The 129583-nt window shown below is 46.1% G+C and overlaps 1 protein-coding gene across 1 annotated transcript; it reads left to right on the top strand.

Annotated features, from left to right (window-relative positions):
- The first annotated feature begins 60162 nt into the window (after positions 1-60162).
- LOC135825716 (uncharacterized) lies at positions 60163-125793 on the top strand. The gene is made up of 9 exons (XM_065338338.1): positions 60163-60706; positions 62351-62623; positions 65787-66068; positions 75100-75510; positions 84367-84825; positions 121910-122185; positions 122577-122861; positions 123287-123454; positions 124626-125793. Exons 1-9 carry the CDS (start codon positions 60211-60213, stop codon positions 124877-124879), a joined length of 2904 nt encoding a protein of 967 aa, XP_065194410.1. The 5' UTR covers positions 60163-60210; the 3' UTR covers positions 124880-125793.
- The last annotated feature ends 3790 nt before the right edge of the window (positions 125794-129583 follow it).

The raw sequence follows: 129583 nt of genomic DNA, 5'->3' as shown, positions 1-129583 counted from the left end.
GCGAAATGAACAATAATAATTATTATGGAACGGCAATCAGTTCCAAACAAAAGAAAGGCACTGAATTGAGCAATACATGTACATCGATTAGAATGACATAACTCTAGAACAGCCAGCAGTATCATTTGACACCGAGCGTGTTGAACCTTTGGGATTTAATACTGAAATATGATTCATCAGATTCAGCTCAATTCTTTTTTTACTCTGTTGCTCACTCCTGTGTGCAGCCACACCATACATGCTCCCACCCCTAATACACCTCACTTACATGCACACCCACATACACACGCACCCAGCAAAAACAAATAGCCTGTGTGGGGACAGCAACAACAGCAAGAAGAAAAAGAACATCACTGAACGTACATTGGGCGAAATACTCAACGAACATTATAATGGAACGGCATTCGGTTCGAAACAAAAAGAAAAGCGCGGAATTGAGCAATACATCGATGAGAATGACATAACTCTAGAACAGCCAGCAGTGTCATGGATTCAGCTCAAATATCGTGACTATTCCTAATTTTTCTTCCTCTTTCGTCTGCCATATACCTTTGATTTATTATTGATGAGGTACCACAACGGCAAGTATGTATACCTAGAAAGACCAACCAATATTTCAAGTAGATGAAAATGATTTGAAGAGATTTCGAAGGCGTCGGTCATATTGAGTTTTTTTTTTTTGCCGACCAGACAAAGGAAAGTTACATGGGCAGGAAAACTACGGAACACAGGACGGAATATACGATCAACATGCAACCGTCGAGCGAGATAATAATATAAGAATCTTTATTTCAGTATTACCCAAAGGCTAACGCCTATCTGGGGATCTTCTATTAAATTTTGTGTATTTACTAGTAACATAGTTAAGGATGCGAAAATCGCGAATTTGGAACGGGTGAACATTTAATTGTTCACTTTAGGCCTTATTCGCCAACTATGACAGTTTGCTCCAGTTTCGTCATTCGAAACTGGGCAAAATAAAAATCAGACTACAATAACTTATCACTCTCCCCCCCCCCCACCTGCGCAGACCTGAAACGGTGGTGCGCTAATGGGCTGCCTGGGCCCCAGATGCCTCCCTGATGTGCCACGGGGTGCAGTCCATGATCCAAGCACCTGTATCACTTCGTTGATCCAAAAGCGAATGCAGCATTGCCGGTCGCCCGCTGGCCTGCCGCCTACGCGACCAGCCTGAGACTGGCCCTGCCGCATTTGGCGCTTCTGAGCGCTGCGATGCGGAGACAGGTCACTGGGCTGTCAATTACGTGACTGGCTTGAGGACAGTTCCATACTGCACGGCTAGGCGGAAAGCTGAGGTCGCACGCGGCAGCGGCGTAAGCTGGGCGCCGCGAGGGCTGGTGATAACTACAGTTTCCTCCTTCCTCCTCAGGACACTTCCATTTAGTACCTTCCAAGTTAGAGGTATATTGGAGTGCGCATCCAGGATGTGCTAGGGCTGTTAGCCAGTTAGTTGTAGGACGTCAGTACAGTAGGTCAGTGCCGTTCAGTGTTATCGCATGAGCTGATTGTTTAGTAACTGGTGGTGTTAGTGGACATTATAGTGTAAATTGTAGTTCTTTCGTCCTCTTTTCTTTTCTATTAATTAATCACTGTCTCTCTACAGGAGTTCATTCTTGCGCACCTGATGAGCCCTCCTTATCTATACGCCGAAACGATCGTCGTGTGAAACTGCTACTTGTTACCGCTACTTATTGTCCATCTAAATTGTTATAGTCGAAGTACGGTGCAGTTTTACGGAGAGGTTATATTTTGCATGATTCTTGTTCGCATAACTTCCCCTTTTATTGCTCTTCGCGTCTTCTGAGCAACACAAGTGGTGTAGAATGTTGCTTTGCGTCCTTGAATCGTGGTTTGACCATATTGTCGTCATTGACATGCATGTACATTCTTACATTCGTTTTCCCGCTTTCTTATCTCTGATATTACTGACCCACCCAAGTTGGGTGGTGTGTTGCTTTGCTGCTTCGAATTGTAGCTAGACCGCATTGCCATGTTTTCAACTGGTCTGGTCATCGTCCTGTAACAGTCGGCATTCTTTGTTGCCGTGGGACTGAGATTGTGCACATTTAGGATAAGCTCATCTTCCCCCTTGGTCGTACGCAACATTGTACCTTCCAAGTTGGAAGCCTGTTGGAGTGCACACTGAAGATGTGTTAGAGCTAGGGCTTACGTTGTTGAATGTCTCAGTGGATTGTCCGTTTTGTGCCCTGTTATCGAACTTTCTGACCGCTTGTTATCATATTACCGTCGTGGATAATTCTTACAAAGCTCGTTTCAATGTGTTTTCTTCTTCCATTTAATATTTAATACTGGTGAAGCTCGGCTTGACTCGTTTCACCGCAGGCAGCTCCGACAAATCAATCAATAACAGCGCCCTCTACAAGCGGTGCGCAGCGCACCCGATAAGCCGGATCAAAAAGGAGGGTGGAGGCTGTTCGTGCACGTACTACGTCTGCCAGACGGATGTCCACCTGTTATGGAAATGGAGAGTTATTTCCATGTGCAAGCTTCTCTTCGGCGTAGCAGACCACGTACAAACCGCCGGCTGTCCTGTCCCGGGACCTCCGTGGTGCAGGGAGGCAAGGCAACATAGGCCTGTCTGGCCTGCACTCCCTCAGAGACTGGTCGCGAGACCGCGGACAGTGGGCTGCCTTGTGCCGCTCCGTCTGCGGCTAACGTCGGGGATCTCATAGTGCTGGGAACTCTGTCGTTTTCTTCCGGCACAGCGCAACAATCTTTCGTCCTGGCATTTGTTTGTCTGTCTAAAACTGTCGTTTGTAGCAGTACTCTGCCTCTCGTGCCTTGATGCTGTGCCTCGTGCTAGCTATTGGTCTGTTTTTCTTGACTCGTGTCGTGTTGTCTATTGTTGGCTGTCCTCTTCCCGTATCCATTCAGCATATGCGAATCTGTGGGCATCTATCATGTAGAAATTGCTGACATTGACGCGGAAACGCGATTAATAATAATAATAATACAGCTCACAGACACATGTTGAATATTTTGGACCCGCTCTTAGCACTCCTTTCATGTTTCCTATAATATCGATTTCAGAAAACCTCACAGTGGTGCAATGGAACCGCGCGGTGCGAGGCAGAATGAGGGTTAAAACTGTACTAGTACGTCAGTAAGTAAGCGCTCGAAGCGACTGCCCCAGAATCCCCTGACACCATCATCAAAGATGTTGTTTGTGCATTTTCTCGAAATATTTTGCATGTATCCGAGTGAGTGTCTCGCCTCTCAATCAGCAGCCGGGCGATATTAAACCGTCTTGCTAAATCCCAGCTTACGGACTTTGTTCTACAGTTTGCAGCACTTATCGTACAGCCTTCCTCCCGCTGGGCATATTAACAGTAATGCTGAGACATGTTACTGTAGGGTATATGACTGCAATGTACCTGACAGCCGACCACGGTATATTGTTCCATAGTGCTGCTGGGTATTCCAGGACTGCCCAGCCCCACGCTCTCCGTGTGTTGGTATCCGCAATGAGCAACATCAACGTCTCACGGATACTAAGCTAAGTGACTTGCTCGCAACTTGCTAATGCATGTACGCCTCCCCCTTTTTGACACGAGGTCTACAGTTTTTTGGTGTGGAGATCTCACTGCTGGCCTGAGGGCACACTGAGGGGATATGATGTGTCAAACAGTACTGGGCAACTGTTATTGGCTTTCCTCTAGGAGGTCCACACGCTATTGCTTGGAGCGAGCACGGACGCATCTATTAACGTGCAATTGCAAACTACATGACTGTACAGTACCTGGCTTTACGCTCACATGACTACCACCGAGGAACGCAGTGTCATCTTAATTGCGCAACTTGATGCTACTTTCACCGGTAGATGGCGCTGTAACAGTTTTCCCCTGTTCTCTATAACTTTACACTCCCTCGCACCTCATGCGTCTTACGCCTGTCTATTAGCACCTTCATTGGCGCCATTGCCACATGTATACTATCACATTTTGCATATAACTGGTCGAGGCACGCTCAACCAGGCCTCTTACTTTTCAAGTTTGATTAAACCTGTTACACTGGTAGCAGAGGATGGTTACTACTCTGCTTTTGGCAGGTGTTCTGGTCGCTCTGCTTACGCTCCTCGTACTCGTCGTTCGGATGATAAACGATATCAAGACCGCTCAGCGCGTTAGCCAAGGAAACCGAACGATACATCCGAACTCGGAACCGTGGGAGCCAACACCCCGCCTTACGAAAGAGCCGCCTGTGTTTGGAGGAGATTCCGCTACATTCAAAGAATGGACGTTTGCAATGGACATGGCCCTACGGTCGTTGGCACTCCCAAATGCGGCACAGAGGGTCGACTACGCGGCAGGATTTTTGACTGGAAACGCTCGTCTTTGGTTGATAGCGGCATTGGAAGCTAACCAAGTGTTTTCCGACTGGCCTGCTCTGAAAGCGGCACTTGGCGATGTGTACGGACCACGGCACAACGAGGAAACATCGCGTATGGGACTAATTTCCGCAGCGCAGCGCGGGTCGCTGGACGCATACATTGCTGCTTTCACTCGCCTCAGCCTGCAAGTGCCGGAAATCGACCACCACACCAGAGCGCTGCTGTTCGTCAGGGGTCTAGTGCCGCACATCCAGCGACAGGTCATGCGTGAGCATCCACGTACCCTGGAGCAAGCTGTCATGGCAGCAAACACCGTGGAGCAGTCGTCAGGGCCACCGGCGTCGGGGCCACCAGCCAGTAGAGAGTCGCGTTCCGTGCCCAGCTTCCGTGGTCAGGGCCTCCGCAAGCTGACGGACCAAGAGCGTGTCCAACTGCGAGCAATGGGACACTGCTTTGCTTGCAGGAAGCCAGGCCACCTCGCTAAAGACTGTACTGAGGGTGGACAGCGCTACCCAAACGCTGGTCGCCAGTAAGAAAGGGGGTGCGCTTACTGGCGACGACCCAAGCACCCACGCCGGTACCAGTCGCTAACCGGTTTGGAGCTCTGGAGGTTGAAGACGTTGCTCTTCAGGAACCTACGGAGCCGGAGACACCCATAGCTGTAGGAAATTGTCCCGTTGCAGAAAGGTGTCATGTCAGCAACGTCAGCGTCGGCAATGAACCTGAACACGACCTACTGCGCATACAGGGAAAGATCGGCGGTCGCCGTGCAGTGATGCTGATAGATTCCGGTTCGACGCATGACTTCATTGCAGACAGTTTTGTTCGAAAGCATCATCTTGACACGGATGCAAGCTCAGCAGTGCTGAGCGTAACATTGGCGGACGGCTCGACCAGCGAGGTCCCGCAGATTTCCACACGCACGCTAAGGGTGACAGTCGGGGGCTTCAGTGAGGAACAGCACTTTACTGTGCATCCCCTGACTCGCTACGACGCTATTCTTGGCAAGCCGTGGCTTACAAGTAACAACCCCAGCATCAACTTCCGTACGAACGAAGTTCAGTTGGACGGTGAGCCCTTTGTTGCCAAATTGCCTTCAGCTAACCCGCCGACAGCCGACCGGCCATCTGTGGAAAGCATGTTTATCAGTGGCCGACAAGCTCGTCATGCCCTGAGGAGTGGAGCCGAGGGGTTTCTTGCATGGGTCACTGCTGCAAACGAGGAGAATCGTTCCGGGCCACAACTCCAGGAATCAGAGCAACAAGACATCCAGAACCTGCTCAAGAGGTACCAGGATTTATTTCCAGACGAGCTGCCGAATGAGCTTCCACCGAAGAGACCAGTCGACCATGAAATCCAGATAGAAGATGGAGCCAGACCACCGTTTCGACCCGCCTACCGCCTGCCGAAACCAGAGATGGACGAGCTCCAGTCACAGCTGTCAGAATTACTTGAGAAGGGATTCATTGAGCCAAGTAAGTCGCCATACGGTGCACCTGTGTTTTTTGTGAAAAAGTCGGATGGTACTCTAAGAATGGTGTGCGATTAGCGAGAATTGAATAGAATTACGATCAAAAACAAAGCTTGTCTTCCTAATATTGATGACTTATTCGACACGATCCAGGGCAGTGCATATTTCTCCAAGTTGGACTTGCGGTCGGGGTACAATCAAATCAGAATTCAAGACTCGGATGTTTCTAAGACGGCTATTAATACGCCGTTCGGCCACTTCCAATTTAGAGTCATGGGATTCGGGCTGACTAATGCCCCGGCCACCTTTCAGTCACTCATGAACTCTATTCTGCAACCGCATCTCCGAAAATTCGTTGTAGTATTCTTGGATGACATTCTAGTTTTCAGCAAGACCTGGGAAGATCATCAGCATCATCTTCAAACAGTTCTAGAAACACTTAGAAATAGTGAGCTGTATTGTAAACAGTCTAAATGCGAATTCGGCGTGAGAGAAGTTCTCTTCTTGGGGCATAAAATCAACGGCACATCAATTTCCCCTGATCCCAAGAAGATAAGTGCTGTGGAAACATGGCCAACTCCGTCGTCAGTAACTGATGTGAGGAAGTTTCTTGGCTTTGCTAACTATTTCCGAAGGTTCATAGATCGACACTCGACCATCTCTCGTCCATTAGAAGAAATCACCGGAAAAAATTCACGCTTTGAATGGAGCGCTGCTAGACAGAAGGCATTCGAGTCTCTAAAATCAGCATTACTCGAGGCGCCAGTGTTGCAACTGGCCGATGTTGAGAAAAGCTTCACGGTAGAAACTGACGCAAGTGACTTTGCCGTGGCGGGTGTGCTCCTGCAGCAGGGAGAAGATATGGATTTGCATCCCGTAGCCTATTGTAGTCGGAAACTGTCAGCTGCAGAACGCAACTATACTGCGGCCGAGAGGGAAACGTTGGCTGTGGTATTTGCATTAAAGTGCTGGAGAATCTATCTATTCCGCCACTTTGACCTGATGACTGATAATATGGGTGTTGTCTATTTACGAACCAAACCGACTCTCACCAAGCGTGAGGCAAGATGGGTAGAGTTTTTAGCTGACTATGACTTTACGGTCTTTCACAAACCAGGAAAGAAAAACATTGCCGACCCGCTTTCACGCCGTCCAGATCTGTTCAGTGATTCTGAAATAGGCGGGTCATCTTATCCTCCTAACATTCAGTTGAATGCCATAGAGCATACCCTAGAGATTAATCCAGACTTAGCGCAGTTAATTGTCAGCGGTTACAAGTGCGACAAGGATCTTGCTCCCATTATCAGGAGACTGAAAAATTCAAGCTATGACAATCTGCACGACCGTTACCTTCTAAATGAAACACCCGGTTATCTTTATCTCAGATCTTCACCACAGAACAGGTTATGCATTCCAAAGAGTAGCAAACTCCGACTCGCCCTGCTTCAAGAATACCATGACTGTGTGACTGCGGGGCATCCCGGTCGAGATCGCACCTATTTCAGACTCGCTAGATATTTCTATTGGCCCAGAATGGGACTGGATGTAAAGGCGTTTGTCAAGTCATGTGACGTCTGCCAACGAGTTAAAGGCGGCCAGCTAAAAACTGGTCTCTTGCAGAATTTACCAGTGCCCAGTCAGCCGTGGGCGGATATCTCGATGGATTTTATCATGGGTTTGCCTAGGACCGATACAGGTCATGATGCTATATATGTATTTGTAGACCGCTTGACAAAGTGTGTACATTTAGCACCTACTTCCTCTACTATTGACGCTAAAGGAAGTGCTGATCTGTATATTCAACATGTATTTCGACTTCATGGTTTGAGTTCTAGTATTGTATGTGATCGTGATCCAAGATTTACGGCAGCATTTTTTCAGGAATTGTTTGATCGCTTAGGAACGAAACTAGCATTTAGTACTGCCAATCACCCTCAGACAGATGGCCTAACTGAACGAGTAAACAGAATAGTAGAGGATGTGCTGAGGGCTTTTGTAAATCATAAACAAGATAACTGGGATATGCTCCTACCTCTCTGTGAGTTTTCTATCAACAGCGCTACTCAATCATCTACAGGAAACACACCGTTCTTCTTAAATTACGGTCTAAATCCCAGAGCGCCACCCGACTTCCTCAACCCTATTCAGGGAGGCAGAGATTCAGCTGATTGGTTGCAAGCAAGACAAGACGCGGTCAAGATCTCACAAGATGCGCTAGTGGCAGCTCAAGCTCGTCAGGCCTTCTATGCAGATCGGACAAGGGTCGAGGGAAAGCTGAAGGTGGGAGATTTGGTAATGGTCTACCGGGATTTCCTCCTGACTCCTGAAGCTCGGGACCGACCATCCCATAAATTACGCCCCAAGTGGTTTGGCCCCTTTCCTATAACCCATGTGGTCGGCCCGAATGCCTACAAGCTCAAGTTGCCTCATACCAGCCGCTGTCACCCGGTATTTAATGTGTCGGCACTCCGTGCCTACGAGAAGAACGCTATTCCTAATAGGAGACAGCCTACGCCTCCGCCTATCACGGACCTTGATGGTCATGCCCGCTATGTGGTGGAGAACATTGTCAGTCACCGCCGCCGGCAGAATCAGCTTCAGTACCTAGTCAAGTGGCAAGGCTACTCTGATGCCACTTGGGAGCCTGAACATTATTTGTTGGATGAATCTGGTAATGACATTGTTCCACTTCAGAAGTACAAAACCTTGGCTTCTGCCCGCTGAGTTTTGCAGTTGAACTTCTAGTTTCACCTTACACATTTGTTGAGCTTATTACACTTTATTTGCATGGAGTTTCAGTCGTCTTATTGTGTTACTTCAGTGCGAAGCCTTTTTTCGTCTCGCACGTGTTTGCGCTTATTGTACTCTATTCCACTTGAGCATTTGGGTTATAAGCTCCTTCCTCTCCATAGGAGGGGGATGATGTAACAGTTTTCCCCTGTTCTCTATAACTTTACACTCCCTCGCACCTCATGCGTCTTACGCCTGTCTATTAGCACCTTCATTGGCGCCATTGCCACATGTATACTATCACATTTTGCATATAACTGGTCGAGGCACGCTCAACCAGGCCTCTTACTTTTCAAGTTTGATTAAACCTGTTACAGGCGCAGGTACGCAGTCCATTGAAATATCCGTTGTTTGTTAAGCATGATGCTACAATAGTACCTAAAAAGAATTTTTTAAGAGAACACAAACCTACAAACCATGTAAAAGACAATAAGTATTGGATAGGCGCTATCCACAATGCCAGTTAATAGCTGTGGTGATGAAATACATGGACTCTGCCGACCATGGGTCTCGGCGTCACAGTGCCATGTATGCATATATGCATTAGATATTGCTTGAATGTGCCATTACTAGAATGGACATGGGACATTGAGGATGGGCAGCTGCTCCTTCCACACACTACCCGGTCAAGGTTCCTGTTCAGGGCACACTTGCCTTTGACCAGTCTCCCTTTCGTAGTTACGTCACAATAGGTGCGCATAGCAGCCGACCTGTTCCATGGACTTTCCGTGTGCTCCAGTGACAGCCCGGGACATCTGCAGGTTGAGTCGTGCACGCCTGGTCCTCTGCAGATACCAATGTATGCTGAATAAACAACAAGACTTAGGGTAGGTGAGCTAAAAAGAAGAAATAGAGAAAATGTAGAGGTGCAGGGCTAGTACTTTGTACGGAATCAAATCAACACTCGCACCAACTTTCCATGTTTTGTGACAGACGGTGACAGGGACGAATGTAAGCAGACTGATCTTTTCCGTCAATTTCTGATGGTACGAAACCAAGCAGGTGATAATTGGCTATCGAGCAGGAAGCTAATCAGAGATATGCTAAGATGTGTACTGTCTACAATTGTACTGTCAGGTGAAAACCCAGGCTGTCCACGGAGTGCAGATCACACTTTCTAGTATCACGGACATCACGAGAAATCATGCCCACTTGCATGTAGCTTGAATTCTCTTGTTCAACTCAAACCATAATACTTTCAACGTTAGGTGGAGGCTACTTCTCTGAGCATATGAACGAGTGAACAAGTTTGCAAACGTTTCGAACCAAGATACGTATGGCTACATCACAGATACAGCCTTGGCTGTACATCGGGATTTTGATCTATCTCAGTTGTTGGTGTGCGCGAGTGAGCGCCGCGCAACAAGCCGGTAAGACATTTTTCTATTTATATGGTGTTTGCTTCGATGAATTTGTTGGTAACCTCAGCAATCACCACTTTGTTCTATACAAGTGTGACCATCAGGAAAAACCCACATAAAGAGTGATGCTAGTACAAGTAAACAAATGTCTACAGACAGGATCTCTCGAGTGTCGAGGCCCATCAGCCTGTATGTATTTACAGGAAGCGTGAGTGTAGGCGATTGATAAAAAATGTTAAAATAATTATGGTTTCTAGCCATAAATAAATGAGTTTTGTTTTTTATCCATATTAGTGGTAGAGCACATCTGGCCACAAGTCAAGGTCGTCTGTTCGAGACCTGTCGTTACAGTCAAGGATATATTTCAGATGACGACTGCACAAAAGCTAAGTGGTAGAGCATCAGTGGCTATTTTTTCTTCAGACCTTTCCGTTTGCATTTTTCCCTAAAAAACCGGAATGATTTCTTCACCCCTTTCTGTTTATCAACATCCTCGAAGTATAGAACACCTCTTGTCGTGGTTGTAATTGTACCTAAAGGTTTTTTAAAGTCAAAAACTCGGAAAGGGTATATTTGAACAGTGTCTGAATTTAAATGGGGAGGTGGCACGAGCGAGAGTTTTTCTCCCACCCAATTAGCCACCTTATCTCAAGAGAGCAGGTCTAAGAAAACCAGAAAAGCTGGGCTTGGCCTTCTTTCTGATATCACTCAAAGTTTGCTGGTAGGTCTCCTTTGAGGTCTAGAACAACCTTGCAAAACGTTTCTTTGAACAAATTGTATTGACACGGAGGCCTTGGAACTTGAGACCACCTCGGAATGGACCCAAAGTACGATTGAATCTTGGGGTCAAAAGGAAGCGCTGGTGCAGCGTACACAATGGAACAAAGAACAAACAACCACCTAGCCAAACTTACCTTACCTCATTAGTCTTCACATCATAACCACATTGAACCATAGCTATAGGCAATCGCCTTCATCTCCAAATATCACTAATTTGCATCTATAACATGGCCGATTTTCAAGGGCCATAACGTGAAACATTTGCAGCGTCCATTTTTCTGAACCATGTACTGCTAGACAGTGGACTATCTGCACTACAACCCAGAACTTGTCTCGTAAAAAGTGTTTCATGTTTTCTGGAAAACACAGATTTCATTATTTTCACTTCACCACATTGCGACATGGCCAATTTCCTACTTGACGACGCAAAACGCCTCCTCTGGCTCCTCTATTAGGTACCACTCCAGACAACAGTACGCGCACCACTCCTGCGTGGTCACCTCCACTGAGTCTGACAAGAAACTTGCACTGACAACCCTTGTCACTCCAAACAACAAGCATATCCTCCCCTGAGCGACTGGACTTTCACTAGCAGAAAAGCTCTTGAGAAGTGTAAGAAATATGCTTGCGTGATATGCCAGATCGATGGATCCGATCGAGTCGATCAACAATCAAGATCAGAATCAAAATCTGAAAGATGTGGTTGATCAGCAATATGATTTTTACGATGCCAGGATGAATGATGGCATGCTAGTCACCTGTCCTTTGTCGTGAGAGGGCCTCTTGCACGGGCAAAGCGAAATGCAAGCATCACCAAGTGAGATTTTCGGCTAGGTTTTTGCTGATTTTCCAGTTTTAAAAGGTTTTCATTGAATTTAGATTTTGAAGATAAAAGTAAGTTTAAAGTTTTCGCCATGAATCTCATTATGTGCATGGTCCCCAATAGAGTTCGAATCTAGTATGATTAACCTTTATTCTTTTTTTCTTTTTCCATACTGTACAATGCATTGTTCTTTGTGGCAACCCAGTAAGAGTCATGGCTTTTCACGACTTCCTATACCAAACAGTTCTGAAGAAAGAAAGCGGCAGAAGTAGAAAAGCATTTGAAGTATTTGAGACCATTTTGCACGACCATTTATTGCTTCGAACTATAGATTTGAATTTGTACGTCATGTTCTTCGTTTGACATTTAGCTTACTGTTATGTTCTTCTATCCATACTCTGCATTCTCCGCACCTGCTCTGTTCCTTTCTTTTCTTGCTACTTTCATGTTTCCTTTTTAGCTGGCTCACTGACTGTCAATTTGTCTAATTTCAAATTGTTTTATCATCTGCCAGATTGCAGAGATCGTTTCCTGCATCGCAGCTCACTGTTACTTTTCGAACACATTTTTGCGTAGGCATTTTCACGAGTTGTGTTGACGTCACACCCTATCAGCTACGCGTCATTATTGCGAGAATGCGCATTGCTTTTGCCTTCTGCCTTATCTGCATGCTGCACGGGTTATCTTACCCACGCTTGCTGGCCAGAGCCCCACGGACCGCGCCGTGTGCGTACTCGCACACGTCAGCCGGGCTTCTCCACTTCGCCTTGCCCTGCCCCCGCCGGTTCCGTGGAGTTCCGGTTTTATATCTCCTTGTTGATTAGCTCTCCCAAGATTGAGTTGTTGTTTTCTCTATCCTTACGTAAATAATTCATTTCCAAGTATCAGTCCTTTTATTTACACTACTTTCAGAGTTCGGCGTTGTGAGTGCTGTGTGCATGTGCGGAGTAGTAGTGGTGAATAATTGGTGTGCGTGCCTACCACAACAGATTGGTGCCAAAACCCGCCTTGGATTTGAGGATCGTTGGGTCGTTCGTATTGTAGTGTTCACCTGTGTTCGTGCGTTTGTGGCATTGGCCGGTGCCCGTTCTTGTTTTCCGCAAGCGTGTTCAGCTTCCAGAAGCGGATCAACTGCAGCACATGCAGCAAACTGGAGGAGGAGGACTTTGCAATCAAAGCGCTTGCACTCATGGGCCACACGGACGATTGACGTTGAGCGCAGTCTGTCAAGCCAGTCGATGAAATCATCCGCGACTTCCTGCAGAACATCCGCCTTCAATGCTTTGCTTCACTTGAGGAGAGTTCGCTGTCCATCAAAAATAGATACGGACAGACCAGTCTTCTCCAAAGCTGACTTCTGGATGCCACCACAAGGCAACACATACCTGGAACAGGTCTTGCCATGTCCAGATGCAGCAGAACACAATAGATAAATGTATGGCAAAGACAAGGACCAAGGAACTTCAAGTTAAATCATATTGTCCACTAACGCCACCAATTACTCTTATGTAAAACAATCAGCTAATGCGATAACATTGCACGACATTGACCTACCGTAGTGACGTCCTACAACCGACTCGTTATTCGCTCTAGCACGTCTTAGATGTGTCTTGGATGACAAGTAACTGGTGGTGGTAGTGCACATTATAATTGTAAATTTTAGATGAAGATGAATAAAGGATTGGTTGGGAGGTAACTGGACATCTCGCATCATTATTGTCAGCGGACATCTTAATGGGCTTCTAATATAGAAAATCTATTGTCCCGTTTGCTTCATTCCGACAAATCAGTGAATGTCAAATTTGATATTGTATCTATGTCAATAGCATGCTCACAACATATCTTTCTGCCAAAATAGTCTCTAACCGGACAAAGCACTTCAAAGGATCAGTCGGGAAAGTGGACTGCCTGAAAAGAGAAAATAACGGCAGACTCACCAGGACTCGAACTGGAGAGTCCCCTTGCTGGGACCCTGCTTGTCATGAGCAATGCTCTAACCACTGATTAATATTAAATTTTATTCTTATTATGTTGGGATGATGACTACACCAGAGCTCAGTAGTTAGAGCATCGCTGGCTTTAAGTTACAAGCGAGGGTCCCTGGTTCGAGTCCTGGTCGTGACAGTCAATTTTTTGAAACGGCGACGAGGAGACAATAACTTTTTTAATGCGATTAATAGTATAAGTGAAGCGGACATTACAAGATGATGAATGAGAATACATGTATCTAAAATGGTTGTTCCTATTCGATTTTCTTGAGACTATCATCAGGGAAAAATCGTCCCACAATAGAGGCCATACGGAGAAACAAACTACTTATAGGTTATAGGATAGTGGGAGGTATACAAGGTGAGGTGTGAAAAAAAAGAAGTTAGAAAAAGGTTGTGAGAGTGTTCCGACGTTCCTATAACCTATAAGTAGTTTGGTTCACCGTATAGCCTCTATTGTGAGACGATTTTTCCCTGATGACAGTCTCAAGAAAATCAATTAGGAACAACCATTTTAGATACATATATTCTCACTCATCTTTTTGTAATGTCCGCTTCACTTATACTATTAATCGCATTAATAAAGTCAATTTTTTTTCTTCAGACTTTTCCGGTTTGTCTCTTTCCCTCAAACCAGTTAATATTATTCTTTATTCTTTATTCTAGGGAATCCCCAAAAGGCGGCGACGAACTCACAGTTCCTAACCCTTTGTGGGTCTTACTCAATGTATGTGAGGGGTGGTCACGCAAACACGCGTACAAACAACGAGCCATAACTCGAGTTCTGTGAGTTGTAGGTATGGGTAAACTATATATTTTCAAAATCTGTATGCCTGGACGAGTCCAGAAAACACAAATATGACTATGTCCAGGCAAGGGTATGACCCGTGGTAGCCCTTCAAGTTGAGAGAAAATACACTTGCGAACAAAAAAACACAAAAATCACAACACGAAGTGCATACCAAGTTCGTGATGGAGCTGAAGTCCTATGATAAACAATCAGGTAAGCGCTACGTCTTGGTGAAGAATATATGCTCCTAATTCCGTCCTTGAACTCCAAAACCTCGCCATCGGCGATGCACCAGCAGCAACAGTCCCACAATATCACAATTTTGGTTCGTTCACCTCAGCGCCGCTCGCGTCAGATTCACTCTCGCTCAGATGAGTACTCAGGCGCGATGTCACGCGTGCCGTGATTCTCACGGCCAGGCGAATCAGCTGATCGCACCTGACAAGTCCTTGTAAGAGTTGCTGTTGCTGTGCTTCCTCGCTGGTTGGTAAATTTGATTTCTTCATTCGGGGACGATTTATTTGAGCTAGGAGGACTCAACGGAGCTCTCTTTCTCACGACATTACACTGGAAATCCTCCAGGGACATCCAGCCTAGACTGGTGCCGTCAGTGTCCTCAGAAAGCTTTTCTGACACGGCTTCAAGAGATGCACTCCCATTCTCGAAATGCGCGCATGGCGGATGGTCGTCTTTTCCAATTTCACCAGACTTCAGTCGATCGATACTGCACAAATTTGTATGGTAAGTATGGTTGTTTTTTACACCGTTGGAAAGCCTTGGACCTCAGCTACGAGTGGAGCACCATTTTAGTTGTCTCCTAGCAACAAAACTCAAAGAAAATGCGATTTTCCTGTAAGGGTCACATACGACCCTTACGCTTATGTGAGACCCATAAAGGAACATCATCGGACAGAACGCAAAGGATATACACTCAAGATTGAAGGCGTCCTAAACTACAGCCCAGCCCACAGTGTGCTGGTTTCCGAATTATCCTGTAATACATGGCGCGTGATGTTGCGCTCAATGATTTTATAACCAACAGCGCGAAATGAGAGAGAGAGAGAGAGAGAGAGAGAGAGGGAGTTAGGCTGCGTTTCCACGACAACAATTGAAAACGATTCGTGTTTACAAGACAACAAAGTACGACCTAAAGAGAACGAAATCATTTCGTTTATTACTATCGTTTACACGACAACGCCCTATAACGATACCTAAAAGTAGCGAAATGGAAACGCACTTTGAAGTGTTTTGAAACGTGTTCAAAACGTTTTCGTTCTCATGTAAACGGTGAGAACAATGAGGACAATTGGTCATGGAAATCATTCCGCGTGGGACTATATTTTGCACGAAATACCCAACCCTTTCGACCACTAGCACGTGTCAACTCCTAGTAACGTGTTACTTCCCGCTCTTGCGCCAAGCCAGCACATGCTAACTCCAGCCTGATCGCCCGTTTTCCGTGTAAATGGTTCAAAACGATTTTGCCCTTCTGGTGTAAACGATTTGAAAACGATTCGAGGCCAGCCCGTTTTGTTCCGTTTTGTTCCGTTTCCTTTTTTTGGTTGCGTTTCGTCTCCGTGTAAACGCAAAAGGTATGGACATGACTAGATTTGTTTTTTCATTTGTATTCAGTTTGACTTCGTTGCTTACATGTAAATTGGGCACAATGAGTTTTGGGCGAGTGGCTCAGATCCCAGAGTAGCCCAGGAACTAACAATCTTTCAATCTTTCCACCTTTTCTTTCGAAATTGAATACGCCTCCAATTTTTTCATTGCAATAATAATGATTTGTAAGAAAGGTTTGCTCCCCACACCGGAGCTCGCGCTATTCCGCCGACTTTACTTGACACTTGACTGACTCACGACTGCCATCCAGAGCACACGAGAAGTCCATCGAACCTTCGACTCGGCAAACCTGCAAGAAAGCACCACTCCGGTGTGGGGAGCAAACCTTTCTTACAAATCATCGCCGAAGTCGCAACCACTACTTAATAATAATGATAATAATAATAATAATGACAGTTCGCATATCATTCATTGCATGAGGTCAACGCATCTGTTGACAATTTCGAGGCAAGCAGCTCTATCAGAAGCAGATTGCACAGCATCCAGAAGCGAGAGATGAATGCATGGTAAGTCTTTCTTGATGGCGTCGATCCATCAGAAAAAAAAAATTTTTTCGCATACGAATTTTTTTAATGCAACCCATTGTGGAAAGGTCACAACAATAAGAGACAAGATCAAAAGGAAAGCTTTACAATAATAATAATAATAATAAAACGTATCCTGTAAAATGTAAAAAGTCACTGAGTACAGTTTAATTCAATATCCATGTCCAGTATTTATAATAAAAATAATCTGCTGCAATTTATAGATTCTCACATGCGAGCAACCTGGGCCTCAGCAACAACCAGCTCAGCAGACTCCGGATGCCGAACCGATCGCTCACGGAAAAGACCCCATGAACCCCGCAAACCCATGATGCATGATCGCAACAGGGCAAATGAGAGACGGCATCTGATGTAAGATATTACGTGGGAGTACTGCTCCTTCCTCCTTTCCGCTCTCAATAACGCGATTCGGCGATAGAGTGATGTCGCCGCTCTTCCCATGCCACCACTTGCAGACAGCACAACAGGCATGAACGTCGCATGCTCCACCTCTCTCACTCTATCTTCATAACATCGTCGCTTTTCTTTTTCATGGCGCCGATAGACAGTGGTGTGTGGTGCAGATCGATTTGAGCGTGCATGAGGATTAAAAACCCGTATATCAAGTAAAATACGCTCAAAACGACTGCCCCACAAACCACTGACCGCTACATGAAGCCGCGCATGCTCCTCCACAATAGCAGACCTGTATCTCATTCTCTCTCCAGTGAGTGGCTGCAGCAGTGGCTCAATGGAGACATTGTGACAGGTCTCTTGAAGGAGGGAGGCTGTCACATCCCGGATTTCATTATGGCGGATAATGGTAAACCCACCAAGAGGACATGACAAGGCATGGTCAATACCATTGTCCCGTCCACAAGAGCAATGAGTTGGTAACCTCGGCGGCATCCAACCATAACGGAGGCACAAGCCGTCCATGAACTCAGCTTTGCTCAGTGAAAAGCCATACTTTTTCAATAGACGGCAAGTCAGCCAACTCGAGGCGCCAGGTTCACGGGCGAGGACAATGGTGTGTCGCAAGGCGTCCGACGCGTCATTGCTGATACGCCGTGCCGACTCCGCCTGGCTATGACGCACTTCCTTCTTCCTCTTCGCCTTCTCCCGCTGGATGCCAATCAGAGAATTCCCAATATCAGAAACACGATCCACGATACGCCGGGAGAGAGATGCTGTGATGGCGACAGACGACTCATACTGGGCGCCCAACGTCATCGGGCTGACCAGGCCCAGGCCACCCAAACGACAGGGCATTGCTAGTACTTCGTTCAACACTGTGCCAGGCGGTGGCCGACCCGTCATTGCTGGTATAAGCTTCGTGGTTATCACGTCCTCCAGTGGCTGGAACTGGGACGGAGAAATAGACTGAACGCGGCATAGGAAAGCCGAGCGACTTCTCAAGCCCGAGACATATGCATAATATGCTGCCTGGGGCTGCGAGCGAGCGAAATCAGCCAACCGAGTTAGCTCATCAGCCCACTCCCGGACCTTAGTCGATACAAAGTTCTCCTTGAAATCAGCTCAGCCGATGGCCGCCCCCAGGTACCGAGCTCCATTACACGTAACGACGACACTGGTGTCGCTGAACAGCTCAAGTGCCTCACGATAGAAACGCTCCTTCACCACCAGAATCGATTTTGATGCATTTGGGAAATATCCATAAGCTGAAATCGAATTTCCACGTAATATACCAAGTTAAGCACGAGATGAAATTATCAGCTGTGAAGGACGTTGGCGGATGTTCATGCATGTCGATAACGATACTGGCAAGGCAAATGGATAATACGGTCAAACCACGATTCAAAGAGGCAAAGCAACATTCCACATTCCACACAACTTGCTTGGCTCGAAAGATGCAAAGATCAGGAAAAGGGGAAGCTATGCGAGCAAGAATCATGCAAAACCGAACACAGCAGTAAAACAGCACTGTACTTCGACTATGATACTATAACGTTAGAGGGAAAATAACCAGAGGTAACAAACCGCAGTTTCACATGACAATCATTTCGCCGTATAGATAAGTCACCTTCCCTTCCTTATCAAGAAGAGGTTGGAGCGACTTGGGGAAGGGTGTGTTGCTCCCTACATGTGATTGTTGTCCCCAGCGCGAACTCCCGACTTAGATGGTTTGGAGGCAACACCATTGTGAATGGCCAACGGTGCTCAGCGCTTGCTCAGCACCTCCATGAGCGACACTGACTCATGCTGCTATCTGGTGTTCACGAGGTGTTTCTCGTGCTGGAAACACAGCGTCTCTGTAAGTTTGGATCCCTGATGATGTTTGTGCGTGGAGAGCACTATATAAATGGTGCTCTTCAGACACAATCGTCCTCTGGGCTACGGACTCCCTGTGAGGCTATGTCACCCGTCAATGAGCAACTTCCCTCGTCCATCATCTCTTTCTTGTTATATTTTATTTATTTCTCGTGGCGCTCTCTTCTCTCTCTCTCTTTCCCTATCTCTCTCTCTCTCTTTCTCTCTCTCTCCCTCTCCCTCTCTCTCTCTCTCTCTCTCTCTCTCTCCCTCCCTCTCCCTCTCTCTCGCTCTCTCTCTCTCTCACTTGGTCTCCTTCCCTCCCTAGATGCATTCCTATCGATGCCTGGTCGTAGGCTATGATTCCGAGACCTCCGGTAGGATGAGCCTCGCCAACCACATCGGCACATGGCCCCTACTCCCCTTTGTCTTGTTGTGCAGTGCCATTTCAGTTGTCCTCTTCCCCTGATTATTAGTAGGGCTGTGTTCGCTAGTAAAAAAAATGCATTCTTACACGCATTGCACCAGTTGTTTAGGCGCGTCATGTGTATTTGGTATATCTATGCAGTCTATGATCAAGCGTTTCGGAGTTAGCAACTGAAATATCGCAAACAAGTGGACAGACAGTGAGCATCAGAGGTACCCAGTATTCAGGGAGGATGTATAGGTAAACTACACGTTACACCCGGGTGGAGAGCCTAGGGTTTAATTTATTAAGCTACGGTCATCATTAAACGTACATAACAATGGGTGAAATACTCAATGAAAAATATTGTTATGGAACAGAAATCAGGGCGAAACTAACAAAAAAAGGAAAAAAAAAGGAAATTATCGTGTCCGGTCTCTCACGACGGGTGCTAAAGCACGGTAAACCGTACAACCCGGTGAAATGAATGATAGTGGCATGCACAAACCACGCTAGGCGAAAAGGAAAAATAAAAAAGTGTTGTTCGCCCCACCTCAATTCACTGTTATCGTGGTAGTTTAAACCCCAACGCGTTTTCTCCTTTTACAGTCCCACTGACTTCCTGCAATATACACATTTTCGTCATTTCTCATTGGACGGATCATAGATCAGAAACCATTCACTTTGTCAAAATAGCAACATGTATGTTTTCTGAAAGGTAATACATCAAGGAATCCGAAAATCACATCTACTTGAGCATTAGCTCGAGATATGTTGCCAAAACTGATGCGAAACCTTTAAATCCAGCACAAGAACATCGTCCTGGCTTTTGTCACTGGCAGCAACAAAATGTGCAGTACTAAAAAGACAGGAGAAGACAGGAGAAGACAGGAGAAGTAGTAACAAGTGTTCAGCAAACACTGGTCGACGAGAACAATGGGAACGTTAACCAACTTTTGCAAGTGATACTGATCGAAACAGTCTTGCTCACCAACGTGCAGCAACACTCGGCAGACTTTGCAGTACGTGACAACCCGGAACTCTTTTCCCCCTTGGTCACAAAAGGCACATCGTTTTCTCTGCACATCATAATTCACAGTATGCATGAGCGCTGCTGCAGGCTGGTTGGCTGGTGGCTCTTCCGGAGCTCCTCCGAAGGAACGATTGGGAGGAGGTTCGTCGACTGCAATTCCGGTAAGTTGTCTGATAAGATGCTCCTGGAATGAGTTGTGCAGATTGCGTGCTGAGCGTGTGGTGTCACCTGGATATGCTGCTAACCAGATGCCAAACATCCTGTGGCTATCTACGATATCGTAGAATATGCTTTTCTAAGTCTTCCTGGTCCTCCGGAGCGTCCTGTACGTTTCTGCCATTTGGTCGAAGGTATCAACTCCACCCAATGCTCTGTTGTAGTCGGAGACGACTTTCGGCTGATTCAGTTCCAGTTGGACGTGGTGACCTGCTGCATCTTTGCCATGCATGTTGGCAGTAACGTGGTCATCGCCCTGGTGTGCGGTTGACAACATGGTGACGACCTGCTTGTCACGCCACTGCTCATAAAGATTAGCATTGTCCCGCACGTACCGTATAGTGCCACGCTCTGCAACGAGCTCAAAAGTCTTGGTGTCTTGCTAGCTTCATGATGTTGGGAAAGCCACCGCGGTTGGTACGTACATTGTCGACAAGGTGGATGTTTTGACTTTCAGTGATGTAGCGAGCTTGGCAGACATGTAAAAAACCCGTTAAGTTAACATGCTGCTGGTCTTCCAGGCCATTGGCGAGCCAAATTATTACATCGTGTGCGAGTCCACCTTCCGTATTGGCTTCCCCTGTATACATTTCAAAATCTCACAGAATAGCACTGGCACTATCGCAGGCTGCAAATGCCTTGAATCCCCATTTTGTCGGCTTCGCTGGCATGTATTGGCGCATCACGCTACGTCCTTTGCACCGGATCATCCATTCATCAGCTGCGATGTGCTGGCCTGGCTGGAAGAGACTGTGAGACTTAGCACGAAACGCATCCTACAGGTAGAGAACTTTGCGCAAGCGGTCACCAGGATCCTCTGATGTATGGTCAACGATTTTCAGGAAACACAACAGGGCCTTGAACCTTCTGCAAGATGGTATCATCTTGCGCGCGTAGTTGCCGTTGTGAAGAGAGGATGTATTCCAGAAATCTTCGATCTGTGGGAGCTGGTGCCATGCCATGTGGAGGAGTAGGCCCAGGAATGTTGAGAAAACGATAAATTTCTGTAAGACTGGTCTCAGTCCATTCTCCATTCTTGTTGGTATATTATCTCTTCTGATGGATATGTGCATGCCCATACGCATTCGTGAAGCCCTTGAACTTTGAAACAATTTCAGCACAGAAGTACAACTTGAAAAAAGAGACTTCTGATGCTGGCACAAAACCAGGTGGCAGTTTCAGACCAACTTCGGAATCAGGCTCAAACGCAGGGAAGTTTGCTGGACCAGCGTCGTCCGGATCGTTGATTCCTTTCAGTGGACTATACACTGCACCACGCCACGTCCTCTCCCTCGTCCACGTCCCTGCGCAAGAACTCGTCCAGGCAAATTTTGCTGTTGCTGTTGCGCTGCATTAGCTGCTGCGCGTCTTCTACCTGGAACGCCACGACCATGGCCACGACGACACCTGCCGCCGCGAGCATTACCAGCCAGCTCTTTCTGATGATCAGCTGATGAACTACTTGACTCATCATCATCAGAAGACGAGAGTGCATCACTCGCGCTGTAATCTTCATCGCTCCAGTTTTCACCAGGAGAAACTAGTTCTGCGTCAAGTTGGTCTTCCTCGTCTGAAGAGAGAATGTCACCCTCATCCAACAGATCGTCCAACCCTTCGCTGTCGCTCCCTGAAACTAAAGGAGCTCCCTCCTCGTCAAGGTCATCAAGCAAAGCAAGTGCATCAGCCGCGTCCATTCTCAAATTTTGACAAGAACTTGAATTGCAGCACAAATCACGTCCTTTTTATTCACGCGAAGAGATTGATCGAGTACGCGACCTTTTTGTATGATGACCCCGGTTTTTTTGCGGGATTTGATTTCCCCTGTCCTGTGGGCATTTTGCCCAAAATTCAGAGTTCGACGATCTAGGGAGCACTCAGCATGAATGCTTGAGTGCGGAGCTGTCAACACCCGTCGAAATCGACGGGAACACCCTAAAGTCGCGACTCACAACTGTAAACTTCAGGAACACTCTCCATGGAAACCCTGGTAGCGTGATTGGTAAGTGAGAGGGATCGCCGTGAAATCGGCCAACGTTGTTGGGTGGACAAGTTAGTTGCTGAACAGTCACCACTACAGCGTCGAGCTGGAATGACGTGTCAAGCAAGCTAATCGCTACTGGTGTTACAAGTGCAAGGCCCAAGAGATGCTATTTCAAGTCAATTGACCCTGGACAAGGAGACCACCTTGTAACAGCGACCATATATGGAAGGTTCCCTGAGCAGTCGTCTTAGACTGTTTTTGACAGCTAGCTGGCCTCTGCGTACACCGCAGACACACCCACACACAACAGAAAGATACAGATTACAGTAGTAGTGTGGTCTTTGTTCACTCACGGTGGAAGATGGAAGAGCTTAGCGTAGTGTATCCATGAGCAAGAAGAAGGGCATGCCACCTCACGCATATACATGTCCACGTATAAGTGGGCAAACCCAGGTTTGAACAGTGCTCAACACCACAATAGCGGAGAGCAACCACAAATGTAAAAAGAATGGTTCCACCAATTATATGCATACGTTGTAACGCTGCGATTCCTGTACATGTATTTAACCGACCAACATGATGGAAAACTGAACCACTGTGTTGAATGGGGCCGCCGGGTAATTAACCAGGCCCGAAGCTGGCGGAAAAAATCTCAGGACCCCGGCGGAGGCACAACCCTGAGGAAAAACCGGTTAGCATAACCCCATAAGATCAATGAACAAAACGTAGCATGCAGGACCTATCCAGAAGTGAGAATAAAGGGGAGGGTTGGTGGGAAACTACAACAAAAAGAGAAAGACCACGATGAAGAGAAAGGTTTGATAACATTGACAAAAAAACAGCTGACGCAATCCTGGTGCCGTAACTATGATGAAAATGCTCACAAAAAATACACGTAGGACTCAGTGACCAGTCAAGGCCCCATGACCAATCACGGTCCCCGTAACCCGTCAAACAGTCACAAAGCCCCATGACCAGTCACAAATTTGTTTACCAGTCACAATGCCCCATGACCAGTCACAAATCACCATACATGTACATGTGTGACGTACACAGTTCGTGACTGCTCGCAGAGTGCTTCGTACTGCAAGATTTGTTGTGGAAACTATAATTCCCTATGAGCGGTCACAGAATACAGTTGTGACCACTATAACTCCATGCGAACAGTTACACGCGGAATGTACAGTTGTGATCACTCTTTCTCTGTGAGTAGTTACAGGCAGAATTAAATTTTAGATATTTCTGTTTTACAAGAGAGATTGGAGGCTTTGTCACAACTCTGAGTTTCACGTATTCACGTTTCACATACACATACACTTACACTCGCGTACACGCGCACACACACACTCCTTCTCTAAATCCTTCTCTCACACACACACACGCATTCATTCTCTAAATCATACACACACACATCCACACACATACAAACACATCCACGCACGCATGCGCGCATGCACACAGAAACACACACACACACATTCTCTAAATCTCTCTCTCACACACACACACACACACACACACATTCTCTCTCTCACACACACACACGCACAATCTTTCTCACGCATGCACACAAACACCTTGACCTCACACATGTGCGCGCACACTTACTCTCTCACACACACACACACACAAACACATAGGCAACGGGACTAGAAGCTAGATTCACGTGACCTTGCGGACAAATTTACCGAGGTAGAACTTGTTTTCATTACGATACTTGGACACCAAGTATTTCTGTATTATTGTTTATCTCTTTTCAACCAATCCACAAGCCAAGAAGAGATGCGTAGACGGAAGAACCGTACTCTTGGTAATACTGATCGCAAACATGATTAATTCCTCCAGGCCATTGGGCACCGAATTCTAAACCTTATCAAACCTAAGTTCTTGTCCAAGCAGCATGCCAGTTAGGAACATCTCGCCCGACATACATATCGATACATGTCGGCCCGGTGCCATTTCACTAAAAATCAGGCATCGCCAGCTACATTCGCACCAGCAATCAAAAGAAGTTGTAGTGAGTGAATATTTCTATAAAATTAATAATTAGAAGGAAAATACGTAATGGTCAAATGAAGGTGTGGAGTATCGCCCAAAAACACTGACAAAGAGACAGTAAACGGTACAGAGTACTGAGTACTCGTATGCATGTACTTATAATACACGTTATAGCAGCACAACGAGAAAGATCATGTACCATAATGTTGCACCAATAAATTTTACAGAGTTATTTTGGGAGTAAGAATGAAGATGTATTCGAAGCAGTAAACTGCGTTAGCACTACGTTGAACCAGAATATTGAAATACAGTTTCCTGCAGTCAAAACAAGACACTACCACTTCTCTGGTCTAGTTCGCCATTATTGTCGATAACATGACTTGATTTAATTTCTTACAATGGTTCTTGAGAATGGATCAATGATGTCTTGAATAGATGTCTTCCCTGAACGACTTTAACTGAGAGGCAGTTTCAGTTTCAACAAGCTGGACATTGTTTATTCTGTGTAGTCTTCCACAAGAAAGACACAGCTACACACACGAAGGTGCTTGATGTACTCAATACCTTCTTGGACATGAAGATAATTTCATTACCATCTTCATTATATTCTTTTCGTCTCTGTATCGTCGACGATGTCCACTTCTGACTCCGTAATCTTGTCACCCATCCTCTCCAAAAACACAAAGCGAGTGCTGCTTGTATGCTGGATTAGTTGAAGTCAGTCTCTGTAGATCGGCATGCAAAAAAATACATGACTGAAAATATTCCGAAATAGCTTTTATGAACGACGAAGTTTGTTCTTCAAATATGATGAATAGCACAATCTACTAGCCAGAACGTCCTCACAAAAGAGATTCTATCTGAAGCCTGCAAGATTTTCGACCACCCTTCGTTTTGGAGAGGAGCTCACACACACCAGACTGGAGCTACAAGTAAACTACGCGGAGATCGAGAGTTGATCGAAATCTTTCTTGCTCAATTCTGAAACCGGTGAAGGAAAAAAGTATGCTTATCACGTACAGTTGAGTCGTAATACTTTGACGTGGATCCTGTGACAGTTCACAGAGAAAGTCGCGGCTGTTTGGGACTTGTCATCGGGATTCAAACTGGTGTGTGACTTTATGACTGCTCTTCGGGGATTTTTGACTGTTTGATTGGTCACGGGGATCGTGATCGGTCATCGAGACTTGACTGCTCACGGAGTCCTACATACATTTTTTCGTTTCATTCGCTACACTCAACCAAACAAAAACAACGCATTTCACTGCAAATGTACATCAAACACCCAAGCACAGCCGTTACTTAGTGCACGTGCACGACTCCTGGAGGTTGGACGACAAAGGCCAAGTACATGTACAGTACCGCTACTCTGCAACTGCCAGCTCTACTCAGCTTTGTCGAGATATGTGCGCTACCAGGCTTTCTACGTTTGCAGCAACGAGTTGTAGATACCCATACATTGCCTCTGTCAGATCCTGTGCCAGTTGTGCCATTCGGCAACATCGACAATCTTCTCAGAAGCATACAATCATGTAGATGACGGAAGACTATAGGCCTTGGATAAGCCACAGCAAGAGCCAGCGGACACGCTGATGTTTTCTGATGCCGCTTGTTATGAACCATCTCTGATTTTCTAGTGGCAGAAATTACTAATGTTCCAGATTGATAACAGGATTAATTTTGTTCAGCATAAGTCATGCTCTACGAAACAGAAAAAATACAAGAAGCACAGTATTATTATTATGATGAAGGAAGGAAAAGAACAAAACGGTACGATTATGACAAACTGTCCACCAACGTACGCAGATATATAAAAGAATAGAGCCAAACTGACAAGGAGTACTGGGAAATTCGGCGACCTGACACCTAGCTCCAACACTTCTCCAAGGCGCACACCAACAACCTTCTAACTTGGAAGGCTCAGGTTCGGAAGTGTTGGAGCTATGTGTCAGGTCGCCGAATGTCTCAGTACTCCTTGTCAGTATTGTGCCATTTTGTGGCACTCGCTGACTGTATAAGATCTGGTTACGTTGGTGGACAGTTGGTAATAACTCGTAACATTTGTCCTTTTCCTTTCTTCATCATAACTATACTAGCTCACCATCCGAGAATTATTACAAATATAACTCAGTAGGCAAAAGCGCGGTAGTACAGCAGTCAAGAGGGCCATGTCAATCTTCACGAAAATCCCATATTTTGCAAAAAAGATGCTACTTTTCGGGAGAACATGCTGATTTTCGTCTGCATTTTTGAGCAAGATTATTCAAGTTTTCTGCAAAACTTGACGGACTATGCTTGCGTTATGCTAGTTTCCAGAAAACGCTAGTTGGTACGCTAGATATAATGATCATTATCCACCTGGGCGAAATCGTGATGTGGGTCATGTTAAACCCTTTAAACATACTGTGAGCATTTGTACTACACACTGCTAAAAGATCGACCCAAAAAGATGTAAAAGTAAATAATAATAAAACACTGGGAAAAATTGGAGGCGTAACCAATTTCGAAAGAAAAGGTTTCAGCGGCGACACAATCTACACACCCAAGTAAACCAATTGTATCAAAAATGTATTCTTTATAGACAAAAGAGTGGTATATTTGATAAATGAATGAGAGTGGATAATCAGCGGCTTATCCACCAACTCTTAAACAAATGTTGTAACCAAGCGTTTCCGTTCTCTTCTATGCTTTTGCTGTAGCTCCATAAGTTCCTGTTTTTGTTTTTTTTACATTTTTCCATTATTTCCTGCACTTACCCATGATGAGAAAGGAACGAAAACGTTCGGTTACAAAATTGGCTTACATGATTGTGTGGATTGCGTCTGTCCCGACACAATTTCTTTCCACTTACTAACATAGAAGTATTTACCGCCGGCACTGATAGAATTTTCAGGCGGTGGGGCAAAACACTGTCGGTCGGGTTCTCTGAGACAAGAGACTTTTTCGGTCTAGTGCAGAGCTTGCCCGCTTCCCATCCCGGTAAGCGCAGGCGCATATATTTTTGAGCTATAATTTTATGAAGAAAAAATATGGAGCGAGTTACATGTATAAAACAACTATCTACGCGTCTGACGAGATGATAAGCAGCCAGAACGTGCGATAACGGGGCACAAATTGACAGCTAGGCTAGTGAAGTGTATGTATTGTGAAATTACTTGTTATCATAGTCAACTCGTCCACAAAAGCGGCTTGCAGGAGAAGTTCCGTTAGAATGTGGCGTCCGGTTTTGTACAATTCGTTTTCGTAAAGGTTTACCCCTAAAATGGTCTCTGAAGACGCACCCGACTTTCGTGATGTGTTGCTTTGCTGCTTAGAATTGTAGCATTGCCAAGTTATTAACTGGACTCGTCTTCGTCCTGTAACAGTCCGCATTCTTTGTTGCCTTGTGATTTAGCTTGTGTACATTTCCGCTTCGCTCACCTTCCCCCATTAGATCATACGCCACATTTTACATTCCAAGTTGGAAAGCTGGTGGCGTGCACATTGATAATGTGCTAGTGCTAGGTCTTAGGTCGTTGAATGTATCAGTAGCCTGTCAGCTGTGTGCCCTGTCATCGTACGGTCGGACTGGTTATTATCTTGTTACAGTCGTGGATAGTGGCTTCATAACGTGTTCCCATGTGAAGTCCTTTTCTATTGTACATTTAATATTGGCTCATTACCCGAGTCCTATGTAATAATAGTTCACGATAGCCCTAGTTGAAGTATCGTTAGACGAGGCAACATACATGTATAGTATAATTATGCCTTAGTTACGCGTGGTAGCAGTGGTGAGGCTTCCTGCAGCTTCATTCCTAAAAAAAGGCGTCAGAGCAGACTCGCTCTTTTCCCATTCACTCTGCAAACGTTAAACTCGAACTCATTTGATCAGGTTTTTACAACGTTTCGGCAAAATTGCCCACATCAGGTATATACGATGGTGTGCAGGTCTGCAAAGGAGCAGTTATACACATGTATATGCAAATTGTGATGCTATGAAGTATGATATGCTACATCGCATGGCTAGCATAAAACCAATGATCCGAATTGGTCTTGCTCCCGTGCTGCCCCTGTCTCCCAATGAACTGCCCTGTTTTACAAGCCTAGGGCGTCAAATCAACTCTTCTGTCAACTTGTACACAGGTATCCAGCCTTTCAATTCCCATCAATTTCGTTGATTTCAATTCAAGAGTAAAAAAAGAGTAATTCACATAAATGTCAAGCTCAAGTCATGGTAGTCGCCAAATCTGCAAAACCTTGAATTAATAACAAAAGAGTCTTTTTTTATCCTTTCCACACACAAACAAAATCCGCGTATACATTTTCAGTGCCACAAGGCAGAGGTGGAAGGTAAACGCTTCAAAACACTTCCCGGACAATCCCGAGCCTAGTACGAGGACTATACATTGTGTGAATTGAGCATGACTTCTTGGTTTCAGGCGTACACATTTCCTGGGTCACAAAACGTTCTCACTACATATGTACTAGCGCACACACAGACATAGCCCGCAATGCCTTGTGACGCCAAGCGCACTCGAAACGATCTTCGCATGGCCACAGTTACCAGCTAAGAAATCCCTTATCGCCTCAAGCACCATACACCATTGTCCGCAGTCTCCCGTATTGTGCAATCCAGCTGTGGAATTCCCTGCCGCCAGCTCGTCTAGACACCGCCCCAACTCGCAAAAATCTTCCAAAATTTAATTGCATCGTCAACGAATACCTCCGCCGACAGGATTGGCGAAGGTCCACGGACATTCTGCCTGTCGACCCACCTGCATTCTAGTGCCTCGTCAACGACTACCATTGCTACGAATGCGCTGCACACTAGTACTAGCTATTGTTGGCCTTTGCTTTATTTTTATTTTGCTGACCCTTACAGCTCTATCTTTTGTTTTTGGTGCGGGTTTCTGGCCGAGATGCGGAGACCTCAGGTCGGCAGAGCCCCATCATCACTGCTGCACCTCTGTGCAGCCCCTTCTCAGTAGTTGTCACGTTTGTCCTTGTCTCAGTACCATTGTCTTTCTTTATCACTTTACGAGTTGGGTATGTGATTATTAAAAAAAGAAAAAATAGCAACAAGACCAAAATTGAAAGGCCGCAGCCAGATGTGACTGAAAACCACTTGCGGGAAGCCAGGATCCGTCCCCCAAACTAATGATCTCGCGTCTGGCAACGGGATCAATTGCCCGGTGGCCGCTGCGACTGTAGGCTAGCGTAGCTACTGCAGTGGTGGCCTCTTTTGCTGAAGATGGCATGGTTCTTCACCTTGCGTGTTTTGCGTGCAGCGTTATCACCAGCACTAAATCGTCACTGCAGTACCCCAAACGTTTTCCTTTGCAGTTTGTTTCATGTGTAAATCAGGCTCGCCCCTTAATCAATGGATGACATAGCTTCTTGCTGGTATCTTGCACGAACCTGGGGCTTGGCGCTATCATTGGTTGCCAACAGATAGATAATTTGTTCAAATTGTGGATTGAAGGTTTTTTTATAGGAGGGAGGATTTCGTTTGCTGGAGTTTGAAGTTAGTGCTCGTTTCGGACGATGTCCTCAGCTCCTGTTTCTTATCCTGAGGTTGTTGCAGTTTCATCTGCTGGCTTTCCTCGAGTAGAGTCATGTTCGGTCACGGAGGGGACCTCTCCTACTCTCGAAATGCTCTGTATTTATCGGGTTGAGTGTCTAGTCTCGCAATCATCAAACCGTCTTGCTAAATCTCAGCTTAAGACCTCTGCGCTACAGTTTGCAGCGCCTTTGATAGAATCTTCCTCCCGCTAGACATGTTCTACTGCTGACATATGTTACTGTTGGGTATATGACTACAATGTACCTGACAAGGGACCACGTTAACTTTTGCTATAGTTAGGGATCTCAGCGCGTGAACTGCGCAGCCAGTCTGCGCAGGTGAGATTTTCGATCCCAAACGCGTCCAGTGCAGAAATCGTGGAAAAGAACATTTTTTCGAAATAAATCAAGTTGAAGAAGACAGTAGAAATGGCTGAATATTGCGTCCAGGAAAGCACGGTCTACGGCCATCTCCAAGCTACCTATCTCCCAGACACTCTCTCAGAGGAACTATGGAGGGTCAAAGAGCACAATCTTTCACTCTTGGACGCAGCGTGAACACCTCTTCTACTGAGCGCGATGTCTTCTCTCCGAGTGATAATGGCGGCGATGTTCGCGATGGCTGATGCACTGAAAATCGAAGTTAGGACAATCTAACCGGAAAAAACCTCTTCATTTTTGACTGAATCTTCTCTAAAGTGGGTTCTTGCCGCATGGAAAATTATAGGAAAATCGACCGGGGAAATATCGCCTTGGCCACGCTGCCCTTCGGCGGGAATTACAAAGTATGTTCGAAAGACGATGAAGATGACGATTTCGCTAATGTCCACCGCGTCCCCTAATGTCGAAAATCGATCGTCGCCATTTTTCTGCTGTGTCCGCGAGCTGCACTCAAAACTCGATGACGCAATGTATGCGCAAACACCCTGCGCACTGCACGCGCTGAGATCCCTACTATAGTGCTGCTGAGTATTCCAGGACTATCCAGCCCCAAGCCCTCCCTGTGTTTATATCTGCAATGAGCAACATTCATTTCTCACGGACACTACGCTATGGGACCTGCTTGCATCTTGCCTATTCATGTACATGTATGCGTCACAATCTTGACACGGGTTCTGCAGTTCTCTGTCCTGGACCCTCACTGCTGGCCTGGGGGCGCAGTGAGGGGATATGATGTGTCAAACAGTACTCGGCAGCTGTTATCGGCGTTCCTCTAACAGGTCCACACGCTATTGCTTGGAGCGAGCACGGACGCATCTATCTACGTGCTATGGCAAACTACATGCCGGTACAGTACATGGCTTTACGCTCCAATGACTACCACCTGATTAGCTATGCTGATGGCGAGCTACTCGCAAGGAACGCAGTGTAATCTGAATTGCGCAACCTGCTGCTAGCTGCACCCGTGGATGGTGCAGTCACGCAAACCATTGTCGCATCCGTTGTTTATCAAGCATGATACACCAATCGTACCTACAAGTAGCTATTGCTTGAATGTGCCACTACTAGAATGGACATGGGACATTGAGGATGGGCAGCTGCTCCTTTGCACACACTACCGGTCAAGGTTCCTGTTCACGGCAGGCTTACCTTTGACCAGTCTCTCGTTCGTAGCTATTGTGCTTCACGTCACACGTCCTGCGCATAGCAGACGACCTGCTCCATGGTCTTTCTTTGTCACGCTCCATTGACAGCCCAGGAAATCTGCAGGTTGAGTCGTGCACGCCAGGTCCTCTGCAGATACCAATGTATGCTAAATCAACACCAAGACTTAGAGTAGGCGAGCAAAAAAGAAGAAAACTTGTAAAAGTAGAAGTGCAAGGCTAGTACTTTGTACGGAATCAAACCAACAGTCACACCAACATTACATGTATCGTGACAGACGGTGACAGGAACGAATGTAAGCAGCCTGATCTTTTCCGTCCATTTCTGTTGGTACAAAAAACCCAAGCAGGTGATAATAAGCTGTCGACCAGGAAGCTAACCAGAGATGTACTAATATGTGTACTGTCTACAGTTGTACTAGCAGGTGAAAAACAAAGCGGATCACGGAGTGTTGATCACACTGCCTAGTATCACGGACATCGCGAGAAATCCTCACTACGTGCATGTCGCTCGAGTCTCTTTCCAAACCTTGCTACTTTCAACGTCAGGTGCAGGTTACTTCTCTGACCATATGGACGAGTGAACAAGTTTGCAGACATTTCGAACCGAGATACGGATGGCTACATCACAGTCACAGCCGTGGCTGTACATCGTGATTTTAATCTACCTCAATTCTTGGTGTGCGCGAGCGAGCGCCGCGCAACAGGACGGTAAGACATTTTTCTATTAATATTGTATATGTTTCAATGAGTTTGTTGGTAGCCTCAGCAATAACTACTTTGTGTTATACCACATCATCAGGAAAAGGCTGAAGAAATAGGAGTGCTAGTTCAAGTACACATCCGTCTAAAAATAGGATATCTTGAGTGCCGCGGACCACCAGCCTGTATGTACTTGCAGAAAGCATGAGTGATGGCTAATGATAAAAACATTAAAATAATAATGGTTTCTAGTTTTTGTTTTTATCAGTTCTGGACGCTGAGCCACACACCCGATAGGTACTCGCCCTGAACATTTGTTGTAACCTCTGTTTTTTTATGAACTTGCCCTGTACGCTAATGAGACGCGGACTGCATTCTGGTTAGCATTTTTGAACCTCTCTGGACTGCATGCATTGTCGCTTTGTTCAAACTCGTCTGCTTTACCACTCTGAAGTATGCCTCGCGAAGCTTCATTCCGCACAAAATCACTTGCTGGCAGGCAACTCGCCAGCACTCAATCCATCCAGATATTCCAGCGCATCATGTTCTATTTGCTTTCCGTATACAGTCTGTTGTCACATCTTATCAAAGATCCGTCCACTCGAATGAGCAATGCATTCTAATAAAATGCAGTGGTTGTTTGAAAACTTCATTTTTTATTTTCGTTATATCCATGTATGCAGTCTATGAACAAGCGTTTCGGAGTTAGCAATTTTAGTATCGCAGACATGAGGAGAAGCTATGCGGCACCCATTACTTATTGACTACGCATGAACTTAACAACATACGAGAGAGATAAGTGTGGGATACAAATGTAAAAGAAAACAGTGTTCAGAAGAGTTTTCCAGACACTTCCATCAGTGAACGTACCTAAAAAAGGGTGGAATACTCAGTGAACCATTTATAATGGGACAGATAACAGCGCAAACCTAAAAGAAAATAGCACTAAATGGGAATTACAGCGAAAAGCATGATGTTATCATAATCGTGAGAATGAGGTTGAAGTCTCCACGGGAGCTGTTCGTATGATGTAGGTATAGATAGAGAAAGGAACAGACATAGAGAGCGAGAGAGACCGACACTACAGAGACAGACCGAAAAGGAAATGAGACAAAGACAGACCAAGAGACAGAAAGAGAGAGAGCGATAGGTGAATGAGAGAGGTGGGAGAGAGAGAGAAAGAGTTGGCGAAATACACGTATAGAAAGAGAAAGAGGTGGGGAGGTATAAGTACATGTATAGAGAGAGAAAGTGTTCTGTAGGCATATAGCCGCATATGACTATGCACAATAGGAAAGAGCGCGGAAGGTAGTCAGAGGTCTATGGCAAGACATCCAACTCAAGCTGGTGGGGATAATGCTGTGCTAAGGCTGCTCATGTGCGACGATGACGCGACGGCATGGCCGGCAGGGGGCACATGGCTGCATCTTCACGTAGACCATTACCAGACATCAGTCTATACAACAGGCGGAGAGCAGAGGCCTTTTGCTGAACAGTACGGCTGGGAAGTTTGGTACCTGGGCCGATGACATTAGGGGCGCGGAACTGGACAGCATCAAGCATGGCCAGGCGTGAGGGTGGTGATCCCATCCCATCGACGAAAGTAGGGGGCGGGGGGGGGGGGGGGTGGGGCATATTCCACCATTGGATGGACAAATCCTTTGCAGACAGTCATCCTTAATCATCAGGCAATCTTCTTCTTGGATATCTTCACACGGAGTTTGATTAAGGAGAAGGAGGTTCAAGACTCCAATGCAGCTGTAATTTTGTTGATCAAGTTAACATTACGGTAAGACACACGCCTGTGCACACACTCTCCCTACGCTGCAAAGGCACTGTGGCACAGAGCTCCCCTTCTCCCCACCACCATCAGTTCGCGCCTGGCGCCTAGTCAATCCATGTTTAGTGGTATCTGCCATAGCAGGCTGGTACATCAGGTAGCGCATGGCGAATTGTAGATGACACAGCAATGACATAGCCCGATAAAGACGCACGTTTCGTCCCCGCTGATCCAATCAGGAAATCTTCTTACTGGATGTCTTCACACGGACGTGGACTTGGGATAATAAAGTTGAAGACTCCAATTCAAATGTACTTATGTTGATGAATATGGTGATAAATACACACCGGTCAATATGGCGGTGATTACACGCCTGCCCACACGCCCTCTCTACGCTGCAAAGTTACTCTGGCACAGCTCACCTTCTCCACCAATATCACTTCACGCCTGGCGCCTAGTCGATGAATAGTTAATGGTACTCAATATAGTAGACAGTAGATGATATGTCTACAGTAAGCAAAAAGACATTTTATTATAAAACCAATCTGAAGAGAAGGAAAACACAACTGAAAAGGCAAAACACATGAAGCACGGAAGTATCTCCCAAGCCAAGCAAGCATGACATTATGGTGCGAGGTCATACAACTGTGGTAAAAATCTAGTACGGGAGTACATGAACTACAGGTCAAATATGGCATGGGGGAATCACGCCCCTTCGAGATAATGCTGAGAAAACAAATCCAGTATTATCTATCAAATCCAAACAAAAAAGAATAAGTATGGCAAGCAACGGCCTAAATCACACGGCGGAACAGACATAGCATGCCACACAAGGATACAGAAAGATACGATATGAGAACAATCCTCAAGAACATGTACACGATGTGTCCAGAACAAATCAAGATGCATAAGACTGTCCACGGGTGGAGGAAATGTTCAAACGAGAGGGTGGTTGGTGTGCTCGTGTGCTGCGACGCAGAGGGGGAGGCGTTGCAGGAGCAACGACAACAGAAGGCTGTGGTGAAACACATGGTGCTGGTGACGGCACGGGTGGAGAGAACGGACGAAGAAAACGGCGATTTCTCCAATAAACTCGACCACTAGCCAACTTGACGAAATAGTCACGGTGCTGCCCAATGGCCACAATCACGCCACGGGTTGTCCAACGCTTCGTCTTCGGATACTGGACGTCCACAGGAGTGCCGATACAGAGAATGGGAAGAGAGCGGTGGGTGGGAGTACTGGCTGAAACAGGTGCCGAGGTTGGTGACTGTTCTTCACGCTCACTAGTGACGGTCGACCACGAGGAATCAAACTGCGTCCACTCAGCAATGACGAAAGACCGAAGTGGATGCCCGAGAAGATGCTCAGCTGGGCTCTTGCCAGACGGACCGGGCGTATTCCGCCACTCCAGTAGACCACGACGAAATGCATCTGTGTCGAGATTGCCATTTGACGAGGTCTTGAGCAGCAAGCGCTTCATAGCTTTCACTGCGGCTTCCGCATGTCCATTACTTTGGGGATAATGCGGGGAAGAGGATACGCGTTGCACTTGCCAACGGCTACAGAAGTCGGCAAACTTCTTCGATGCAAACTGGGGGCCACCGTCGGTGCACAGTACAGCAGGCACACCCAGATCGGCGAACCAACGACGACAAGCGAGAATGACATCGTGTGATGACGTGGTCCTGCCGGTTCGAACAACGCACGGCCAACCAGTCAGACGGTCGACATATACAAGAAACTCATAGCCTTGGCAAGAGAACAGATCAGCGGACACAAACTCGAACGGCAGAGTAGGATGACGGTCATTCATCAGTGGTTTGGCTCACTGCGACGACTGGAATTCTCGACACGCGGAACAGGCACGGACAAGGGTGTCTATGTCGGCGGTGAGACCAGGCCAGTACACGAGCTCTCGGGCGCGAGCCTTAGTGCGGACGAGACCTTGATGCGAGGCATGAAAGGTTAGCAAGAACGCGTTGACGCATAGCCAAGGGAACTAGAATGCGTTGGCCTTTCATGACGATGCCCTGGTCCACTGACAGGTGTTCACGTCCATTCCAGAAGGGTTGGAGTGGAGCATCCAAATCACGCTGACGAGCGGGAAAACCATGCAGAACGCACTGGACAAGAGACTGATATACAGGATCAGCTGAGGCGGCTGCTCGAAGTTCAACAAACTTCAGGTTGGGGTGAGGACCATCATCACGTAGCATGCACACACGGATGCTGCGGCAATGAAGAGCAGGGGCTTCGCCGTGTTCATCATCTGAAGACGGGATGCCGACGGGATTGCAAGACAGCGCATCAGCAAACGCGTGATCAGAGCCTTTCGCAAGGAAGCGTGCACTTGAAACGACTGCAGCTTCAGGCGAAGACGAAGAAGGTGAGGATTCTCGATCTGATCTAGAGAATACGCGTTGATAATCGGGATCAACGGACGGTGATCAGTGATCAGATCAAATAGGGTGCCTGATAAGTACAACTTGCACTTGTGCACGGGCCAAACGACGGCGAGCATCTCGAGCTCAACAACAGCATAGCGAGATTCGGCGTCAGAGAGGTAGCGGGAGCCACACTGGATGATTCGCCACTTATGGTCCTGCTTCTGCCACAGAACGAAGCCGAGACCACGTAGTGCAGGGGCATCAGTCTCCAGACGGAGGTCGTGTCCATGCTGGTAGAAGGCCAGGATATGAGGAGACAGCAGAGTAGACTTGGTCTTCTTGAACGCAACAGTGTGGTTGGCATCCCAGACAAATTCACGGGTCGTCTTCAACAGACCACGAAGCGGAGTGGTGCAGGCGGCGTGGTGTGGTGAGAACTCGCTACACTGGTTCACCAGGCCAAGAAACGAACGCAAATCAGTGCGGTTCGCAGGAATGTCAAAATCGCGAATAGCCGCTGCCTTGTCATCGTCAACAACCCAGCCGTCTCGACTGACAATGTAGCCGCAGAAATGGAGGTGGCGTGACGCAAAGGTGAATTTGGACGGGCTCAGAGTAATACCATGCTGTCGAGCACACAGCAGGATGTCACGAACATGGGTGACATGGGAGGCAAAGTCGTCATCATAGGCCAGGCAATCATCTACAACCTTGGCGAAATTCGGGATGGCATCGAACGCAGCATCAGTGCGGCAATCCCCCGCGGAAATCAGGCCTTGAGGGTTGCGTAGGAAACGATACTTGCCGTATGGGGTGATGAATGTGGTCATTGGACATGCCTGCTCACTCAGTGGGATTTGCCAGTATCCGTGCCTTGCGTCAAGCTTGGTGAGGAACTGTGCCGATCCAATACCAGAAACCACATCGCGAGCAGTGCGAACAGGGTGGGCTGGTCTCAGGACTTGGTCATTCAGTTGTTTGAAATCGACGGTGAGGCAATTCTCGGAGGTACCTTTCTTGTCGACGAGTACAATTGGGTGACACCATTCACTAGGCCCACTGACAGGCTCGATTATGCCATCGACAACCCTTGTGTCCAGTTGTGACTTGACCTGGTCACGAAACGCGTACGGAATCAGGCGTGCGGTATGGACACATGACGGCTTAGCATCTGGCTGAAGTTGGATGTCCATCGGAGGACCTGCCATCGCCTTCAAGCCAATGTCGGAAAACACGTCCGAGAACTCCTGCAGTAGCTCATCGCGAACACGAGCGATATCAGCAGAGCTAGGATTGACAACAGGCTTTGATACAGCACGGACCTTACGTGGCGCCGCAGCATTAGCAGCAGGGTACTGTGCAGGCCAATCTGACGGGAGGAGCTGGAGTGCACTCAAGGACGAACGTGATAGAAGAGCATCGTCCAGACCCTTGTACACGTGGATTACGGTACTGTGTTGTACTTCGCCAACCTGAAGTGAAGCACGAATACTGCGGACGTTCTGCAACTGCTCTCCAGATGCCGCTAGGACGCACTCTGGGTCATGGTCGAGTACGCTGCAACTTCAGTTGGCCCACATGCTTCACGTTCCGGTCCGATTGTGACGACGACCTACACATAGCGAGAAAGTGACCAGTCTTGCCACAGCCATTACATTTCTTGCCGCTGGCAGGGCAACTAGACTTTGTGTGCGGGCTCCAGCCGCAATTGGGGCACTTCTTGTGTGTGTCGCTTCCTGACGAGGGAGCGGATGGAGATGGCAGTACAGGTGCAGACATCTTGCAGCCAGGCTGTCCCTGTCGGGATTGTTGCTTACTGCGTTGGCACGCAGTCCGCCGCACAGCATCGAGCTGGCTGGTTGACGGGATACTGCTGCTCGTCGTGGTAGCCGCTTCCTCAGCCCGGCAAATTGTGACTGCATCGTTCAGGGTCAAGTCCTTGGCAGACAATAGCTTGTGCCGGGTAGCGTCGTCACCAATTCCAATGACAATCCTGTCACGCAGGGTGTAAGCACGCACACGTGTCAGGCTTGTGCGACAGGTACTACATGTGTGTGCTGAACATTGTGAGCACAAAACAACGTCCGGAAAATCACAACTAGTGTGTAATTCTTTCAACGAAGTGTAAAAAGAATCGAAAGACTCGCCTTTCGATTGACACCTGTCGTAAAATGCGATACGATCCAGGAGTGGGTTGCGCTTCCGTCGCAAATATTCCTTGACTGCAGAAATCACATCGTCCGCATCGGGATTCGGTGGAGTCACGATTATACCCTCGCGGAGAAATCTGCGAAGCTCCTCATCTAGAGCTTGCCGCAGCGAGGACACTCTGGTCTCACGGCTTTGGGCTGACAGGTGCTGGCACTCATAATAGTCTCGCCACATTTCCTCCCATGCCGTGAAGTCGGCTAATGTCGAGGACGACAGTAAAATCGGTCGTTCCGCAGAGACAGGCTTTAGAGCTGGTGATGTGGTGTTGGGTTGCACGGGTTGTTGTGTTGGTTGTGTCAGTCGTTGTATAGTTTGTTGGAACAGGTCAGCCATTTTACATTCCCTCTCCTAGGAGGACTTCATTTGTGCCGCCAACATCGCGGTCAGGGAAACAATGTCAGGAGCAGGGTCTGAGTCGGACATCGTGGTCGTAACCTACGCAAATGCTGGTATCACAAAACAAACTACAAAAAAAATCGGCCAGTGCGGAACACAACGAGGTGCAAAAACAAAGCACGAGAAACTAAACACGCAGGTGAGTTCTACAAGGAACGAACAGTTCACTGCGCCATGATATGTCTACAGTTAGCAAGAAGACATTTATTATAAAACCAATCTGAAGAGAAGGAAAACACAACTGAAGAGGCAAAACACATGAAGCACGGAAGTATCTCCCAAGCCAACCAAGCACGCCGTTATGGTACGAGGTCATACAACTGTGGTACAAATCTAGTACTGGAGTACATGAACTACAGGTCAAATATGGCATGGGGGAATCCATATACATCAGTAGATAACACAGCAACGACATACTAGTAGCTCGATTGTAAAGCACGTTTCGTCCCCGCTTGACTCATGAGGCAATCTTCTTCTTGAAAGTCTTCGCATGGGGCCTGATGTGGGAGAATGATACCTCACTGCAGCTATACTTATGTTGATTATCATCTTGGCGATGGGCCTATGGATGAACGACCGCGTCTTGCACTACATCGGTATGACGGACATGAACATGGGGCAGCTGACCCAGCAGTTTCCTGATGTAAAGGTGAATCACATAGCGCAATGAGGTCAGTAAGAACCCGCTACGCAGGCACACAATGTGACAGCTTAGCAATGCGGCTGGTCAACCATGGGCCAGCTATCCAGGCCTCTTTTATGGGCAAATTAACACAATCGATTAAAATTCAATAAAGCATACGCTGGAGAAGAAATCAGAAAATGCGTGTGTAAAATAGAGATTTTCAAACCCAACCCCAACAAACCTGGGCCAGCTGTCCCTTGTCATCGGGCAATCTACCACGGCTGGTATGAACCCACAAGTTCTCAAGTGTGAAAGGCCTTCTTGATTGTGACATGTTGTTCGTATCAATGCAGTTGTATCTCGACCCCGCCGTACCGCTGATGTTTACGATGTGTTAAATTATACTTATAAAAACCTCCATTGATTGTCGTGTAGGGTTAGAAGTTTCTATACTTCATACACACCTGTATAAAAAAACTGCCGGCTATAAAAAACCTGCATAAAAAACCTGCCGGCTTTAAAAAAACTGTATAACAAACCTCTTTTTAGGGGTAGATGAGAACAAGAGATAAGAGTATTCACGAAAACAGTACAAACATATGCAGAGCAAGATCAGAAGAGCACAAATTGAACTGGAAAGGTTAAATAGTCCACTCAAGAATGGTAAGATGAGAGACACATGCATATGATCAAAAGGAGAGAATTGAGCTACTCACTCAGAGCTTGCGTGGGTCCATTGTGGTCATCCCATCAGCAAAATATTCTTTGATGAGCAGCCAATCGCCATCAGACAAACTCTCCTTGCGGCATACAGGAGCCTCGCGGCCTCCTTTTTTCTTGTCCTTGAGGACGGCATCGAGGAGCTTGTTGGCCTTGACAAACACGCCACGCTTCAAATCGAAGCCCGGTCACGGTCATTGACTTCTCTCTGCAAGGCTCCTCTTGCAGCTATTAGACTGGCCCGTTTATATTCCTTCTCGTAATGAGTTCTCACGGAGCAGTAAAACCTTTCGAGGTTTCCGCCAGTACCCTGTCTTCCTTTCTTCTTCAGGAACGGACGCAAAACGTCCAGTGGACGTTGAAGAAGCCATTACACTCGTAAACCAAAATAAACAACACGAGGAGAAAGTTGAAACACGAGGAGTAAGTTCGTGCATGCGCCGAAATAGGTACGAAAATCCAAAACGAAAATCGGTTTTATAAGTATAATTTAAATAAAATACATACTTCGTCCTCGTGTTTACTCGAATTATAAAAAACATCCACAAAACCCTCGGCTTCGCCTCGGGTTTTGTGTCGGTTTTTATTTCTCGTAAACACCTCGGACTCAGTATGTATTTTATAAGTATATGCTACATGCGCTACGTGCGATTTGCTGTGTACGCTGTATTTTTATGTTGTACGTGTAAGCTTTTATGAAAAGGCGATGAGGGTACAATATATTTATTAATGCGATTAATAGTATAAGTGAAGCGGACATTACAAAATGATGAATGAGAATACATGTATCTAAAAAGGTTGTTCCTAATCGACTTTCTTGAGACTATCATCAGGGAAAATCGTCTCACAATAGAGGCTATACGGAGAAACACACTACTTATAGGTTATCGGATAGTGGGAAGTATACAAGGTGAGGTGTGAAAAAAACTAAAGTGGGACAGAAGATATACGCTGCCATTTTCACGCTATAACTACAAGATGGTTTTAGTGTTAGTTATTAGTTGATCGAAGTGAAAAATACTTTTGAAGAGTAAATAGTTGTCCTCGTGCCGTGTGGTCGTTCGTTCCTGACAATTTAGAGAATCAGAAGGGTTCACAGCATTTGACGACTACGCCAGAATTGAAGCAAGCATGGCAGAGGAACAAACTAATTTGGAAGTCAGCTTTATCGCCAAGGAAATTCGGTACGGATTTGAAGGCGATAGGTTGATGGAACACGTGGAGAAGAGGCTCCGAGAGTGCGAGGAGCGTTAAGAGTGCATAGTACAGATGGCAGAATCTCTATTCTAAGTCCGGTAGGCAGTGCTGACGAAATTTGACCACAGCAGAAAACGTTAAAACTCCGGTATAGGGCGAAGACAGGGAGAAGCGTGTGGTAACATCTAGAAAATGAACGTGCGGATGTCCACATGTAGCGTATAGCGTATTCCCGTACGTTAGTATATTCCCGTACGTTACTGTATTCCCGTACGTTAGCATATCCCCGTACGTTTAACTGCATTCCCGTACGTTAGCATATCCCCGTACTGTATCCCCATACGTTAGCGTATCCCCGTACACTAGCGTACGGAGCCTGCCTTTGCATAAAAGCTGCTGCTCACGATTCTTTTATTGCCAATCAGTTAATTTAGTTGCCAGTTAGTTAATTTAGTAGCCAATCAGTTAATTTAGTTGCCAGTTAGTTAATTTCGTTGCCAGTACATTTCAATTGCCAGTTACAGTGTGTTCACTGAGACCCTTGTGCGTTCTTGCCTCCGAGAGACTGCGGCCCGCTACAAATTGGTGGCAGCGGTAAATTCCTTTGTGTTTCATACTATACATAACTTTGTTACTTTACACGTTCTCCGATCCGATGGCTCAACCGAATGTACCTGCTGTGGTACCCGTCGCTGCGCCCGCTGCAGCCCCAGCTCCGCCCGCTCCTGCCCAACCACCGAGAGGGGCGTACCATGTGCAGCCCGAAAAATACAAAGGTCGCCTGCAGGACAACTTCGCGTCCTGGCTGATGCATTTCGACCAGGTCGCCGCGGTAAACAACTGGAACAACGTTCAAGAGACGCAGTTCCTCGGCCTCGCACTGGAAGGCGAGGCCCAGCTGTATTACCAATCGCTTCCAGCGGCCACTAGGAACGGAGGCCGCCAACAGCTAGTCCAGGCGCTGCAAGCTCGGTTTGATCCAGCGCAGCGCGTTGACCTCCATCGCGCAACGTTTCAAGCTCGTCGCCAGGCAAAAGACGAACAACTGGGTACTTTCTGTGAGGCGGTTCGCTCCCTGGCCCGGCAAGCTTATCCCCAGATGGCCGCGGGGGACCTCGACAGCCTAACAAAAGACCAGTTTATCTCCGGGCTTGACTCACGGGGCATGCGGGTCCGCGTTCGGGAGCTAAACCCGCAAACGACAGACGGGGCCCTCCAGGCCGCGCTCCATCACCAGGCAATCCTAGCTGCCGAACTGCCCGCCGCGGAACCTGTGCCGATCCCTGCCTTTGCTGTTTCCCAGCCACTCGACACGGTGACAGACCAACTGAAAGCTGTGTTAGACCGTCTGGCTACGTTGGAGGCCAGTCTGCCAGGACCAATTCGTCGGTCCCGACCTGACCAACTACCACAGCCCCCACAGACGCAAGGCCGCACACCTGTCACTTGCTGGTCATGTGGCCGACAGGGTCACATCAGCCGAGAATGCCGTGCCCGTCGTCCTGCGCAGGCGGGAAACTACCGGCGGCAGTACTAAGTACCTCGGACGCTAGCCCTGCCGCATCCTGCTCTTCCGGGACCTACGTAAGCACTGTGTTGATATGCCTTGCTGTCTTGCTCCTTGCCCACCCTGTTACGCTCACGATTTTAACTGTTTTGCTTGCTGTGCTGTACCGCCACCGCCTCCCTGATGTACGTGCTTTTCTCCCCGACCTCTCCCCATTACACTTTTTTTCGTCGAGTTTGTCCCGACGCGACCATGCATGCCGCCTACCTGTAATACCCGTGACTGTGAACGCAGTCGATTCCAATGCTTTGTTAGACAGTGGGTCTTCCAAGTCAATTGTGAGCAAGAAGCTGTGGGATTCTCTGAGTAATCGTCCATCCCTGTCCCCTCCACCCCCCTCACGCATCCTTTCTGTGGATGGCTCGTCCGTAGCGATTTTAGGTCAAGCTGAGTTGCACATTTCTGTTTCGCCCACCACCCCGCCTGTCCTGCATGAGTTCTTAGTTGCCTCCATCCATCCCGAGGTCATTCTAGGGGTTGAATTTTTGCATGCCCAAGCGTGTTCGCTTGATTTCGCCACTTCCAACATGTCCATTGCTGGTCACGTTATTCCCCTGCATTCCCCCACTGTGATCCCGTCACCTGTCCGTGCCGCTTCGCTCTCCGCTACTCCCGTTTTATGCACGCTTCCCTCTGCTGTGACCGTCCCTGCCATGTCTCATTACATTTGCTCCGCAAAAGTTGCTTCCTGCCATTATTCTGATAGCCCCCTGCTGTTTGAGCCTTGTGAGTCTACCTGCAGTACTCACCACATTGTCGGCCTCGCTACTCTGGCTACCGTCACTGATAACATGGTGCCCGTCCGTCTGATCAACCCCAACGAGCACCCCATCACACTACCTGAGAACTGCCCGCTTGGCTCTCTGTCACCAGGCACCATCGACTCTTCTGCCACAAACCCTCCTGCTCATTACCCCACCGAGTACACGTCTGCTGCTGCTACCGCTCAGTCTGTCACTGCTATGTTCAACACCAGCAATCTGCCGCCTGATCAACAATCCCAGCTCCACGCTCTGTTAGAGGAGTTTTCCGACATCGTCTCAACCGGCCCATCTGACGTGGGTCGCACTCAAGTCATCACTCACGACATTCCTACTACCACGGACCAGCCTATTCGGATGCAGCCTCGCCGCCTGCCCGTGCACCGTCAAGCTGAGGTACGGGATCATATTGACCGACTCATTGACGATGGTATAGTGGAGCCTTCCGCGAGTCCATGGGCTGCTCAAATAGTCGTTGTACGCAAACCGGACGATAGTATCCGCCTCTGTGTCGATTACCGCAAACTCAACCAGCGCACTAAGCGTGATGCCTTCCCGTTACCCCGCGTCGACGATGCTATTGACGCCATGCAAGGCTGTAAGTACTTCTCGACACTAGATTTGGCATCCGGTTACTGGCAGGTAGAGCTCACTGAATCTGCCAAGGTAAAGTCTGCCTTTACCACTCCGTTCGGCTTATTTCAGTGGAATGTTATGCCTTTTGGATTGTGCAACGCACCTGGCACGTTTCAGCGCCTAATGTCTACAGTGCTTCGTGTCCTCATCCCAGCAATCTGCCTCGTATATCTAGACGATATCATTGTGTTCTCCAAGACGTTCCAAGAGCATCTCACCAACCTCCGCGCTGTGTTCCTGTGTCTCCGCAAAGCTGGTCTGAAGATCAAGCCATCGAAATGCAACCTACTACAACCATCTGTCGTCTACCTGGGCTTTCACTTCGCCCACGACGGCATTCGTCCTAACCCTGGTAAACTGGAATCCGTCCGCACCTGGCGTCAACCCACAAGTAAGACCGCAGTTAGGACATTTCTTGGCTTTGCGTCTTATTACCGCCGATTTATTCCAAAGTTTTCAATGCTTGCCCAGCCACTGCATGCCCTCACAGAATCCAAAGCCACATTTGCTTGGTCAGATGCTTCATCTCAAGCGTTCAATACGTTAAAACATGCACTTCTTACCCGCCCAGTTCTTGCATACCCCATTCCGAATCACACGTTCATCCTCGACACAGATGCTAGTGACTTTGCTATGGGCGCTGTCCTCTCTCAGAAAGATTCAAATGGCGCAGAGCATGTTGTAGCTTACGCTAGTAAGAGCCTTTCACATAGCCAACGCCGCTATAGTGCTACTAGGAAGGAACTTCTAGCTGTTGTCACCTTCTGTGAATATTTCCGTCACTATCTTGCTGGCGCACACTTCACACTACGCACTGATCACAAAGCTTTAGTCTGGCTGCACAACTTCACTGGCACAGATGGCTTGCTTGCTCGCTGGATTGAACGCTTGGCTATGTTTGATTACCGCATTGTCCATCGCCCTGGTAAGGCTCATGCTAATGCGGATGGTCTCTCTCGCAAACCTCCTTCACCGCCCGCCGATCCGGCTCTGACAAATGCTGCCATTAGTACTGATGCTTCGCTGCCTCCTACATCGCTAACGCGGGTCTGTGATGCCCAGGATCCTGATGTCGCCACAGCTATGACGTGGGTCCGGCAGTCTCAACGCCCTAATCGTCACAGCCCTGAACTGCAAGGTTCTAGCAGGTTCCGTCTCGCTCTCTACCATCAGTTCAGCCGCCTGATACTCGACAACGACATTCTGTACCGCAAGTATGAATCGGAAGATGGTAGTTCGCACTCACTGCAGCTGGTGGTTCCCCCGTCGCTCCAACGAGAAGTGCTCGCCTTACTTCACAGTCACATCACTGCTGGTCACATGGGTACCAATCGAACAACGTCCCAGGCCCGACCGCGCTTCTATTGGCCTGGTATGTCCGATGATATTGACCTGTTCATTCGCGCCTGTGAAGTTTGCCAGCGCCGCAAACCACCTGTCCCAACACCTCGGGCGCCAATGGTGACGTCGCAGCCATCCTTTCCTCTACAACGAGTCGGAATGGATATTATGGGCCCGCTTCCGGTGACACCTCGAGGAAACCGCTACATCCTCGTCGTTGGAGACTATTTCACGAAGTGGTACGAGGCGTTTCCACTCCCAGACATCCGGGCCGAGACGGTCGCCCGGTATTTCGTTGATGGCTTCGTCTGTCGCTATGGTGCAACGCATAGTCTGCACACTGACCAAGGTGCCCAGTTCGAGTCCAACCTGTTCAAGTCCATCTGTGCGATGCTGGATATTCACAAAACTCGAACGACGCCTTACCATCCCCAGAGTGACGGCCTCATCGAGCGGTTTAACAGAACACTGGAGCGCATCCTCGCCACAACCATCAATGATCACCAAGATTGGGACCTCTATCTGCAACGTGCTCTATTAGCTTACCGTATGAGCGTGAATGACACCACATCGTTTACACCTTTCCGTCTGATGTTTGGCCGAGAAGCAACTCTGCCCATCGATCTCGTGTATGGTCAACCTCCTGCTACACCACCCACTACTGCCCCGCGTTATGACCTGCAACTTCAAGACTCCCTGCGTAAGACATTCACCACTGCCCGAGCCCACGGTGCCAAAGCCCAACAACGTCAGAAGAGGAACTATGATGGCAACACTCCGCCCACGCAGTATGCCGTAGGCGATCTGGTATTCCTGCACTCTCCTGTTGTTCCCGCTGGCCAGTCTCCCAAGTTCCATTCTCCATGGACAGGACCCCACCAAGTTGTCACTGTTCTCGACAATTTCACAGTCGCACCGAGGCTTCCCGAACGAAACGCCGTCAAGTTGTTCACATCAACCGCCTGAAACAGTATGTCTGCCTACCACCTGTTGCTCCACCTCCAACCACTTACACTCCAATCATTACCCTGTAATGCCACACCCTGCTCCGCCGCTCCCTCAGCCGCTCCCTCAGCCGCTACCTCCTGCTCCTGTAGTTCCACCTCCTGTTCACCCCTACAATCTCCGGAACCGCCAATTGATCCGCCCACCAAACCGCTACTAATCACGAGGACGTGATTGTATTTGAGAGGGGAGGTGTAGCGTATAGCGTATTCCCGTACGTTAGTAGATTCCCGTACGTTACTGTATTCCCGTACGTTAGCATATCCCCGTACGTTTAACTGCATTCCCGTACGTTAGCATATCCCCGTACTGTATCCCCATACGTTAGCGTATCCCCGTACACTAGCGTACGGAGCCTGCCTTTGCATAAAAGCTGCTGCTCACGATTCTTTTATTGCCAATCAGTTAATTTAGTTGCCAGTTAGTTAATTTAGTAGCCAATCAGTTAATTTAGTTGCCAGTTAGTTAATTTCGTTGCCAGTACATTTCAATTGCCAGTTACAGTGTGTTCACTGAGACCCTTGTGCGTTCTTGCCTCCGAGAGACTGCGGCCCGCTACACACGCGCTAACGGTTGCAATTTTGTCTTTCTTTACTTTTATCATCTCAATCTATTTCCTTTTCAGGAAAGAATCTATAAGAATTATTATGTTTTCGCCCTAAAACTCACCCTGGGCCACATATTTTTGTCCAGTTAAAATGGGGAGCACTATTCAAAAGAGGGTGCTGTTCGAAAGAGTGTACTAAGGAAATCGTCTAAGGGCAGAAGCCTAAGAAAACACCGAGTCGAAATCTTACTGTAAACTAATACGATTCATCGATACGAGAATGAGAGCTGGGATATTGATCCTGAAACTACGGGGGGAGGGGTTGAGGGAGGGAGGAGATTATACTAATCAAGAGAGAGAGAGAGGGAGCTTTGGTGTTTTCACTGTCTCTTAGAGATTGGGGCATAACTTGAGAAAGAGTGAACTATTCAACAGATGGCTCTATTTGCGCGAGTACAGTATATGGATATGTCTGTTGTATTCACCACAATAAATAACACGCGATCCAAATCCCGTTTCAATGAGATAAAAGAGTGTAAGGCAGGAATTCTTAAAGTGAGAATATTGAGCGCGGAAAAATGCTCCTTCTGAATGCATAATCCTGGGTTACGCAAATTGGGGACTCCACCATTGAGTGTACAAGCACAAGTAGCATACACAAAAACAAAATACTTTTATACATCACAGTACCTTGGGTTTCTCACAAATTAATTAAATACTTCCCGGGATCAACAATAATATCGGGATCTGTACAATGTTCGCAATCAACCGAACACTCCCTATTCACCCCTGCGCTCACCACCATCATCATCCAATCTTGTTCCATCCTTCATTTAGCTCCTCTTTCTGTTTACACTGCTCCCATATACATATACTTGTGCTTGCTTCTGCATAAATTGTAATTCTGTGTAGTGAAATGGGATGCCTGTCCTCTAACCAGCGCTCGCACGTGGCAAGTCGATTGGACCTTTCAATGTGAACGGAAAACTTGGACAGAAGCAAAAGCAGAATGTCAATCATATGGCGGATCTCTAGCGACTGTGGACACAATGGCTCAGTTGACGTGTGCAAACCTGACAGTGGCTGGAACAACCGCTGTTTGGGTAGGCTTGACTGGGACATGGACAGCTGGAGATTGGAGTGCTTGGAAATGGGAAGTGGCATCGTCCACCCGTACGACGAGACTTCCCTGGTCATCCCAGTATATACTTCCGTTTCAAAACTCTAGTTATACTTACGGGTTTTTTGATCCAAACAAGGGCTTAGTGAACTGGATAAACAACTTTCCAGCTAAGTCCCTCTGTCAACGATATGTGCCTAAAGGAAGTTCTATATCCATTGATTAAACTGAAGGAATATCTCTAATGATCTGGATCGGTACGGGCCACTCCTCTGATTAAATTAGACATTCCATTTACTCTTTAAACCACAATTTCCCAAAACGAAGACCGGGGATATACCTGAATACATTTGAAAGAGAAATAGGGCATTGGATAATGTTCGGTGTTAGCGAATGGTAGGTTCCCGAATGTAACGAGGTGGAAATTTAATACACCATTTCACTCGCACCTGAAAGCAAAGCTTCACTGTACTTGCGTCTAAACTAATGATGCTTGTAAGATCAGAGCGCTCTTATATGTCCATGAATGCAAACCCTTAGTAGACAAGACTGCTCGACACTTAACTCATGCTAATATTCATGTACAAACAAGGCCAATCTAGGCTGCTCCAGGTGGAGAACTAAACGCACGACAAAGGCGAAAGGCTGTGCAGATGTAACTTTACATTTCACGCATTTCAGCAATCATCAGATAGCAGCATTTACAATCGAATCCTCGACGAGCAGGTCTAGCTATTTTGTGCTAGTGTGGAATAAAGTCTGTATGTGTGAAGCGTAGATGTGTCTATGGGAAAGTGCTGTTGAATTTTTTATGACAGTCAACGAATAAATATGAGAATAGAGGGAATAACAGGGCAGTGCCACTGAGTAATCGAGGGTGATTGCGACAGTAACGCAATGACATACTGTATCAGGCGTGAAGAGGGAGAGAGAAAGCACCGTGACGCCAAACCTGGTACAGGTGGCGCCATGTTGAAAAACCAATAATGTGACTGATGGTAAATATTTTAGACAGGTAAAACTTGTTTTCGTGTCTACAATTCGAGACCAGCTCCGATCTTGTGTTGATATTGACCATTTGGTCTGCATCCAGGATCGCCGAATTGTTAGCCGGGTATAGACTACGATGGTTTTCTAGTGTGCTCCAGACGCAGTTGTGAGTCGGTCAAGTGTCTAGTCAGTCGGCAGAAAGCAGGAGCTCCTACGTTCAGTGCAGACAATTTCTTCACTTAACTCAACCGATGTTGCAGCATCTTTCGTACCATAATATCCATAATATAATATCCATGTTCAAAGGAAGAGACAAACACAGGACAATAACGTCCCTGACAAACGATGTAGCTGCCGAAAAAAAGCACCGGCTCACTGGACGGGGACCTCCAAAGACGATGCATCGTGTACAAGGCAACAGTACAGCACACAGGAACAAAGCGGCGACACGGGCACCTCGGCTTTGCGAAAACACCCTTTAAGCAGAAATACAACAACCGTGCGATCGAGACAAGGCATGAGAGAATGGAAGAAAGCACAAAACTATCCTTTTGAATTTTTCGAGTGCGGATGCAGTTTTAGGAGCTCCGCTCCTATCAGCCTTTCCGAGTCTGTAACTGTAACCTACAGGAGCTGTGACTTGTACTGCGGACTATGGCCACCAATGAGCATGTCGACCTGGCCCTTCTGACGTTCGACTGTCTACAAAACCTGGCCACCCGGACTGGCATCCCGAAAGCGGACTCCTTCTCACGGCCCGACCTGGTGGGAGCGCTCCGGAAGGAGGGGATTGGGTCCCACCCCATCCTGGAAGGTATGACCGGTATAGGACATGTCACGACTGCTTTGGCCGCATTGTCCTCGACAATAATGGACCTGAATAAAGAAATAGTGGCAATTAGGGTGGGAAGAGATGATGAAATTGCTTCCTTGAAGCTTGAAATTCAACAGCTGAGGCGGGAAATGGCTGACCTGCGAGATACTAGCGTACACACACAGCACGCCATGCCACACCAGTACAGCAACGTAGTACTAGGAACCGCCACACAAACTGCAAGTGCACGTGCGAGGCTCAGCACCACAACGGGCAGGTCTGTACAAACGTACGGTACACACGCCGGCAGTGGCAGCCTGCCAGGAGAAACGCGTGTGCCACAACCCAACACTACTACAAGTCGTAGTTCCAGCCCCGCAGCAGGCGTGCATGCATCCCGTAGGTCCAGCACTACTACAAGTCGTAGCTCCAGCCCCGCAGCAGGCCTGGATGCATCCCGTAGGTCAACCGATACTGAACAACAAGTACATGAATGGCAGGAACACCAGGGCAGACGCACTCGAGCCGCCCAGAGACAAAGGCACGCGGCAGATACTAGTAGTCAGTCCCAGCTAGCTCAAAGCATAACAAGGCGGGTGGAAACATCCCGCTACACCAAGCCGGCTCGTGATAGCGAGCCGGCAGTAGACCTCACGGCATCACCCCGGGCCAAACGCAAAGTGTTTTACGTTGGCAACGTGCAGCCACACTGCTCCGCATCATCAATTGCTGAATGGTGCTCTGCCCGAGGAGTGCAGATTCAGGAAGGTGTCATATTTGCATCCAAGCACTTCAGAACTGCCTACGCACGGGTGACCGTCGAGGCAGCTGATGAGAACACAGTCGGTGACAAAGGGTTCTGGCCGGATGCTCTTTCGCACACGGTTAGGCCCTGGCGTTTTGCCGCGGACAGTTTTGACACCAGCAATGCCAACCAGGCAAACAACGTCCTCTCCCCAGGCTCAGCATGATGGCGCGACCACAGCTGAATCCACTGGCTCGGCCCTACTTCCCCCTTGCCAGGGTAAACTGACCTTGCTTTCCGTAAATTGCCGCTCAATCGTTAACAAATCTGCCGAACTGTCTGTCATTGCTGATTTCAACAAACCTGATGTCATCTGTCTAAATGAAACATGGCTAAATCCAAGCATAGCGCTCACCATCTCCGGTTATACCACATTTCGTCGCGACCGACCACCTCATGATAACAAATCCGGTACGGCAACCAGAGGATATGGTGGAGTTGCGATTCTTGTCCGGCAAAATCGCTTCGGAAGAGTCCAAGTTCGCGACGACCTTGCTCGTCCGACCTGTGAATCCGTATGGGTTGAGCTTCACCCAATCTTAGGCTCCCCGACACCCATCCTCGTCTGCTGTACCTACCGTCCGCCCTCAGTCAAAACCACGGAAATAGACCACTTCTGTGATATGCTAGCTAGTGCTTTGGTAACCGTTCCCATGTCATCGTACCATGTCATAATGGCTGGGGACTTCAACAGTAAGCACAAACGGTGGTGCCCATCGGATTTAACGTGTCCTGCTGGGGCGGCACTTTTTCGCACCCTTACCTGCTTCGGTTTGGATCAGCTGGTGCAGAGTCCAACGCACACAACATCTTCCGGAACACAGTCATGTCTAGACCTTGTCTTCACGAACCAACCCCTGCTGGCGACGGACGTTCACACAGCTTGCGCTCTTGGCTCCTCGGACCATCTCATGGTTTCATGCCAGTTCGCCGTCTCATTGCCCTCGGATCCAGACCTGCCACTTCCTTCTCGCAAACCGTTCCCATATCGCTTCCGTCGAGTTCCCTCTCAGTGCTGGGACTCTATGAACGCTGATTTCTCCTGCCACGACTGGTCGTTTCTGCAACCAGAAGGCTCTCCAACTGTTGACGCCGCGGTAGATCACTTTGCAGCCGTCCTTGAACGAGGGTTCCAACAGCACCTCTCTAACTTTGCTATCGGCTACAACAACCGGAAACATTCCAACCCAACATCCTCGACATCTAGTCCCCCATGGGAGACACGGTCCCTCGTATCTGAAGTGAAGCGCAAGCGTGATCTTTTCAGCATCTACAAGAAATTCCCAACGCCGGTTAACCGGGAGGCTTACCGAGTTCAACGCAACTTCGTCAAGCACCTTTCTCGTACCTCACACCGCTCCTTTCTAAACTCTCTTTCTGCAACACTCTCCTCCCCCGATCGCCCATCACTCCACCAATTCATTCGCAACCAGTGCCGCGGGACCTCCCGCGCGCCAATCCAGTACCTGACGGACTCCAATGGCAACCGCCAGCACGATGTGAAGGCGATTGCAGACACACTGAACAAGCAGTTTGTTTCATCCGGCATTCCGGAAGATCCGAATTGGGTCATTCCATCGCTGTCCCCAGCCCCTGAACTTAGCGCACCACTCACACGCGTCGTTACCACGACTGCTACCGTCTGTAAGCACCTCATACTCCTGAAGAATTGTAAGTCCCCTGGCGAAGATGGCATACCCAATGAGGTTCTCAAATGGCTTGCGCCATCTCTGTCCTATCCCTTGTGCCTGCTCTTTAACATGTCATATCGTACAGGAGTATTTCCGTCCGTCTGGAAATCTGCTGTTATCGTCCCGATCTATAAGAAAGGCCAACGCTCTCAGGCTGGCAACTACAGACCAATCTCTCTCCTTCCCGCTGTTTTCAAGGTCTGTGAACGTATTTTCTTTGAGTCTCTGTACTGCCACGTCACCCCAGCGCTTTCACCATCTCAATCCGGTTTCTGCCGTGGAGACTCCACACCTTTCCAACTAACACGTCTAGTACAAGACATCTACACCCAGCGGAACCTCAGGCGGCATGTTGGCATCGTGTTCTTTGACCTAGCGAAAGCTTTCGACACCGTCTGGCATCGTGGTCTGCTTGCAAAGCTAGAGTCCGTCTTTTTGGTACACGGTCCAGCCCTGCAATGGCTCTCATCCTATCTTTCCTGCCGCCACCAGACTGTCAGAGTATCTACCTCCCTATCAGACCCATTACTAGTCGTGTCTGGGGTACCCCAGGGGTCCATACTTGGGCCGCTCCTATTTCTACTGTACGTTAATGACTTGCCAGCCCTTGTACCAAATGTAAGTCTTTTTGCTGACGACACTGCTCTGATGTGCTCCGACAGCTCGGCAGACAACCTCACGGCCTCCATGCAGTCCGGCGTCAACGCTACAGTAACATGGATGGAAACCTGGAAACTGAAGCCTAACCTCGCCAAAACCGAGGCCATGTTCTTCTCTCCCTCGCCCCCCACTCAACTTCTGTATTTTCCTGGTCTAAATAGTACACCTATTAAAGTTGTTAACGAGCACAAGCATCTGGGCGTTATTCTCGACCGCCAACTCTCCTGGTCTCCACAAGTCCAGTCTGTGTGCAAGCGTGCGAGTGCGTCCTTAGGTATGCTACAACCCCACTGCCAACACTTGAATGATAACTGCAGAGAATTGTTCTTTAAGTCGTACATTTTGCCTTTATTTGACTATTGCGATATAGCTTGGTGCGGGTTGTCTCAGACTTTACTCCACAGACTGGAGGTACATCAACGCTTGCTTCTGAAAATTCTGTTTCGAAAAGACCAAACATTTGCCTCCCTTTGTCTTTATAAACTTGCTTCCACGCACCCTCTTCTTGCCCGACATCAGCAGCATCTTTGTATCCTTGTGCAAAAAATCTTCCTAGCCCAAGTCCCGAAACATATTGCCAAGTACAACTGGTTTGTTACCACTAGACCAACACGCAATGCCTTATCACTGCCCCGAGCTAGTTCCTCTCTGTTTTTGAAATCCCCTTTCTTCTCAGCATAATCCCTTTGGTCTAACCTGCCTACTAGCATTAAGACTTGCCAGGATATCAGGAAATTCACAGTCCAGCTTTCCACACTGTCTCATCCGAAGTGATCCCATGTATTATTAATGTGCCTCCCTTTCTTTTTCTCTCCCTATCTCCTTTCCCTCTCTGACAGCATCTTTCTTTTTTTTTCCCTTTTTAGCTTGCCGTGGTTGGCTATCACCTGACCTCTCATGTTTATTGGCAGTCTTCGGAGGGGCCAGGAGATGTTGAATAAATAAATAAATAAATAAATAAATCCAGGAGCATATGAAAGCTGGAGCAAAAGAACACTCCACGGTCTGTCCAATGGGCCGTCGTCCCCCATCATCACGGTCCGGGGCTACTTGGACGCAGTCCACTATGCTGAGAAGTTGGAAACACTAGAAGCAGACACGGTGAACATAGACAAAAAGTCGTAGTTGGTATCGAAATGCAGACACGAGCACAAGTGTTACCTGTCCAAATTCTATGAATCAGTTCCACGAGTTGTGTGTAAACATGGTGCCACCTGTACCCGGTTTGGCACCGTTGTGCTTTCCCTCTCTCTCTCTCTCTCTCTCGCTCTCACTCTCTCTCTCGCTCTCACTCTCTCTCTCTCTCTCTCTCTCTCTCTCTCTCTCTCACTATCGCACCCTCTCTCTTCACCCTTTCTATGTTCTTCCACTAATGTCGTTCTTGCCCCTATTGGCCATCTTCATAAGTGGTGAATATTGCTGAATATTCACCGCTTATATTCACCACTTACCTCATATTCACCAATTATATTCACCACTTTTCGATACTTACATGAACTGTAAAGAGAGCAGTACTCGGTGCTGCGCTTGATTTCTCTTCAGTCAGCGCACCGGAGCTGTCGAGTGCCCTAGAAGATTTCTACGCTAACTAATACTTCCGTGGACAGGACTTTTCTGATTACAAACGAAATTCCTGGCTTGCCATTGCCGCTGGATCCGCATGTGACCAAGTGCTGACATTGAGCATCTTTACAGACGGAGCGTTCCAGCAAGCAAACAAGGTTTTGGACGCTCAACATGTCAATGGCCCGATGATTGCGGATCTAGCGGCAAGCCAGGACATTTCGTTTGTACTCAGAACAGCCCTGTTCAAGGAGGTTAGCGTAGAATTTTCCTAGGGCACACAACAGGTCCGAAGCGCTGCCTAAAAAGAATAGAAGTGAGGGTAGAACTGCTTGGCTCGCTGGCTCGCACTATACAAGGTGGCGGTGTCTGCATTTATGTTATTTCTCACTTTGCTGGAACCGTAGTCCAACGATCTACAGGATCCACTGTAGAGATATTAACAGTCCGTTTCCGTATTGCCACCAAGCCACGTGCAACAGACATTAGTGTGTCCACCTTGCATCGCCCACCGCAAGCCACAGTGGTTTTCTGAGACAAGTTGAGCTCTGAACTTGACTAAGCCCTTCAAACTCCGAACGCATTAATCCTAAGCGACTTCATTACTGATGTTCTCCAGCCAACGACTCCAGGATATCGCCGTCTACAGCGTGTCTGTGCGGAACATCACCTCAAAAATGTTATCACTGAACCCACTCGTTAAGCACGCACTTGCCTACATCTTGCTCTGGTTACTGACGGCTCCCCTGTAGTCAAAGCGGACGAAGTCTCAATGAACGGTGTTAGTGATCACGATCTCATCATTGTCCAATGTGCCTTTCAAGACCTTGAGCCCATTCCTGCGCAGACGCACAGACTGATTCGGAAGCCTGCACCACATTCTATGGATTTCGACCAATGTGGCCAGGAAATCACTGCAAGTTTCAGAACTTGGGAGTTGCCCGCCAGCCTGGACGGTCAAGTGAAGCATTTTTCCAATTGTTTGAGAAATGTTCTGGAAATAAAATCCCTCATCACTCAGCCCAAGGTGTCTGGACTTGGCAGGCCTCGTCGGCAACCATGGGTTACGCCACACTTGAAAAAGCTTCTTCAGCTTCGAATAAACTTACACAGGAAATTATGAAGGAACCCAGCCGATGGCCCCCTCCTCCAGCAGTACCGGGCAACACGGCGCGAAGGAACCCTCTTGAATAAGAAACTCAAAACAGAATACTGCGTTAAGGCCTTCAACACCCGCAAACGCAAACCCAGAGCCCAGTGGCTAATCCTGGACAAGCTTGCAGGACGAGAAAAAGTCAAATCCTTAGTCCTTACCTAAGGCGACTATATCCGACCGGACAGCCACATTTGCAACCGTAGTTTGTGATCCTTCCAGACCGTCTGAACGTGTTGTACCCAGCCCACCAGTCGCCATTCCCACCCTCGACGAGTTTACGCCAGTCACAGTAGAGTATGTTGAAGATGTCTTGAAGTCATTGAACAGCCACAAAGCACAATGTTCCGATGAAATACCACCATGTTTCCTCAAATGATGCCGCACAGACATCGCTGGTCCACTCACCGCAATCATCAATAAGTCTCTGCATACAGGCCAAGCAAGTCCTCTCCTCTCACCCAAGCCATTCTGCATAAGCGAAGCTGTGGACGCAGCATACTGCTGCTACACTTCAACGCGGGAATGCGTATAATAATAATAAGAATACAGGCCAAGTTCCAAGTAGTTTTAAGCATGCACACGTGTGCCCACTCTACAAAGCTGGCGACGCAACAATTGGCTCCAACTACCGACCAGTGTCACTTTTGCCAGTGATATCTAAAGTTCTTGAAAAGGTGGTACACCGACAACTTGTAGCATTCTTCGACAATCATCCGGAACTCGGTGCACTACCGGAGGAGCAGTTTGCTTACAGACGCAATCACAGCTGTGAAGACCTTTTGGCGTATGCAACAAACGATTGGCAGTAGGCCTTGGACAAGAAGCAGCTGTGTGGAGCCTTGTTTGTGGACATGAGCAAGGCCTTTGACCACGTTCAGCATAGCAAGCTCGTGCAGGAACTGGCTTCAGTTGGCGTCGGAGGTGTGGCATTGCGTTGGTTCGCAGACTACCTTACTGGGAGAACCCAGCAGGTCGTTGTCGGGGATGCCCGAGGCAGTACAGAGCCCTGCTAACGTGGTGTACCACAAAGCTCTGTGTTAGACTCCTTACTTTTCTGCATTTATATCCGTCGTACCCCTCAGAAATTTCAACATTGCCGTGCTCTCCTGTTTGCGGACGACATCGCGCTCTACGTCATTGGTCGCAAGGCTTCTACCGTGCTCAAAATGCTGCATTCAGATCTCTTCAATCTGGAGGACTTCCTCAGCAAGCGGGGACTGGTGCTGAATCCCAAAACGTCTTAGCTACTGCTGCTCAGACGACCTACTGCGCAACTGGACGTGATCCCAAGCATCAACTGCAAATGCACCGTAATCCCCGAGTCCAGCCATGTTCTGTACCTTGGCTTCCTACTGGACTCGTCGCTCAGCATCGAGAAGCAGATTGAGCGTGTGTGCGCCAAGGCACAGTGCAAGGTTGCCTCATTCCGCCGCGGGCGCCGCGATGTCTCTATGACCGGCCGCCGCATGTTTTACCTGACAATTGTCCAGAGTACCTTGGACTATGCCAGCACATGTTGTGTTCACCGGTTGTCTGCTAAACTCCGAGACAAACTTGAGTCAACCAGTAATAAGTGCCTAAGGTGAGTGTTTGGCCATGATCAGTATACTTCTATCGATTTCATTCTCACCAAATATAACCTGTATACTTTCTCTCGCCGTGTAAACTTGAAGCTGTTTGTGCTTGTTTTTAGGTGTCTATCTCGTTGCACCAGTCCTCTTTTAAGCACGATATTTACCCCTCCGCACTGCATCATGCAGCACAAATGCTGCTACCCGCGGTCAAACTTCAGCCGCTCTGAACCTACCCAGAGCTACGCCCCGTTAAGGCCTGAATGCTATTTCATTTTTGACAGCAGACAAGTGGAACATGCTTCCACCTGGATGTCGTCAAGCTAAGCCCCTTTCTGCATTTGTCACAAACACCAAGTCATTCCTAGGGTTCCCAGTAAAAAGGCAACGCCTGTTGGGAGTTCCCTAGTAAAATAATAAATTCTACTAATACTACTAGGGGTGTTGTGGGTGGGTGTATGTGTGTGTGTGTTAGTGTGTGCGTGTATGTGTGTATGCGTGTGGGTGTTACTATGTGTGTGCGTGTTAGTATGTGTGTGTGTGTGGTGTGTGAGCGAGATTAAGCGCGTACGTGTTAGTGCTAGACCTGCGCCTACTGCATCTGCCTCTGAAATAGCCTTTCCCTGTATACATTCACGCGATTACTCCTCTCGCTATCGTATTATCACACCTCTCTCCACTTAGATATACCAGCGCTGTCTCCTATTCCATTATCGTTGTCTAATGATTGGGTCAGCCATGAAACTCTGACTCGCAACGGAATTAATTTGCCAAGGTTTTCATTGTGTGCCTTTGTGTACTACTACTACACCGTTATGAGTGGTGTAACAGTCACGCCCAGGATGTTTCTTTGTGATAATTGAATACGCCATTGTCTCATAACGTGACGCCTCAGTGTTTGCGGTGCGAAAGCAGGTTTTGTTGTTGTTGTTGTTGATCTTTTTATCTTTAACCCTTTGGAGTCCATGGTTCGATTTCGAACCATGGGCATTTTGTATGCATGTGTGCGCAGTGATGCTGTAACCATTATCTATCCGAGTGATACTTCCCTAGATAAGCAAGCGAGAACCAGACTCCCGCGATTATACCCCACTGGGGAATAGTTGCACTGTCTCAGAGAGTCAGAGGGTAACAATCTCTAAGAGCTAGTGGATAAAAACAAATCCCTCTCTTGAGTTGTGCCCAACTAAGCTCCTGTGAATGTTTGGTTTTCTTTTGCAAACAAAGCGCCTATGCAAGTTTGGTGCTGTTTTGCTAATGGACTTGTCCATGCCATTGCACTGGTGGTTCAAGGATCAAAGTAATTGTTCCCGTTCCTGCTGGTTCAGGAACGCGTACAGAAAACTATTATGCTCCGTTTTATGCTGGATGACGCAAATGGATGAGAATTGCGTAATTTCTTGAATAGTGGGATTACGGTTCGTTGCTTTTATATAATTATCGTTTCGAACATACCTTATTATCTCGAATATATGCACAGTCTCCAATAATAGCACGTCTCCAAAGATAGAACACCTTGGGGCGGCATTTAAAAAATAAAGTGCTCAGTCTATATAAGCACACTGTGTAAATTCATTATCTGTACCGGCGAAAAAACAGAAATGGGTGTCTGACATGAATTTGGCCATGGCAACATGCCTCTTAAATGAGGTTGAAATAATAAAAGAACAGTCTCCAATAAAAGAACGTCTCCATTAATAGCACGGGGCGGAGGTACATTGAAAAAATAAAGGACCGTGCTTATATTAGAGATAATACGGAAGACATGCAGGGGAGAAACTATGATCCACCTTTCAGTCTCTGACCTTTGCTTGCACGACAAATTCGACAGTTTTTATTTACCACCATGGAGCGGAGTTTTCACATAAATGTGCACGTTAAAATAATGACACAGCCCCACTGCACCAACTCTCCTACAGATACAGTCTAATTGTCAAATCCCAATCCAACACAACAAAGATATTCGCCTTCAAATTATCCGGGCGTTGAAATGTCAGAGTCTGAGTTCTAAATCACCTACCGTCAACAATCAATTCCTATTTTCTTTTCCACCGTCTTACACTCCCTGTGCCACTTTAGCTTAAAAAAATCTCTGCTGCGATAGATTTCAAACACTCAGCCCAAAATGTTAGCCGAGAAAAATACTCGCGCAATAATAGTCGATTCACACCAGCCAAACTTGCAAACAAACAAACGTCAGTTGAAAATGGAAATCTTTGATGGTAACCGCCCAAATTATTATTTGAGACTTCAATTCAGAGTTGAACAACCCCATTCCTCAAGTTTTCCTGCCTGTTGCTTTTGAACTGCGTGGAATTTTGTGTATTGAGCAATCTTTTTCAGGTAGCTCGAATGTTCCTATACATGTATATGTCAAATGTTTCATTATGGCTGTGTCGGAATGCAATCTATGTTTTTGTGAAGATAACTGGTACGTGTGCTCCATGAGCAAATCTCTTGGACTCATGGAGTTACTTTACATTTCAACACCTGAGACATTTGATGAGGCAACCACCGAGTGTGCAGGGAGAGGCAGCATTCTGGCCAATCTCCAGAGCATAAACCATACAGAGTGCGCAAGGTCAGTGCTTGGACCACGAAATGTTCAATGCAACAGTTCCTCAAGCGATAACTGCAGAAATGCCTCTTATGGCTGCGAAACCAATACTTGCAATGTGTGGGTTGCTCTACAACGACCATCTAAAAATTGGACATGGGTGTTGCCTGTTCCATCCACACCGAGTACAATTCCCTGGAAAAATTCAATAACAGGAGTTAGTGGACAGCAAAAATGTGGTTACTTTTCACCTGAAGAAGATGGTTTCGGAATCGAATCTTGCACAATGAAGCTAAGTTTCTACTGTCAGAGATATACACCAAATGGTAAGGTATACTAGCTTTAACTTCACTAACGTGTAGTTGTCGGTGTAGCGTTAGTAATACTGGTTTAAGAAATACATCCCTGACTTTCAACACTTCGCTCTTTCCCGGACCTACAACACTATAGTATCGAATGCATTCACTGTGTAAAGAAGAAAACAATTCAAAAATTATACTATGGGCAATTGGCAATAAATGAAGTTTCGAAAGGGTAATGCACTTTAGCCAATCCAATATGTAACTCGGCCCCTGACGTTTACAGCGACCACTACAACCATATTACCTCTATAGTGCTCGCCGTGTATTTATCCATCATACCCGGTGCGAAGATAAAAGGAGATTGGCGCCACCAAAATGACAACACAGTTCAGATAAGTAAACATAATATATAACCAGAATCAGCTGAAGCGACATGGTACGTATGTAAAGTGGTGACGGACAAAGAAATCAAAGTATTGTAATGTTCACTTTCGTTACGTTTGACAAGGAAATTCTCATTGGTTCCTAACATTAATTCATCTCCATCTTCAAACTTCATGTATCTTGATTCCAGTTTCTAATTCCACTTTCTCGATTTCCCCAGTGAGGGTTTTGACCTGTATTGCCAAGCCGTTTGGCTTACTTGCCGACCGATAATTACGTGATATCAAAGTGAACAATATAGAGGTTCAACAGATTTTTTCCCGTTACATTGGCAGTTCAAATGGTCCATGCTATGTTTTCTGACATTTATCACCTTCCAACATAGCTGGCGACTCCACCGAAACTGAGATCTTCGCACGTTCAGTGCAGCCACAGATACTTCGGGCATGGATATCTGGATTCTGCTTTGTTGGAATAATTGAGCAGTGGTGCAATATGATGGTACAGCCGATTCCATATTTACTATATGCTCAAGGATCGTGGAGTTGGTGTCCAGCAGAGATTTAGGGCGATAGTTACCAGGTTCCTACCTGCTTGACTTGTTCTTAATGTGAGCACAACCACTGCATGATTACTCTCAACAGGATAAACCTCGGGTGATAGAGAATGGTTGATGATAAGAGAGAGGGGTTTTGGGATAGAAGATGTTCTAGACTTCTTGGCCTGAGGTTTGTTATAGGTTTGCTGAACCAAAATATCCTCACCGAACTATTGGAGACGGGAAAAATGTGTTCCTGCTCGGTACCACACGCTCGTGTGTTCGTTCATCATCTTTCTGTTCAAACCGGTTGTCTGCTGATTCCAAACTCCAATGCTGTTGAATTTCATGAATTCTGTTCAGGACATAAAACTCCACACATTTCGTCATGCCCTCCAAACTTCTTTTGACCACAGTCGGCAGACCTCATTCCTCTAGAATATTCCGCAATCAAGCAGTAATAAGAGGATGCAAAAAGTGTTTTACTCTCGAGTTTAACGCACTAAGCGATCATCAGAAAACAGTACCTATGGATACTCCGTAACTCTGGATACTGGTTTATATCCTCGAAACCCAAACTTGTAAAATTAATGACAACAGTAGTGAAACATTTCATCGCAGCATGAATTTGAAAAGCGTGAACGACACCAGTGGTGGAAGATACTTCAGTCTATACTTCCAGTTGAAACGCTTTGCTTGGTACATTGACCGGTCCAAAGTTACACGTTTTGTTCTTTCCCATGTAGCGCCTTCCAATATAACTCTCAACTCTACGGCAACTGAGATCTCGGCAAGGATATTGCAGCCACACATACTTCGGGAGTGGATAACTGGATTCTGCTTTGCGTACGGGAAAAACAGCACAAATTTCACGACTCCAGTCTGTGACACAAATGTATCCAGAGTTTTCGGAAACCTAAGTTCCAACACGTTGTACCGAGTCCAAGCATTTTACAACACTACGATCGGAATACACAGCAGCGTCTCTCCAGAAGACTACATTGGAACATTGCCAAAAGGTAAGAGGTACATAACCAAAATCAGAAACGTTTTACTAAAAAAGGTCAATTCTGTTACTAGAGGGAGATGAAAGAAGACTGCATTAATCATCCAAGCCCAGTGACCGGAATGTTTGTATCATCACGGCAATGAACGTAAGCATGCCAATTCCTTTGGTCTGATGTTCGCAAAAGATGCTCCATTGAACAATTAAATCATGGGGTTATTTTCTCCATAAATACGTTTAGGCTGACTAATGTAATTATTGACTCGGTTGGAATATAGGGTTACATGAAGTGTCTTGGTCCCTTTTCCTCCCTACAAGTGTAAGCATACGTGGAGATGTAATTAACGCAATAAATAGAGTTAGCTGCGCACTCAGTACAAACACATTTAGCAAAACTTGTTTCTTGGACGTTTTCGTGGCCATCTCTTCAGGAGGATTACTGCCAAATCAAAATAAAATCAAAACTCAATATATATACGCACAATGCAAGAAGTACTTTAGACCTATGTAGCGCGAGCACAGAGGGCTAAAAAAATTATAACATTCAACGATATCAGGTGACAACAAATGAGATAAATTCACAACCAGAAAGTAACCATGCATTCTTCCGTAACTTCAAAGCTTGTACTGGTTCTGATATTGTTGTAAGGGTGTATGAATATTCTGATGCTACCCCTTTTGTTCAGAATAGTGATGGTCGCTCTAGTTACATGTATACTGATGATTGGCCGTTTCCGTTTGGTCTCATTAACGTAGTCAAAGATATTCAAAGATACCAAACCGATCTTGTACAAGCAGAAAAAGAATTCGTTTACTTTGAATTTTTTTGTGAATTTAGATCAGTAGTTCTCGCTTCTTTTTGGATTGCATTGTTACTTTCTGGTTGTGTATTTATCTTATTCGTTGTCATCTGATATCGTTGACGAGTATAATGTTCTTTCAGCTCTCAGTGCTCGCGCTAAATAGTACCTAAGTCCCTACTTGTATTGTGCATATATTATATTGAGTTTTGAATTTATTTTGATTTGCCAGTAATCCCTCTGAAGAGATGGCCACGAAAACTTTCAAGGAACAGGCTTTATACCAGAAAACAAGTTTTGTTAATGGTATTTGTACTGGGTGTGCAGTTTACTCTATTTATTGCGATAAATATGGTTATGAATGTAGATTTACATTTTGAAAAGTGATGGCGTTCATAGGGATGCGGAAAACTCGGCCTCTAGCCGATGTTAGGCAAACCGTGAAATTATTATTAATGCTATTTTTTTCACGTCCAGGATAGTAATCAAATGGTCTGTGGGAGCTGCCCTAGTAAATATTAATATCTATATAATTATCGGAAACTCGGATGTTGAGCCAATAATAAATATAGAAAGGAAAAGGACACAAGGATACGAGTTAAGAAAGGAAAGGATATATGGAAATGAGTTGAGAGTAACTCTCCGTCACTGTAAACAGATACTATATAAAGTCAGAAAGTGAAAAGACTACGCACAAACCTGACAGAGTACATAGATATCGAATTGTAGTTAGACCGTTTTGTCAAGTTACCTACTGGTCTCGTAATCGTCAAGTAAGAATCGAGACACTTTGTTCCGTTGAGACTGTAGCTTGTGCTCGTTTTCGCTCCGCTGGTCTTTGGTATTTCCATACCCTTGAACCTTCCAAGTTGGAAGGCTGACAGTTAGCGCTACGGAGTTGTGTTGGAGCTAGGTGTCAGGACGTCGAATGTCTCAGTACTCTGTCATTTTTGTGCCAAGTCTTTGCACTTTCTGACTGTATATAGTATTTGGTTACAGTGATAGAGAGTTACTCTTATTAACTCACTTCCATATATCCTTTCCTTTCAAAATATATATATACATTTTTCCACAAAAGGACGAAACAGTTCTGTCCGCAGATTGAGTATTTCGCTCCTGCTCTTGTAGCAGTTAAGCACTCTTACGTGGGGTAGTGCCTTTGCTGTTTGGGTTATGCAGAGCTCACTGACTGCGGACAGAACTGTTTCATCGTTTGTGGACTCGTCAGCGCAGCACAGAGAAAATGAGGCCGAACCTGATAGCAATGGAAATAAATATTTCCAATCAGGCCCAAATGTACCTTGCCAGAGTGCTCAAACTGAGAAGTCAGTGAGCTCTGCATAACGCAAACAGCAAAGGCACTACCCCACGCAAGAGTGTTGAACTGCTACAAGAGCAGGAACGAAATAATCAATCTGCGGACAGAACTGTTTCGTCCTTTGTGGACTCGTCAGCGCAGCACAGGGGAAATGAGGCCGAACCTGATAGCAATGGAAATAAAAATTTCCAATCAGGCCCGAACGTACCTTGCTTATATTATATCTAGAAGTCTTACCATCTCTTCTCAATTCATTCATTTCTCACTCAATTCCGTTAGTTTTTTTGTGATAAACATTTTTTCATGAGACTTAAACCCTGTCAATACAATCAACTAATGAGCACAATCATGCACCATCATGATGCAAACGATATCGTGCACATTCGTTTGGTAACTGGTTGAACATGGTGGGTGATTGATGGTGCGGGTTTACGTCAGAGCAAGTGTGATTGAGAACAGGGAGAGACTAGTAGATAGAGAGAGATATCAAGACTTCAGCACAGGCTTATGACTGTAAAGGCTGACACGTTTTTCCTGTCACACAATTATTTTATTATACACTCAAAGATCTGAGAAGAAAGGTGCTGCTCTAAACGTTGAAGATCTCTTTTTCTGCTTCCTGACGTCAAAATAAAATGATTTGCGGATTATGCCAATGTCACAACATCATAGCTCGTGTATCCATTGAAAATCACTTCTGGCCAAATGTCTGCAAAAGGTGCAAAATAGGGTGCAGGGCACACGAAGGGGTGCTACCTGCTCTATACTGATAGGGAGAAAGACACATTCGAAGTGGGAACCTAACAACACTGTTGGCTCATGATCGCATACAAAACGCATCGGCACCGATTCATTTGTGGAGCAGTTTCAATCTGTGATTATATCATAGCTGGGTGGGGCTACCATCAGACTATGAAAACTGAAAAACTCATTTTCACAATAAACACCATTGTTCCGTGTAAGCAACAAACAAATAATGCAATCAGCTAACACAACTGTGTGTCACTTGTCAATTCTTCCTGAAATACCGTACATGTTATGTGTTTGTCCACTTTCAGCACCAAAACCGCCTCTCGAAACGAGCATCTTCAGTTCTGCCATCACCGTGCTGCTAAGTCCGATAGAAGTAGGCAACCTTCCCATACTTCATTACTGTGCGGCCGGAAGACCAGCCATTGATCAGAATAGGAAACTGCCGTCGGTCTCAGCATGCAGCGTTTCTAATAGAGTCACCTTAACAGGTTTGACTATAAACACCACCTACATCATCAGTACGTATATTAGCAATGAATACGGAGACAGTGAACAGTCCAAATCCACTCGCATCACCACTCCGCCAGGTAAGTCATTACTTTATTATGTAATTCTTATCTTATTTTATGAGGAATTTCCAACAGGCGTCATCACCTTTTTACAGGGAACCCTAGGAATGTCTGAAGAGAGCATTTCTGAGAACACCAAAGTATGTAGGAAAGTGGATCTCTCCGATTTCGCTCAAACTTTGCAGGTATGTTCCCTTTGTGGTGTAGATCGATTGTGCAAAGCCCTTGACAATTTTCTGAAGGGAAACTTAAAATTTGCATACCCTCAAAAATGGCCTATATATCAACCTATTGATTTTATGGGTCTACAAACGAGTCACGCCACAGCGTATACGAACAAGCTACGAACAAAACTCCATCAAACAAACATTGCCTCACCTTCGGAGAGTTCCTGGAGCACTACCGCTTAGCCATGCCAGGATTTCAGAAGACGAGGGCCTTCACCCCTGACGCCACAAATGATTGTCTTGAAAATAGCTAATTTACAAGCGCTGGCAAAACAGCCAGCTACGTTCTCAATTGGCAGTAGCTATACACCGACAGATAGTAGAACACCTCTTCTAGCGCTGAGGACATGTCCCCCATCTTCCTTTTGGGGCTTTCTTGAAATAAACTTTTTTTTCATTTTTCCACTCGACCGTGCTGAAGTACGGCTAAAGTCATACCTGCGCAGGAAAGCTCGCCCCTCCGGGATGTCTCCTCAGCAATTTCTACTCCAACACTACTCCCAACGCTGCACAACATAGTGTGTTGTTGGAAAAGCAGCGGTGATCACGTGTTACTCCAAACTACAAGCTTATCCTCGAGCCACCAACAATTTGTTGGGTGACTGTTTATGCAAAAGCGACTGAAGTCCTGGGCGTGGTTTTTGAATTTTATTTCAAGAGGTAAGATGAGCTGCATTTCCTGCTTGATCTGCTGAGAACCCCACACAAACTGTCCTAGGAGTGTTGCAATGGCTGCAAGCCGTTGAAATATGCCCCTGTACAGCATGGAGAGTTATTCGTCTTTCACACTTACTTCCTGCAATCCCGAACACAGTCCAACAGTATAATGTCCCTTGTTTCATGTCGACGCTCGACAAAAGCTGCTAGCTCGGTCACTTTGTGTTGACTGGAACAGGATCAGCATTGGCTGCACGCACTTGTCGCGTGTCCTGCTCGAGAAATTCCTTACGTCCTAAACTGCTAAAGAACGTGATCTTACCATCATTTCACTGGTCTTAGAACTACATGTTCAGGGAAAGTCCCGGTTCATAGGCCTACAACAATGTCAGCATGTTCTTGAGCGCAGTACCATCACGAGAGTGATCACCTCTTTTTCTTGTCAGTGTCAACAATACACTTTTTTGCGGCGCTGGGAGTAGTGTTGGAGTAGTAATTGCTGAGGAGACGTGGTGGGTGGAGCTTTCCTGCACAGGTATGACTTTGGCCGTATTTCAGCATGGTCGAGTGGAAAAATTAAAGAAAAGTTTATTTCACGAAAGCCCTATACGGAAGAGGGTGGACTTGGCCTCAGCGCTAGAAGAGGTGTTCTACTATCTGCCGGGGTATAGTTCTTAGTTCTTATAGTTCAAATGAGGACGTAGCTGGCTGTTTTGCCAGCGCTTGTAATTTGGGTATTTTCATGACGATGATATGTGGCGTCAGGGGATGATGGACCTCGGCTTCTGGGATCCTGACGTGGCTAAGCGGTACTGCTCTAGGAACTCTTTTAAGGTGAGGCAATTTTGGCTTGATGGAGTTTTGTTCGTAGAAGCTGTGGCGTGACTCGTTTCTAGACCGACAAATAATGTGATATTTCGGCCATTTTGAGGGATGGCCAAGTTTCAAGGTTCCCTCCAGAAACCTTTTCAAGGGCTTTGCAAAATCGATCCATACGTCAAAGGGAACCTACCTGCAAATGTTTAAGTGGAGTCGGAGAGATCCCATTGCACACATATTATGGTATTGTCAGACATGCTCTCTTAAAGGATGATCGAAATTCAGCAGGTGAATTAGAAAGGCAGTATGCAGGTGGCTGTGTATTCCACCGGTTAGCACCTACGTAAGAAATTGCACTGAAACCATACCGTGTGCTAGCAGGGGTTAAACCGGCGTCATACGGTGATCAAGAATAGCTTTGGATCGGGTTTGAAGATGATGATCCGTGGACGGTTGACGGGGAGAGTAGCTCCAACTATTTTAAGTAGTAGATCCTTTCGCCTGAATCATCAAAGTGGCGTGTGTACTTGTAATCGATTTCAGGCAATGTCCAGCCTCACCATGGTACCATGTGTAACAGGTAGCCGAGTGGTAGGCGGGGTGAAATCAACAAGAGTTAGTTTTATTCTACTTCTCTCAGGTACACACCTGAGATATAATTACAACGCTCATGCCCGTATGGGGTGATGAATGTGGTCATTGGACATGCCTGCTAACTCAGTGGGATTTGCCAGTATCCGTGCCTTGCGTCAAGCTTGGTGAGGAACTGTGCCGATCCAATACCAGAAACCACATCGCGAGCAGTGCGAACAGGGTGGGCTGGTCTCAGGACTTGGTCATTCAGTTGTTTGAAATCGATGGTGAGGCGTTTCTCGGAGGTACCTTTCTTGTCGACGAGTACAATTGGGTGACACCATTCACTAGGCACACTGACAGGCTCGATTATGCCATCGACAACCCTTGTGTCCAGTTGTGACTTGACCTCGTCACAAAACGCGTACGGAATCAGGCGTGCGGTATGGACACATGACGGCTTAGCATCTGGCTGAAGTTGGATGTCCATTGGAGGACCTGCCATCGCCTTCAAGCCAGTGTCGGAAAACACGTCCGAGAACTCCTGCAGTAGCTCATCGCGAACACGAGCGATATCAGCAGAGTAGGATTGACAACAGGCTTTGATACAGCACGGACCTCAGGTGGCGCGGCAGCATTAGCAGCAGGGTACTGTGCAGGCCAATCTGACGGGAGGAGCTGGAGTGCACTCAAGGACGAACGTGATAGAAGAGCATCGTCCAGACCCTTGTACACGTGGATTACGGTACTGTGTTGTACTTCGCCAACCTGAAGTGAAGCACGAATACTGCCGACGTTCTGCAACTGCTCTCCAGATGCCGCTAGGACGCACTCTGGGTCATGGTCGAGGTTCTCGGGGAACCCGCCAAGCAGTTCGAGATCATGCTCGCCAATGGCATCGACGTCACTGCCAGTATCAGGGACCCAGGGTAACGTGACTGCCTGATCCTCAGTGGCCAAACAGGTGGACACATGCACTGCAGGCTGCGCAGCAAGACGAGTACGCTGCAACTTCAGTTGGCCCACATGCTTCACGTTCCGGTCCGATTGTGACGACGACCTACACATAGCGAGAAAGTGACCAGTCTTGCCACAGCCATTACATTTCTTGCCGCTGGCAGGGCAACTAGACTTTGTGTGCGGGCTCCGGCCGCAATTGGGGCACTTCTTGTGTGTGTCGCTTCCTGACGAGGGAGCGGATGGAGATGGCAGTACAGGTGCAGACATCTTGCTGCCAGGCTGTCCCTGTCGGGATTGTTGCTTGCTGCGTTGGTACGCGGTCCGCCGCACAGCATTGAGCTGGCTGGTGGACGGGATACTGCTGCTCGTCGTGGTAGCCGCTTCCTCCGCCCGGCAAATTGTGACTGCATCGTTCAGGGTCAAGTCCTTGGCAGACAATAGCTGGTGCCGGGTAGCGTGGTCACCAATTCCAATGACAATCCTGTCATGGAGGGTGTCAGCAAGCACACGTGTCAGGCTTGTGCGACAGGTACTACATGTGTGTGCTGAACATTGTGAGCACAAAACCAACGTCCGGAAAATCACAGCTAGTGTGTAATTCTTTCAACGAAGTGTAAAAAGAATCGAAAGACTCGCCTTTCGATTGACACCTGTCGTAAAATGCCATACAATCCAGGAGTGGGTTGCGCAGCCGTCGCAATTATTCCTTGACTGCATAAATCACATCGTCCGCATCGGGATTCGGTGGAGTCATCATTATACACTCGCGGAGAAATCTGCGCAGCTCCTCATCTAGAGCTTGCCGCAGCGAGGACACTCTGGTCTCACGGCTCTGGGCTGACAGGTGCTGGCACTCATAATAGTCTCGCCACATTTCCTGCCATGCCGTGAAGTCGGCTAATGTCGAGGACGACAGGAAAATCGGTCGTTCCGCAGAGACAGGCTTTGGAGCTGGTGATGTGGTGTTAGGTTGCACGGGTTGTTGTGTTGGTTGTGTCAGTCGTTGTATAGTTTGTTGTAACAGGTCAGCCATTTTACGTTCCCTCTCCTCGGAGGACTTCATTTGTGCCGCCAACATCGCGGTCAGGGAAACAATGTCAGGAGCAGGTTCTGAGTCGGACATCGTGGTCGTAACCTACGCAAAGGCTGGTATCACGAACGAACTACAAAAAAAATCGACCAGTGCGCAACACAACAAGGTGCAAACACAAAGCACGAGAAACTAAACACACAGGTGAGTTCTACAAGGAACGAACTGTCCACTGCGCCATGATATGTCTACAGTTAGCAAGAAGACATTTATTATAAAGCCAATCTGAGTTGGGAAACACAATTGAAGAGGCAAAACACATGAAGCACGGAAGTATCTCCCAAGCCAAGCAAGCACGCCGTTATGGTACGAGGTCATACAACTGTGGTACAAATCTAGTACGGGAGTACATGAACTACAGGTCAAATATGGCATGGGGGAATCCATATACATCAGTAGATAACACAGCAACGACATACTAGTAGCTCGATTGTAAAGCACGTTTCGTCCCCGCTGGACTCATGAGGCAATCTTCTTCTTGAAAGTCTTCGCATGGGGCCTGATTAGGGAGAATGATACCTCACTGCAGCTGTACTTATGTTGATTATCATCTTGGCGATGGGCCTATGGAAGAACGACCGCGTCTTGCACTACATCGGTATGACGGACATGAACATGGGGCAGCTGACCCAGCAGTTGCCTGATGTAAAGGTGAATCACATAGCGCAATGAGGTCAGTAAGAACCCGCTACGCAGGCACACAATGTGACAGCATAGCAATGCGGCTTGTCAACCATGGGCCAGCTATCCAGGCCTCTTTTACGGGCAAATTAACACAATGGATTAAAATTCAATAAAGCATACGCTGGAGAAGAAATCAGAAAATGCGTGTGTAAAATAGAGATTTTCAAACCCAACCCCAACAAACCTGGGCCAGCTGTCCCTTGTCTTCGGGCAATCTACCACGGCTGTTATGAACCCACAAGTTCTCAAGTGTGAAAGGCTTTCTCGATTGTGACATGTTGTTCGTTTCAATGCAGTTGTATCTCGACCCCGCCGTGCCGCTGATGTTTACGATGTGTTAAATTATACTTATAAAAACCTCCATTGATTGTCGTGTAGGGTTAGACGTTTCTATACTTCATACACACCTGTATAAAAACCTGGTGGCTATGAAAAACCTGTATAAAAAACCTGCCGGCTATAAAAAACCTGTATAAAAAACCTGCCGGCTATAAAAAAAACCTGTATAAAAAACCTCTTTTTAGGGGTAGATGAGAACAAGAGATAAGAGTATTCACGAAAACAGTACAAACATATGCAGAGCAAGATCAGAAGAGCACAAATTGAACTGGAAAGGTTAAATAGTCCACTCAAGAATGGTAAGATGAGAGACACATACATATGATCAAAAGGAGAGAATTGAGCTACTCACTCAGAGCCTGCGTGGGTCCATTGTCGTCATCCCATCAGCAAAATATTCTTTGATGAGCAGCCAATCGCCATCAGACAAACTCTCCTTGTGGCATACAGGAGCCTCGCGGCCTCCTTTTTTCTTGTCCTTGAGGACGGCATCGAGGAGCTTGTTGGCCTTGACAAACACGCCACGCTTCAAATCGAAGCCCCGGTCACGGTCATTGACTTCTCTCTGCAAGGCTCCTCTTGCCGCTATTAGACTGGCCCGTTTATATTCCTTCTCGTCATGAGTTCTCACGGAGCAGTAAAACCTTTCGAGGATTTCCGCCAGTACCTTGTCTTCCTTTCTTCTTCAGAAACGGACGCAAAACGTCCAGTGGACGTTGAAGAAGCCATTACACTCGTAAACCAAAATAAACAACACGAGGAGAAAGTTGAAACACGAGGAGTAAGTTCGAGCATGCACCGAAATAGGTACGAAAATCGGTTTTATAAGTATAATTTAATTAAAATACATACTTCATCCTCGTGTTTACTCGAATTATAAAAAACCTCCACAAAACGCTCGGCTTCGCCTCGGGTTTTGTGTCGGTTTTTTATTTCTCGTTAACACCTCGGACTCAGTATGTATTTTATAAGTATATGCTACATGCGCTACGTGCGACTTGCTGTGTGCGCTGTATTTGCATGTTGTATGTGTAAGCTTTTCTGATATATGAAAAGGCGACGAGGGTACAATAACTCTATTAATGCGATTAATAGTACAGTAAAACCTGTAACTAACGACCACCCCTTGCTGCCCGGAAAAGTGGTCGTTAGTGGCAGGTGGTCTTTAGTTAGAGGTTTGCACCGCGCGACCATATATGGATCCCATTATATGATATGTATGTCAAAATGCAGATAATACAATCCCCCACCACTTGCGCACTGACATTCTTCTTTCGGATCATACAACACTTGGAGAGAGAGAAAACCAATTTTTTTATACACCGGAAGCGATACGACCTTTTGACACGTATACGTATGTCGACTCACTGGGTTTCCAGAGCAGCGCTGGCCTGGCCAGGCAGTGGACTAGTCACTATCGACTCCATCCTCATCTGTGTGCGACTACACTGGCAACTGGTATAAGTGTGTAGATCTACAGTGGAAACACAGTCGCTCCGACTTGGATGTAGTGTAGCGTAAACTGTACTGGTGTGTACCAGTAGATCTACGTGATGCGGCGATGTTGCGAGTTTTCGCACCTTCACTGTAGACTATTATCCGCCATCGTATCCTGGCCTGTGTTCCGTACAGGTGAGTACCGTAGCATGCTAGCTAGCCAGCACAGACTGTCAGTGTGACCTAGTGACTGAGCTGTGTGATTGCACTTCGACAGAGAGCCGCTCAGTCCTAGTTTCTCCTTCGAGTAGTAACATCGATCAAAGAGCGCTTTGGATGCGCTCTCCAAGACGTTTCCTATCATGTTTGTTCTTGACAGCACTTGAAATTATGACAGGTGTAGTGCAATCCACACTGATTCCACAGTAAGAATGAGACTGCGCTCATTTGTCCAGCTGTAGTATCGAAACGACCATGGAAAATCTTCAAAATTTCGAGAAGGAGCTTCAAGCAATGTTTGATTTGCTACATCGCGGTCGCTAGTTACGGGTCAAAATTCGACATTGGCACAAGAAAAGGCGGTCGCTGGTCGCGTTCAGCAGGTAGTCGCTAGTCACAGTGCATTTTGAATGTGAGACCGTCCGTCCCTGACAAAGTGGTCGGTAGTACCAGGCCGGTCGCTAGTCACGGTGGTCGCTAGTTACAGGTTTTACTGTATAAGTGAAGCGGACATTACAAAATGATGAATGAGAATACATGTATCTAAAATGGTTGTTCCTAATCGATTTTCTTGAGACTATCATCAGGGAAAATCGTCTCACAATAGAGGCTATACGGAGAAACAAACTACTTATAAGTTATCGGATAGTGGGAAGTATACAAGGTGAGGTGTGAAAAAAAAACTAAAGTGGGAGAGAAGATATACGCTGTCATTTTCACGCTATAACTACAAGATGTTTTTAGTGTTAGTTATTAGTTGATCGAAGTGAAAAATACTGTTGAAGAGTAAATATTTGTCCTCGTGCCGTGTGGTCACTCGTTCCTGACAATTTAGAGAATCAGAAGGGTTCACAACATTTGACGACTACGCCAGGATTGAAGCAAGGATGGCAGAGGAACAAACTAATTTGGAAGTCAGCCTTATCGCCAAGGAAATTCGGTACGGATTTGAAGGCGATAGGTTGATGGAACACGTGGAGAAGAGGCTCCGAGAGTGCGAGGAGCGTTAAGAGCGCATAGGACAGATGGCAGAATCTCTATTCTAAGTCCGGTAGGCAGTGCTGACGAAATTGGACCATAGCAGAAAACGTTAAAACTCCGGTATAGGGCGAAGACAGGGAGAAACGTGTGGTAACTTCTAGAAAATGAACGTGCGGATGTCCTTGCACTAACGGTTGCAAATTTGTCTTTCTTTACTTATATCATTTCATTCTATTTCCTTTTCAGGAAAGAATCTATAGGAATTATTATGTTTTCGCGCTAAAACTCACCCTGGGCCACATATTTTTGTCCAGTTAAAATGGGGAGCACTATTCAAAAGAGGGTGCTGTTCGAAAACGTGTACTAAGGGAATCTTCTAAGGGCCGAAGCCTAAGAAAACACCGAGCCGAAAGCTTACTGTAAACTAATACGATTCATCGATACGACAATGAGAGCTGGGATATTGATCCTGAAACTACGGGGGGAGGGGTTTATACTAATCAAGAGAGAGAGAGAGGGAGCTTGGTGTTTTCACTGTCTCTTAGAGAATGGGGCATAACTTGAGAAAGAGTGAACTATCCAAGAGATGGCTCTTTTTGCGCGAGGACAGTATATGGAGATGTCTGTTGTATTCACAACAATAAATAACACGCGATCAAAATCCCGTTTCAGGGAGATAAAAGAGTGTAAGGCAGGAATTCTTAAAGTCAGAACGTTGAGCGCGCAAAAATGCTTCTTCTGAATGCATAATCCTGGGTTACGCAAATTGGGGACTCCACCATTGAGTGTACAAGCACAAGTAGCATACACAAAAACAAAATACTTTTATACATCACAGTACCTTGGGTTTCTCACAAATTAATTAAATACTTCCCGGGATCAACAATAATATCGGGATCTGTACAATGTTCGCAATCAACCGAAACCTCCCTCTCCACCCCTGCGCTCACCACCATCATCATCCAATCTTGTTCTATCCTTCATTGACCTCCTCTTTCTGTTTACACTGCTCCCATATACATATACTTGTGCTTGCTTCTGCATAAATTGTAATTCTGTGTAGTGAAATGGGATGCCTGTCCTCTAACCAGTGCTCGCACGTGGCAAGTCGATTGGACCTTTCAATGTGAACGGAAAACTTGGACAGAAGCAAAAGCAGAATGTCAATCATATGGCGGATCTCTAGCGACTGTGCACACAATGGCTCAGGTGACGTGTGCAAACCTGACAGTGAAGGGAATTTCCGCTGTGTGGGTAGGCTTGACTGGTACATGGAAAGCTGGAGATTGGAGTGCTTGGAAATGGGAAGTGGCATCGTCCACCCGTACGACGAGACTTCCCTGGTCATCCCAGTATACACTTCCGTTTCAAAACTCTAGTTATACTTACGGGTTTTTTGATCCAAACAAGGGGTTAGTGAACTGGATAAACAACTTTCCAGCTAAGTGGCTCTGTCAACGATATGTGCCTAAAGGTAGGTTTATATCCATTGATCTACATGATTAAACTGAAGGAATATCTCTAATGATCTGGATCGGTACGGGCCACTCCTCTGATTAAATTAGACATTCCATTTACTATTTAAACCACAATTTCCCAAAACGAAGACCAGGGATATACCTGAATACATTTGAAAGAGAAACAGGGCATTGGATAATGTTCGGTGTTAGCGAATGGTAGGTTCCCGAATGTAACGAGGTGGCAATTTAATACACCATTTCACTCGCACCTGAAAGCAAAGCTTCACTGTACTTGCGTCTAAACTAATGATGCTTGTAAGATCAGAGCCCTCTTATATGTTCATGAATGCAAACCCTTAGTAGACAAGACTGCTCGACACTTAACTCATGCTAATATTCATGTACAAACAAGGCCAATCTAGGCTGCTCCAGGTAGAGAACTAAACGCACGACAGAGGCGAAAGGCTGTGCAGATGTAACTTTACATTTCACGCATTTCAGCAATCATCAGATAGCAGCATTTACAATCGAATCCTCGACGAGCAGGTCTAGCTATTTTGTGCTAGTGTGGAATAAAGTCTGTATGTGTGAAATGTAGATGTGTCTATGGGAAAATGCAGTTGAATTATTTATGACAGTTAACCCTAGGACGGCCACCATTTGCAGTACTACTAGAACGGCCAAACGGTGTCATTTGACACCTGCATACATTTCCATGTCTAAGACCTATGATATAGGTTATAATAGTTTTTGTTTTCAGTGCTGGCTTTCACTATCGGCATTTATGATGTACACAACAAATTAGGATTCACCCAGACACTATTGTTGGCTATGCGCAACTGAAATACAATGTACGCGTAACGGCAATGGCGAAGAATAAACTCAATTACTGGCAAAACTTCAATTACTTGCATAGGAATTTCTTATAATCACAGAGTTACAATAACAAGCAATGTGTCAACGTCACTGGGCACATGAGTAACCGTTTTTCGGGAATATCTGCTTTGGCAAATCGGATTCCTCGTCGTCACGATGAATGACACACAGTAACAAGTACAAACATGGACCGACTATGAACATCATTTTTTCACCAAGCTGACACATATGCTGCTAGAGATGGTTTAGGCTAGTAACGATTGCATTTTAGACTCGTTCAAAGAGGTATACCCTTCTCTTCTCCTTGGCTGGCCCTTAGCAACCAGATGCCATAACTATCTACAAGTATATTGACCAGTGCAGGAATGAGCGTTTTCTGGATGTGCATGAACTAGCAAAGGTCTGGGATTATTGTGAAGGCGTTGTTTCCTGTCACATCTATTCATTTATGTAACCGCCTTGCAGGGGGACATCCTCTGGAATAGTCTTTGTTGAGTAGATCCACCACATTCCATCGAAACAATCAAGGACATATCTCGTCTTTTACTAGAATTGGACGATGTGGGGCTTCCTACTCTCACCATGTAAAACATATGGCTCTAGGTGGTCCACACTAGGCGGGCCACTGATAATTCTTGCTACTTCTACCTTCTATGTCTACCATCTTTGCATCCAACAATGTAATCTTGAAAAACAAAATGCAATCCGCGATTATTGGCAATGAAGTTAGATGGTAGTTCACTTCAATTTATCAAAGTGGTTCATACTGCAACTCTTTATTCTCCAACAGTTTCTTGACCAGTAATGCACTGATGATGAAGTTATCAGTTATGACTTAGCAATCACCATCCGGGGCCAATAAAGAGAGAGGAAGCATCCCAGCGGAGGAGGAAGAGGTTTGGTACAAGAGCCTTATTAGCTCGGCAAGTAGTTAGAAAGGATTATCTACACAGAACCATCCTTGCGATAATGCGGTGTACCATCTCCAGGTTGCAGAGTTGCGATTCCTCTTCCTCAACACTATCCATTTCGGGTCTCCACCACTGCTGCAACTGCTTCTGACAATTCCTTGTCTGGACTATCCCGCAATCCTCGTCCGCTTTATGGAGGCTCGTAAACCTCAACACATTCTGAATCCACAGGTGGTACTCAGGTGTTGTGACCGTACAATTCGCCTTCATATGACAGAACAGATCCACCACTGCCAATGGTCACTACGCTTGAACACCCATCAAATGAAGATAAAATGGTCAATTTCGCTTTCATGGTCATCAGATTCATGCATGGTAATAGGCTACATCCGTTCCAGTATTTCCCTGGCCGTCAGACCGTGATGGCTTCTCTGGGGCAATTTACAGTAAAATGAAAGGGAATGAGCAGTATCAAGGACATTAGCTGAAGAGTGTTTGTGTAATCTGTGCACTAATGGTTACCCGCCCCAAATTCGCGATTCTCGCCCGACGGTTGTATGGTGATCATATATTTCGTCCTGTATTCAGCGAATTTCCTGCCCATGCACCCTTCTTTTGTCTGGTTGGCATACGGGCAACTCGATATGGCCGACACCTTCGAAATGTGTTCATATTGTTTCCATCTAGCTGCAATAATGGCTTTTTATAGTGCAGGTGTCAAATGACACTGGTTGGCCGTTCTAGGTATACGTACTCGCCATTATGGTACCTCGTCAATTACAAATCAAACGTTTATGGCAGACGAAAGAGGAAGAAAAATTATGAATAGTCACAAGATTTGAGCTTATTCTGATTAGCCATATTTCGGTAATTCCAAAAGTTTGACTCGCGCGGTGTCAAATGACACCGTTGGCTGTTCTAGGGTTAACGAATAAATATGAGAATAGAGGGAATAACAGGGCAGTGCCACTGAGTAATCGAGGGCGATTGCGACAGTAACGCAATGACATACTGTATCAGGCGTGAAGAGGGAGAGAGAAAGCACCGTGACGCCAAACCTGGTACAGATGGCGCCATGTTGAAAAACCAATAATGTGACTGATGGTGAATTTTTTAGATAGGTAAAACTTGTTTTCGTGTCTACAATTCTAGACCAGCTCCGATCTTGTGTTGATATTGACCATTTTGTCTGCATCCAGGATCGCCGAATTGTTAGCCGGGTATAGAGCACGATGGTTTTCTAGTGTGCTCCAGACGTAGTTGTGAGTCGGTCAAGTGTCTAGTCAGTCGGCAGAAAGCAGGAGCTCCTACGTTCAGTGCAGACAATTTCTTTACTTAACTCAACCGATGTTGCAGCATCTTACGTACCATAATATCCATAATATAATATCCATGTTCAAAGCAAGAGACAAACACAGGACAATAACGTCCCTGACAAACGATGTAGCTGCCGAAAAAAAGCACCGGCTCACTGGACGGGGACCTCCAAAGACGATGCATCGTGTTCAAGGCAACAGTACAGCACACAGGAACAGAGCGGCGACACGGGCACCTCGGCTTTGCGAAAACACCCTTTAAGCAGAAATACAACAACCATGCGACCGAGACAAGGCATGAGAGAATGGAAGAAAGCACAAAACTCTCCAGGAGCATATGAAAGCTCGAGCAAAAGAAAACTTCACGGTCTGTCCAATGGGCCGTCGTCCCCCATCATCACGGTCCGGGGCTACTTGGACGCAGTCCACTATGCTGAGAAGTTGGAAACACTAGAAGCAGACACGGTGAACATAGACAAAAAGTCGTAGTTGGTATCGAAATGCAGACACGAGCACAAGTGTTACCTGTCCAAATTCTATGAATCAGTTCCACGAGTTGTGTGTAAACACGGTGCCACCTGTACCCGGTTTGGCACCGTTGTGCTTTCCCTCTCTCTCTCTCTCTCTCTCTCTCTCTCTCTCTCTCTCTCTCTCTCTCTCTCTCTCTCTCTCTCTCTCTCTCTCTCTCTCGCTCTCACTCTCTCTCTCGCTCTCACTCTCTCTCTCTCTCACTATCGCACCCTCTCTCTTCACCCTTTCGATGTTCTTCCACTAATGTCGTTCTTGCCCCTATTGGCCATCTTCATAAGTGGTGAATATTGCTGAATATTCACCGCTTATATTCACCACTTACCTCATATTCACCAATTATATTCACCACTTTTCGATACTGACATGAACTGTAAAGAGAGCAGTACTCGGTGCTGCGCTTGATTCCTCTTCAGTCAGCGCACCGGAGCTGTCGAGTGCCCTAGAAGATTTCTACGCTAACTAATACTTCCGTGGACAGGACTTTTCTGATTACAAACGAAATTCCTGGCTTGCCATTGCCGCTGGATCCGCATGTGACCAAGTGCTGACATTGAGCATCTTTACAGACGGAGCGTTCCAGCAAGCAAACAAGGTTTTGGACGCTCAACATGTCAATGGCCCGATGATTGCGGATCAAGCGGCAAGCCAGGACATTTCGTTTGTACTCAGAACAGCCCTGTTCAAGGAGGTTAGCATAGAATTTTCCTAGGGCACACAACAGGTCCGAAGCGCTGCCTAAAAAGAATAGAAGTGAGGGTAGAACTGCTTGGCTCGCTGGCTCGCACTATACAAGGTGGCGGTGTCTGCATTAATGTTCATTCTCACTTTGCTGGAACCGTAGTCCAACGATCTACAGGATGAACTGTAGAGATATTAACTGTCCGTTTCCGTATTGCCACCAAGCCACGTGCAACAGACATTAGTGTGTCCACCTTGTATCGCCCACCGTAAGCCACAGTGGTTTTCTGAGACAAGTTGATCTCTGAACTTGACTAAGCCCTTCAAACTCCGAACGCATTAATCCTAGGCGACTTCATTACTGATGTTCTCCAGCCAACGACTCCAGGATATCGCCGTCTACAGCGTGTCTGTGCGGAACATCACCTCAAAAATGTTATCACTGAACCCACTCGTTAAGCACGCACTTGCCTACATCTTGCTCTGGTTACTGACGGCTCCCCTGTAGTCAAAGCGGACGAAGTCTCAATGAACGGTGTTAGTGATCACGATCTCATCATTGTCCAATGTGCCTTTCAAGACCTTGAGCCCATTCCTGCGCAGACGCACAGACTGATTCGGAAGCCTGCACCACATTCTATGGATTTCGACCAATGTGGCCAGGAAATCAGTGCAAGTTTCAGAACTTGGGAGTTGCCCACCAGCCTGGACGGTCAAGTGAAGCATTTTTCCAATGGTTTGAGAAATGTTCTGGAAATAAAATCCCTCATCACTCAGCCCAAGGTGTCTGGACTTGGCAGGCCTCGTCGGCAACCATGGGTTACGCCACACTTGAAAAAGCTTCTTCAGCTTCGAATAAACTTGCACAGGAAATTATGAAGGAACCCAGCCAATGGCCCCCTTCTCCAGCAGTACCGGGCAACACGGCGCGAAGGAACCCTCTTGAATAAGAAACTCAAAACAGAATACTGCGTTAAGGCCTTCAACACCCGCAAACGCAAACCCAGAGCCCAGTGGCTAATCCTGGACAAGCGTGCAGGACGAGAAAAAGTCAAATCCTTAGTCCTTACCTAAGGCGACTATATCCGACCTGACAGCCACATTTGCAACCGTAGTTTGTGATCCGTCCAGACCGTCTGAACGTGTTCTACCCAGCCCACCAGTCGACATTCCCACCCTCGACGAGTTTACGCCAGTCACAGTAGAGTATCTTGAAGATGTCTTGAAGTCATTGAACAGCCACAAAGCACAATGTTCCGATGAAATACCACCATGTTTCCTCAAATGATGCCGCACAGACATCGCTGGTCCACTCACCGCAATCATCAATAAGTCTCTGCACACAGGCCAAGTTCCAAGTAGTTTTAAGCATGCACACGTGTGCCCACTCTACAAAGCTGGCGACGCAACAATTGGCTCCAACTACCGACCAGTGTCACTTTTGCCAGTGATATCCAAAGTTCTTGAAAAGGTGGTACACCGACAACTTGTAGCATTCTTCGACAATCATCCGGAACTCGGTGCACTACCGGAGGAGCAGTTTGCTTACAGACGCAATCACAGCTGTGAAGACCTTTTGGCGTATGCAACAAACGATTGGCAGTAGGCCTTGGACAAGAAGCAGCTGTGTGGAGCCTTGTTTGTGGACATGAGCAAGGCCTTTGACCACGTTCAGCATAGCAAGCTCGTGCAGGAACTGGCTTCAGTTGGCGTCGGAGGTGTGGCATTGCGTTGGTTCGCAGACTACCTTACTGGGAGAACCCAGCAGGTCGTAGTCGGGGATGCCCGAGGCAGTACAGAGCCCTGCTAACGTGGTGTACCACAAAGCTCTGTGTTAGACTCCTTACTTTTCTGCATTTATATCCGTCGTACCCCTCAGAAATTTCAACATTGCCGTGCTCTCCTGTTTGCGGACGACATCGCGCTCTACGTCATTGGTCGCAAGGCTTCTACCGTGCTCAAAATGCTGCATTCAGATCTCTTGAATCTGGAGGACTTCCACAGCAAGCGGGGACTGGTGCTGAATCCCAAAACGTCTTAGCTACTGCTGCTCAGACGACCTACTGCGCAACTGGACGTGATCCCAAGCATCACCCGCAAATGCAACGTAATCCCCGAGTCCAGCCATGTTCTGTACCTTGGCTTCCTATTGGACTCGTCGCTCAGCATTGAGAAGCAGATTGAGCGTGTGTGCGCCAAGGCACAGTGCAAGGTTGCCTCATTCCGCCGCGGGCGCCGCGATGTCTCTATGACCGGCCGCCGCATGTTTTACCTGACAATTGTCCAGAGTACCTTGGACTATGCCAGCACATGTTGTGTTCACCGGTTGTCTGCTAAACTCCGAGACAAACTTGAGTCAACCAGTAATAAGTGCCTAAGGTGAGTGTTTGGCCATGATCAGTATACTTCTATCGATTTCATTCTCACCAAATATAACCTGTATACTTTCTCTCGCCGTGTAAACTTGAAGCTGTTTGTGTTTGTTTTTAGGTGTCTATCTCGTTGCACCAGTCCTCTTTTAAGCACGATATTTACCCCTCCGCACTGCATCATGCAGCACAAATGCTGCTACCCGCGGTCAAGCTTCAGCCGCTCTGAACCTACCCAGAGCTACGCTCCGTTAAATTAAGGCCTGAATGCTATTTCATTTTTGACAGCAGACAAGTGGAACATGCTTCCACCTGGATGTCGTCAAGCTAAGCCCCTTTCTGCATTTGTCACAAGCACCAAGTCATTCCTAGGGTTCCCAGTAAAAAGGCAACGCCTGTTGGGAGTTCCCTAGTAAAATAATAAATTCTACTAATACTACTAGGGGTGTTGTGGGTGGGTGTATGTGTGTGTGTGTTAGTGTGTGCGTGTATGTGTGTATGCGTGTGGGTGTTACTATGTGTGTGCGTGTTAGTATGTGTGTGTGTGGTGTGTGAGCGAGATTAAGCGCGTACGTGTTAGTGCTAGACCTGTAACAGTCACGCCCAGGATGTTTCTTTGTGATAATTGAATACGCCATTGTCTCATAACGTGACGCCTCAGTGTTTGCGGTGCGAAAGCAGTTTTTGTTGTTGTTGTTGATCTTTTTATCTTTAACCCTTTGGAGTCCATGGTTCGATTTCGAACCATGGGCATTTTGTATGCATGTGTGCGCAGTGATGCTGTAACCATTATCTATCCGAGTGATACTTCCCTAGATAAGCAAGCGAGAACCAGACTCCCGCGATTATACCCCACTGGGGAATAGTTGCACTGTCTCAGAGAGTCAGAGGGTAACAATCTCTAAGAGCTAGTGGATAAAAACAAATCCCTCTCTTGAGTTGTGCCCAACTAAGCTCCTGTGAATGTTTGGTTTTCTTTTGCTAACAAAGCGCCTATGCAAGTTTGGTGCTGTTTTGCTAATGGACTTGTCCATGCCATTGCACTGGTGGTTCAAGGATCAAAGTAATTGTTTCCGTTCCTGCTGGTTCAGGAACGCGTACAGAAAACTATATGCTCCGTTTTATGCTGGATGACGCAAATGGATGAGAATTGCGTAATTTCTTGAATAGTGGGATTACGGTTCGTTGCTTTTATATAATTATCGTTTCGAACATACCTTATTATCTCGAATATATGCACAGTCTCCAATAATAGCACTTCTCCAAAGATAGAACACCTTGGGGCGGCATTTAAAAAATAAAGTGCTCAGTCTCCATTATAAGCACACTGTGTAAATTCATTATCTGTACCGGCGAAAAAACAGAAATGGGTGTCTGACATGAATTTGGCCATGGCAACATGCCTCTTAAATGAGGTTGAAATAATAAAAGAACAGTCTCCAATAAAAGAACGTCTCCATTAATAGCACGGGGCGGAGGTACATTGAAAAAATAAAGGACCGTGCTTATATTAGAGATAATACGGAAGACATGCAGGGGAGAAACTATGATCCACCTTTCAGTCTCTGACCTTTGCTTGCACGACAAATTCGACAGTTTTTATTTACTACCATGGAGCGGAGTTTTCACATAAATGTGCACGTTAAAATAATGACACAGCCCCACTGCACCAACTCTCCTACAGATACAGTCTAATTGTCAAATCCCAATCCAACACAACAAAGATATTCGCCTTCAAATTATCCGGGCGTTGAAATGTCAGAGTCTGAGTTCTAAATCACTTACCGTCAACAATCAATTCCTATTTTCTTTTTCACCGTCTTACACTCCCTGTGCCACTTTAGCTTAAAAAAATCTCTGCTGCGATAGATTTCAAACACTCAGACCAAAATGTTAGCCGAGAAAAATACTCGCGCAATAATAGTCGATTCACACCAGCCAAACTTGCAAACAAACAAACGTCAGTTGAAAATGGAAATCTTTGATGGTAACCGCCCAAATTATTATTTGAGACTTCAATTCAGAGTTGAACAACCCCATTCCTCAAGTTTTCCTGCCTGTTGCTTTTGAACTGCGTGGAATTTTGTGTATTGAGCAATCTTTTTCAGGTAGCTCGAATGTTCCTATACATGTATATGTCAAATGTTTCATTATGGCTGTGTCGGAATGCAATCTATGTTTTTGTGAAGATAACTGGTACGTGTGCTCCATGAGCAAATCTCTTGGACTCATGGAGTTACTTTACATTTCAACACCTAAGACATTTGATGAGGCCACCACCGAGTGCGCAGGGAGAGGCAGCATTCTGGCCAATCTCCAGAGCATAAACCATACAGAGTGCGCAAGGTCAGTGCTTGGACCACGAAATGGTCAATGCAACAGTTCCTCAAGCGATAACTGCAGAAATGCCTCTTATGGCTGCGAAACCAATACTTGCAATGTGTGGGTTGCTCTACAACGACCATCTAAAAATTGGACATGGGTGTTGCCTGTTCCATCCACACCGAGTACAATTCCCTGGAAAAATTCAATAACAGGAGTTAGTGGACAGCGAAAATGTGGTTACTTTTCACCTGAAGAAGAGGGTTTCGGAATCGAATCTTGCACAATGAAGCTAAGTTTCTACTGTCAGAGATATACACCAAATGGTAAGGTATACTAGCTTGAACTTCACTAACGTGTAGTTGTCGGTGTAGCGTTAGTAATACTGGTTTAAGAAATACATCCCTGACTTTCAACACTTCGCTCTTTCCCGGACCTACAACACTATAGTATCGAATGCATTCACTGTGTAAAGAAGAAAACAATTCAAAAATTATACTATGGGCAATTGGCAATAAAATGAAGTTTCGTAAGGGTAATGCACTTTATAAGTAGCCAATCCAATATGTAACTCGGCCCCTGACGTTTACAGCGACCACTACAAACATATTACCTCTATAGTGGTCACCGTGTATTTATCCATCATACCCAGTACGAAGATAAAAGGAGATTGGCGCCACCAAAATGACAACACAGTTCAGATAAGTAAACATAATATATAACCAGAATCAGCTGTAGCGACATGGTACGTATGTAAAGTGGTGACGGACAAAGAAATCAAATTATAGTAATGTTCACTTTCGTTACGTTTGACAAGGAAATTCTCATTGGTTCCTAACATTAATTCATCTCCATCTTCAAACTTCATGTATCTTGATTCCAGTTTCTAATTCCACATCCTCGATTTCCCCAGTGAGGGTTTTGGCCTGTATTGCCAAGCCGTTTGGCTTACTTTCCGACCGATAATTACGTAATATCAAAGTGAACAATATAGAGGTTCAACAGAATTTTTTCCCGTTACATTGGCAGTTCAAATGGTCCATGCTATGTTTTCTGACATGTATCACCTTCCAACATAGCTGGCGACTCCACCGAAACTGAGATCTTCGCACGTTTAGTGCAGCCACAGATACTTCGGGCATGGATATCTGGATTCTGCTTTGTTGGAATAATTGAGCAGTGGTGCAATATGATGGTACAGCCGATTCTATATTTACTATATGCTCAAGGATCGTGGAGTTGGTGTCCAGCAGAGATTTAGGGCGATAGGTACCAGGTTCCTACCTGCTTGACCTGTTCTTAATGTGAGCACAACCACTGCATGATTACTCTCAACAGGATAAACCTCGGGTGATAGAGAATGGTTGATGATAAGAGAGAGGGGTTTTGGGATAGAATATGTTCTAGACTTCTTGGCCTGATGTTTGTTATAGGTTTGCTGAACCAAAATAACCTCACCGAACTATTGGAGACGGGAAAAATGTGTTCCTGCTCGTTACCACACGCTCGTGTGTTCGTTCATCATCTTTCTGTTCAAACCGGTTGCCTGCTGATTCCAAACTCCAATGCTGTTGAATTTCATGAATTCTGTTTAGGACATAAAACTCCACACATTTCGTCATGCCCTCCAAACTTCTTTTGAACACAGTCGGCAGTCCTCTAACCTCTAGAATATTCCGCAATCAAGCAGTAATAAGAGGATGCAAAAAAGTGTTTTACTCTCGATCATCAGAAAACAGTACCTATGGATACTCCGTAACTCTGGATACTGGTTTATATCCTCGAAACCCAAACTTGTAAAATTAATGACAACAGTAGTGAAACATTTCATCGCAGCATGAGCTTGAAAAGCGTGAACGACACCAGTGGTGGAAGATACTACAGTCTATACTTCCAGTTGAAACGTTTTGCTTGGTACATTGACCGGTCCAAAGTTACACGTTTTGTTCTTTCCCATGTAGCGCCTTCCAATATAACTCTCAACTCTACGGCAACTGAGATCTCGGCAAGGATATTGCAGCCACACATACTTCGGGAGTGGATAACTGGATTCTGCTTTGCGTACGGGAAAAACAGCACAAATTTCACGACTTCAGTCTGTGACACAAATGTATCCAGAGTTTTCGGAAACCTAAGTTCCAACACGTTGTACCGAGTCCAAGCATTTTACAACACTACGATCGGAATACACAGCAGCGTCTCTCCAGAGGTCTACATTGGAACATTGCCAAAAGGTAAGAGGTACATAACCAAAATCAGAAACGTATTACTAAAAAAGGTCAATTCTGTTACTAGAGGGAGATGAAAGAGGACTGCATTAATCATCCAAGCCCAGTGACCGGAATGTTTGTATCATCACGGCAATGAACGTAAGCATGCCAATTCCTTTGGTCTGATGTTCGCAAAAGATGCTCCATTGAACAATTAAATCATGGGGTTATTTTCTCTATAAATACGTTTAGGCTGACTAATGTAATTATTGACTCGGTTGGAATATAGGGTTACATGAAGTGTCTTGGTCCCTTTTCCTCCCTACAAGTGTAAGCATACGTGGAGATGTAATTAACGCAATAAATAGAGTTAGCTGCGCACTCAGTACAAACACATTTAGCAAAACTTCTTGGACGTTTTCGTGGCCATCTCTTCAAGAGGATTACTGCCGCATCAAAATAAAATCAAAACTCAATATATATACGCACAATGCAAGAAGTACTTTAGACCTATGTAGCACGAGCACTGAGGGCTGAAAAAATTATAACATTCAACGATATCAGGTGACAACAAATGAGATAAATTCACAACCAGAAAGTAACCATGCATTCTTCCGTAACTTCAAAGCTTGTACTGGTTCTGATATTGTTGTAAGGGTGTATGAATATTCTGATGCTACCCCTTTTGTTCAGAATAGTGATGGTCGCTCTAGTTACATGTATACTGATGATTGTTCTTCCGTTTGGTCTCATTAACGTAGTTAAAGATATTCAAAGATACCAAACCGATCTTGTACAAGCAGAACAATAATTCGTTTACATTGAATTTTTTTGTGAGTTTAGATCAGTAGTTCTCGCTTCTTTTTGGATTGCATTGTTACTTTCTGGTTGTGTATTTATCTCATTCGTTGTCATCTGATATCGTTGGCGAGTTTAATGTTCTTTCAGCTCTCAGTGCTCGCGCTAAATAGTGCCAAAGTCCCTACTTGTTTTGTGCATATATATATTGAGTTTTGAATTTATTTTGATTTTCGAGTAATCCCTCTGAAGTAATGGCCACGAAAACTTTCAAGGAACAGGCTTTTATACCAGAAAACAAGTTTTGCTAATGGTATTTATACCGGGTGTGCAGTTTACTCTATTTATTGCGATAAATATGGTTAAGAATGTAAATTTACATTTTGAAAAGTGATGGCGTTCATAGGGATGCGGAAAACTCGGCCTCTAGCCGATATTAGGCAAACCGTGAAATTATTATTAATGCTATTTTTTTCACGTCCAGGATAGTAATCAAATGGTCTGTGGGAGCTGCCCTAGTAAATATTAATATCTATATAATTATCCGAAACTCGGATGTTGAGCCAATAATAAAGGTCGAAAGGAAAGGACATATGGATACGAGTTAAGAGTAACTCTCCATCACTGTAAACAGATACTATATAAAGTCAGAAAGTGCAAAGACTAGGCACAAAACTGACAGAGTACTGAGACATTCGACGTCCTGACACCTAGCTTCAACACATCTCCGTAGCGCTAACCGACAGCCTTCCAACTTGGAAGGTTCAAGGTTATAGAAAGACCAAAGACTAGGCACAAACCTGACAGAGTACATAGATATTTATGACCCACCCAAGTTGAGAGGTGTGCTACTTTCCTGCTTCGAATTGTAGTTAGACCGTTTTGTCAAGTTACCTACTGGTCTCGTAATCGTCAAGTAACAATCGAGACACTTTGTTCCGTTGAGACTGTAGCTTGTGCTCGTTTTCGCTCCGCTGGTCTCTGGTATTTCCATACCCCTGAACCTTCCAAGTTGGAAGGCTGACAGTTAGCGCTACGGAGTTGTGTTGGAGCTAGGTGTCAGGACGTCGAATGTCTCAGTACTCTGTCATTTTTGTGCCAGTCTTTGCACTTTCTGACTGTATATAGTATTTGGTTACAGTGATAGAGAGTTACTCTTAACTCATTTCCATATATCCTTTCCTTTCAAAATATATATATACATTTTTCCACAAAAGGACGAAACAGTTCTGTCCGCAGATTGAGTATTTCGCTCATGCTCTTGTAGCAGTTGAGCACTCTTGCGTGGGGTAGTGCCTTTGCTGTTTGGGTTATGCAGAGCTCACTGACTGCGGACAGGACTGTTTCATCGTTTGTGGACTCGTCAGCGCAGCACAGAGGAAATGAGGCCGAACCTGATAGCAATGGAAATAAATATTTCCAATCAGGCCCGAACGTACCTTGCCAGAGTGCTCAAACTGACAAGTCAGTGAGCCCTGCATAACGCAAACAGCAAAGGCACTACCCCACGCAAGAGTGCTGAACTGCTCCAAGAGCAGGAGCGAAATACTCAATCTGCGGACAGAACTGTTTCATCCTTTGTGGACTCGTCAGCGCAGCACAGGGGAAATGAGGCTGAACCTGATAGCAATGGAAATAAAAATTTCCAATCAGGCCCGAACGTACCTTGCTTATATATATATATATTTACACACAACAACAAGTTTGTAAGTTTCATAACACTAAAAGCTTTTCACCCATTTTCATCAGTAGGTAAATGGGAATGAGCAAGAACGAAAACGAAGCCAGAATTTATACTGGGGGTAGAGAATCAGCAAGAATATTCTTACGCGCCTCAAAGTTTGAGGCCAGAGCTGTTTCGACAAAAGAAGCACATCAAGGTGCTGCGGCTGTTCAAGCTGCAACCGGACTGACAACTTTATCACGTGTTTGTTCTGGTACTGCATTCCCTTCATGTGTTGTTTCCCGCATTTTTCCACTGCTCCATACATTCTTATGGTAGTGTAGTGTGAACTTGAGGCGCGTAAGAATATTCTTGCTGATTCTCTACCCCCAGTATAAATTCTGCCTTCGTTTTCGTTCTTGCTCATTCCCATGTACCTACTGATGAAAATGGGTGAAAAGCTTTTAGTGTTATGAAACTTACAACCTTGTTGTTGTGTGTATATAAATTTTGTTCGCCTACCTCTCTATTTAAATATATATATATATACTCAATCTGCGGACAGCATGCTGTTTCGTTCTTTTTGAACTCATCAGCGCAGCACAGAGAAAATGAGGCCGAACCTGAAAGCAATGGAAATAAAAATTTCCGATCAGGCCCGAACGTACCTTGCCAGAGTGCTCAAACTGACAAGTCAGTGAGCTCTGCATAACGCAAACAGCAAAGGCACTACCCCACGCAAGAGTGCTGAACTGCTACAAGAGCAGGAGCGAAATACTCAATCTGCGGACAGCATGCTGTTTCGTTCTTTTTGAACTCATCAGCGCAGCACACAGAAAATGAGGCCGAACCTGAAAGCAATGGAAATAAAAATTTCCGATCAGGCCCGAACGTACCTTGCCAGAGTGCTCAAACTGACAAGTCAGTGAGCTCTGCATAACGCAAACAGCAGAGAGTGCTCAACTGCTACAAGAGCAGGAGCGAAATACTCAATCTGCGTACAGCATGCTGTTTCGTTCTTTTTGAACTCATCAGCGCAGCACAGAGAAAATGAGGCCGAACCTGAAAGCAAAGGAGATAAAAATTTCCGATCAGGCCCGAACGTACCTTGCCAGAGTGCTCAAACTGACAAGTCAGTGAGCTCTGCATAACGCAAACAGCAAAGGCACTACCCCACACAAGAGTGCTCAACTGCTACAAGAGCAGGAGCGAAATACTCAATCTGCGGACAGCATGCTGTTTCGTTCTTTTTGAACTCATCAGCGCAGCACAGAGAAAATGAGGCCGAACCTGAAAGCAATGGAAATAAAAATTTCCGATCAGGCCCGAACGTACCTTGCCAGAGTGCTCAAACTGACAAGTCAGTGAGCTCTGCATAACGCAAACAGCAAAGGCACTACGCAAGAGTGCTCAACTGCTACAAGAGCAGGAGAGAAATACTCAATCTGCGTACAGCATGCTGTTTCGTTCTTTTTGAACTCATCAGCCCAGCACAGAGAAAATGAGGCCGAACCTGAAAGCAATGGAAATAAAAATTTCCGATCAGGCCCGAACGTACCTTGCCAGAGTGCTCAAACTGACAAGTCAGTGAGCTCTGCATAACGCAAACAGCAAAGGCACTACCCCACGCAAGAGTGCTCAACTGCTACAAGAGCAGGAGCGAAATACTCAATCTGCGGACAGCATGCTGTTTCGTTCTTTTTGAACTCATCAGCGCAGCACAGAGAAAATGAGGCCGAACCTGAAAGCAATGGAAATAAAAATTTCCGATCAGGCCCGAACGTACCTTGCCAGAGTGCTCAAACTGACAAGTCAGTGAGCTCTGCATAACGCAAACAGCAAAGGTACTACCCCACGCAAGAGTGCTCAACTGCTACAAGAGCAGGAGCGAAATACTCAATCTGCGGACAGCATGCTGTTTCGTTCTTTTTGAACTCATCAGCGCAGCAAACAGAAAATGAGGCCGGACCTGAAAGCAATGGAAATAAAAATTTCCGATCAGGCCCGAACGTTCCTTGCCAGAGTGCTCAAACTGACAAGTTAGTGAGCTCTGCATAACGCAAACAGCAAAGGCACTACCCCACGCAAGAGTGCTGAACTGCTACAAGAGCAGGAGCGAAATACTCAATCTGTGTACAGCATGCTGTTTCGTTCTTTTAGAACTCATCAGCGCAGCACAGAGAAAATGAGGCCGAACCTGAAAGCAATGGAAATAAAAATTTCCGATCAGGCCCGAACGTACCTTGCCAGAGTGCTCAAACTGACAAGTCAGTGAGCTCTGCATAACGCAAACAGCAAAGGCACTACCCCACGCAAGAGTGCTCAACTGCTACAAGAGCAGGAGCGAAATACTCAATCTGCGGACAGTATGCTGTTTCGTTCTTTTTGAACTCATCAGCGCAGCACAGAGAAAATGAGGCCGAACCTGAAAGCAATGGAAATAAAAATTTCCGATCAGGCCCGAACGTACCTTGCCAGAGTGCTCAAACTGACAAGTCAGTGAGCTCTGCATAACGCAAACAGCAAAGGCACTACCCCACGCAAGAGTGCTCAACTGCTACAAGAGCAGGAGCGAAATACTCAATCTGCGGACAGCATGCTGTTTCGTTCTTTTTGAACTCAACAGCGCAGCACAGAGAAAATGAGGCCGAACCTGAAAGCAATGGAAATAAAAATGTCCGATCAGGCCCGAACGTACCTTGCCAGAGTGCTCAAACTGACAAGTCAGTGAGCTCTGCATAACGCAAACAGCAAAGGCACTACCCCACGCAAGAGTGCTCAACTGCTACAAGAGCAGGAGCGAAATACTCAATCTGCGGACAGCATGCTGTTTCGTTCTTTTTGAACTCATCAGCGCAGCACAGAGAAAATGAGGCCGAACCTGAAAGCAATGGAAATAAAAATTTCCGATCAGGCCCGAACTGACCTTGCCAGAGTGCTCAAACTGACAAGTCAGTGAGCTCTGCATAACGCAAACAGCAAAGGCACTACCCCACGCAAGAGTGCTCAACTGCTACAAGAGCAGGAGCGAAATACTCAATCTGCGGACAGCATGCTGTTTTGTTCTTTTTGAACTCATCAGCGCAGCACAGAGAAAATGAGGCCGAACCTGAAAGCAATGGAAATAAAAATTTCCGATCAGGCCCGAACGTACCTTGCCAGAGTGCTCAAACTGACAAGTCAGTGAGCTCTGCATAACGCAAACAGCAAAGGCACTAACCCACGCAAGAGTGCTCAACTGCTACAAGAGCAGGAGCGAAATACTCAATCTGCGGACAGCATGCTGTTTCGTTCTTTTTGAACTCATCAGCGCAGCACAGAGAAAATGAGGCCGAACCTGAAAGCAATGGAAATAAAAATTTCCGATCAGGCCCGAAAGTATCTTGCCAGAGTGCTCAAACTGACAAGTTAGTGAGCTCTGCATAACGCAAACAGCAAAGGCACTACCCCACGCAAGAGTGCTCAACTGCTACAAGAGCAGGAGCGAAATACTCAATCTGCGGACAGCATGCTGTTTCGTTCTTTTTGAACTCATCAGCGCAGCACAGAGAAAATGAGGCCGAACCTGAAAGCAATGGAAATAAAAATTTCCGATCAGGCCCGAACATACCTTGCCAGAGTGCTCAAACTGACAAGTCAGTGAGCTCTGCATAACGCAAACAGCAAAGGCACTACCCCACGCAAGAGTGCTCAACTGCTACAAGAGCAGGAGAGAAATACTCAATCTGCGGACAGCATGCTGTTTCGTTCTTTTTGAACTCATCAGCGCAGCACAGAGAAAATGAGGCCGAACCTGAAAGCAATGGAAATAAAAATTTCCGATCAGGCCCGAACGTACCTTGCCAGAGTGCTCAAACTGACAAGTCAGTGAGCTCTGCATAACGCAAACAGCAAAGGCACTACCCCACGCAAGAGTGCTCAACTGCTACAAGAGCAGGAGCGAAATACTCAATCTGCGGACAGCATGCTGTTTCGTTCTTTTTGAACTCATCAGCGCAGCACAGAGAAAATGAGGCCGAACCTGAAAGCAATGGCAATAAAAATTTCCGATCAGGCCCGAACGTACCTTGCCACAGTGCTCAAACTGACAAGTCAGTGAGCTCTGCATAACGCAAACAGCAAAGGCACTACCCCACGCAAGAGTGCTCAACTGCTACAAGAGCAGGAGCGAATAATTAATACTCAATCTGCGGACAGCATGCTGTTTCGTTCTTTTTGAACTCATCAGCGCAGCACAGAGAAAATGAGGCCGAACCTGAAAGCAATGGAAATAAAAATTTCCGATCAGGCCCGAATGTACCTTGCCAGAGTGCTCAAACTGACAAGTCAGTGAGCTCTGCATAACGCAAACAGCAAAGGCACTACCCCACGCAAGAGTGCTCAACTGCTACAAGAGCAGGAGCGAAATACTCAATCTGCGGACAGCATGCTGTTTCGTTCTTTTTGAACTCATCAGCGCAGCACAGAGAAAATGAGGCCGAACCTGAAAGCAATGGAAATAAAAATTTCCGATCAGGCCCGGACGTACCTTGCCACAGTGCTCAAACTGACAAGTCAGTGAGCTCTGCATAACGCAAACAGCAAAGGCACTACCCCACGCAAGAGTGCTCAACTGCTACAAGAGCAGGAGCGAAATACTCAATCTGCGGACAGCATGCTGTTTCGTTCTTTTTGAACTCATCAGCGCAGCACAGAGAAAATGAGGCCGAACCTGAAAGCAATGGAAATAAAAATTTCCGATCAGGCCCGAATGTACCTTGCCAGAGTGCTCAAACTGACAAGTCAGTGAGCTCTGCATAACGCAAACAGCAAAGGCACTACCCCACGCAAGAGTGCTCAACTGCTACAAGAGCAGATGCGAAATACTCAATCTGCGGACAGCATGCTGTTTCGTTCTTTTTGAACTCATCAGCGCAGCACAGAGAAAATGAGGCCGAACCTGAAAGCAATGGAAATAAAAATTTCCGATCAGGCCCGAACTGACCTTGCCAGAGTGCTCAAACTGATAAGTCAGTGAGCTCTGCATAACGCAAACAGCAAAGGCACTACCCCACGCAAGAGTGCTCAACTGCTACAAGAGCAGGAGCGAAATACTCAATCTGCGGACAGCATGCTGTTTCGTTCTTTTTGAACTCATCAGCGCAGCACAGAGAAAATGAGGCCGAACCTGAAAGCAATGGAAATAAAAATTTCCGATCAGGCCCGAATGTACCTTGCCAGAGTGCTCAAACTGACAAGTCAGTGAGCTCTGCATAACGCAAACAGCAAAGGCACTACCCCACGCAAGAGTGCTCAACTGCTACAAGAGCAGGAGCGAAATACTCAATCTGCGGACAGCATGCTGTTTCGTTCTTTTTGAACTCATCAGCGCAGCACAGAGAAAATGAGGCCGAACCTGAAAGCAATGGAAATAAAAATTTCCGATCAGGCCCGAACTGACCTTGCCAGAGTGCTCAAACTGATAAGTCAGTGAGCTCTGCATAACGCAAACAGCAAAGGCACTACCCCACGCAAGAGTGCTCAACTGCTACAAGAGCAGGAGCGAAATACTCAATCTGCGGACAGCATGCTGTTTCGTTCTTTTTGAACTCATCAGCGCAGCACAGAGAAAATGAGGCCGAACCTGAAAGCAATGGAAATAAAAATTTCCGATCAGGCCCGAACGTACCTTGCCAGAGTGCTCAAACTGACAAGTCAGTGAGCTCTGCATAACGCAAACAGCAAAGGCACTACCCCACGCAAGAGTGCTCAACTGCTACCAGAGCAGGAGCGAAATACTCAATCTGCGGACAGCATGCTGTTTCGTTCTTTTTGAACTCATCAGCGCAGCACAGAGAAAATGAGGCCGAACCTGAAAGCAATGGAAATAAAAATTTCCGATCAGGCCCGAACGTACCTTGCCAGAGTGCTCAAACTGACAAGTCATATATATTATATATATATAAATAGAGAGGTAGGCGAACAAAATTTATATACACACAACAACAAGGTTGTCAGTTTCATAATACTAAAAGCTTTTCACCCATTTTCATCAGTAGTTACATGGGAATGAGCAAGAACGAAAACGAAGCCAGAATTTATACTGGGGGTAGAGAATCAGCAAGAATATTCTTACCCGCCTCAAGTTCACACTACACTACCATAAGGATGTATGGAGCAGTGGAAAAATGCGGGAAACAACACATGAAGGGAATGCAGTACCAGAACAAACACGTGATAAAGTTGTCAGTCCGGTTGCAGCTTGAACAGCCGCAGCACCTTGATGTGCTTCTTTTGTCGACACAGCTCTGGCCTCAAACTGCGAATGTACAGCGCCTCCAGTGTGAATCTGTGCGCGCTGTTCCGGGCTGGTGTGTTTACACTGAAGCTGCTGTTGCGCTCCTGCGGGATGCATTCAGGTTGCGCCTGCAAATGCTACACAAATGCTACATAAGAAAGACGTGCCGCTGCGACCAATCCTGTCCATGATCAATGCTCCCCAACACGAAATGGCAAAGTGGTTAGCTGAATTACTAAAGCCAGTCCTAAATAAATATTCTGCCCACGCAACTAAGGATACCTTCGAGTTCGTGGATGAAGTAAGGGAATTTGGCCAGCAGCAGGCAGAGAACTCTGGATCGCTGTTCCTTTGCTCTTTCGATGTAGTCAGCCTCTTTACAAACGTGCCTCTCAAGGAAACAATAGATATCTGCATACAGTCGCTATACCATGATGATGAAATATCAGCCCCGCAAATACCCCAAGATCTTTTCAAGAAGCTGCTTTTCAAAGCCACATCAGACAAGCCGTTCAGTTTCAATGGCAATATGTACGCACAGAGGGTCGGAGTAGCCATGGGTTCACCCTTGGGCCCCGTGCTAGCCAATATCTTCGTTGGATATTTTGAGAACACAATTCCAGACAGTCATTGGCCCCAATTCTATAGGCGTTATGTGGATGACACATTCGCAGCATTTCACAACCGGAAACTGGCATTGGAATTCTCTGAGCGTTTAAATAATCTTCACGCAGCTCTCCAGTTTACAATGGAGGAGGAGAATAATGGAGAATTGCCGTTTCTTGATGTATTGATTCAGCATTCTTCCACAGAATTGCTCACCACAGTCTATAGAAAGCCGACGTTCACAGGTCTTTACACCCGCTGGGACTCGTTTTGTGACACTAGAAACAAAATCAATTTGATCAGATCATTAACTTTCAGAGCTAAAACCATCTGCTGTCCATCAATATTATCAGCCGAAATTGCTAAGCTAGAGGATATTCTGTGTTCTAAAGGTTACCCACTCAAAGTACTCAAGCGAGTCATGACAAGCGTTCTTGAACCTAGCCCAGATACAGCTTCTGCACAACTTGAACCTGCAACGCGTATTATCACAAAATTGCCGTGGAAAGGGCAAAATTGCATTGCCTTCCGCAAAAAGATTAAAGCTGCAATTTTGAACTGCTATCCTACAGTATCCCCCATTGTAATTTATACAACCAGGCCCGCATTCAGGTCTCTCGCGAAGGATGTTTCACCAACTCTTGAAAATAGTAATTTTATTTATAAGTATGCGTGTCGCTGTGAGCGGACGTACGTTGGTGAGACATGTCAGCGATTCTCGGAAAGGATCAAGCAGCATATCCCAGACAAGCTGTACAAGAAGCCGCCTGACAAACGTGTGGCAACAAGTGATAGCGCCATCACAAAGCATTTGCAGGCGCAACCTGAATGCATCCCGCAGGAGCGCAACAGCAGCTTCAGTGTCATCACACCAGCCCGGAACAGCGCGCACAGATTCACACTGGAGGCGCTGTACATTCGAAGTTTGAGGCCAGAGCTATTATTTATTATAATTATTTATTCTTCTTTTACTAGGGAATTCCCAACAGGCGTCAGCGCCTTTTTACAGGGAACCCTAGGTATAATTTGATGGATGAGCGAAATTCAGCTGGTGAACTAGACATGCGGCAAGCCGGTGGAAGTGTATTCCACCTGGCAGCGCCCAAATAAGAAATTGCACTAAAGCCATATCGGGTGTTAGTGGGGGGGCAGAACAAGAGCAGCAGAGACTTGGCCACGGGTGGTGGCTGCAGTGCGAGCACCATGGGCGCGCAAGGTAAAGCAGTCTCGCAGAAGAGGACTAGCAAGTCCATTCAGGCAGCGGTAAACAAATGCATAGGTTTTGAAGTTGAGACGTTTCTCAAGGGCGTACAAGTTAGTATGACTGTATAGAAGAGTGGTGGGAGTCATTCTATCCAACGAAAATATTCTCTTTAATGCTACGCGGCTGGCAGTAAGAAGCTTGTCACATAGGGTTTGTGATAAGCAATGAATATATGCAGTGCTGCCAAACTCAAATGTGGACTGAATGATCGATAAATAGAAAAGTCGTTTGCCAAAAATGCTGATATTCTGCTTTGCATGGACAAATGCTCCGACCTTCCTATTGACAGTTGCACATACTGCATCCACTTGGGTTGAGAAAGACAGATGTTCGTCAACCAGTATTCCTAAGTACCGACCGTAAGCAGATGGGGCTATGGAAGTGCCCCGGCAGTTGACTGCGGTGCCAGGTGGCAGCTCCTTGCCCGGTCGCCTGAGCAGGACAAACTGAGTCTTGGACGGGTTTAACACCAGTCCCTTCTGATCTAGGTAGCGATCCAGAGCGGCAAGGTCAGCACTCAGCTGGGTTGTGATGATCTGGATGGACTTGTGCCTGATATAGAGTGTGATATCATCGGCATAAAGTTGATTCAATGCATGTTGGAAGCACTGTGGTGCATAAAGGGTGTAAATGCAAAATAGCAGTGGGCCGAGCACGGAGCCTTGTGGGACGCCTCTTGTGCAAGGGCGGGCCCCACCTAGCTCTTGTCCTACTCTTACTCGCTGGACGCGTCTGGTCAGGTAGCTTGCAAACCAAGCAAGTGCAGTGTCAGCAATGCCAAGCATCTTCAACTCGTCAATGAGCTCTTGATGCTTAACTCGGTCAAAAGCTTTGCTCATATCTGCAAACACTATGCCGCAGTACTCGTTGTTATCAAGGGCTTGGAGCCATTCGTCGACCACTAGCGCTAGGCAGTCCTCACACGAGCTGTTGGTAGGGTAGGCAAATTGATTGTCAGGCACGTACATGATGTTGTGTAACTTAAAGAATGCAATCAGCTGCTCCAAGACAACTCGTTCTAATATCTTGCTGCATATGGGCAATAATGAGACTGGTCTGTAATTAGTAGAGCTTTCTGCATCGCCTGATTTGAAAACTGGGCTGACTGTGGCATTCTTGAAAATATCTGGTACGCACCCTGTGCTCAGAGATTTATTGATAATATCAGTGAGAGAAACTGCTATGGAATCACGACCATGCTTCAGTACGGCTGGTAAGACATTGTCAGAGCCAGGTGATTTACTTGTGTTTGTTGCTTTGAGCAGTGTGGTGATGTGCGCCACAGTTACGGGTCGAAAATGGGACAGTCGAGCAGCAGTAGTTGGCTGTTGGGTGGCTGGGCGTAAACATATGTCAGCAGGCCGGCTTGGATCGTGCACTATGTTAGCAAATGTCTCTGTCAGACTACTGAGAGATGCAATTGGCTGATTTCTTACTTTCCGCCTGCCAGACAGACTGTTAAGAAGAGCCCACTGACCTCTAGGATTTCGTCGGAGTGCCGAGAACTGGTGCATCAGGAAACGGGATTTCAGTCTCCTACTCAGAAGCGTCCCCTCGCGTCTGACAGAACGATACTGTTGCTTAAGATTCCCAGGCTGCGAAAGGACTCTTCGATGCAGAGTAGTTCTGCGCTGCAGCAGTTTCCGTAACTCTGGTGTTGCCCACGGTTGAGGCTTAGGTTTGGGACAGAGGGGTAAGCTGTGTCGACAAAAGAAGCACATCAAGGTGCTGCGGCTGTTCAAGCTGCAACCGGACTGACAACTTTATCACGTGTTTGTTCTTGTACTGCATTCCCTTCATGTGTTGTTTCCCGCATTTTTCCACTGCTCCATACATTCTTATGGTAGTGTAGTGTGAACTTGAGGCGCGTAAGAATATTCTTGCTGATTCTCTACCCCCAGTATAAATTCTGGCTTCGTTTTCGTTCTTGCTCATTCCCATGTAACTACTGATGAAAATGGGTGAAAAGCTTTTAGTATTATGAAACTGACAACCTTGTTGTTGTGTGTAAATATATATATATATACTTAGTAAGACTATGCCTGTAGCTGCAGAAAAAGTGCTCAACATCCAATTTCTTGGGGGGAGCAATGACACATGTCAACAAACAATGGATAACTCGTAATATTTCGCTACTCCGAGTTTCATGCACTGTGTGCAATCATCAGGCGAACAATATTCATATATATATATCTAGATGTCTTACCATCTCTTCTCAATTCATTCATTTCTCACTCAATTCCGTTAGTTTTTTTTGTGATAAACCTTTTTCATGAGACTTAAACCCTGTCAATACAATCAACTAATGAGCACAATCATGCACCATCATGATGCAAACGATATCGTGCACATGCGTTTGGTAACTGGTTGGACATGGTGGGTGATTGATAGTGCGGGTTTACGTCAGAGCAAGTGTGATTGAGAACAGTGAGAGACTAGTAGATAGAGAGAGATATCAAGACTTCAGCACAGGCTTATGACTGTAAAGGCTGACACGTTTTTTCCTGTCACACAATTATTTTATTATACACTCAAAGATCTGAGAAGAAAGTTGCTGCTCTAAACGTTGAAAATCTCTTTTTCTGCTTCCTGACGTCAAAATAAAATGATTCGCGGATTATGCCAATGTCACAACATCATAGCTCGTGTATCCACTGAAAATCACTTCTGGCCAAATGTCTGCTAAAGGTGCAAAATAGGGTGCGGGGCACACGAATGGGTGCTACCTGCTCTATACTGATAGGGAGAAAGACACATTCGAAGTGTGAACCTAACAACACTGTTGGCTCATGATCGCATACAAAACGCATCGGCACCGATTCATTTGTGGAGCAGTTTCAATCTGTGATTATATCATAGCTGGGTGGGGCTACCATCAGACTATGATAACTGAAAAACTTATTTTCACAATAAACACCCTTGTTCCGTGTTAGCAACAAACAAATAATGCAATCAGCTAACGCAACTGTGTGTCACTTGTCAATTTTTCCTGAAATACCGTACATGTTATGTGTTTGTCCACTTTCAGCACCAAAACCGCCTCTCGAAACGAGCATCTTCAGTTCTGCCATCACCGTGCTGCTAAGTCCGATAGAAGTAGGCAACCTTCCCATACTTCATTACTGTGCGGCCGGAAGACCAGCCATTGATCAGAATGGGAAACTGCCGTCGATATCAGCATGCAACGTTTCTAATAGAGTCACCTTAACAGGTTTGACTATAAACACCACCTACATCATCAGTACGTATAATAGCAATGAATACGGAGACAGTGATCAGTCCAAATCCACTCGCATCACCACTTTGCCGCCAGGTAAGTCATTACTTTATTATGTAATTCTTATCTCATATTATGAGGAATTTCCAACAGGCGTCATCACCTTTTTACAGGGAACCCTAGGAATGTCTGAAGAGAGCATTTCTGAGAACACCTAAGTATGTAGGAAAGTGGGTCTCTCCGATTTCGCTCAAACTTTGCAGGTATGTTCCCTTTGGGGTGTAGACCGATTGTGCAAAGCCCTTGAAAATTTTCTGAAGGGAAACTTAAAATTTGCATACCTCAAAAATGGCCGATATATCAACCTATTGATTTTATGGGTCTACAAACGAGTCACGCCACAGCGTATACGAACAAGCTAGGAACAAAACTCCATCAAGCAAACATTGCCTCTCCTTAGGAGAGTTCCTGGAGCAGTACCGCTTAGCCATCCCAGGATTTCAGAAGACGAGGGCCATCACCCCTGACGCCACAAATGATTGTCTTGAAAATAGCTAATTTACAAGCGCTGGCAAAACAGCCAGCTACGTTCTCAATTGGCAAGAGCTATACACCGACAGATAGTAGAACACCTCTTCTAGTGCTGAGGACATGTCCCCCATCTTCCTTTTGGGGCTTTCTTGAAATATTATTTTTCATTTTTCCACTCGACCGTGCTGAACTACGGCTAAAGTCATACCTGCGCAGGAAAGCTCGCCCCTCCGCGATGTCTCCTCAGCAATTTCTACTCCAACACTACTCCCAACGCTGCACAACATAGTGTGTTGTTGGAAAAGCAGCGGTGATCACTTGTAACTCCAAACTACAAGCTTATCCTCGAGCCACCAACAATTTGTTGGGTGACTGTTTATGCAAAAGTGACTGAAGTCCTGGGCGTGGTTTTGAATTTTATTTCAAGAGGTAAGATGAGCTGCATTTCCTGCTTGATCTGCTGAGAACCCCACACAAACTGTCGTAGGAGTGTTGCAATGGCTGCAAGCCGTTGAAATATCCCCCTGTACAGCATGTAGAGTTATTCATCTTTCACACTTACTTCCTGCAATCCCGAACACAGTCCAACAGTATAATGTCCCTTGTTTTCATGTCGACATTCGACAAAAGCTGCTAGCTCGATCACTTTGTGTTGACTGGAACGCGATCAGCATTGGCTGCACGCACTTGTCGCGTGACCTGCTCGAAAAATTCCTTACGTCCTAAACTGCTAAAGAACGTGATCTCACCATCATTTCACTGGTCTTAGAACTACATGTTCAGGGAAAGTCCCGGTTCATAGGCCTACAACACTGTCAGCATGTTCTTGAGCGCAGTACCATCACGAGAGTGATCACTTCTAGACCAATGGGCGTTCAATCCCTCCTTCCAACCCGGCAAGTATTGTAATTTTGATAAAAACGATTCAAAGCCTCTCAATTATTTTATAATAGTTTATGCATAGATTTAGAAAACACCGCCATTCCGGCAACAGGCTCTCAGCTGCACCAAATAAATAACTTTGCCAATATTTCGCCCATTGGGCATCATCAGGGTAATCACGGTAGAGGAACCCGACCCTCTACCATCGCCAACTCACGAAGCAGGTGAACTGGACGGTGGCGTTCAATGCTAGTAACCAGCGCACGTGACGAAGGTGACTCTGAAATTTCGTGAGCCGTGATCTGCGTGACTTGGCATTCTTGCGTCACAAGGCACGTGATTTCACCGTGCCCATTGTAGTAAAATTCAAGATTTGCGCTCAGGCCTTCAGTCACTTTTGCTTCGACAGTCACACAAATAATTATTGGTGGCGCAAGGAGAAGGTTGTCGTTTGGAGTGGCAAGTGATCAGCGCTACTTTTTCTTGTCAGTGTCAACAATACACTTTTTTGCGGCGCTGGGAGTAGTGTTGGAGTAGTAATTGCTGAGGAGACGTGGTGGGTGGAGCTCTCCTGGACAGGTATGACTTTGGCCGTATTTCAGCATGGTCGAGTGGAAAAATTAAAGAAAGGTTTATTTCACGAAAGCCCTATACGGAAGAGGGTGGACTTGGCCTCAGCCCTAGAAGAGGTGTTCTACTATCTGCCGGGGTATAGTTCTTAGTTCTTATAGTTCAAATGAAGACGTAGCTGGCTGTTTTGCCAGCGCTTGTAAATTGGGTATTTTCATGATGATGATATGTGGCGTCAGGGGGTGATGGACCTCGTCTTCTGGGATCCTGACGTGGCTGAGCGGTACTGCTCTAGGAACTCTTTTAAGGTGAGGCAATTTTGGCTTGATGGAGTTTTGTTCGTAGAAGCTGTGGCGTGACTCGTTTCTAGACCGACAAATAATGTGATATTTCGGCCGTTTTTGAGGGATGGGCAAGTTTAAAGGTTCCCTTCAGAAACCTTTTCAAGGGCTTTGCACAATCGATCCATACGTCAAAGGGAACCTACCTGCAAATGTTTAAGTGGAGTCGGAGAGATCCCCTTGCACACATACTATGGTATTGTCAGACATGCTCTCTTAAAGGATGATCGAAATTCAGCAGGTGAATTAGAAAAGCAGTATGCAGGTGGCTGTGTATTCCACCGGTTAGCGCCTACGTAAGAAATTGCACTGAAACCATACCGTGTGCTAGCAGGGGTTAAACCAGCGTCATACGGTGAGCAAAAATAGCTTTAGATCGGGTTTGATGATGAAGATCCGTGGACGGTTGACGGGTAATTCTAAGGGGAGAGTAGCTCCAACTATTTGAAGTAGTAGATCCTTTCGCCTGAATGAATTGGCGTGTGTACTTCTAATTGATTTTAGGCAATGTCCAAAGTTCTTTCTTCGAGCCTCACCATGGTACCATGTGTAACAGGTAGCCGAGTGGTAGGCGGGGTGAAATCAACAAGAGTTAGTTTTATTCTACTTCTCTCAGGTACACACCTGAGATATAATTACTTGTGTTAGTGAAAGAAGAAGCTGCAAATAAATGACTTTCTCTCCGGTGCACACCTAGAGGTTGACTACTTCTTCTTCGAGTTAGCTTTGTCGTTGCTATAATATCTAATCTAATTAAAACACAAATGCGCAGCAGCTTTTATGCAGCAGACGCCGTACGCTTATATGCGGAGATACACTAAAATGAACATACATAAGTGTTGTGAACCCTCTGGTTCTCTAAAGTATCAGGAACGAACGACCCCACACGGCACGAGGACAACTATTTATTCTCAACAGTATATTTCACCTCCATCGACTAATAACAATGAACAATGAATGACTGAATGAACAACTGAAACTAACTGAAACCACCAGGTAGTTATAGCGTGAAAATTTCAGCGTATATGAGAAAAGCATACACATACAACATACAACTACAGCGCACATAGCAAACCGCACATAGCGCCTGTAGCGTATGCGCCGTCGTTAACATCAGCGGTACGGCGGAGTCGGGATACAGCTGCATTGAAACGAACACAATGTCACAAGCGAGAAGGCCTTCCACTCTCGAGAACTTGTCGTTTCACAACATTCTCCCCACCAAAGGGCTTCTCACCGCCGTACACCAACTCACAAGTCAAACGATTTGGGGCTTACTACGCGTCATTTGCTGCTGCGGTGGTGGCCATGGTAGAATATCACTAATGCCCACCAATTCAGAAAACTCGACATCGCGAAGCTTGCCGCTAGCGCTGTGGACTGTCGCACATGACACTGTCACCGATCCACTTCGACATGGGGCAGACGCTGGACCAGACAACACACAACCGATACTGTCAAAAAGCTCGACGATGTGGCCTGTCACACACGACATGGTCACCGGTACACTGCTTCGACCCGGGGCGGGCACGGAATCCGAGGACACACATCGGATCTCTGTGTTCCTCACAGTCTCGCCGCTTACTTCTTCCGTGCTAACCAGTAGTATCGCCTTTCTTATTTTCTCGGCTTCTACACCTTGCGCTTCTACGCCTTGCGTTTCTAAGTCTTGCGCCTCTAACTCTTGCGCTTCTAAATCTTGCGCTTCTAACTCTTGCGCTTCTAACTCTTGCGCTTCTAACTTTTGCGCCTCTACGTCTTTGCGCCTCTACGTCTTGCGCCTCTACGTCTTGCGCCTCTACGTCTTGCGCCTCTACGTCTTGCGCCTCTACGTCTTGCGCCTCTACGTCGTTCGGCCGAGACTCCAGCTGCTTCTGAGCGTCTCCGACCGATGTCGCCATGCACTGTACCGACGCAGTGGGCCTTGGAACTGATCCTCCCACTGGCTTCGAATAGTCCTCTGACCGCTGCTTGTCTGTAAGCAAAGTCTTACACGCCTTGTCCGGCGTGGTTCTATTTGCGCGAGTACAGTATATGGAGATGTCTGTTGTATTCACCACAATAAATAACACGCGATCAAAATCCCGTTTCAGGGAGATAAAAGAGTGTAAGGCAGGAATTCTTAAAGTGAAAACGTTGAGCGCGCAAAAGTGCTTCTTCTGAATGCATAATCCTGGGTTACGCAAATTGGCGACTCCACCATTGAGTGTACAAGCACAAGTAGCATACACAAAAACACAATACTTTTATACATCACAGTACCTTGGGTTTCTCACAAATTCATTAAATACTTCCCGGGATCAACAATAATATCGGGATCTGTACAATGTTCGCAATCAACAGAACCCTCCCTCTCCACCCCTGCGCTCACCACCATCATCATCCGATCTTGTTCCATCCTTCATTTCGCTCCTTTTTCTGTTTACACTGCTCCCATATACATATACTTGTGCTTCCTTCTGCATAATTTGTAATTCTGTGTAGTGAAATGGGATGCCTGTCCTCTAACCAGTGCTCGCACGTGGCAAGTCGATTGGACCTTTCAATGTGAACGGAAAACTTGGACAGAAGCAAAAGCAGAATGTCAATCATACGGCGGATCTCTAGCGACTGTGCACACAATGGCTCAGTTGACGTGTGCAAACTTGACAGTAAAGGGAACTAGCCCTGTTTGGGTAGGCTTGACTGGTACATGGACAGCTGGAAATTGGAGTGCTTGGAAATGGGAAGTGGCATCGTCCACCCGTACGACGAGACTTCCCTGGTCATCCCAGTATACACTTCCGGTTAAAAATTCTAGTTATACTTACGGGTTTTTGGATCCAAACAAGGGCTTAGTGAACTGGATAAACAACTTTCAAACTGGGTTCCTCTGTCAACGATATGTGCCTAAAGGTAGGTCTATATCCATTGATTAAACTGAAGGAATATCTCTATTGATCTAGATCGGTACGGGCCACTCCTCTGATTAAATTGGACATTCCATTTACTCTTTAAACCACAATTCCCAAAAGCGAAGACCGGGGATATACCTGAATATATTTGAAAGAGAAAGAGGGCACGGTATAGTGTTCTTCGGTGTTGGCGAATGCCAGGTTTCCGAATGTAACGAGGTGGCAATTTAATACACCATTTCACTCGCACCTGAAAGCAAAGCTTCACTGTACTTGCGCCTAAACTAATGATGCTTGTAAGATCAGAGCGCTCTATATATGTTCATGAATGCAAACCCTAAATAGACAACACTGCTCGACACTTGACTCATGCTTATATGCATGTACAAACAAGGCCAATCTAGGCTGCTTCAGGTGGAGAACTCAACGCACGACAGAGGCGAAAGGCTGTGCAGATGTAACTTTACATTTCACGTATTTCAGCAATCATCAGATAGCAGCATTTACAATCGAATCCTCGACGAGCAGGTCTAGCTATTTTGTGCTAGTGTGGAATAAAGTCTGTATGTGTGAAGTGTAGATGTGTCTATGGCAAAGTGCTGTTGAATTATTTATGACAGTTAACGAATATAGATGAGAATAGAGGGGATAACAGGGCAGTGCCACTGAGTAATCGAGGGCGATTGCGACAGTAACGCAAAGACATGCTGTATCAGGCGTGAAGAGGGAGAGAGAAAGCACCGTGACGCCAAACCTGGTACAGGTGGCACCATGTTGAAAAACCAATCATGTTCTGATGGTGAATATTTTAGACAAGTAAAACTTGTTTTCGTGTCTACAATTCGAGACCAGCTCCGATCTTGTGTTGATATTGACCATTTTGTCTGCATCCAGGTTCGCCGAATTGTTAGCCGGGTATAGAGCACGATGGGTTTCTAGGGTCCTCCAGACGCAGTCGTGAGTCGGTTAAGTGTCTAGTCAGTCCGCAGGAAGCAGGAGTTCCTACGTTCAGAGCAGACAATGTCTTCACTGTTGCAGCGTCTTTCGCGCCATAATATCCATGTTCAACGGAAGAGACAAACACAGGACAAGAACGTCCCTGACAATCGATGTAGCTGCCGACAAAAAGCACCTGCTAACTGGGACCTCCAAGTACGATGCATCGTGCACAAGACAGCAATACAGTACACAGGAAGAGAGCAGCCACACAGGTACCTCGGCTTTGCGGAAACACCCTTTAAGTAGAGATACAACAACCACGCGACCGAGACAAGGCATGAGAGAATGGAATAAAGCACGAAACTATCCAGGAGCATATGAAAGGTCGAGCAAAAGAACACTCTGTCAAATGGGCCGTCGTCCCCCATCATCACGGTCCGGGGCTACTTGAACGCTGTCCACTATGCTGAGAAGTTGGAGACACTAGAAGCAGACACGGTGAACATCGACAAAAAGTCGAAGTTGGTATCGAAATACAGACACGAGCACAAGTGTTACCTGTCCAGATTCTATGACTCAGTTACACGAGTTGTGTGTCAACATGGTGCCACCTGTACCCAGTTTGGCGCCGTTGTGCTTTCCTTCTCTCTCTCTCGCTCTCACTCTTTCTCTCTCTCACTCTCTCACTCTCGCTCTCTCTCTCTCTCTTCACCCCTTCTATGTTCTTCCACTACTGCCGTTCTTGCCCTCGATGACTTGATAGCTGTGCCGTTCTCTCGTTTTTATTCTAATCTACATCCGTTGCCTCTCACCAACAACTCAATAGCAATGTCCCATTGCCACATCTACACACACACTAACTTTCAAACTAGCACCAAGTATCCACGCCTGCTCGAATAGCATCCCATAGTAAATGCCGCTGTCTGATGATTGTTGAAATGCGTGAAACTAAAAGTTACAGATACACGGCCTTTCACCTCTTTTGTGTGTATATGTATGTGTAATGGTAGCCGAGTGGTAGGCGCGGTGCATTTAACACGAGTTATCTTTTATTATTATTCTCTTAGGTACACACCTAGGATATATTAGAAGTTAAAGAAGAAGCGGCAAATAAATGACTTTCCCTCCGGTGCACACCTAGAGGTTGACTACTTCTTCTTCGAGTTAGCTTTGTTGTTGGTATCTAATCTCATCTCATTAAAACAGAAAAGCGCAGCCGCTTTAATGCAGCAGACGCCGTACGCTTACATACGAAAATAAACTAAATATACATCAGGCAAAGCTCCGTATTAGTTCCGTACTACTTCCGTATTGGTCGGGCACGGATACTACATATGTATACATTTTCCAAAAGTTCTGTCAGGAAAATGGTTATGAAATGATTACATGGTTATGTGGATGCGTCAGGCCCATAATGGTTCGTTGTGGTGACTATTACCGTCATCAGAAAGGTTTCGCGAGGCTGTTCGCGTGCGTGACGCGTGCATGCGTGACGCGCCTGAGAAGAGCTTTCGCAGCAGGTAAACCTGCACACCCGACGCCCACCAAACCTGCTCATCGAGTTCAGGGTTTTCCGTGCATTGAGATGATCCCGTTTTGAACGAGAGAGCCTAGAAGCTCAGGGCCCTACGCTATGCTTTTTTTGCCTTGATGACCTAGGCAAAAAAAGGATAGGGATGTTATAAATTCTTTAAAAAATTCCTTTTTTAACCTGGGATTCGAACTCGCACTATCGCGCGCCCTGCATGCATCCCCCGATACACTTCGTATACATACTAATTCTTCCAAGTTGCTTCACGTTATGATCTTGCATTTGAAAGCCCTACTTCAATTATGCATTGTGGCCAGCCGTCTTTGATGGTACGGTACGGGATAGGTACGGGACAGGTACGATCGAGGGCAACACGACACGGTCTACCGCCTTGACGACGGCAAAAAAAGCATAGGGATTTTATACATTTTTCAATTCTCCTATTTCTTTTAAGGCATATCCTGGGATTCTAACCCGCACAATCGCCCTACATGCATTCCCCCATAAACTTCGCATTCATACCCATTCTTCAAAGTTGCTTCACGTTACGATCTGGCGTTTGAAAGCTCTATTTGAATATTGCTGTCAGCCGTATGTTGCCAGCTGTGTTTGATGGTACGTTACGGTACGGGACAGATACGGGATAGCGCAAGGCGTGACACAAACACACAAACAAACACACAAATACCAAACTAAAGCTGTGTGGACCCTGGCTAGCGCAAGACGTTACTGAAGTAACGTCTTCTGCATAAATACGGGAATAAAATACAGTGATGAAGTTGGTTGCTCCAACGAGGAGCGCACGCTTCTTGCCGAACTTGACACTTGACTGACTCACGACTGCCATCCGGAGCACACTAGCGTGTGCTCCTCGTTGGAGCAACCAACGTCATGACTATTACCGCCGAAGTTGCAACTTCTAAGTACGTAAAATACAGTGAGTTATACAAAACGACTTCCTGATTTTTCTTGCTCTGTGCTGAAGACCGACTACTAAGTTCACGAAGCACGTCCGTTCTTCAGTCTGGGCATTTCTGCCTTTGACTCTTTGCTCATACATTTAATTTTCCCATTTGCATCTTTCGTCGTAGAACCTGACTCACATTATGCCATGTTGATGCCACGATGGTATGCTTTGAAAGAAGAATCGTTTGGACAAGAATTTTATTGTTTTTTTGCTGCTCTTGACGACGATAATTACTATAGTGGTAAAGACACATCTGGCGATATGGCTTTAAATACACGTCTGCCAACATATCCTCGCCAGGCTGGATAGTTGTGGCACAGAGCTCTCCTTCTGACCCTAACCAACATCATATCGCGCTTGGTGCCTAGTCGATGCATGTTTTGAGGTATCAGACATGCCATGCTGGTATGTCAGTTAGCGCATGGCATAATAGATGACACAGCAACAGCGTAATTCGATTGGGACGTACGTTTCGTCCCCGCTGGACTCATCAGGCAATCGTCTTCTTGGATGTCTTCAAATGGAGCTTGACTCCTGAGAAGGAATTTGAAGACAACACGGCAGTTGTACTTATCGTCTATTAATATGGTGGTAAACACATACCTAGTCATATGGCAGTAAATACATGCCAGTCCACACCCGCTGTGGCACATAGCTCTCCTTCTTACGAGAGACGTGTTTGATGTGTTGTTTCCCGGCGTTGTCGAGAAGGAGGATTATGTCAGCGTTCCGGCAAAGAACGCATACTCCTTTCAGATTGGACCACCATGCCTTGTCGCGAACTTAGCCGCAGGTACGTCGGGTCCTAAAGTGCCGTTACATCTCCAGCCTGGATTGTTGAGGTGTAGAGATAACAAGGGTAAGAGAGTCGGCGGAGGATTGCTTCTTGGCGCCATTGGCAAAATAGTTTCGCCATTTGCTCCATTCTCTGTCCTTAATACGCATCATTTATGTGCAATCAGGAGAACACACACTACTTGGGATTAGAATAGCGGGTTGCGAGAGATTGATGGATAATGAACTGTTCCATGTCTGCAGCGATGGTAATAGTAACTTTTAGGCAAGCCAACTCTGCATCGTGGGTGATACTGAAGGCCCAATGGACGGCCTTGAGGTGTGCTCCGAGTCACCCTCAGCCAGGACGCTCTTAACGCCACACAGTTAGCGTAGTGGTCTGTCCCCGGCTTGTTGAAATGGTCAGGAATTTATCTTATTGAGTTCCATGTTTGTAGCGACCCAAAGGTTCAAGTATTTTCGGGCTGATGGATTTTGGAAAGTCGACAGAATGAGGTTTAGTGGGGTGGCACCTCAAGCGGGCTCTCGAAAAAGTTTCGTTAGCTCGTGCGTGACACAAAGATCCTCAAGGCTATCCCCCAGAGGGTTTGATTTTTCGCTACCAAGCTAATATTAACAATGCACGTTGAAATCCCCCGCTAGAACTCCGTTTGGGGACAGTTCTTTGGCCTAAGGTAGTGTTTCGCCACGTGAATTGATGAGACAGAGGTTGGTGGGGCTACAGGAGTAGGTGAGGTACACAGAACCGATCACCAAACTTGCAACACATAGCCCAAAGTGTTGTATGTTCAGCGGACTGGAGTTAGTCTAGATTATCAGAAGCAAAGGAGGACTTGATCAATACATCGATACCACCTACGTGCTCGTTTAGGTCTCTGCCATATAAGAATCCTTGTCCAAGGATGTGAGATTCAAGGTTAGTTATTGCATCAGCAGAGAATACAGCTTCAATGATAATTTTTACATCTATGTCGTGCTTGATGAGTGCATACCTCAGGACGTCCAGTTGAAGGTGTCAACTGGAGCTGCCAAACAACCAAGCCCAATGGAGGAGACCAGCGTCGAAAAGTCGTCCATCAATCATCATTAATATTTTTGTCGTGCAGTGCTAGTTGTCGGAAGTTGTAGCGTGAATCTGTATTAAGATTAAACTTGTGGAAGCTTACACCTTTCTGTGTTAGAAGCGCTCTGTATTCCTAACATAGATCCAGGACTATGTATATAGAAGGAGGGTGTGTTATCTTTGCAGATGCTTGGTGGCACACCTAGCTCAGGAAAGTGTGCCCAGTATTTCCTGATGTGTTGGCCATGTCTGCCTATAACTCGCAGGTTCCGTTTTTGGAGTTTTAGCACATTAATCATTTTTTAATTAGGTTAGAGTGTTTCCTTTTTTCTTTCTTTCCTTATTAAAAACTTTATGTAGTTACATTTTTTCCAAATTACCAACATTCCCTGTACTATCTTGATGATTAGTGAGGGAAAACGTTGTATAGATGAAAGGAAATGCCTACTTGATAGTGTCGATTTGCGTCTCTGCATGCGAAGGTATAGATTGCGAAAATATATGGGGTGAATAGTTTTGTTCTAAAGTATGTAGTGCCACTCTCAAAACATCTGTTCCAATTTCCCCTGTCTGGTGACCACTGTCATGCCTGAAAATTCTCTTTGCACCTGATCTTGGCGCTTTTCCTGATATTTCTCTGGACATTGGTCTGTTTAGCACTCTAGTCGAGGTGCCTCCACCTTTTGTGGACATATACATGGAGTGGTTCCATTGGTTTATTGGATCATATCAATGTCTTTATAATCACGTTTTTTTTTAACACAAACTGTCAATTCTGCAGATAACTGGTACTTTTGCTCACAGGACCAAGAAGCATCGGGAAGCCTCGAAACACTTTACATTCCCACACGTAAGACATACGATGATGCGTCTGCTGAGTGTGCCCGGAGAGGTAGCATTCTGGCAAATATCCAGAATAGATTTCATGGAGAGTGTGCAGGAGACCTGCTTGGACCCCGAAACGGTCAGTGCAACAGTTCTTCCAGTGATAACTGCACGACTTCCTCGTACTTCTTCAAAACCAATACATGCAATGTGTGGGTTGCTCTTCAACGAACATCTGGATCCAAAACCTGGACATGGACGCTACCAGTTCCACTCGCTGCAAACAATGTTTCTTGGATTACTGCACCATTACAAGGAGGAGGTGGACAAAACGAATGCGGGTATTATTCTCCAGAGAAGGAGACCTTCGGATTCGAATCTTGCTCAATGAAGCTAAATTCCTATTGCCAAAGATATACACCACACGGTAGGGATCTCATAGATAATATTTTAGACATCCATCTGGCTACTCCTATACTTACCAAAATAGCCCTGCTGTATTCACCTACATATGCAGTAAAGGGGCTAATAGCCACCGTTAATTTGCAAACAAAGTGTCATACGTCCCCAGACACAACGGACAACGGAAACTGGTAGTTGGGAAGACATTTATTAAAGACGAAGAGACGGAGACAAAACGAACTACAAGGACTACATTATGGGAAAGAGAGAGAGAGATGGAGACAGAGAGAGAGAGAGAGAGAAATGGAGCCAGGGCGGCAAGATAATTGGCCTGGGTAGCTAGTATGGCAAATATGGGCGGAAAAGTAGCTATCCAGACCAACGCAACAAAGTATGACAAAAAAATGAGACAAAAGTTGAGCGCGAGGGTGAATGCTGGCCAGCTTTGAAACGATTGTAAGCACTTTAGTTGAAAGTCGAAAGCACATAGCCCAATCTATGTAGGCATGGGCGGTAAATGCTAGTTATCTGCCGCGATAATGCTAAAGGCATTGCTCATAATAATGAGGATATAATGCCACTGAAAATGCTCACACTACTCCATAATGCCAGTTTGAAAGTTGGAAAAGTCGATTTAAGAAGGCCGTCTTAAATCAAGGCCAAAGCGTACAAGAACAAAACTTAAGCAGCAGTGAGCATATTGTCTGAAAAATCCACTATGAATGTTGATTTGCAACGTCAAGTCTCCGGACGAAGGCGGACGGGTTCATATGCACGATTTTCGGAAGTGGACCTAGCCAGCTTCATGCATGACACCGTTGCCGACCGGCAATTATGCTTATAATTCCAATTTTGCATGCAAGATGGTGTTATAATGCCAGCATTATGCCACCTGGAAAAATGGACTGTATTGCCAGCCATAATGCTAGCATTACCCGCCCATGGCTAAATCCATGATCATTACCACTTCTACCATAATTATTACAAAGACCGTGATTTATGTACACTCCCGCTTTCAAAAATTTAGGCAGCCAATGACCACTTTGCGGTCAGAATGCAGGGATTTATAGCCAGCTTCGGGAGCAGGAACATTTTTTAGAAAATCGAAAAAGGAAAAAGAACTAGTTGAGAACTTGTGGCAGGGGCACGTGGATGCTGCTAATGGGCTTTCTCCGTCACGCGCTTCATCTGCCGCTAGGGTCTAATGGGTGTCCTGCCGTCTTGACCTCCAGTTGGAAACGGACACGATAATTTACTTTCTTATGCACGAAAGACTTGGGCAATTTGATGTTCTTAAGAGAGCATGTCTGAGAAAACCCGAACATATGTGCAAGTCGATCTCTCAGATTTCGCTCAAATTTTGCAGGTAGGTTTGCTTTGGGGTGTAGATCGACATTCCAAAGCCACCGCAAAATCCTTTGAAGGGAACTATGAAATTGGCATACCCCTCAATATTGGCCCAATATTGGCACGATTTATGTGTCTACAAACGAGCCACGGCACAGCGTACAAGAACAAGCTACGAACAAAACTCCATCAAGCCAACATTACCTCACCTTAGAAGAGTTCTTGGGGAAGCACCACTTAGCCACGCCAGCATCCCAGAAGACGAGGGCAATCATCCCTTGACGCTCCATAGCTGGCTATCTTCTTATCTTGACGGCCGTTCACTCCAGTGCTTAGTCGGCGGTCAGATTTCTTCTCTCTAACCAATCTCTGCAGGGGTGCCCCAAGGCAGTATTTTGGGCCCTACGCTGTTTCTAATATACGTGAATGACGCTGCCGATGTTCTTAATGGCAATGCTCAGCTTGAGGCCTACGCGGACGATACGACACTATACAGTCTAGTATCCTCAGCTCAGTGCCCTCGGGACGCTGCACACTCCTTGCAGGTATCCACAAACCGCCTGCATGAGTGAGGTTGCCAATGGAAAGTGTCTTTCGAGCCCATCAAGTCACAGGCTATGACTGCTACCCTCCGACGCACTGACCTAGACCTGCCCCAAATCCTGTTTGGTGGTACCCCTGTACCGGAGGAAACCAGCATATCACTGCTCGGTGTTCGATTTGACTCCAAATTGTCCTTCGCTAGTCACCTCAGGACCGTGACCATCCGCGCCCAGCAGCGCCTCGGCTTTCTCCGACGAGCGGGCCACATTTTAACGCCAGCTGGCCGAACGACTGTCTACAAGGCATTCGTGAGGCCCCTGATGGAGTATGCCCCCTTGTGTGGATGGGTGCGCCAGCCAGCCACATCCAACGTCTGGATAATGTTCAACGCCGCGCACTGCGCATCATTGGCCCTGGTGCAATTCTCCCCAGTTTGGCTGTCCGCCGGACTGTTGCTGCTCTCTCGTGTATGTACAAATTGCATTTCATCACTCGTCCTCCTCAGCTACTTGCTGTATTGCCACTGCATCGCGTTTCTCCAGCCAACCCCAGAACCAGGAACCAGCACAATAATGCCACTACAGAATTGTTGCTGTGCTATCGTGACTTTTTTTAAAGCAATGTGTCTCTTTCTTTCAGCAGTTACCTTTGTTACCGTCTCCCAGCCGAGGTCACACACACACACACACACTTGTTCCAGCAATACAGTTATGGTAACAAGGGATTCACAGGTAACACGAGAATACAGGTAAAACAAAGTGGAAGTCGGATAAGCTTGAGCCGAACGCTCTCTCTACTCAAAGTCCTCAAGAAGCTTCGCCCCAAATCAACATCCGCGGGCAGCTCGACTCAGATCAGTTCCTGCATGCATTTCAAGCATTGGCATGGTAGTACACCAGAACAGAGTAATAATATTATAATACCAAATGACTTCGACAAAATAAGAAACAACTAATCTGGGAAACCCACAGCGCTCACATCTCTCCCCCTCTTTAGAGAGCTCACAGATCCATAACAGTTCTGGGCTTGTGAGTACGTGTCGACTTCCATATCGTACTGGATGCAGACAATGGGGGTGTAGGCCGGGAGTCTTGGGAACTGGCAGGCCTGCAAATGGTCTGGTCTGTAGTGTGGTCAGCCGATGTGTCGGGCGTAGGGGTAGCCGCTGGATCGGCCGATGGTTCAAGGTTGCTCGGTGCTGGTCGTACGGTGTCCAGATAGCAGCGTCGTATGGATCCATCATCACCTTCTAACACCACCTCATGCGGCGTTGCAGACACCACAGTGGCTTGTCGTTAATCCGTAATTTGTCTCCTGAACTATGTGTTAAGAAGGAAAATGTTTTGTCTCGTCAGTTGTTTGGCGCTAATCCTCGTGAAAGTGTCAGGAGTGCTTCTCCCCACTGATGTTGTCTTTGTGTTTTAGTCATTTGGATCAGGGCACAGATGCAGCTCCTAAGCGGTGGTGGGTGAGTAGATCAGACCCACCACAAAGTGGTCAAAGACCGAAATCCCATTCACTGCATCCATGTTTCCCTCGTGCCAGGCCACGAGTTCCCAATTAACTGTGGGTCGCAGCACGGCTGGAAAAAATCCTTCCGCTCCCAAGCAGGACTTGAACCTGCTACCCTCTGTTTCTCAATCATGGTCTTAGACCATCCCACTATGCCTGGCTGCCTGATCCAAGAGGGTGGTGGCGTTCCTGCGGATGCGGAAAACTGGGCCTTTGGCCGAGTCTCACGCGAACCGTGAAATATTAAATACAAATAATCTACGTGGAGATGAAAGTTTAATAATAGCTATGAAAAGTATGAATGCCGCAGACATCACCACACAACATGACAATTTGTTCAAGGTTTTGTTTTGTGTGTTTCCAAAATCGATTTTCAAGCTCTGATCATTAGTGGAAATACGGAACTAAAGTGATCAAGGGAAAAACAAAGGTTAAAAATCCAAAGAAGTGTGACACATGACGGGTAACTTGTGGTAAGTATTACAAAAAGTGAGAACTTAGATAAAGAGTAAGTGTGACAAATGGGCATGAACAGTGCAGAAACAACTCATAAACACGGGGTGCAAACTCACGAGAATAACCTAAGTGCTAAAACATGTTCTTCTTGCTTACACGAATCGGGCTTATGCGTAAGAATACAAACAGCTTCAAGGACCTTCAACTGCTGGACATAACGAGCACGACACAGAACAGAGAAGTGGGAATCGTCATACACACTCAAACAATCGGGACGAGATAACAAATGCAAGTACACAGCTGACTTCTTACGAATTTCACCCTAATCAGCTCCATCACCTTCCCTGCCACCTAACTCCTCCTCGTCCGTTTTATCACCATCACCACCAGCCGTCTCATCGTCATCCGTCTCGTCGTCATCCGCCGCCTCGTCATCACCCGCCTCGTCGTCATCTGTATCCTCGCCCTCATCCGCCTCGTCGTCATCTGTATCCTCGTCATTTGACCTGTTCTGCTGAATTATTTTTTTCCACACGTATAGCGTGAGGTTCTCGATCTATGCTTTTGCGGTAGCTCTATAAATTGCTTTATTTTCCATTTTTCCATTATTCCCTGTACTTACCCATGATTCGAAGAGAACGAAAACGTTCGGCAAATCGGCTTACTTCACTGTGTGGATTGCGTCGGTGCGGACACATTTTCTTTCAAAAATTGGATACGCCTCCAATTTGTCCTTAATGAAAATAATTTTTTATATTCTTGTATGACTTGCACTACTACGATGCATGTACAGGTAGTATCACTGTTGCCAATCACTGGCAAGTTGTAGTTGCTGTGTGGTCACCAGGAACAGAGCTGAGCATTGGCTCAATTTCCTTCCGGCATTATCCGCCAGGTACCTCATGTATACTGGCACTGATTCATCTTTAGCCACTAGAAGGTGTAATAAAAATAATAATATTAACTGGTTTGAGGGAAAGAGACAAACGGGAAAAGTCTGAAGAAAAAATTGACTGTCACCACCAGGACTCGAACCAGCGACCCTCGCTTGTAGCCAACGATGCTCTAACCACCGAGCTTTGGTGTAGTCGTCGTCCCAGCAGAGACCGTTCAAAGTTTTCTTCAGACTTCGAAACTCACACTTCCTGTGAATCCACACAGGCGGGTGGGACGCAAATAATAATAATAATAATTTCAAATTTGTACTTAAATAATCGACGCGGAGACAACAATTTTACAATAGCTATAAAGAGAACAAGTTATGCTGTCATCGCCACACTACAACGAAGTCATGAAGGTTTACCAAAATCGATTTTCTTGTCACAATCATCAGTGGAAAGCCGTGACTGAAGAATAACCAAGCCAAATCAATAATTTATATACATTCAATAATGTTACAAGAACAAAACAAAGTGCTAAAAATAGAATGAGGGAAGGTGAGACAATAAAAGTAAAGTGAGAGCTAAGTGCAACAGGGGTGAGGAACGAATTGCAACGCTAGAACTGTGTAGTGAGAAAAACAATCATGCTGTGCACCTACGAAAACAATCTTAACGCAAGTACATGTTTCTTCTGCTTACAAAGATCAGGCTTATGCAAACGAATACAAACAGCCTCAAGTACTTTCAACTGACTAGCGTACCGTGCACGACAAAGAACAGAAAAACTAAAATCATCATACACCTGCAGACACTTAGGGTGAGACAACAGATGAAGAAAAACGGCAGACTTCTTACGATCACAATCACCATCCGATTCCTCACCGGTGAAGACACTGGGAACAGAAGATTTAGCAACAACAGGAACAACAACAATGACAACAACAACAATAGTAACAAATTACCATCAAGATCAAAGAAGGAGTCAACGAACAGAGGTTCAGCAAAGTGAAGCGAGCCTGGGACCGATCGGTGGTGATGAGGAGAATGACACGGAGTACGACACTGAGGACGAGTTGGAAGATGAGACGGGGGACGAGGTTGCGGTTGGTGGAGACGAGGAATCGGATGGTGATTATGATCGTAAGAAGTCTGCCGTTTTTCTTCGTCTGTTGTCTCACCCTAAGTGTCTGCAGGTGTATGATGATTTTAGTTTTTCTGTTCTCTGTCGTGCACGGTACGCTAGTCAGTTGAAAGTACTGGAGGCTGTTTGTATTCGTTTGCATAATCCTGATCTTTTTTAAGCAGAAGAAACACTCAACCTGCGGACAGAACTGTTTCGTCCTTTGTGGACTCGTCAGCGCAGCACAGAGGAAATGAGGCCGAAACTGATAGCAATGGAAATAAAAATTTCCAATCAGGTCCGAACGTACCTTGTCAGAGTGCTCAAACTGACAAGTCAGTGAGCTCTGCATAACGCAAACAGCAAAGGCACTACCCCACGCAAGAGTGCTCAACTGCTACAAGAGCAGGAGCGAAATACTCAATCTGCGGACAGAACTGTTTCGTCCTTTGTGGAATCGTCAGCGCAGCACAGAGGAAATGAGGCCGAACCTGATAGCAATGGAAATAAAAATTTCCAATCAGGTCCGAAGGTACCTTGTCAGAGTGCTCAAACTGACAAGTCAGTGAGCTCTGCATAACGCAAACAGCAAAGGCACTACCCCACGCAAGAGTGCTCAACTGCTACAAGAGCAGGAGCGAAATACTCAATCTGCGGACAGAACTGTTTCGTCCTTTGTGGACTCGTCAGCGCAGCACAGAGGAAATGAGGCCGAACCTGATAGCAATGGAAATAAAAATTTCCAATCAGGTCCGAACGTACCTTGCCAGAGTGCTCAAACTGACTAGTCAGTGAGCTCTGCATAACGCAAACAGCAAAGGCACTACCCCACGCAAGAGTGCTCAACTGCTACAAGAGCAGGAGCGAAATACTCAATCTGCGGGCAGAACTGTTTCGTCCTTTGTGGACTCGTCAGCGCAGCACAGAGGAAATGAGGCCGAACCTGATAGCAATGGAAATAAAAATTTCCAATCAGGTCCGAACGTACTTTGCCAGAGTGCTCAAACTGACAAGTCAGTGAGCTCTGCATAACGCAAACCGCAAAGGCACTACCCCACGCAAGAGTGCTCAACTGCTACAAGAGCAGGAGCGAAATACTCAATCTGCGGACAGAACTGTTTCGTCCTTTGTGGACTCGTCAGCGCAGCACAGAGGAAATGAGGCCGAACCTGATAGCAATGGAAATAAAAATTTCCAATCAGGTCCAAACGTACCTTGCCAGAGTGCTCAAACTGACAAGTCAGTGAGCTCTGCATAACGCAAACAGCAAAGGCACTACCCTACGCAAGAGTGCTCAACTGCTACAAGAGCAGGAGCGGAATACTCAATCTGCGGACAGAACTGTTTCGTCCTTTGTGGACTCGTCAGCGCAGCACAGAGGAAATGAGGTCGAACCTGATAGCAATGGAAATAAAAATCAGAAGAAATATGTAGTTGCGTTAACCCTTTAAGAGCCACAGGAAATTTTCAAAATTCTGCATTTTTTCGTGTTCCTCGGATCATAGCTTCAGTTCTACTCACTCAATCCTCACAATCTAGGACTTCCCGGAACGGTCTCCGCGAAAGGAAGAGCACGAGGTCGATCATGATAGCCAGCACACCGTCTATCCAGCGCAAGATCGCAGCGACAGTACGAAAAATGCCCCAAATGCGTCCAATTGCGTCCCGCTCCAGATATTTCATTTTACTCGATCGTGGAGTTCCAATTTTTTTGCTGTGTACTCTTGACAATATCAACAGTGAAACCCGTGCAAATTCGAGTAAACCAGCGTGACGAAAAGTCTCAAAATTCTCAATACTAAAGTTGCACTGCGCGCTTTTGAAATTGCCGCAATCGCGGCTCAACTTACGTGTGATTTATCTCAGGACCCGTTGTTCGCAGCGCTTCGCGGATTGGTTCTCCCGACAGGTGAGAGTTTTCTCTTCGCCCTGGATATTTCGATCGATGGATTTGAGCGAGATTGGACTGAGTTACGATCTTTTGAAGTTTTGCATTTGAATGCGTCGTTTACGACGCATTCAAGTATGGGGCGGCTCTTTCTTGGATTGTTTTCGTAGGTGCACAGCATGATTGTTTGTCTCACTACACAGTTCTGGCGTTGCAATTAGTTCCACACCCCTGTTGCACTTTGCTCTCACTTTACTTCTATTGTCTCACCTTCCCTCATTCTATTTTTAGCACTTTGTTTTGTTCTTGTAACACATTATTGAATGTATATAAATTATTGATGATTGTGACAAGAAAATCGATTTTGGTAAACCTTCATGACTTTGTTGTAGTGTGGCGATGACAGCAGAATTTGTTCTCTTAATAGCTTTTATAAAATTTGTACTTACCGGAGAATTTCAAAGTTTTTAGGAAAATAGAGGCCACATGCCACGTACTGTATTTTTCTCGCCGAAACTCAACACTTGCAAGCCAGGTATGAAAGAAAGAAAAAATCATCAGTCACACCACCGGGACTTGAACCAGGGGCCTTGCTATTCGCAAGCAATGCTCTAGCCAACCGAGCTCCAGTATGACTCTTATCCACAGTGATGGTAAATCTATCCTTCTGCGATCAATTCATATCTGGCTTGCATTATGCTGGCAACTCCCACCAATCAAGAGGGCCCTGGGACATTCGCTTGATATCCTGGGGAGCGCATCAAACTATGTCCACTGCGGGAAAATACAAATTGCAATTTCAAATTTGGACTTCACGGAGAATTTCAAAGTTTTTAGGAAATTAGAGACCACGTGCCACGCACTGCTTTTTCTCTCCGAAGCTCAACACTTGCAAGCAAGATATGAAAGAAAGAAAAAATCATCAGTCACACCACCGGGACTCCAAGCAGGGAGGGGCCTTGCTATTCGCGAGCAATGGCCTAACCAACTGAGCTACAGAATGCCTCTTATCCATAGTGATGGTAAATCTAACCTTCTTCGATCAATTCATATCTGGTTTGCATTATGCTGGAAACTGACACCAATCAAGAGGGCCCTCCGCCATTCGCTTGATATCATGGGGAGCGCATCAAACTATGTCCACTGCGAGCAAATACAAATTGCAATTTCAAATGTGGACTTCACGGAGAATTTTTCACTGATGATTTTTTTTCTTTCATATCTGACTTGCAAGTGTTGAGTTTCGGAGAGAAAAGAGCAGTACGTGGCATGTGGCCTCTAATTTGCTAACAACTTTGAAATTCTCCGTGAAGTCCAAATTTGAAATTGCAATTTGTATTTGCTCGCAGTGGACATAGTTTGATGCGCTCCCCATGATATCAAGCCATTGGCCCAGGGCCCTCTTGATAGGTCCGAGTTGCCAGCATGATGCAAGCCAGATACGAATTGATCGAAGACGGATAGATTTACCATCACTGTGGATAAGAGTCATACTGTAGCTCAGTTGGTTAGAGCATTGCTCGCGAATAACAAGGCCCCTGGTTCGAGTCCCGGTGGTGTGCTCTTTTGTACTCTATATTCTAGTCTTCTACCTCTTCTCCCCTATGAACATACTTTCTCATTTTCCATATTTAGTTAGGAGACTCCCTTCGATAGGCATCTGTCTGCCTCTGGAGGATCCGTGAAATTAAAATCAAGAAATCAATGATGGGGCGTTGATGGATCTGCCGCCTGAGGTCTCCGCAGCACGGCCAGATACACGCTGTTATAAGGGTATCATTCGCAAAGGGAAAAAACATGTATGTACATGTAGATGTATTGTTCAGTGGCATTCTGTGCGTGCTTCACTGTATTCTGTGCGTGCTTCACTGTGTTCTCTGCTTTATAGCGCCCTCAGGCATAGCTGTCAACTCAACGGACACTGGAATATATGCACGCATATTGCAGCCACAGATACTACGAGATTGGGTACCAGAATTCTGCTTTGTGTACGACAAAAATGACACTGTGGCTAAACCAACTGTAGTTTGTAACAATAACGAGTCAATCGTGTTGTCGGGCCTGGAAACCAATACTTTGTACAGGGTCAGAGCATTCTTCAAAACTACGATCGGACACAATAGTAGCATGTCCCCTGTAGTCAGCATTGGAACAGTGCCTAAAGGTAAGAGATATCATTACATCAAACACCGACCACGAACAGGGGTGAAGAATTTTGTGAGATTCGTGTTGTACCTCGCACATTCCTTTTTGCATGGTCTCTTTCCCCAAATGACGTTCCTATGTCAATTGCATGATTCTCAGGTCAAGCATTGCGGAATCAGGTTAGGGATTAGTTACCCGTGTGCCCAATTCATTTGGTTGATGGTGCAGTGATCAAAGGGAAGAAGTTAAGAAATGAAAAAAACATTTCTTCTCAATTATCCCATGGGAGATTTCCTTCTCCACAAATATGCATTGGAATATTAACAGGCCTTTTTAATGCAGACCGCAAATACTATGTAACGTATGAACAATTTACTGATACATACGTGATCTGAATATGTTTTTATTAGCGCCAACATCGCCTGACAATTACGTCCTCTCAAGTACTACCATCACTGTCTTTATAGGCCGGACAGAAGGCAAAAACCTTCCCATACTCCAGTATTGTGTGTACGGAAGGCCTGCAAATGATATGTCTGGGAATATGACATCGATACCAGTGTGCAACGCGTCTGAAAATGTTACCTTGATTGGCCTGGCTCCAGGCATGACCTATAATGTCACCACCTATGTAAGCAATGCCTATGGAGACAGTGCTCAATCGACCTCCACTCGCATCACCACGTTGCATCAAGGTTGGCACATTTGTTGCACATGTGTAGCCTCGAGTTGGCATGAATTTAACCCCTCAATAGATGGTGGAACGTTTCGTTCGAATCGTTCAAAACCCAAGAACGTTACCGATTCTCCTCCTTCATACGTCTTGCTGTTCTCATATATCAATTGAGTTAACTTCTCTTTATGATTCTACCTGTAACAGATTGGATTTTATGGTTACTCTATAACACGTTATGTTCGGTGGAACTGTATTTTCGGTATTTCCGTTAGGGGAATCTGGCAACTAAAAAGGTACTAGAATAGTCACTGTATGTAAAGAAAATGTTGGTCACCTACATCTACATTTCACCAGAAAACGATATGGTTCCTCGCACCAAAAATACTTATTAGATTATATGTTGTCCAGAATCTGTTCTTGGTGATGTTTTCCCTTTTTTCATAGCACCAACAACTGATCAAGTCGACGCAACCAGTGGCTACCAAGCTAGCGCAAGCGGCTCCAAATCTGCAGCGATAATTGCGGGAGGGTCTGGCGCAGGACTGCTGGTGCTGGCTGCGACGGTTTTCCTGCTATGGAAATTAAAGTTGACACCCGCGAAACCTGATCCTGGTACGTAAAGTCCAAATTTGAAGCTTCTGAATAGTAATAGGGTTCCTTTTCCTTCTTTTCTCTGGAAAAAAGCGAAATTGATACATTCAGAGGTTTCAAAACTTTACCAAATGGTACTACGGCATTCATCTTACAATTCCAAGAGTGATGTTCTGGACACGTTTCTTAGAAATACTTTACCATCGAAAAATGATAACGTTACCGCTTCAGTCTGGCCTCTCTAACTCGAAATTCCTGTGTGGAAAAATAATACATGCATTCCTACAGGCCTCAGTGCATTGTGCATCATGGGCAGATACCATCATAAACTTTATATACATCATCGATCATGAAAATAATGTCTCGCGATATATTGCTTAAATAGATTTTTGGTTGGAGGAAAGCAAATACGCACACGAAGAACAGAAGCCATATTATTATTTGTAATAGCACTTGAAAAATAGCGCTAGTGGCGCCAACAGCATATTTAGCGGTCAGAGCATAGACCAAATAGCACTTTAAAGACAGCGCTAGTGGCGCCAAGTACACAGTGAGACAATGAATATTACCAGTATCAGACAACAGTGGGGACAACGGTACTACAATGTCAAAACAGTGACAACTTTCGCACATACTTCTTTTGCACGCACAGTTCAGGCTTCAGCTTGGCAATGTACATTGCCTCCAGCACAGCAAGGTGGGATTTGTAGCGCGCACTCGCTTGAATGGTAAAGTGAGAGTGGGTGCCACTAGCGCTATTTTTCAGGTGCCATTTTTGTCAATGCTCTGCCCGCCAAAAGTGCCGGTTATAAGGACTTGCTTACTACCTTGTCAATCATCATTGTATTCGACCTGAAGAGTAATGGAATGAAAGGCCTAGTCGAAAACATTATATGGCTTCTGTGCTTCGTGTGCTGATCTATTGTTTACCGCTGGCAACTGGGCATCATGTGTGCTTGTAGAACTCAATCACACCCCCAGAAGTCCATATTTAGCACTATAGACCTGCCCTTCATCTTACACACTTATACATTCGGAAGTGTGCATGATTTTCAGAAAGTTGAGGTTAACCGTACAACGGGAGTGAAAACATGCAACTCTATTTGCATTACCGAAAGGTGACACAAAGTTCATAGTTGGTATCTCATCCACGTATCCATCGTTCTGACAATATTATGTTTTCCTCTTTCAGTGCTGACTACCTGCCAACTGGACGTAAGAACTCAATCTGTTTCCCATGATGATGAACTTGATTTGGTTCAGAACACGCGCACTAGTATGGAAACCAATGAGGCGTACGAGAGCTGGATCCTGGCTAGGAATGATGCATATGGCTGTGTGGATTTGCGCGAGAATGATGTTCTTCGTGCCGGATGCGGAGCTGGGCGTGCAGAGGAAGGGGGGCCGGCCACAGAAGAACAGCATACTTATGTCAGCATCCAATAACGCCAAATGTTTTTCACAATTTTGACCGACTGATACATATCCTCAACGAAATGCAAATGATACAGTAGCATTTAACTCTGTTGTTGAGCCAATAGTAATATGTAAAGCGAAAAAGGACCTTTAAGTTACTAGCTATGACTAACAGTCCACAAAGGTACAGAGATAATATAAAGCCAGGTAAAGTGTCAGATCAGTGTCATGTCGTTAAATGTCTCAATATACTTGTCAGTCTTGTGCCGTGCTGTCTCACTATCTGATGTTATAATTATTAACTCGTTACCTTGGCGGACAGTTAATTATAACTAGTAACTTATAGGGCCTTTTTTCTCTTTGCACAAAACTGTATCATGGTATACTTTTTCATGGCAAGCACGCGATATGTTGCAGTCTTTCTGAGTTTTTTCTTCATATCTCTCTGCCTCTAACTCCAGTAGCGCATGCATTTATCACTGATATACTCTCAAATAGTTCATTGCAGCTCTTGTGTCCTGATGTCACGCATCAGTATGGATATCATTTGTAACTTTCACAAGTAAGTTCAGTGCTAAACCGTTCGGAGCGAGGTTTTTGAAGTAATTTGCTATACATGTATGTTGACGGTGATTCGTAACCGAATCTCAATATCTTTATCACCGGAAGAATTACCATTGACATTATATATCCCACCTGTGCATTTAATCCCTGTCAGTAAATCCATTGCATAGCAGAAAATTGCAGCTCGTTCGTTATAAACTTGCAGCAGGTGTATTTTTTTTGCTTATTTTTATGATTCAAAAGTCGCTAGAATTTTATTCACACTATGTTTCTTTTTGGTAGCACTTCTCTCTAAATTTCGTATGCATAATCAGTATATCCGTTCACTGTGGTTATGGATTGTTTTATAAACATGTGCATAACAGTAGTGGTACTAGTGACGTGGATGGTATGAATATTGAGAACGTGTTCGGGGCACTTCTCTCTGGTTTCCTCAGCCCTTATCTGACCCAGCTAGTGTTACCAAATTCCTATGTATAGTATCGGAATTTTGTACTCAGGAAAATGTGAGGACCACTTTCCTAGGGAGCATGTGTCTTGCATCAACTCCTACGAAATATCACTGGCCCAGAGCTGTATGTGAGAAGTGCGAGTCTTCTTTGCCCACCATTCAAAATGGAGATTGTTTCGGCTTTGAGTTATCAGGATCATTTCCAGGTATGCATGCATTATCCAGCAGCACTCGGTCGAAGGCTGGAGATTGGCACCCATCCGACTAGCATCCAGCTGGCAAATGTGGCGACATGATACGGATATTCAATAATGATTGTAGGTAAACAACAGAGAACCACACAAACCTTTTATTTTAATTTTTATTATTTTTATATTTCACGATGTCGTGACGCCAAGACGATTGATTAGTGTGATAAAAATGGTAGCGGTGATCACTTGTCACTCCAAACCACAACCCCAAAAGTATGATGGGGGACATTTCCTCAGTGCTAGAAGAGGTGTTTTTTCTATCTCTCGGTGTATAGTGTTTGCTGATTGAGGACGTAGCTCGCTGTTTTATCAGCGCTTGTAATTTGGCTATTTTCAAGACGATCATTTGTGGCGTCAAGGGATTATTGCCCTCGTCTTCTGGGATGCTAGCGTGGCTAAGTAGTGCTGCCCCAAGAACTCTTCTAAGATGAGGTAATGTTGGCTTGATGGAGCTTGTTCTTCTACGCTGTGCCGTGGCAAGTTTGTAAACCCATACATCGTGCCCATAGTGGGCCAATATGGAGGGGCATGCCAATACAATGGTTCGCTTCAAAAGATTTTGCGCGGGCTTTGAAATGTCCATCTACATCCCAAAGGAAGCCTACCTGCATAATTTGAGCGAAATCTGAGAGATCTACTTGCACATGTGTTCTGCTTTTCGCAGACATGCTCTCTTAAGAGAGCATGTCTGAGAATACCAAAGTATGTGTGCAAGTGGATCTCTCCGATTTCGCTCAAAATTTGCAGGTAGGTTCCCTTTGGGGTGTGGATCGATTGTGCAAAGCCCTTGAAAAGTTTGTGAAGGGAACCTTGAAACTTGCATACCGCTCAAAAATGGCCGAAATATCACATTATTTATGGGTCTAGAAACGAGTCACGCCCCAGCGTATACGAACAAGCTATGAACAAAACTCCATCAAGCCAACATTGCCTCACCTTAGAAGAGTTGTTGCAGCAGTACCGCTTAGCCACGCCAGCATCCCAGAAGACGAGGTCCATCACCCCCTGACGCCCCAAATGATTGTCTTGAAAATAGCCAATTTACAAGCGCTGGCAAAACAGCCAGGTCCGTCCTCAATTCGCCAGAACTATACACCGGCAGATAGTAGAACACCTCTTCTAGCGGTGAGGACATGTCCCCCATCTTCCTTTTGGGGTTTTCTTGAAATAAACTTTTTTGAATTTTTCCACTCGACCATGCTGAAATACGGCCAAAATCATACCTGCGCAGGAAAGCTCGCCCCTCCACGTCGTCTCCTCAGCAATTTCTACTCCAACACTACTCCCAAGGCCGCAGCACAAAGTGTAGTGTTGACTCTGACAAGGAAAAGCAGCGGTGATCACTTGTCACTCCAAACGACAAGCTTCTCCTTGCGCCACCAATAATTTTTTGCGCGACTGTTGATGCAAAAGTGACTGAAGGCCTGAGCGTAGTTTTTGAATTTTATTGCAAGATGCACAGTGAAATCACGTGCCTTGTGACGCAAGAATGCCAAGTCGCGTGGCCCACGGCTCACAAGATTTCAGAGTCACCTTTGTCAAGTGCGATTGTTAGTAGATCTACTCGCCTTGAACGACCGTTGGTCTGGAATAGTCCTTGAGCCAAAACTCAAAATCACAAGTGCCGTTGCACTCTCGGATGGACAAATCGCCGCTTACAGTGTTGGTCAAGGACATCACAAAGGATACGTTTTCGCTTGTTGGACGTTCCAGAACAGATCCAGAGACCTTCGCGAGGGCTTCTTTTCTCGACCAAATTCCACCGTGAGAACAAATATTTTTACGCGAGTGGTGAGGTGTGCGTCGTATGAACAAGCGCAAAACACGAGTTCGCGTGGAGTGAGGAAAAATAATTTATTTTTTAGAAGATGACGACGTTGACGACAATATCGACTTGGGATATTGTGATCACTTTATTGAAGTTTATTCCTTTCGTGTACATTGATGTTGTTTTGCAAACAATGGAAGAAGAGTAAGACGTTTCTAGTGGCAGCGAGGTGCTGGATGAGGCAGCTGACGGCAACGAAGTGGCAAATGACAGCCCAGCGGAGTAATATTGCTGGAATTTTGTGTCGGCGTGTCACAGCGCCCAATTTAGTAAAAACGAGAAGCCTGCACTGAGTAATATCGAGACTACAAGTTGGTGTCGCATCGTCAGCGCTGCTCGAGAGAAGGACGACCATATCTAGGCTTTTCTCTGCCAGCACAAGAGCTCAGGGAGGAAAAAAATGGTGTGGCTGGTTTCATGGAAAGTGCTACACCAATTGCACCCATGTGATAGCAATTGCAAACCTGGAGAAGACCAGTGCCTCTGATTTTGCTTTGTCTATACTTGCTGACAGTGATGTGCATGTAGTAGTGAACCCAGAGCCACATTCTAAGGCCAGTAAGGGGCCACCTACCAGGAGCTTAGTGGTTGATACGAACAACGAATGCCATACCGGTAATTATGAAAGCAGAGCACGGTGTAAACACAACACGGAGAACTTGTCCACCCAGAGTTTCCGGAAGGGAGTGTTTTGTTGCAGGCAGCACTGGAGAGGGCAAGACGACAAGTAGCAAGGGCGAAACCAGCGCTGCTGGAGGTCCAAGCCAGAGCACCTGGCTGCTTTGCGGGCAACATACTACTGTATACCATTAGCTGTGTATGTGTGTGTGTGTGTGTGCACGTGTTTGTGTGCACATTTCTGGGTGTGCGTGTGTTTGTGTGTGTGCGCGTGCGCGTACGTGTGTGCGAGCGTGCATGTGTGCGCGTTTTTGTGTGTGTGCGTGTGCATGTGCGCGTGTGCATGTGTGTGTGCGTGCGCGTGCATGTGTGTGTGCGAGTGTGCATGTGTGTGCGAGCGTGCATGTGCATGCTAGGCGTTTTCCTTTGTTGGTGACACCACCCCAGGCTACTACTGGTGTTGGGGCACGGTGTTGCCACAGCCACTGCGGCCAGTGCGATCCGTGTTTCAGGTCGTTGGTGGGTTTTAGATTCCGCAATTGTCGACAAGGTGTGCGCCATGTGTGTGTGTGTGTGTGTGTGTGTGTGTGTGTGTGTGTGTGTGTGTGTGTGTGTGTGTGTGTGTGTGTGAAACCCGACAGCATTGGTGTGATGTTGTCCGAAGAGACATCCATCACTTACATCTTGAAGGACATTGGTTCGACACTGCATAGCAGCGAGGAGAGTGGCGCACAGCATTCAGAATTGCTTCACCACCACAGCCGGCCTCCCGTGATCGGATTCAGTGTAGTATTTGTAACATTTCCTTTTCGAAGAGCGGCCTGCCATGCCACAAGTGTACTCAAGAGCGTCGCAAACCTGTAGCAGACCAGTCTGGCAGCAGCCAATGAACCGTATGTCTTCGCTGGTTTCGCAGTCATGGCAGACTGACATAGTCGGATTCGACAGCTGGTTCATGTGTGTGTGCGCGCACACACGTGTGCAGGTAGGTTTGCTTTGGGGTGTAGATCGACATTCCAAAG

The sequence above is a fragment of the Sycon ciliatum genome, chromosome 10, assembly GCF_964019385.1.
Source record: "Sycon ciliatum chromosome 10, ocSycCili1.1, whole genome shotgun sequence".
NCBI lineage: Eukaryota > Metazoa > Porifera > Calcarea > Leucosolenida > Sycettidae > Sycon > Sycon ciliatum.
Note: the sequence above shows the minus strand (reverse complement) of the source record. Positions and strands in the feature narration are given on the sequence as shown.

Excerpts from the sequence above, each read along its gene's own strand:
- LOC135825716 (XM_065338338.1), top strand. The coding sequence starts at position 60,211 with ATGGCTGTGTCGGAATGCAATCTATGTTTTTGTGAAGATAACTGGTAC. Across the intron at positions 60,707-62,350 it reads TCAGAGATATACACCAAATG|CGCCTTCCAATATAACTCTC; the intron begins GTAAGGTATACT and ends TTTCCCATGTAG. Across the intron at positions 84,826-121,909 it reads TCAGAGATATACACCAAATG|CGCCCTCAGGCATAGCTGTC; the intron begins GTAAGGTATACT and ends TCTGCTTTATAG.